This window comes from Lynx canadensis, chromosome C1 (assembly GCF_007474595.2).
Source record: "Lynx canadensis isolate LIC74 chromosome C1, mLynCan4.pri.v2, whole genome shotgun sequence".
NCBI classification, from domain to species: Eukaryota; Metazoa; Chordata; class Mammalia; order Carnivora; family Felidae; genus Lynx; species Lynx canadensis.
This window is the reverse complement of record NC_044310.1, coordinates 161757618-161901796: the sequence shown is the minus strand read 5'-3', so window position 1 is coordinate 161901796 and position 144179 is coordinate 161757618. Positions and strand designations below refer to the sequence as shown.

The 144179-nt window shown below is 40.6% G+C and overlaps 1 protein-coding gene across 1 annotated transcript; it reads left to right on the top strand.

Moving 5' to 3' along the window:
• Positions 1-29807: 29807 nt before the first annotated feature.
• Positions 29808-90230, top strand: SP3 (Sp3 transcription factor). Its single transcript, XM_030323734.1, has 7 exons — positions 29808-29908; positions 30526-30680; positions 31230-31352; positions 39538-40897; positions 79975-80167; positions 85797-85993; positions 88466-90230. The coding sequence occupies exons 1-7, from the start codon at positions 29902-29904 to the stop codon at positions 88780-88782; spliced, it is 2352 nt and encodes a 783-aa protein (XP_030179594.1). The 5' UTR covers positions 29808-29901; the 3' UTR covers positions 88783-90230.
• Positions 90231-144179: the final 53949 nt, after the last annotated feature.

Here is a 144179-nt window from a genome sequence, read left to right as displayed (position 1 = left end):
CACTTCATCTTGTCACAGTTAATTCATCTACACAATAGCAGGATGGTTGAGGTGATAGTGAGATACAGGGGTGCTTGGTGCTTGTGGAAAGTCATGAGTGCAGCCTCAGGAATGGATATAGGTCAAAGAGATAGTGGTTATTTACATGTTGAGCCTTCCTGTGGAAGAAAGCATCTATTTTGTTCCTGTGCTTTAATAGGATATATTTTGTGGTTCTAGACCAACCCATGAAATCGAGCATCTGGCAAAAGATGGGAAAGCTAAACCGGTGTATTCAACATCAACCTGATAATTTGCCCAAGAGGCTCATGTATTTTTGTTCAAAGCAGGACGTGTCCCTTGTCAAGTCAAATCACAATTAAACCATGCTTCTTTTTTCTTGGTAAAAGCAATTTTTCTTGTCCTTGAAGTCCTTTGTCCTTTCTCCTCTGAAGGGGCTCACACCGCGTAGCCCTATGTGACATTGCCATGTGAGCGTGGAGTAGGTTATGTAAATGTCTGGCATGGTTTAGTTTATTATCACCGCTTTCAGTACTTGGTAAACAAAAGAAGAGTCATTTGTTGGTTATGTTTTTTCTGTGCAAATAGAATTGCTTAATAGAAGAGAAGGAAATAGAGCAACTGTTACTAAATGACACAAAAGCAGAAGTTGATTGAGTTCCTTTCGCATGAGTATTCAAGTGTTTCAGCCATGATACTCTGGCAGCTTAGAATTGAGGAAGGCCTGAACTGGGTTGAGCAGAGTCAGAAGTTGAAGATATATGAGCTACCAGAGAAATGCAGGCAGGACGTAGAAATGTGGAGGTGATATTGGGGGTGAAATCTCGGAGCAGAACCACTTAGTATGAAAACCACTCAGAAACCGAGTTATAATCATGTAAAAGAAACACACGCTGCATGCTTTCTAATTTCTCAGAACACGTTGTGTTTCAGGGACTCTGTTGAAACTAGCTCTGTGCAAGACCAAACCCCTGCCTGGCTGAGCAGTAACATAACTTTCTAGATCTGGGAGCCATTTGGAACCCAAAAGGCTTGAAAATACACGTATTACCATAGCTTAGAATCTGGAACGGAGATTATGGTTTTAACAATACGCACTTAAACGTGAGTTGTTATCATTGGTTAGACAGATATCAAATTTATCCAACACAGAATTCCTGGCCTCTTTTCTTCCCCCACAAAAGCCATAAATATGGCTTTTTTCCAAGCGAGAAATAAAGGCTGCAAGGTGAGTGGTGAAGCAGCTGATTGTTTCTCTGGTAAAGGGAATTTTCAGAACTCGTTCACCTGCCACTGCATTAATGCAAAGATTTGCTGTTGGCTATTAATTATCCCCTTTAAACATTTGGTATCTGTTTCTAATCTTGATATAAAAGAGCAGTTCTTACTGTGGTTTTCAGAGAAAGTATGGTACCTGACAGAAAGGCACTGCCAGGGCCAGAGTTTTAACGGGGGAACTTTGTTACCCAGAAAGGGTTTTGGAGTGCTATTTTAGCACATTCTACTTCAGAAAATTAAGTTTTATCTGGTCGCATTTGTTAAAATGCAAGTATAGCGAATATGTGCCTGGTTAGTTTCGCAACAAGAAGGCTAGTCCCCGATTCCGCTTATACCAGATGTTGATGCCTCATTTTTACCTTAAGTTTGATGCTTTAAGAAAGGTTTTAAGTATAATAAGTAAGGAACAACACAGACGATTATCTTCTTCAGGTCTCTGATCAATGTCGCCATCTCAATGAAGCCTACCTTGACCACCTTATTTAAAATTGTGACACTGGCCCCAATCCTCACACTCTTCCTTTGCTCCGTAGCACTCCACACTTTCCAACTTACTAGTTACGTTTATTGTTTGTTACCTGTCTTCTTTGACTAGATGGTAACCTTCATGAGGGCAGGACTGCCTGTGTTGTTCGCTGATATATTTCTAGTGCCATAAACAGAGCCTCGTACATAGTGGGTACATAGTAAGTATGTTGAATGATTAAATGAACATCTATGTGCCTGCAGTTTCAAATCCTCTTCTGTTCACAGGATACTACCAACATCGAAGAACCCTAAGGCTCATTTCTTAAGGCAAAACCCCCTGTGAATGTATGTGATTAAAGCACAGTCAGAGAACTGATGTTGGGCACAAATGTTTGGAGCCCCAGTAGCTCTTTGAGCATTGCTAGAAGCATCTGAGTGCCGGCTCTGTATGGGACATAAGGAGAAAGCTCTCTCAGTTGCTAGGAAGTCAAGGCCACATGTATTTGGGAGGCACTCATTTCTGTGTACTCCGTGCTGAACCCACTGTGAGGTTCCCCCCAAAGGAGAAGGTCCTGCCTTTGTTCTCAACATGTTTGCCAAATAATAATGGTTACCTGTGGTTCACGACTCTTATTAGCAAGAGGATCCACCTAAATTTGACAAAAGAACTGCTCTAATTATTTGAGGGCTTAAAAAAAAGATCTCAGGCCAATGAAGATCATTAAACACACTTGGAACCACTTGCTCAGACAGGTAGTAGCTAATTCCTTTGACCTGATGACCGCAGATTTTTAAAAGTAATTATTTGTGTAGTGAGGCTGAGCTGCTTATTTTCATCGTATCTCCATATCCTAGCTTGTTTGTCATGAAAACAACATGCACGCCTCCTTGCTGTCCTCTGCTTGCCCTAAATAATGCAGTCACGATGGCATGCCCAACTCTCTTGTCTGTTTAAGACACAAACCTGAAAAAAAAAAAGACAAGCCTGCGCTCCACCCGTACCTAGGTCACCAATCAGAGCCCCCAGTCCTCCCTAGTGTGTTTCTCACTGGGGCTCCACCTCCAGCCACTCCCACACACCAGACCCAGACTCACCTTCTCAATCAAGGCTTCCACCTTATCAAGCCCCTTCTTAGGAATTACCTTAACTACGCACAGAACTAAATGCAAACTCATGACTCTAGAATTTTAAGCCTTCCTCAAATAGCTCCACCTGGCTTGGCTGACCTCCGCTCCTACTCCTTGCTACAGTGAGAACTGCTCAAGTCTGGTCTCCTTGAGCTTCTTTCCCCTTCCACTTTCTCATTTTCCCTTTCCCCACATCTGCTCTCCATTCTTAGACTGATCTCCCTACCTTTGCTTGTACTGTTTCTCATTTTCTCATCTATTCATTCATTAAATACACATTGAGTTTCTACCATGGAGTAGGCAGTGTGGTGAGCCCTGGGGATACAAACTCAGCAATTTGGATTACACCCTCTCCTCTTCTCCCTCAACCCAAGCCACACACTGCACTCAAAAGCCGATTCAAGCCTCAGCATCCCAAAGGTTTCCTGACTGACTCCTCTGGACAATGAAGCCAGCCGAGTGTAATGGTTAAGAGCAGAGGCTCGGCAATCAGATAAATCTGGGTTGGAATTTTTGCTCTGCAGCAAACACCTATGACATATTAGGCAAGTTACATAACCTTTCTAAGCCTTGTTAGTACCTCGTCTGTCAAATGGGGATCATAGTGGGTTCGTTGTGAGAGTGAAGAGGGGGAACAGTCAGTGGCAGTGTTGCTGTTATTATCTTTTTCTTCTCTCAAGCTTGAGCAGGTAAGTGGTGCCTGGTTACTTAAGAATGAGTGAATATTGCTTGCAGAGCTTTTGTGTGTCTTATGGAACTCCTTCCTTGCTCAGCAGCCTGTAACAAGTGTGTGTGAATGTATGGACAGTAAGAGGACAATGCTTGGTTGCCTCGTTGTCTCTTCCGCTGGCTCCCCAGTTCCTCGGGGACATTGGCTTCTGGCTGTCCTTTCTATAGAACCTCCCCCATCATGACGGACTCTTTTTTTGTGCACTGAAAGCCATCAAGACAGAGATGGAGGTATCTCATTTGATCTGAGGCTAATGGGAGAAGGAAACTTTTACAAACTGGAGGGTGCCTGAGTTTTCCAGCTAGCGTTAAGCGGCCATAACAAAGTATAACCCATGGCTTCAATTTGGTCTGTCAAAGATGGAATTAAAAGTAAATTTGGAGTTTCACAACATAGTTCTCTCTATTACGGGTGCCGCTGTGCATTGAAATCGTCTGTGTGAGGCTCATTGGGATGGGCAGAGATTCAATCACTGCTAATGGCTTAAGGAAATGGGGTGGTGAGAATTAGGGTCATCCATCCCAATTGGGGCAAGAAAGAGAAGCAGGAAATGTGTTTTTCAATCTTGACATCTTGCCAGCTGGAGCTAGAAGGAAATGTTTTTCTGAACTCATTGAACAGCCTACTCACAAATCATAGAGATAGCTGCATTCAATGAGAATAGATATAATTTTTATGTGGTCTAGCTAAAGACTTGCACCACCCACTCGGAGTTGTACAGAGCACTCCTTAGGGACCCTTGAAACTATACCACATCAAGAGGTAGAAGCCCACTTTAGCAAGTGCCGGAACTGGTTTTATGCAATGAGGCTATTTACAGATCTCCCAGTAACAGTAACTTATTAGAAGAAAAATACCATATGCATATTTAACTATCAATAGATAGCTAAGACTTCATCTACTTAGTATAATACTTAGGTGTGGTATCTGGTTTTGCATATCTACTGATGTTAAATAGCCTTAAAGAGAATGAATATTCAGGAGCACTGGGGGGCTCAATGGGTTGAACAGCTGACTGTTGGCTTTGGCTCAGGTCATGACCCCGGGGTTGTGGGATTGAGCCCCACACAGAGCCCCACATAGAGCCCCCAGCCCATGCTGAGTGTTGAGCCTGCTTGGGATTCTCCCTCTCTCTCCCTCCTCCCCTCTTCCCCCCACTTCCTCTCTCTAAAATAAAAAAAAAATTAAAAATTAAAAAAAGAAAGGAATGAATATTCTGAACAGCTTACAAACCAACTTTATAGTTTTTGAAAAAAAATTTTTTACATGATCTCATCTGGTTCTTATGACAACCCTTGGGGCAAGGGCAGGGTAGATAATTGTCATCATTTTACAGGCGAAGAAAGAGGTTAAATGCTCAAGGTCACAAAGCCTCTAAGTAGAAGAGCTGGGATAAGAATCCTAGTGGCCATTATTATTTTTATTATCATCATGATGATTATTATATTGACTCCCTGACACACCTAACTGATTTTTCTGCTCTTCTGTCCTGCATTCAGAGACTTCTGGGATGCATGTGCCCCTGAGCTGCTTCTGTCTACCCTGGGCTGGGGAGTATGGGGTCCCTGACTGGGTCCTTGATTTTCACGGGGCAGGTAGGAGCTGGAAGCCTGGCTTGGCCCTCCTGGTCTGCTTTCTAGTTTTGCCTGGGGCCTGGCCTGAGTGGGATGGTTAGAACTGGAGCCCTTTCGTGTTTTTCTGGTTTCTAAAAATGAAACAAGGCAAGAAACCCCTGCAGCAGGGCGCATCAGTTCCAAGGCAGGGCGTTCCCTGCCAGTCCCCTCCTGTGGGAGGGTCTGCCTTTAGGCATTCCTTGTCCCCAGCCTTGGAATGTGATCACTCTGACAAGTTTTAAAGGTATATCATATTCAGTATCCAGATCTAACTATTGGATTCGAATGCAAATAAATACAGTAGGTTACATGGTTTCGTTTCATTAACAAAACAAAGCAAAAAAACTTTCTTAAAGTGGGGAGCTGCACATGTTTGCGAATTTATGCTGAAGCTTTAGGAAGGGATGGGCCCTAGCCCCAGACGAGTCAGGCGGGATGACGTGGCTCTGGGAAGGAGCAACGGTGACCGGCACAGGCTGACGTTTGCTGGTTTGGTGGTGGGGTATGGTTTGGCAGGAGCCAGGACTCTGGCAGTTCATTATCTGAAAGAGAGATCATTCATTCACTCTCTTTCAGTCTTTTTGCTGGAATTTGCTTTGAGGGTGGGGGTGGGGTGGGGAAAGAAACACACCCCAAATTCCAAGTAATGGAGCTTCATTATATTGGAAGCGCCAAGGTGGTGTGAATGGGGGAAGGTTTTAATTTGGCCAAGAAAATGTAAAACGCTTGCTCCCTGGTAGCTGGACCTCATCCATGTTGCACATCTGCATTAATCCTGCTGCCCGTGCTTTTCACGGTTGTTTCTGAGGGCAAGACCCCGAGTCCTGGATGCTCGCAATCAGAACCACGCTAGGGGGAAACCCAGAAACGTTTAGGAACTCTACCCAGCGCGTGCAAAATAGTCACACCCTCCCGTTCAATCCACTTGACACGCTGCCTGGATCCAGTGGATTCCAAAGGTTGCAGGAGAAGGCATGCCTTTGAAGGTCTCTTTAGCAGGCTGTAAGAATATGCTTTCCCACATAAACTCTGAGACATCTGGGGAGAGAGAGAGAGATTGGAAGAAAGACCTTCTCTGTATAGACTAAGCCAAGAGTGCAACAGCAGCTGTAAATGTGCCAGAGGAAGGCGGGCGGAGAGCCAAGAAGCTCTGAGCAAAAGCTAAGTACAGGGTAGGCCCCTTGCCCAGCAGAGTCATTGGCCTAGAAGAGCTGGATGGTGCCCACCAGTTGCCTTAGCAACTGGGACGTGGGAGGGTTCGAACCCCCTGGAGTTCGTTAGAACTCTGGGCTTCGAGGGAGGGACTCCTTATCCTTCCGTAAATGCTTGGTGAGCAGCTGGAGGGTCTGAAGAGACCGTGGTGGTCTGGGGCTTTAGGAACCACTTTCTCCCTGGTCAGTGGAGTCCCCGGCCTTTGTATGACCGGGAATAGACTGTGTCGAGGCAGCAGCTATGTGTCCATCTCTCTGGCTATAATCCGCATGTAAAATCACACTTGTTATTGTATCCTAACACTTACAGGATAGATGTGACTTAATTTTTAAGTTGTCCTTTTGCTGGCTGGGATGTGTTCTTATCCTGAGTCTGTGCATCACAGTTTGTGAGTCTCCGGTGTCCCCCACAACTTAGTTTTTCCCCTCTCCCAGGCAGGCAAGAAAGCATCATGATGCTTCAAGTGCCTCATCTGCCAAGTTCTAAGAGGATCGGGCCCCAGGGAGAGGAGGGGCCTCATGTACACCAGCTGTGTGCCCCTACATGTAGGGGGCCAGGAGGACCACCAGGACCAGTCTCCTCCATGCCTTGGTGCCACCTTTCTCTTCAACCCTCTTCTTTTCTAAAACTAAACTGCATTCCCTAGACCACCATACTCCATTTCCTGGCTCCCAGAAATCTTTGGTGTGAGAGCAGGCAGAGGAATCTCCTGGGGTGTATTTGGAAGGAAGGGAGTAAGCTCGGGGTTGGATAACTTCCACAAGCGGAATCTAAATCGGTGGTTCTTAATCCTGCTGCACAATAGAATCATCTGGGAGCTGTTAAAAAATTGCAACGCCCAGGCCCAGGCCAGAGATTCGGTTCAACAGGCCTGGACAAAGGTTTTTGTTTTGTTTTGTTATGTTTGGTTTGGGGGTTTTTTTGTTGTTGTTTTTGTTTTTGACAAAGGTATTTTTGGGAACAATTCCCAGGCGCTTCTGAGACGCGAGTAGGGCTGAGAACCACTGATGTAAAGGTCCTTGTGTGCTACATAACAAGTCCAAACCTTATTTGTCTGCAGGAAACCCCCCGGCTTGGGCCAGTCAGGCAGCTTGCTTGGTGGTAGAGACCTCTTTCTTCTTCTCTTAATCTACTAGATACGCCCGCTGCATAGTTCTAAACTTGAGGGAGGTGGCCCTGGGTAAGAAGAACCCAGTTCTGTGGCACCATTAGAATAAGGAAGCTTTTGGAAAGTCAGCAGAGGAGAAATACAACCTCAGAGCACTGGGGATGGGGGGGTGGGGTGGGGAGAGGGAGTGGTGGGTTGTTTTTTCTCTTTGCATCTAAAATAGAACCCACAGGAGGGTGGGCGGCAGACAAGAGGAGGGAAGAAACAGAAGTGAAACAGCAGACTGAGTTGTGAACGAAAATAAGAGAATCCAGGAGACAGCACCCCCCCCAGCCCCGCCCCTCACACCTGTTCTTTGAGAATCTCAGAAGGTGGGGCTTTTGACTCAAACAATAAAAATTGCAAGTGGCCTTCCTTGGAAATCTGTCCCAAATCTCTGAATAGCTATGGCTCTGGCAGCTGCTTTGGGACAGTTATTTCAGTGTCCCAGAGGAAAGATATTTTGGGGTTTAGTCCTTGCCAGAAATAAGAAGCCAAGGGAAAAGGAGAAACATTACAGAATTTCCAAAAATATTTTGATAGCAATGCAAAACTTTGTGGAGGCTAAAGGAAAAATTAGAGTACACTCTTATTTTAAAAATGCCTAGTGGACTGGCTTTGTATTTGGCTAGAAGATTATTTCTGTTAGCCCATATTGTCATCTGCAGAAGGGCCTCTGGAAGTTCAATTACAGATGTGGGAGTGTACGTGTATACGTGTGTGTGTGCATGTGTGCACTTATTTATATATTTATAGTTGGTGTTATTATTTGTACCTATAGGATAGATAAGGTCTGTTTAAGTTTTTAAATAATTTGGAACTTTTCCTATTTAGGAAAATGAAGAAAATGACATCAGGTCTGAGTCTGGTGGGAAAGTGAAGCACAGAAGTCTTCAGTTAGTTGTTGAAAGTTGGACCATACATCTCAAGAAACCAAATATGACCTTACCTAACTATGGGCATCAGGAAAGTGCTGGTCCCTTACCATAACTCAGGGGCCTTTTGTGGTCCTGCTGGGAACTAATGCACTCTGAGTGAAGCTTGTGGTTTTCCTCTTCCAATCCTTCTTCCCTCTCCTGCTCCCCTTGCATGAAAGAAGGAAAAGTCTTAAAGCGTCTAACAGTCTTAGTGGTTAAAGGACTTTGTTCCTCCCCTGTGGCCCAGCAACAAGACTATTTTATGGGTTCTTATTTTTAATTTGCTTAAGCTATTAGTTGTTGTTCTGTAATATTTTATTTGTTATAATGTGCTCATTTTCTCTAGAAGCCCCCGAGGGCTGTGTTGCACAGGGTGCAATTTACAAAATAAAGTAAAATAATGTTAATTACGCCCTGGAGGTTGGCACATGTGGACTTAAGAATTATTGCATTAGAAGGGTATCCCTCAGGTCTGTGCATACTCATAAATATCTGGCCATCAGTCAACTTGCCTGAGCATCCAAATCTGTACCGTCAGTTTGTGATCAAAGGGACTGAAAGCGCCAAAGCTTTGGGTCTCCATGCAATTTGGGACCAAGTAAACATTTCCATGGTGGAAAGTGGAAGTAGGGGATCTGAAAGAGCAAGATTTTCTTAGCAGCCAAACTTGCGAGCCCTTTGGAAGGATGGGCAGGTACTACTGATTCTCATTTTGCTCTAGCACTCAGCAATTGAGGAAACAGTATCTGCTCCCTAAACTGTATATTAAAACACTTGCCCCAATGGGCTTTTTCCCTCCAACGAAATTGTATTTTTTATTTAAAAAAGAAAGAAAACTGGGGCGCCTGGTGGCTCAGTCAGCCAAGCGTCCCACTTCGGCTCAGGTCATGATCTCATGGTTCGTGAGTTTGAGCCCCGCCATCAGGCTCTGTGCTGACAGCTCAGAGCCTGGAACCTGCTTCAGATTCTGTGTCTCCCTCTCTCTCCACCGCCGCCCCGTTAGCGCTCTCTCTCTCTCTCTCTCATAAAATAAACATTAAAAAAATTTTTTAAAGAAAGAAAACGAGGGACGCCTGGGTGGCGCAGTCGGTTGAGCGTCCGACTTCAGCCAGGTCAGGATCTCGCGGTCCGTGAGTTCGAGCCCCGCGTCGGGCTCTGGGCTGATGGCTCGGAGCCTGGAGCCTGTTTCCGATTCTGTGTCTCCCTCTCTCTCTGCCCCTCCCCCGTTCATGCTCTGTCTCTCTCTGTCCCAAAAATAAAATAAAAAAAAAAAAAAAAAGAAAGAAAGAAAACGAATAAATAAAAAAGAAAATGTATTTTTATTCATATGATTATACCTATAGGAATTGGTTTTATTTCTTTGAATTTTAAAATAAGCATGTAAGCCCTCCTCCCAAAGCAGAGTTTTAAGTTCATATTGCTGCTAAATTTAAGATGGAGTTCAATTAGGAAAGTTTTCAGGTTGAATGTTAATTGATAATGATCCTTAGACTTTTACACTTCTTTACAGTTTCTAAAAAGCCTTCACAGGCTTGCTCACTTAAGTTTCACAATGTAGAGAGGAAGATGAGGCAGGTTTTATTGTCTCTGCTTTATGGATGGGGAAGCCAAGGCACAGAAAAGTGAAGGATCTTGCCTCAAGTCATAAAACTGTACATGAAGAATGTAAGTCTTCTGATACCAGATCCATGCTTTGCTTAACTGCTGATTAATTAGTTGGTAAGGACTTAGAAGCTAAAGAATTATGTACATGTGTCTTGGATCCTATGGCTTCTTACTAACTTTTACATTTTGTTAGGGTTCTTGAAGAGAACATGTGAAATGGTAAGCAAACTCAAGCTTCCCAGGCTTTGGGCTCTCTCTGCCCCATATTCACCAGCCGTATTGGCCGAGGCAGCTGTTGTTCCTAATTCTGATATCGAATGAGATCTAGAGGAATTCTCTTTTCTGTTAGCATAGTCCAGCCCAGCTGTGACAACACTGGACACTTTCAAAATTGGCTCATCCTAGTAAACTGAGAAAACAATGATAAAAACCTATACATGGATTCGCTTATGGAACACAGATTTTTTTAAAAATTCTAATTGAACTACATACAGTCTGACTTAGACATGCAAGGACTCTGCTCCCCCAAAGACTTAGCTGAAAACAAACTTATTTGGGGTCCAGAGATGCAAATAATAGAGACAGGCAAGATAATGACCTCCAAGAGTGAAGATTGAGAGAAGATGCAAAATTACCACCAGGACTGACAGATAATCCAAGGATTTTCGTTCTGTTTAACGATGGTTCCCACACATAGGCACCCAATGCATGCTGCTGAAAGATGAATACTCTAAACTTGTGACAAACTATATACACAATGGAAGATTATCTCATTTATTTAGTTGTATTCAACCTGAAATTACCCCTGTGTCCTGGGGCTGGTATCTGAGTAGTCATGGTTAATTTGGAACCACTAGCTAAGCTCCTATCCACCTAGCCACTAATTGGCCTGGCCTTCCTCCTCCCACTTGCACTTTCCCTAGTTTGACTCTTGCCTGTGGAATATTTATGTATCATATTTATGACGCTGCCCACCCTCAGTTAGTAAACATCCCCAGAATAATCATACTGTAACAATTCAGTCATTAAGCTAAAATGGCCAGCAGATCACGCAATCTTCTAGAGCCTTCGGTTGTAGGGAATGAAGGGTGTGTTAATGTGTGGGTGGATATGGAAGTTAAGTAAATATTAAACTGAGAAGTAAAGGAGAGAAAGAGAGCACCACCGTGTTTCTGTCCGTGCCTCTCTCTGATGATCCGTTTAAAAATACCCTGCAGCTGGTGCCCCTGGGTGGCTCGGTGGGTCGGTCGGTCGGTCGGTCGGCGTCTGACTTCAGCTCGGGTCACGATCTCCCGCAGCTTGTGAGTTCGAGCCCCACATCGGGCTCTGTGCTGACAGCTCAGAGCCTGGAGCCTCCTTCGGATTCTGTGTCTCCCTTTCTCTCTGCTCCTCCCCCACTCACACTCTGTCCCTCTCTCAAAAATAAATAAACATCAAAAGAAAAAAATTTTAAAAATACCCTGCCAGCGTTCTACTCTGAAAACAGACTAAAATGATTCATTAACATCATTTTACATGTAATAATGGCGGTCAGGGTTTTTTGAACACAAGAAAAGCCTGGCACAAACAGGGAACAAACCAAACAGGGTAACGGGCTAGAAAAAAGCTGGCAGCCCTTCCAGAACCTGTGCGGAGCCAACACCAAAGCTCTGAACTGTAGTCCAGCCACACCCCCTCGGAGGCTGGACCTCTTCGTTGAGCTGTCGTTCACGCAGCTTCAGGCTGCTCTCTCTTTGGTTTACCTCCTCTTTAGAAGTCAGTTCTGTAACCTGACGATTTCGTTCTTTAGCTTTGTTCCTACTAGCAGTTGTGGTTTGTTTTTTGTTTTTTGTTTTCTTTTCTACCCACCTCTGTTCTACCTTGGCCGATGTTTTCTCACGGAAGATTTCCTCGCGAGCCTGCCGTCTAGGACGCTGAGCACATTGGTTAGCCCCGTGTGTTCCTCCCAAGAGGCTCGTACGTTTACGTAGTGTGCCTTACATGTGATCCTTACCCTTCAGGCAGTTTACAACCAAATAAAACAGGTAAGGCAGGTAATTAATGCACGATGCATAAAGAAGTAAATCAATTGACTGACAATATAAATGATAAGGAATGCATTTGAAATGCATAATTTACAAGGAAATAGGGCTAGTCTCTCAGTAAAAGGGAATAAAAAGGTCTGGTAGATGGGATGGATTTGTAATTTGTTCATTCCCCCGTCTGTTGAGAACTAAGTCAATATGCTTATTGACACCATAAGAGGGAGAATAGGGGGAAGGCATGATTCCTACTCTCAAAGGTTATAGTTTGTAGAAGAGACGTGATGTGTGCACACAGGTGGAAAATCTAAGGTAAAAGTGTTGTTATACGAGGTACACAAACAAGGCCTGGGCCAAGGGAGCAGTGATTTTTGGCTTCGGGAGTGGGAGGGAGGTGGAGACACTTGAGGTGGGCTTGAAGCAGAGGTGGGATTTCATGTTTTTATGTAGCCAGAGTTTCACCAGGTCATGGATGCCTCAAGGTAAAAATAAGTCACATTAACTGAAAGCACAACAAAACAAAACACAGTCTTTCTGGCTTTGCCTATATCGGTCATTATGACATTCTTTTTTTTTTTTTTTTTTAATTTTTTTTTAACATTTATTTATTTTTGAGACAGAGAGAGACAGAGCATGAACGGGGGAGGGGCAGAGAGAGAGGGAGACACAGAATCGGAAGCAGGCTCCAGGCTCTGGGCCATCAGCCCAGAGCCTGACGCGGGGCTCGAACTCACGGACCGCAAGATCGTGACCTGAGCTGAAGTCGGATGCTCAACCGACTGAGCCACCCAGGCGCCCCGACATTCTTACAATCTTATAACATCTGCTTGCCCAATGTTTTCTTGGCAGTTTCTAGTTCTTGACCTTTTGAGGGTCATCTCCTTTTCTCAAAATCTGAGACACTTAGAGAAACTTTTCCAGAAAAACGTACTCCCAGTAAGTACTTTTCAGAAGTGTATGGGACCCTGGTAGCCTATTCTTGGATTCCCAGGAAGCCAGGATCTCCAGTTTAAGAATTCTTGGTGCATCGAGTCCCTGAAGTGTGGGAGCCCTTGGTGTTCAGAGCTACAGAGCAGGGCCACAGTGCCAGAGCCCAGGGAACTCTCATGTGCAGAGAAGCCACCCTGTGTTCTCTGGAGTACTCAGTGCCCCTGGTGCTGGCTAATACAGAAAATATTTCTACATAAATCTCAGGGCCAATTTTGGTGCCAAAGCAGTGCTTCCTGCTAGTGTGCATCCATTTGTGTACACAGATACACACACATGCACACACACACACACACACACACGACCAGGATGAGGGACACATTTGTGCAGGGTGTACATATTTTTAAAAGTTTCCCTGGTGATTCTGATACCTGTGATGTATCCCCCACACCCACTGCCTTAGGATGTTGTTTTCCATGAGTTTCCTCCAACCCTCATGCTGAGAGACTCCTGGCAGGCCCATCAGACATGCCCGGACGAATCTGAATCCTGGCTCTGAGCCCAGCTTGGGCTCAGGCTGGGACATCCCTCCACTTCCCTTCCGTGCTGAATTAATATTGAAGCTGAATGGCAAAATAAGGTCACCAACAAGGAAACTCTAGAAAGCAAGCAGTTTACAAGTGCTAAAGAAAATATTTCTATAACACAGCTTCATTGAGCAGGAGCTGGGCTGGAGCCTTTTAGAATCAGCGATGCGACCTAGGGTTGCTGGCTGAATGTTGAGTTGTTCTGATGCACAGCTTCGGGATGAAAGCAGCTTCTGGGACCAGTGAGTAGGTTAGCGTCAAAACCATATTCCATTTCCTATTTTTTTTATACCATTTAATATCAGTGTGGTATCGCCATCAGGACGGATTATCCGATGGGAAGAGTAAGCACGCGCTTAAGTTCCTGCTCCCACCTTGATCAAGGCCATGAGGGCTCTCGTCTCTGTCGAGGCCCCTTTCTCAACTGGAAAGGGCAGGTCAGGCAGAGCCATAAGCAGCGCTTTATGTTTGTAGGGCAGTCTGCGTCTCTCAAGACTTGAGGACAAACACCTGGTTCATAGACCCCAGAACTTCCGAGAAGGATCACATTTCTCACAGTTACTCACAAATACCCACTCTATCTGGGTATCGGGTCAAGCACTTGAGAAAGGAACCATTTATGGTGAGTTTGTGGCAGGGAGACATTCTGGGGAATGTGTGAGGAGGAGGTCTTCCCCAGGCCCCTTGATTCACGGTGCAAAAGTGACTACGTTTACTGTATGTGAGCCAGGCCTTCTTCTTACCTTAAGTTTTTCTCTTTTATTTATTTTTCCTTGGCTTAAGTTTAATGTAAAATGTGAGCCATCCTACATGTTTTCATTTAAAAAAAGAAAAAGAAAAGAGGAAGAAGGCGTTTAAGTCTTTCTGGTTCTTTTTAATAACTTTCAGTCCTGGCATTTGTCCTGAAATTGTCATGACTTGAGATGTCCTAAAATGGAGGCAAGGAGAAGGGGAAATAGAAAGAGAACTCCTGGCCCCCCAGAGCCTGACTTCAGAGGCCGGACTCTCATCCCCGTTTGGAGGGAGCAAGGAGCCTGGGAAGGACTTGGAGGCAGGGGTACTACTCACAAGCGGTGGGCTGGGGGTCCCCAGTCGGTACAGCCCTACAGCTATTAAAACAGACAGTTTTGAGGCTTGGGAGCTGAATTGTCTTAAAAGAGTTTTTTTGTTTTTGTTTTTGTTTTTTTAACTGAGTTATTACTGTCTTTGGAATTTTTTTTCCTCGGAGGCCCGAATTTGGCAGCATTCAGGGCAGTGGGCTTTTGAATTTATTTCTTTTTTCTTTCCTAAAGCTTGGGACTGGGAGGACTCAGGACATTGCCTCACTAGGAAAGAACATACGAACCTGTGCTGAAGTGGTCGCACTGTAGGATTCCTAGACTCACACGGGCTGCCCCGAGCTAGAACAACCAAGATTCAGGACTGAGCTCACCATAAAAACAAACGAAAACAAACAAAAAACCGAAAACATCCACCAGAGGCAGAAAACAAATGAGAACACTACATACCTCTGAAAATCAAAACATCATTAAAAGGCAAATGAAAAACAGGTAAAGAAATGTATGTATTTGAAACCTCTACGAGAGAAGTTTAATGTCATTAATGTGCACTTTTAAATCAAGAAGAAAGTGATGGATGCCCTGAGGGGAAGTTGGATTTTTATTTTTTAATTTTTAAATTTATTTTAAGTTCATTTTTAAAAGTAATCTCTACACCCAACGTGGGGCTTGAACTCACAATCCCGAGAGGGAGAGTCCCACAGTCCACCGGCTCAACCAGCAGGCACCCTGGACATTGGATTTTAAAGTGTGTAAACAAGTGTAGTATAAGAAATACAGGGGCGCCTGGGTGGCGCAGTCGGTTAAGCGTCCGACTTCAGCCAGGTCACGATCTCGCGGTCCGTGAGTTCGAGCCCCGCGTCGGGCTCTGGGCTGATGGCTCGGAGCCTGGAGCCTGTTTCCGATTCTGTGTCTCCCTCTCTCTCTGCCCCTCCCCCGTTCATGCTCTGTCTCTCTCTGTCCCAAAAATAAAAATAAACGTTGAAAAAAAAATTTTTTAAAAAAAAAGAAATACAAACGGCATTAACCATATAAAAATGCTCACCCTGTGGGTGGGAGGATGGGCTAAATGGGTAAGGGGCATTAAGGAGGGTACTTGTTGGGATGAGCCCCGGGTATTATATGTAGGTGGTGAATCACCAAATTCTGTTCCTGAAATCATTATTACGCTGTATGTTAACAACTGTGGATTTAAGTTAAAAAAACAAAAAACAAAAAGCAAACCTCACCGTAGCAGAGACAGACCTATAAATACATAGAACAAACTGATGTTTGCCGGAGGGAAGGAGGGGGTGGACAAAATGGTTGAAGGGGAGTGGAGATACAGGCTTCCAGTTATGGGATGATTAAGTCACGGGAACGAAAGGCAGCATAGGGAATATAGTGAATGCCATTGTAATGGTGTTGTATGTTGACAGATGGCAGTTACTCTTGCGGTGAGCATATCATAACTTACAACAGAGATGTTAGATCACTGTGGAATACACCTGAAACTAATGTAACACTGGGTGTCGACGATACTTCAGTAATAATATAAAAAAATGCTCACCTCCACTGTAGTCAAAGAAATGCAACTTTTTAAAGTGCCATATTTTGGGGGCGCCTGGGTGGCTCGGTCGGTTAAGCGTCCGACTTCAGCTCAGGTCATGATCTCACACTCCGTGAGTTCGAGCCCCGCGTCGGGCTCTAGCCTGGAGGCTGCTTCGGATTCTGTGTCTCCCTCTCTCTCCCTGCCCCTCCCCCACTCTCACTCTGTCTCTGTCTCTCTGTCTCTCTCAAAAATAAATATTAAAAAAAGAAAAGAAAAATAAACCTTCATACCTTTGTTTAGCCAAACAGTGATGTAGTTTTACCCTCTGAGGACAGTATCAGTGGAGAAGGCTGTGGGTAATGAGTCCAAGTTATGTGTCATTTTCAAAGTTGAAAGAAGAAGTTTTTGAATTTGAAGCAATGTGATTTTGCCCTTTGTAGAATAGTAATGTGAGAACTCTATCTATAATAAAAAAATTTACTCTAACTCTTGGACAAGTGATTTTATCTTTTAAAAATTAAAACAATATTCGGAAGAATTTAAAGTCCACCATGGCTAGTGTAGCCAAGAAAATCAGCATGACCTTTGCAGAATTAAAAAATAAATTAGGGTCCCAAAGCTCCTAAGACCAGTCTAAATATGAGAAAAATATCAGACAAATCCGAACTGAGATTCTACGAAATACTTTACAATTATTCCTCAAAAAAGTCAAGGCCGTAAGAAGTGAGGAAAGAGTGAGAAACTGTCACAGGACAGAGGACATGAAGACGTGACAACTAGACACAGGTATCCTGAATCAGATCCTGGAACAGAAAAGAAGGACGTTATTGGAAAAACTGGTGAAATCCAAATTAGGTCTGGGGTTTGGTTGGTAGTAACTCCCCAGTGTTGGTTTCTTAGTTTTGACGCGAAGACCACAGTAATTTAAGATGTTGACGTAGCAGGTGACCAACCATCCCTGTTTGCCTGGGAGAGCGATTTCTTGGAATATGGGACTTTTGGTGCTAACACCAGGGCAGTCACAAGAAAACTGAGATGATTGGTCAGTCCCCATTAGGGGCAACTGGCTTAGAGGTAGATGGGAACTCTGCATTATCTTTATAACTTTTTATAAGTCTAAAAGTATTCACAAATAAAACATTACTCAAAAAACCAACAAAATAAATTAAAAACAAAATATAAACAAACTAGGGACAACTGACTAATAATGGGATAATAGGCTAAAGAAGTTAAATATCCATCTATCGAATAAATGTAGTGAAGTCCTACTCTGTGCTAAGTTTTCTGCTCATCCCTGCTTTTGAGTGGACAAAGCAGATATATCCAGATATACACTGCTCTCTTATTATCTTGCTGTGTTCAGAGATATGTGTTTGTGGGGAACCCTGTGGGTTTATTCACTTGCCTTTTTACGCCTTCACTTTGAACATATAAGCTTTAAATAGTTTATACTTCCTTCCATTCCATTGCTTTATTGATGGATTTTACCTGCTTTCAAAATATTCATTGCTTGGCCTTTATTCATATGCTCTCATCTACTCCTCGAAAAAGTTTCCATGATGAGTTAAACCTCCCCTATGTACAGGTTCCAGTCCCTATGCGCTTCTTCTGGTCTTTCACTTTCAGTATTCCTATCAGATTTTTTAAAGTGAAGATTTTCTCTATTTGATTTTTTTCTCCCATTAAACAAACCGAGATATAATTTACATTCACTGAAACTCACTCTTTTTAGGCATAATTCTATGGAGTTTTGACTACTAGATTTTGACTATTGTATTTCAAGTTATTTTTTCCTGATTCTTAATAGATGCTTGAATTCACCAATAAAGGTGACTTAAAATACTTATAGACTGTCTATATCAGTTATAATAAACAAAACCCTCATTAAATTATTGATCATCCCCTTAATATCCCTTTTCTCCTGCATATAAAATTCAGAATTATTTTTTTTTAATTTTTAAAAAGTGTTTATTTATTTTTTAAGTGATCTTTACATCCAATGTGGGGCTTAAACTCACAACCCTGAGATCAAGAGTTGTATGCTCTACCAAGTGAGCCATCCACGTGCCCCTAAAACTTAGAAGTATCAAGTATAATTTCCATGGAGGATAAGACCTTGGTAAACTTTGTAGAAAATCAATGATTGGAAGTATCAGAAAGTTATTATTTAATTCAAAGAGTCAGCATGGATTCACATCTCATCTGCCTCAGTGATGTGAAATATAATGACACATATCAGCTGAGGGAAGCCATGAGCCAATTACTTGGGATAAAGCACCATGAAAAGAATACTATACCAACAACTAATCTAGAAGTTAGAGAAGTATGGTATAGGGATGAACTACTTAAGTAGATTAAACACTGACTTTGATATCAACGTGTGGAAGAGTTTGGAACAGATGGATTACAAAGCTCCAGGGATCAATATTAGGACCAATTTTTTTTTTTCATTTTATATCTCATTGACTTAGAAGAAGGAACATGCAGTAAGCTGGTCATACAAAACCAGAGGGAGGGACAGTCAATACAAAGAAGGAATGAAATGACTTGACTAGACTAGTAACGTAAGCAGATAAGTGGCTTATTCAGTTCAGTGTGGAGGAAATATGAAGTAGAAAGATTATCTCACGGTAGTATGAAATCAGAATGTTCAAAATAGAGTAAAAAAAAGGAAAAACTCATTAGATGTGTACATGATTGTGCTAGAAATAAATAAAAAGCATTCAAATGCTATGAGTGAGGCAGGAATATTGACTGCAGAATTTAAATATTCATGTAAATGTTAATATTTCAATAAAAATATTAATTATATTTTTAATGTACTAGACTGAGCGAATAACTCACTGGAATATATATAATTAGAGCAAATATAATGACACTTGCTCTCAAGTATGGTAGAACCCTTAAATTATGAGTGGCCTGTCAATACCAGAAATAAATTAGTTGACCGGGTCACGTAACTTATTATTTATTATGCTTTACAACTTACATATATGCTACACATATTGTATATATTTCAAATGGCATATAACAAAAACATTTAAAGATTTCCTTATGAGTTTCTGATGATTTGTTCAGCTGGTGAATACTAGTTTTGTGGCCGCTTTACAACTCGCAGGTCATTTTATTAGCAGTTTCTCCATTAAAATAAGAAGTCTGAAACTTTAATCCCAACAATCCAAATGTGTGGTTTATTGAAAGCAGTGAATAATTCAACAGATATTTATTGGTTATCTTCGATTTGCTCACCGCCGTAGATCTGTTTCTTGAACTCTTTTATTAAACAAGATAGGTGTTTTGATAAAGCATACAAATCTACCATTTTTCTTTAATATTGGAAATTCAAATAAGTTCATGCCACAGCTTTAAGAAAAATGTCCCAGGGGCACAAATGAAGAGCTATATTGTTTTCAAACCATACCCCTCTCCTTCCTTGGTTCAGGGAAGTCAGGGAAGCTGATACATCACGCTTGTACACAATATGTATATAATTTAAACAGTGGTGACAGCCCTGTCTTGAATTAAGGGTACATATTCAAATGTAACGGAAAGTTAAAGGGGAGGGAATAACCAATTGTTGGAAGCAATGGCTTTACGGCAGAGGTTAAGACTTGAAAGGAAGCTTGAAGGCATGTGAGAATTTGTATGAGAGCAGGAGAGTGGGAAGCACAGTCCTGGTGGGAAGGCTGATTAAACACAGGGCAGTGAGGAGTTGCAAGAGAGACCCTGTGTTTGCTACATCTTGGGAATGACTTAACATTTTTTAAAAACTTTCCTTATGTTGATTTATGAGAGAGAAAGAACCCCAAGCAGGCTCTACACCATCAGCACAGAGTCCCATGCGGGGCTTGAACTCACAAACCTGAGAGCACGACTGAGCCAAAGTCAAGAGTCAGGTGCTTAACCTACCGAGCCACCCAGGCACCCCAGGAACCACTAACATTTTAAAGCAAGGTAAAGGAAGATTACTTTGGCGGCAGATGCAGAACAGAAAGGATCAGGGAAAGTCTGGAGTACTCTCTAGAGCTACGGAAGGCCAGCCCAGGGCAGAGCATGCTTTGATCTCTTTCAGAAGGAGCTGACTGCCCCTCAGTGATTTCTGAATTCAGAGGGCACTGCTTTGGCAACGCAACTAGTGAACTTTAGACTTTGTTATTTCCTCTCTATATTATCTGAATTTCATATATTATTAATATTTTGTCTTTTAATTAGATTATCTGCTTCTGGAGGGTGGAGGTCATGCAGTATCTGGCAGGGTGGGGTTCAGTAAATTTTGTGGGCTCAATGAGCAGATAGCTGAGATGTTCTGCAGGAAGACTTGTTAGCACCCGGTAACAGGCTGCCAATGGGAGAAGAAAGAGATGTGACAGGGGTAATTTCACGTGTGGGCACGTGAGAAAATGCTGAGGACACTGTTGTCAGAGACAGGAATGTCATAAGGGAAAGGGGGGCTGGTTCCGTAGAGTTATGGGTTCAGCTTTGAATATTCTGAGTTTGAGGTAAATGTTGAGACATTAAGAGAATTGTTATTTTATTTTTTATTGTTTACTTATTTATTAAGAAAAAATTTTTAATGTTTATTGTTGACAGAGAGACAGAGACAGAGACAGAGCCTGGGGGGGGGGGCAGGTGGCAGAGAGACACAGAATCTGAGGCAGGCTCCAGGCTCTGAGCTGTCATCACTGAGCCCCACGTAGGGCTTGAACTCACGAACTGTGAGATCATGACCTGAGCCGAAGTCAGATGCTTAACCGACTGAGCCATCCAGGCGCCCCTTTATTTTTTTTTTAATGTTTATGTATATTTGAGAGAGAGAGAGAGAGAGAGAGAGAGAGACCGTGCACAAGCCAGGGAGGGGCAGAGAAAGACGGAGACAGAATCTAAAGTAGGTTCTCTAAGCTGTCGGCACAGAGCTCGACGCGGGACTGGAACTCATGAACTATGAGATCGTGAATGAGACTGTGTCCTAAGCTGAAGTCTGACACTTAACCAACTGAGTCACTCAGGCACCCGAAGAGATTAAGAGAATTTTTAGTGCTTGAGGAAGTCAAGGTGACAGGAGGCAATTAAAGATAAGATTTGGGGATTAAATTTAGAGACATGGCTGAAGTTCCGAGAATGGTTCAGCTTCCAGAGGATGAGTTTTATTTTATTTATTTATTTTTTTTAATTTTTTTTTTCAACGTTTATTTATTTTTGGGACAGAGAGAGACAGAGCATGAACGGGGGAGGGGCAGAGAGAGAGGGAGACACAGAATTGGAAACAGGCTCCAGGCTCTGAGCCATCAGCCCAGAGCCTGACGCGGGGCTCGAACTCCCGGACCGCGAGATCGTGACCTGAGCTGAAGTCGGACGCTTAACCGACTGCGCCACCCAGGCGCCCCCAGAGGATGAGTTTTAAAGAGAAGTTCAGGAAATCAAAAACTGAGTCTGAAGTAATGTTTTTGTATTTAGGACCTAGGAGGAGAAAAAGAAACTTGAAAGCTGCACTGTCCAATATGGTAGTCACTAGCCACACACAGCCATTTAAATTTAAATTAATGAGTATTAAATACAATGAAAAATTCAGTTCTTTGGTCATACTCGCTGTATTTCAAGTGCTCAATAGCCCCACGTGGTAGGTGCGAACAGAGTGCTTCCATCATCACAGATAACATTACTGGACAGCATTGAGAAGTAATGGAGAAATACTCATTTGGGAGAAAACCAGACAGCAGATGACCTTTGAAGGGAGGAGAGAGTTTTAAGGATTAAGTGTCAAATGCTAAGAAACCTGAAAAAGAATGAAAATCAGCGCGGATGGGGAACCCATGGTTTTGCAATGAGGAAGTCCTTGGCAACCTTTCAGACAGCAATTTTGAGTAGCATCGTAGGCACAGAAACTGAGTATAGCATTAAATTAGGGAGGCAGTAGGTAGAAAGTTATTGAGACCTCGGAGAAGGAAGGGAAAGAAAGAAAGAAGAAAATAATTCAAGAAAACTTCAGAGTCACAAGGAGGCCTTTTAAGGATGGGGAGACTGTTCATGTTTGAAGTTAAGTGCACCTATGAAGATGGTAAGGGCTCCATCTAGGAAAAGCTCCCTGGTTTTTCTCTTTATTGTCACATTCACGATGCTCAGAACATTCTCCCTTCTGGTACCAAATGTGCATGTTTATGCCCACACCAACCAACACCAGTTGAGTGCCTTACAGTTCAGTTCAGTTCTGACACCATCTACCTGGAGTTAGTGTCAGACCTCATAGTTTAAGGGCTCAATCTCGCAAGACTGTCCTGATGTTAGAGACCAGTTCACCAGTTTTCTCTTTCTTTCTTTCTTTCTTTTTTTGTTTGTTTTGTTTTGTTTTTGGGAGAAAGCGCCAGGGAGCATGTTCCTATGGGGGAGTGGCAGAGGGAGAGAGAAAGAGTCGGAAGTAGGCTCCATGCCCAGCAGGGAGCCTGACATGGAGCTTGATCTCACTACCATGAGATCATGACCTAAGCCCAAATCAAGAGTTAGACGCTTGACAGACTAAGCCACCTAGGTGCCCTGAATTGCAAGTGCTTTGGACCAATAGGCTATAAATCAGGGTTCCCACAACTTTCTCCTAGGATTAGATAATTTGCTAGAATGTCTCACGGAACTCAGGGAAACACTTACTTACCTTTACCAGTTTACCACAAAGGATGCAGATAAACAGATGAAGAGACACATAGGGCAAGACAGGGCGAATGGGGGGCTTAGCTTCCATACTCTCTCTGGGCATGCCACCTTTCTAGCAACTTCATGAGTTCAGCAACCTGGAAGGCTCTTCAAACTCTGTACTTAGAGGATGTTTATGGAGCCTTCATCACATAGGCATGTCCAATTATTAACTCATTTTCCAGTACCTTTCCAGGGGGTGGCGGTGGGACTGAAAGTTCTAAGCCTCTAATCATGGCTTGGTCTTTCTAGTGACCAGCCCCTGTCCAGGAACCCACCCCAAGTCACCTCATTAGAACAAAAGATGCTCCTATCATCTAGGACATTCCAAGGGATTTAGGTGCTCTGTGTCGAGATCCAGGGTCAAAGATCAAATATTTGAACACAAGATGTACCTAGAGTTAGATGTACCTTCTTATTGCTTAGGAAATCACAAGAGTTTTAGGGGCTCTGTGCCAGGAGCCAGGTGCAGAGGCCAATATATGTTTTTTCTATTATTTCACAGGCTTCCAAATCCATGCCCTACACTTGTTTCTCTTTTTAGCTCTGGGTTCAAATTTACAATAGTCTCTTAGATATCTCATGGATATTCTCCTAGCCCCTCCAACTCAACACATCTAAAATGAAACTCATGATTGTCCAACCCATACCCATTCCCATTTTTTATATTCCTTATTCTAACGCATCTTTCCAGTTACTAAAGCTGGAAAACTTAGTCATATGTGAATCATTCTCTCCCTCCCCTCCACTCCTTCAGTCAATCAGTTGCCTGGGCATGTTTATTTTACTACCTCTGCCATAGACTCATTTATTAATTTATTCTCTTTAAGTTATGATTATGAAGTATTTCAGGCAAACAGTAGTAATAGAGGACAATACCAGAATAACATACTCAGCATAACTTAAGTAAAACTTGCAAATACAAAGCCTCTTGAGAAAGCCATTCAGATCTCATTCTCCTCTCCACACCCAGGGTTGTCACCACTTAAAATTTAGCATTTGTGGGGCGCCTGGGTGGCTCAGTCAGTTAAACGTCCGACTTTAGCTCAGGTCATGATCTCCCAGTTCATGGGTTTGAGTCCCACGTTGGGCTCTGTGCTGACAGCTCAGAGCCTGGAGCCTGCTTCGGATTCTGTGTCTCCCTCTCTCTGCACCCCCTCTCCCCCCAACTTGTGCTCTCTTTATTTCAAAGATAAACATTAAAAAAATAAAATTTAGCGTCTATCATTCCCATGCAAGATGTTATAGTTTTATTCCACATGTAGTGCAGAATATAAGTTGGTATGTTTTTCAACTCCATATATATAAAGTTTATACTGTTTATCCTGCTGTAACAAGCTTCTTTCACTTAACGTTACTGAGATTTATCCATAATGAATCATCTTTTTTCATTTATTTTAAATGTTACTTAATGAATACACCATAACTTATTAATCATTGTGGATTATACTGTATATTATAAATACAATATATATAGATGTATGTGTATGTATAATTGCATTTATTTTGTACTCCACCTCTTGGGTTGAAACGGAATGATGACATGGTGTGACATTTCAACCATTTTAGTGGTAATTGGAAAACTTCTATTCCTTCAGGTAAAAACTGTTTTCAATATTTTATACAGTTCTATCCAGCTTTTTCCCTGCCACCTGATTCTTTTTTTCCCTTTTCTCTTACTTTCCGTAACTAGGCCTTGGGTATGGTTGGCTCTTTTGGGAATACAGTTTGCCCCTGAACAACATGGGGTTAGGGGCGCTGACCCCTTGCACAGTTGAAAATCTGCATATACCCCTACAACCTATTTTAAATCCCCTACAACTTAACTATTAATAGCCTGCTGTTGACTGGAAGCCTTGCCGATAACATAAACAGTCGATTAACTCATATTTGGTATGTTATATATATTATACACTGTATTCTTACAATAAAGTAAGGCAGAGAAATGATATTAAAAAATCGTGAGAAAAAACACTTACAGTACTGTACTGTATTTACTGAAAAAAAATCTGCATAAAGTGGAATGATGTAGTTCAAACCCGTGTTGTTCAAGGATCCACTGTAGTTGATGGATATGTCTGGATTACAGGATTAAAGGATAGAAAAAATTCTATTAAAAGATAGTGAATCATGAAATAAAGTATGAATATAGTTCAGGTTGAAGGTTGTTTCTCATCGTTTCAGGACATCATACCTTAGTGGAATCAGGCTAGTAGTGTCATTTGTTAAGTATGTCTACCTCATCAATTTGCTAATTTACAACCAAGAGACTTTCTAGCATTTTATATTATTCTAAGAAAGGCAATTAAGAAGATGCTATAATTCAAAGACACATTTTTTTTAAGTTTATTTTGAGGGGGGCGAGGGGCAGAGAGGGAGAGAATCCCAAGCAGGTGCTGCACTGTCAGTGTGGAGCCTGGTTTGGGGTAACACGGGGCTCAAACTCAGGAACCGTGAGATCATGACCTGAGCCAAAACCAAGAGTTGGATGCTTAGCCGATTGAGCTGCCCAGATGCCCCATTTGAAGACAGATTAACAAGGTAGAAATACATAAACTATCTTTTTTCAGAAAATTGCAATGATTCAGAAATCTGTCAGCGCACTTAGCTTCCTAGACTGACATTAAGATGGTTTCTTAAGTGTTATGGGCAATTAGAAAGTTTAGAATATCTAGGTATGTCAATAAGTTAGATCAAGAGAATGAGATCCCTTGAATTATGAAAAGATGAGTCCTTTTGTACTAGGATGATATTCATTAATGAATGAATGAATGAATGAATGAAAATGAGGGTCTAACTTACTTGGGAAAAGTGATTTTGAAAGAGGAGGATTATTATAAGGTTGAACAAATTTTATCATATAGTATTTATTGGTTTAATTCATTTGTTTTCCCACAAGATAATTATCTTAACAATATTTCTGCCTCATTTTAAACATCCACAATGTGTTAGGTATTGGTTAGAGAATTCAAAATATGATGATGGCACATGGAGTTCACACCCTAAGACTTGCTTTAAAGATGATCTTCCTCAGGTACCTGGGTAGTTCATTTGGTTAAGCATCTGACTCTTGATTTTGGCTCAGGTTGTGATTCCGGGGCTCTGCGCTCAGCATGGAGCCTCTTTCTCTCCCAGACCCATCTCCCTCCTTGTGTGTTCTTTCTCTAAAATAAAAAAAAATTTAAATGATCTTTCTTATACATATGTACCTATTTTATCTACTTTATTGCATATGTGTATGAGGGGTTTGTTTGTTTGTTTTTGAGTATAAATCTCTACATCGACTGTGGGGCTCAAACTCAGGACCCTGAGGTCAAGAGTCCCATGCTGTACCATCTGAACCAGCCAGGTACCCCTATTGTGTTTTATCTTTTCTTTTTTCCATAATAGGTAGATGAAACTCTTAAACTGGTAATTTAAGAAAACTTGATATGTTGATTGGTGAAACTGACACATGTGGGTTTAAATCCTGATTCTGCCACCTATTTGAAAAATAACACGGAACAAGTCCCATAATCTTGCTTAACCTCAGTTTCCTCATCTATAAAGTGATAAGCCTATGATACATATCTCCTAAAGCTGTGAGGATTAAAAATGTGAAGGAGTTGGCACATAGGAAAAGCCCCAAAATACTCTCTCTTTTGGTAGATTAAGAAAAAATAAGAAATATGTCTTTGAGGTATATATTTTTTGTTTTTCTTTTTTGAGGTATATTTTTAATAAGGTAGGGAAGATAGAAAGTATGAAGGGGGTTAAGTATACTAGTCAATGTCAACCAAAATGTTTCTGAAATATGATAGTGATTATGTAAATAGAACTTGAAGATTCTTGAAATCCACTGTGAACAGGTTAAAGAGATCCAGGGGTAGGTAAGAGGAGGGTCACAATCATAGCAACAAAGGTTATGTCAAAGAGACATTGATTTAGGTATAACTATTAAAAATTGCCATTTAGATGAAAATGGTTGAGTATTGGCAGTTTCATATGGTCCACTTACAGATGCTCAGGAAGGAAGAGAAGCAGTAGAGACTATGAGGGAAAGGGAAGAGCCCTTCAGCTGTGGTGCAGTTCATCAGGGCTGTTGCTGTTTTTAATACAGAATGGCTAGGCTCTTACAGATGTGAATCAAGCATTATTTAGTAGCCTCTTCTCTCTGTAGAGAAAAAGAGGGTTGAAGATGGGTTAAAGTTCATGGATTGGGTGTAGAAATCTTTTAGGCCCTTTGACATTTATGGTTCCAAAGGATTTCAGAAAACTTTACACAAAGACATAGAAGATACAAAAATAAGTGAGGAAATTGAGGATAAAGGAAAATATAGTAACACCCAGATCTCCTACTGTGATGTAAAACAGTGGCCAGCACAGAACTTCCTGAAATCATCTTTGCAAAGGAGAAAGTATAAATGATGTCCAGCATGGTGCTTCCCTTCGTAATAAGCAACTGCAGTTCTGGATTCTTATGTAATGTGGCAGTAGATTCTACTGAGAAAACCCTGCTATCTTTTAATTAACATAAGCTGTACTTCAAGATTTGACTACAGTGCTGGAATAGCCAAGAAAAAGGTATTCTGTCCAGAGACTGTCTTCATTTCCAGCCTTAAGATATTGCATGACGATCACTCTTTTAAGTGTGGGCTGAGGGGGTCCTCTGAATCTGATTATGTAGTAGTAATACTTTTGGTATATATAGCTCTTAAAAGTGCTGCATTAAAAGCAGAATAGTTAGCTCTGGTAGGTTATTTTCCCTTTTCAGAAAGATTAAATGAGTGAGGTATTTTTGCATCTTGTCAGAATGGTCTATGAACCAAAGAGGTTTGAAAATGATTTCTGCATTCCATTTGTCAGTTGGCACCAGTGAGGAAATGAATTCCTGTGGCCAAATACTTTGCTCTCTATAGGTGGCTGGACTAAGACTTTGTAAAAGGGGCACGTAGGTGGTATCTTAGGCTCATAAAACACATTGCCAGTCTTAGAGAAACAGCTGAAAATCCCTCTTCTAGGGACAGAATGATCCTCTATCCAACATATCCATGCCAGAAAAGTGACAATACCGTGACGTTCCTCCTCTCCTACTCCACTTTTCTCAGGTCTGTCCTCCTCTTTAAGCCTCCCATTCCTCCCCCCATCCCAAGCCAGCTTATTCTGATGCTTTAATTTTCCTTTAAAAAACTTAAGGGTAAAATAGTACAGCATTTATGCTACTCGCCTTTTAAAGTTATTCTTCTATTTCAATATGAGACCAAAGGTCTTACTATTAGATGAGATCAACTTGAAATTCTGAATTTCAAGTCTTGTTTTTGCATGTTTGTGGTTTTTAGGTTATTTCCCTAGAAGTTATGTCTTTTGTACATTAAGTGCCAAATATAGTGTTTTTGATCCTATGAGTATAGATTACAAGTGCCTTAGCATCAAGGTGCAAATTTAGTGTCTCACAAACGGGCTAAGAATTGTATTTAGTTAGCACACACAAAATCTAGTTCAATTGCTTGGACTGCACAACTCTATCACACAAAATACAATAATTGAAACATTAATTCTTGTTTGAGTTAGATTTCTAATAAAAAGGGTTATTGTGGACAGCGTTTCCACCTCTTGAATTTAACCTTTCTTGGCAATTAGATCTAAAGGTCATACGCAGAAATGTTAGTTGGCAAAACACACACACACACACAGACACACAGACACACAGACACACACACACACACACACAAACACAAAGCCTAAGCATTACCCTCCCTCCGGGACAAAAGCAAGATATGAAGGGTGATTAGGGCAAAGTAGTGTTAAACTAATCCAATACGTGAAATGAGATTTTAAAGTAAATAACTAAAATGTTCAAAGAAAAAATACTAAGAATCACTGTTTTTAAGATGTTGGTAATAGTTGGTGGGTTTTTTCGGATGTTGACTTGTTACCAAGACGATCCAAAAGCAGGGAATAATATATGTTTGACCAGCAAAATGATTGAGTGGATTAAAAAAATTATTCTGCCCCGTTGAATATATATACTCGCTACGTACCAAATGAGATACATTTTAAGTGCCTGTTTTGGTGCCACTGGCCAGAATGAAAAAAGTTCTCCCGTTAGTGAGGTGAACTGAGATTTTTGTTTTCAATGCCTGCCTCCAGGGTACGTACAAGTGGGAGACGCGTGGAAAACCTGGGGCTAAGGGGGATGGGAACGAGATGGCTCTGGCTGTGAATCTAAGAGCTGAATGTGTGAGAGAGAAAATCCTCCTCCAGCCTCGGAGGGGGTGTCTCCCCCAATACCAACTCCCTCCCCCCGGGCTCGTGGGGCGGGTCTGGTTTGCTCAGTAGCTGCAGCGGCCGTAGCGGCAGCCCCGGGGCTGAGCGGCGGCGGCCTTCTGGCAGCGCAAAGCGGCAGCTCCGAGAGCGTGAGGCCCTGGGGAGAACCGGCGGAGGCTGCTGTCGGGATGGAGGAAGCGTCGAGTGGAACTGGGGCCGCCGGGGACGGATTTCCTCCCCGGCCCAGCTCTCTAAAGCTTGGCTGGGCCTGCTCCAAGCACCTGCGAGGTGAAAGAGGCCTGCGTCTGGGGCCTGGCAGCGGCAGCCGGCGAGCAAGGCGGGCACAGCGGGGTAACAGTCGAGCCGTAGCCGCTCTCGGGAACCTACGCCGCCACGGCCGCTTATTGTCTCTCTCTTTCCACCCGGGGGCAAACAGGAAGCGCGCCGGCTGACCGAGCGACTGACGGGCATCCGGGCCAATGAGCACTGCCGACCAAGAGCGTGGCGGCGAATGAGCGCGGAGAAGAGAGGCGGGACTTCCGGGCGGGCTGTCACCCTCTTCCCCCCTTTTGGGCTGGAGGCTCCACCTTTTGTGTTTCCCGCACAGTCAATCAAAATAGGAAAAAAAAATCCCCGGACCGCTCCGGCCGTGTCCGCCGCCGCTTCCCGCATCCTCTCCCGCCGCCGCCGCCTTCGCTCCTCACCATGTGTAAGGCGGCGGGGAGCCCCGCCTGAGGTGCCCTAAACACACTATGACCGGTACGTAAAGCCGAGAGAGAGCAACCCTTGCTGCCGCCGCCGCTGCCGCCGACCACAGCCAGCCCGGGGCCGCCGCCGCCGGCTCCCGGCCCCGTGTGTGCGACCGAGTGTCTGTGGGAGGCAGAAAGCCGCACTCCCTTCCGCCTCCCTCCCCTCCCGGCCAGCCACCGTCCACCCCTTAAGCCCCAGCAACGCCGTGTCCCTGCCGGGCCCTGGGGCGGGCGGCCCGGTCCGCCGGGAGCGCATCCCCCCGTGTGCGGGCGCGGGCGGCGGGCGGGCGTGTGTGAGTGACTGACGGTGCGAGAGGAGCGAGCGCGAGTGAGAGCGAGCGGCGCGAAGGGAAAGGGGAGGAGAGGAGAGGAGAGGGGGCAGGGGCAGCGCGGGGAGGAGGAGGAGGAGGGAAAGAGGAGGAGGAGGAGGGTTACAGGCAGCGGCGGGCGGGGGCAGCAGCAGGAGAGGAGGAGGGATCCGCCGCCGCCGCCGCCGGGGGGCGGGTGGGGGAGGGGAAGGGGACTCGGTCCGGGCTTTCGGAGTAATTTCGCCTCGGCCCGCGGGCCCCCTCCCTCTCCTCCACCCGCCTTCCTCCCCACCCCCACCCCCCCGCGCTGTGCCTGCAGCTCCCGAAAAGCCCGTGAAACAAGAGGAAATGGCTGCCTTGGACGTGGACAGCGGCGGCGGCGGCGGCAGCGGCGGCGGCCACGGCGAGTATCTGCAGCAGCAGCAGCAGCAGCACGGAAACGGCGCGGTGGCGGCGGCGGCGGCGGCGGCCCAGGTGAGGAGCGGCTGAGCCCCGGCCCGGCTCCCCCCTAGCGCCGCTTTCTCCTCCCCTCGCCTCTCCCCTCCCTCCGCGCCTCTCTCCTCCCCTCCCCCCGCCCCGGGAGCTGCCCGCCCGAGGCGCCAACGCTCCGACCCCGCCCGCGCTCCCCCTCCCGCCGCCTTTTTGTGAGTGTGTGTGAGTGTGTGTGTGAGTGTGTGTGTGTGCGCGCGCGCCCGCGTGTGTGTGTGTGTGTGTGTGTGTGTGTATGTGTGTGTGCGCGCGCGAGCGTGAGAGCGTGTGCGCCCTCCCGGGGGTGGGTTCCGGGCGGAAGGTGGAGGCCCGGCGCGCAGCCTGCCGCCCGCCTTCCCGCGGACGGTGGAGCTGGTGTGCGTGCGAGCGGGAGGACTCGAGCCGGAGTCGAGGAGGAGGAGGAGAGCGCGGGCTGGCGCTCGCCCGGGCGCAGCCTGCGAGGACCGAGGCGCACTTCCTGTGCGAGCGGCGGCCCGGCCCTAACCGCCACCCCCTCCCCCTGTCTCCCTCTCTGAACCCGCCCATCGGGGGTAGGACACTCAGCCGTCACCGCTCGCCCTGCTGGCCGCTACCTGCAGCAAGATAGGGCCGCCATCGCCGGGCGACGACGAGGAGGAGGCGGCTGCCGCAGCCGGGGCCCCCGCCGCCGCCGGAGCGGTAAGTCTCGCGCGCGCGGCCCGCCCCCGCCAAGGCCCTGGGCCCGCCATCCCGGGCCTGCGGCGCGCCCGCCTGCCCAAAAGGCCTCCCGGGCGCCCGCGTCTTCCGCGATACGGACGGATCGCGCAGCCGGGGCGCCCTTTCGGGTTCCTTCGCGTGCCTCTGTGGATCAGAGGCCAGCCCCGGCTTTCTCTAAATTGTCACTGTGGCGCCTCGATCCAAATTCACTACAAAATGAAGTCAGAGAGGGCGGGGGTGGAGGACTCCAAAATGGATGTTTGAGCATTTCATATCAGTGCTGAAAACTCCTTCGCTGAACACTACAAAATTTTCAAGCACAGCCTATCGGCCATAGATAGTATCAACTACAGAGGCAGTGTCTTTAGTTTCTAGTGTTTTTGAACCTGGAGCTTTTTCTGCTGCAACTTACTAGTTCTTACTGATTTAAATCTTCAATTGCTAAAAAGAAACCAAAAAAGGAATGAAGGTTTAGTCTTTGAATTACCTTTCTGTATGCAGCAGTGAATACTTTGTGAGTGCTTTTTTTTTTTAGTGGCCATTCTAAATTGATGAATTTTAGTTTTTGCAGATGACTTAAATTTGTGATTTTTCGTAAGTGGAGTAAGTGAAACATTTAATTCGCGACGGTTGAAATCCGCGAAGTTACTTAGACGATACTTTGGCTTTTGAAATTGAATATGGAATACCAGTGTTAGAAACAAAAGTACATGTAAGGAATTGTATTTACATGCATACTAACGTATACTGTACTTACAGTTGAATGTGATTGGCAGAGCTGTATTTCCATTTTGTTATGATTACCGGTCTGATACAATGTGATGGGATCCTGTTTGTAGTGTTTTTAGTTTGGGGGCAGAGGGTGGAGCTGGTCAGTGTGTTTCTTGAGTGCTTAATACAAATTAGCTAGACAAAATTTTTAAGACAATCAGTTGTGAATTTTATCTGTTTGAATCGTCGCTGTTGTGTTAAACATGTGGATGTGTTCACTTGTTAAATAATTAAAACCTCTCCCAGTTTTTTTTTTTTGAGGTGGATTATGGGAATTGATTTGTGTAGAGATATTTTGAATAGTCACTATAGACAGAAAAGTTTGATATTTGGCATAGTCTGCAGGAAATTCTTAGTATGTCTAGGAACTAAAAGTGAAGCTAATGTTAAGCTATATTGTTAAATATTGTATTTGTATTTTTAGTGCTTCAAATTATATTGTAGAGGTATATGAGTAGTTTTAATGTCTTAGAAAGTATTTTAGGTTTTGTGCTTTTGTAAGCTGATTAAAATGTAAAAGCATAAAATTATATTTGTGAGAGGCATTGTTACTTTTAAACTTATGGATTGGTAAGCGTTTTTTAATGAATTATTCCTCTAGGCCCATAGAGCCAAAACAAATTGTTTATCTTAAAAAAAACCACTGTACAAGTAAAATTGTGAAGCAGATTGCTTCTACTTATCTTTTAAAATATTTTCAATTAGAACAAAAACTTGTAACCACAACTTAGCAAGTGTATATAGCTCACTGTTAGGGGAGGGGGAGGGGAGGAGTGAAGGAGGAAGTTATGGGTGAAAAATATGTGTATGTATATGTATATGTACTTGTAGATGGGAATCTCAGTCCTGGGAGTAGAACACTGTCTCTAGTCTCATCCTCCTGTGGCCATATACTTGTAGGGAGCTTGTTTCCTTGCCTCTTTGACTCCTCCTCTCAGTTACCATATCTCTACTGACATCACATTTCCCGCCAGATGAACGTGAACTAGAATCAGTAGGAGCACTTTTTTCTTTGTATGTTTGGTATGCATGCATAAATTTTTTTCACAGAGTAGAATTAGCAAGACTGGCTTGAGTATGTTTGCCTTAGCAAGTGGGAAAATTAGTTTTCCATTTTAAAAATGAATTTCAGACATGCACATCTCAGAAAATGAAAAAATTTAAGCAATTTTTATGGGCATTTTTTTTCTACTTAAGAATGTGCTTAGGTAATCTAACTGTAATCACTCAAATTACTGGGAATCATGAGAGGCCTGTTAAGAGCTTTTGTAGCTGTGCTTTTTTAAAATTTTATTTTGCAATAATTTTATATTTATAGAAAAGTTGCAAAGATAGAACTGGGAGTTACATTATACCCTTCACCCAGCCTCCCCTAATGTTAATATAACCATGTTTGTCAAAACTAGGAAAGTAACAATAATACAGTATTATTAACTAAATTACAGACTTCATTCTCATTTTACTTTTTTCCCCACTAATGCCCATTGTCTGTTCCAGGATCTAATCCAGGGTAACACATTGCATATAGTATTGTGTATGAAATCAAGTGGAAATGTACACATAAAATTCAACTTTATGCTAGTTGAGTTTGGTATTTTAAGATTAAAAGGGCATTGAAAAGCCAGTGAGCTACACTGGAGATTTGTTTTAAGTATTTTGAATTTAGAATTTGTTATAATATGTTAGGGGTTCTTTCTGGATCCTGGCCAAGAATGTTTGGTTACCTTCAGACCAGTGTTGAATAGGTCTAATCATAAAGCATTCTCAACTGTAATGTTCCACAGCATGGACTCCCAAAGTTGGTTTGATGTCAAAGCCCTTTTTGTACTTTATTATTAAAAGTTGTTTAAAAATAAATCAAGAAATATAAGAAGTAGACCTTTATGTCACATTAATTTGTCCAATCTGTATTCATGTGAGTTTCTGGATTATTTATTTGCTTATTTCATTTGTACTTCAAGTTGTGATCAGTTAATTGGGTAATTGTTTTTATTTGAAGTTGGTTTGAGTTCTTTAGTGTTCCTTGAAGATTTTAAGAAACTTGAGTCGTTCTTAGTTTCTTTCCACCTTAGCTTCACACTTGTTTTTGTTTCCAGTAACACTTTGTCCTTGCCGGGTTCTGGCTTTCACAAAGCCATTTGTGGGAACTGAGAAGTTAATAATCCTTTCCAAATGCTATGCAATAAGTGCTATGCATTTTTCCCCCCCTTCCACAGGTATTATCTGAGAAGATAGCCTCTTTTTTTTTTTTTCCCCATTCAACTGCTCCTCCCCCCTCCATTTTTATGCCTGGTTGCACTGGAGAAAGCCCTTGTAATGAATTGCTATAGCAACGTCCTAGGGCTACTCTTGGTTTTGGTCCTTTTTACGGTGTGATTATGTGTTTATGTACAGAGGGAGACCTAAGAGTACCTTCAAGTTACAACTTTTTGCGATAATGCCAACTTCCATGTCAGCTTGGTGTTTGTTAGTTGTCTGATAAGCATATGAAGAGTTACTGAGACAAACACTGGTGGATTTTTCTTGAGAGTTATCTTGAACCTAAACCAAATGCTAGTTCTTGCCTGGGTTATGTGTTTTTAGGTCTCTCTTCTTTTGTTTCTGTAGTGTTTCCAATAAGCCTAACATTAGTGTTTCCAATAGCTTAACATCACATGTTTTTACTTTGGTCTCTTGATTTTATGAATCGTCATCTCTTTGGGGTGCTGCTAATGAAATTTCTCTTACAAATGAATGGGCTTAGTAAAGGCTGTATAGTTTTGAAAGTTTGGGGGGACTTACTGTTGAATTATGGAAAGAAATTGGTTTAAAATTGGGAGTTTTTCATAGAAGACTTTAATATCTCAAGGTCAGTTTTATTGATCCATTCTTTCTGTCATTTTCTTTGCAGTGATTTTAAAGTAAATACTTTTAACTATTCATTCAATAAATATTTACTGATCTTTATGCCAGGGATTGTACTAGGCATTCAAATCATGCTGTGTCCTCATAATCTGAGTAATCATAATGATAGGATTTTAGGATAGTGCTTTATAGCATAGTGGTTTATAGCATAGTGGTTTATAGTTTATAAAGCATAACGCTTTATTTTGATTCTTAAGATCCTGTGAGGTAATAATTTTCCCTTTTTTTTTTTTTTAAGTTTTTAAAACTTATTTTGAGAGAGCGGGCGTGTGGGCTCTCTCGCTCAAACAGGGGAGGGGGAGGGGGAGGGGCAAAGAGAGAGGGAGAATCCCAAGCAGGCTCTGTGCCCTGTCAGCGCAGAGCCTGAAGCAGGGTTTGAACTCCAGATCGGTGAGATCCTGACTGGAGTCAAAATCAAGAGTGAGTTGCTTAACCAACTGAGCCATTCAGGTGTCCCAGTTTTCCCATAAAAAAAAATTTTTTTTAATGTTTATTTATTTTTGAGAGAGAGAGAGACAGACAGACAGCACCAGTGGGGGAGGGGCAGAGAGAGAGGGAGACAAAATCTGAAGCAGGCTCCAGGTTGTCAGCACAGAGCCCAACGCAGGGCTCGAACTCAACAACTGCAAGATCATGGCCTGAGCTGAAGTCGAATGCTTAACTGAATGCTTAACCGACTGAGCCACCCAGGTGCCCCCCACCCCCATTTTTTTTTTTTTAATTTTTTTCAACGTTTTTTTATTTATTTTTGGGACAGAGAGAGACAGAGTATGAACGGGGGAGGGGCAGAGAGAGAGGGAGACACAGAGGGAGACACAGAATCGGAAACGGGCTCCAGGCTCCGAGCCATCAGCCCAGAGCCTGACACGGGGCTCGAACTCACGGACCGCGAGATCATGACCTGGCTGAAGTCGGATGCTTAACCGACTGCGCCACCCAGGCGCCCCCACCCCCATTTTTAACATAAGAAAATTGAGTCCTGCTTTAAATCACACACAATCTCACAGTTTTAGCTAGAATTCAGTTCTTTTCTTTATAATGTAATATACTTACCTCCTCCAAACATAATTGTGGCTTAAACCATGAAAGTCTAAGTTTTCTGATTCAGTGTTTTTCCTCCAATTCTATTAAAAAAATTAATATTGGTAAATTTTTTAAAACTAAATTTATTTCGTTTAAAAGATCCCTTTTGCCTGTCTCTTGCTTAAATTATTTGTTGCTGTTTTTCTTCCCTCTGGGTTTGTGCTTCATAAATATTTCTTATGTATGCATTTCTCCTTAGGTTTATTCAAAAAGTTCAGATGCATCATGCTGTGTTACTTAACGTTTGGGGATTTCCCTTCAATTAATGACCTGCATTTTTGGGAAAAGTGGTACCACAATTTATTTTATTTAACTTCTGGATCCTTGGATAGTACTTAGTCAGATTTGTCATTTGAGTAGTTATATTTATTTTCAAGGAATTTCTTGACTAAAAAGCTGTTCACTGATGGTTGATTATTTGCCTTTACTACTATTTTGTAAAAAAAAAAAAAAAATACTTTAGATGCCATAAATTTGACTTTTTTTAAAGAATGAAAAAAGATAAAATGCCAGTATGATAAAACAATCTGTACCCGAGATACTGTATTCTTTGATATAAGTTGAATAATTGTAAATTTAATGCTGGTCAAAATTCAGAGGTGAACAACAACCTTAGGAAGATAAAGATTGGATATTAGACATATTTTAGTGTAGATTTCAGTATAAAGTCTAGATGTAAATGTCTTTAGATTATTTAAGATGCCAAGAGACTGAAATGAAACATGAATTATTACTCACATATTGAGAACGATGACTTAAGCTTATAATTCCTATACCAGATAGAAGTTGAAGAATGACATGCAACTTTAATGACTGGTCTTCATTTTAGTAATTTAAGTTTGATAAGTTTAAATGTTTGTATTTAAAAGATGATTATTTTAGTTGAAGCTTACACATTTGTACTGGGTCCCACAGTTTATCTGTCTTTAGTCTCTTCCGCCTTTCTTTCAGTCTCCTTCACTGGGCCTTAGTTTATCTTTATAAAACACAGATCCTGATTGCATCACTTGCTTAAAAACCTTTTATAGCTTTCATTTATTATCTGCAGGATAAAGTCCAAACTCCTTAGCAGGATCTACAAAGCCATTAACTACAGGCCTTGATAAAAATGTCTTGTTCCCCATTACTTTTCTCTATGAATATGAGCCTTTTCTGGATTCTCTTGAACTCCACAAACTGTCCATTCTTTAGAATTTCCTTTTGTTTGTGAATATTTTTTTATGCCTTTATTAATGCCCCTATCTCTCTTTCCTAGATGCCTACAGTGAAATCATAAATTTATTCTAAGAGTACTTTAAATATCTCATGTGATACCTTCCCACCCCTCCCCCCCAATCTTCTATGTTCCCCTTCTATGGCTAGTGCACACCTATATTCACATAGTAGTAGCATGTATTTCTGTGTCTGCTTGGATAAACTGTGAACCATTTAAAATAGAGAGTGTGTGTTTCATGTGCTTACTCATGCTTATTTCAACTTGGCACATATGCTCAAATGTCTTGAATTGAGTTATTAAACTGTGGTTCATCCATTGAAATACATGCTTTTCAACTATGCGTCTGCATGAGAATTAGGTAGTGAGTTTCTTTAAGAAACTTTTAAAATCTGGTTCTACAATATTTGTATTAAGTTTTGTGGACTGGTTTATACTGAGAGAACAGTATATGTCTTAACTGTTTTTTATGGTCAAAGACCTCCTTTGAGAATACAGTGTAACCCTAGATTATCCTTCTGCTCCCCAGTTGTACTTTCTCAAAAAGTTGCTGTGTTATTTTAGAGGATTCAGAGATCCCTTGAAGCCCAAGCATGGGTCCTAGGTTGAGAATGCTGGACTAGATTTGCTTATGTTTTCATTGTCTAGTGATAAGCATAGTCATAGGAATTCACATATAGATGGAGAAGGAAGTGGCATAGGAATGACTTTATTTTGAGGGTAATTCATATGAGGTCTTTTTCTCTGTGTCTTTACCCTTGATCTTAGTGGGAGACAAGTTTGGTATGAATTAAAGGCCTAGGTTCTGTAGTTAGACTTGGCCTAGTTTTAAATCCTATCTTGGCCATTTGATAGCTGTGATTTTTCTTTTTTTTATAAATTTTTTTTTCAATGTTTATTCATTTTTGGGACAGAGAGAGACAGAGCATGAACGGGGGAGGGGCAGAGTGAGAGGGAGACACAGAATCGGAAACAGGCTCCAGGCTCCGAGCCATCAGCCCGGAGCCTGACGCGGGGCTCGAACTCACGGACCGCGAGATCGTGACCTGGCTGAAGTCGGACGCTTAACCGACTGCGCCACCCAGGCGCCCCATAGCTGTGATTTTTCTGTTTTTCATTTGTGAAATGAGAATAGTGATAACACCTACCTAACAAAATTGTTGTAAGGAGTAGATGATAATAATCTCATAAATCACTATCATAGTACTTGGCATTAAAAGAACGGCTCCAATGTGAGACATTACCTTTATTTTCTTAAAAAATTTTGCCTTTTGATGTTGATGTGTAAGATTTTATTGCTTTCTGCTTTCCTGTGTTGCTCAATCTGTAAAATATGAGGATGATAACTAAATTCTGTTACGTAACAGAATACACAATGTATATGTCTGTCATTTTCCTGCAAACATAAATAGAGTGGTAGATAAAATCATGTCTGTATCCTCCAGCTTTTAGATTCTGGAAAAACCTTTCAGGTGGAGTGACTTTGTCATGTGGTCACAGGGCAATAATCTTTCCTCATTAAAAAATTTTAAGGTCTCATATTTTTTTTGTAGTTCATGGGAAAAATAAAGAATATGATGGCTTGCTAATGGAATAGTCCTAGCCAAGAGTTTACTCTGGAGGACATTAACATGTGCCATAAAAGGGGAGCTTTAATAGTTTGACTTAAGGTTTATAGCAGTAATACACAAATCTTAATTTTTCTTATTTAGGTGATTTGATAACACTGTACTGGTTATGTTTCCTTTTCGTACACAAATATAATGTACCTGATTTAGTGATACGTATTTTAGTATATATATTTTTTGAACTCCTCAGTGTTTGTGATAATGTTTGATTTGAGCGGTTCATAATCTTTTCTAGCCACCTGTATTTTTATTTATTTAACTGTATGGATTAGAGATCATAGGTGAGGGAATAGAAGACCAGTTTGTGGTCATAAAACAAAGAATACTCTGAATTTTTTTCCTGCTCAAATAGCATGGGTTATCTTTGTAATAATTAACAAAATTGGAAATAATAGTAAATATTATGGTTTATATAGTACTGTCTCAGTATTTGAAGTCTACTGTGTTACTAAGAGAACTTTTAATTTCAGGTAGTAGGATTTATGTCAGTTTTTAAGATTTTTTTGAGGATTGATTCAAATATTTCACAGACATATATCGCATAACATTTTTTGTTTTCTTTATCCAGACAGGCGATTTGTCTTCTGCACAGTTAGGAGGAGCACCAAACCGATGGGAGGTTTTGTCAGCCACACCTACAACTATAAAAGATGAAGCTGGTAATCTAGTACAGATTCCAAGTGCTGCTACTTCGAGTGGGCAGTATGTCCTTCCCCTTCAGAATTTGCAGAATCAGCAAATATTTTCAGTTGCACCAGGATCAGATTCATCAAATGGTACAGTGTCCAATGTTCAATATCAAGTAATACCACAGATTCAGTCAACAGATGGTCAGCAAGTTCAGATTGGTTTCACAGGCTCTTCAGATAATGGGGGTATAAATCAAGAAAGTGGTCAAATTCAGATCATTCCTGGCTCTAATCAAACCTTGCTTGCCTCTGGAACACCTCCTGCTAATATCCAGAATCTCATACCACAGACTGGTCAAGTCCAGGTTCAGGGAGTTGCAATTGGTGGTTCATCTTTTCCTGGCCAAACCCAAGTAGTTGCGAATGTGCCTCTTGGTCTGCCAGGAAATATTACCTTTGTACCAATCAATAGTGTCGATCTAGATTCTTTGGGACTCTCGGGCAGTTCTCAGACAATGACTGCAGGCATTAATGCCGATGGACATTTGATAAACACAGGACAAGCTATGGATAGTTCAGACAATTCAGAAAGGACTGGTGAGCGGGTTTCTCCTGATATTAATGAAACGAATACTGATACAGATTTATTTGTGCCAACATCTTCTTCATCACAGTTGCCTGTTACTATAGATAGTACAGGTATATTACAACAAAACACAAATAGCTTGACTACTTCTAGTGGGCAAGTCCATTCTTCAGATCTTCAGGGAAATTATATCCAGTCGCCTGTTTCTGAAGAGACACAGGCTCAGAATATTCAGGTTTCTACAGCTCAGCCTGTTGTACAACATCTACAACTTCAAGAGTCTCAGCAGCCAACCAGTCAAGCCCAAATTGTGCAAGGTATTACACCACAGACAATCCATGGTGTGCAAGCCAGTGGTCAAAATATATCACAACAGGCTTTGCAAAATCTTCAGTTGCAGCTGAATCCTGGAACCTTTTTAATTCAGGCACAGACAGTGACCCCTTCTGGACAGATAACTTGGCAAACATTTCAAGTACAAGGGGTCCAGAACTTGCAGAATTTACAAATACAGAATACTGCTGCCCAGCAAATAACTTTGACGCCTGTTCAGACACTCACGCTTGGTCAAGTTGCAGCAGGTGGAGCCTTGACTTCAACTCCAGTTAGTCTAAGCACTGGTCAGTTGCCAAATCTACAGACAGTTACAGTGAACTCTATAGATTCTACTGGTATACAGCTACACCCGGGAGAGAATGCTGACAGTCCTGCAGGTGAGTCTTAAGTCATGTCATGCCATAGATCAGTGATTTGTTAACATGTAGGGATATTTTTTGGTTTAAGGTGTTTTCAGTATCTGGGTATCTTTAAAGGTGATGATACATTTCCCTATGTTTGTATGAAAGGTAGACATCAGAGTGTCTTCCAGATTGTTCTTCACTGAAAAGTTTTGGAGTCAAGGATTCATTTCTCCATTATGCCAAGTATGTTTGTAGTTTTTCCCCAATTTTATATCTGTTTTCACCTTTGATTGGTGTTGATTGGTGGCATTACAAAATTTTTATTTGGCAGGTAAGGTGTCTTGGTTGTGCTTGGTGTGATGTAAGTTAAATGTTTTATGCATTATTTTTGGTTGGGGAATTAGGTTGGCATGGTGAAAACATAGCACGGGGAGCCAAGACTGTCTCTCCTACTACCTAGCTGTGATTTTGGCCAAGTTACTTTTTCTCTTGCAAACTTGGTTTTCTCATTATATAAAATGGGGTTGTTGGACTAGGTGACTATATCTAGGGTGCCTTCCAGACCTAAAATTCTTTGATTTTGTGATAGTTTATTCTTATAGGTGTGTAGCTGAGCATTAAATTTAACCGTGCTAGATACATGGTTATTGATAGTATGGGTAGAAATCTCAGAAGTCTATTTTTCGAATGTTGTGTAGAAATTAAACAGTTGAGGGGCGCCTGGGTGGCACAGTCGGTTAAGCGTCCGACTTCAGCCAGGTCACGATCTCGCCGTCCGTGAGTTTGAGCCCCGCGTCAGGCTCTGGGCTGATGGCTCAGAGCCTGGAGCCTGTTTCTGATTCTGTGTCTCCCTCTCTCTCTGCCCCTCCCCCGTTCATGCTCTGTCTCTCTCTGTCCCAAAAATAAATAAAAACGTTGAAAAAAAATTAAAAAAAAAAAAAAAGAAATTAAACAGTTGTAAAAGAGATGGTATCATTATTACTTTAATGTTCTTTAGATAACGTTTTATTGAGTGTTTTGATGTTCACTAAATCCTTAGTTTTACTCTTCTATTTTGTATTTGGGTTATTGTGTTGATTGTACTACTATTATAACCTGAGTGAGTCAAAGATTCCAAATTCTTACATTAGGACACTTGAATTTAATTTTTTGAAGTAATTCCCATCACCATAGATATTACTTTTTTTCTTTGAAGAAATTTGTCATATATGCTTAGAAAATCAGAATTGTTCTGAAGCCTCAGATCTGTACTTGGCAAGACTTTAATTGCATTTGAGCCTCCTGAAGCAGTGGTTTAGAGCAGCCATTATAAAAGCATGGTCTGTGGATCCCTGGGGATCCCAGAAACCCTCTCAGAGGTCCTTGATGTCAAGGACACCACTTTTCATAATACTGATGTTATTTGCCTTTTTCATCATGTTGACATTTCCCTGATGGTGGCTAAAATGGCTTCTGTCCTGGCAAAAATGACAGTAGTACCACTTCCAGGCTTGTTGTATTCTTCATGACCATGTGCTTGCAGTTAAAGAAAAATGCTATTTTCACTGAAGAATGACCTTGATGAACCAGTCAAAATAGTTGTTTTTACTAAATCTTGACTCGAGGGCTGCATGTCTTTTTTAAAAAAATAGCTTTACTGAAGTACAAGTCACATACCGTAAAGTTCACAATTCACTCTTTAAAGTATATAATTCAGTGTTGTTTTTTTTTAATGTAATCACACTTGTACAGCCATCATCACCATCTAATTTTAGAGCATTTTCATCACCCTGCAAAAAACAAAACAAAAACAAAAAAAACCAAAAAAAACCCATGCCCATCAGCAGTCACTCCTCATTCCCTCCCTCCTCTTAACCCCTGGCAACTGTTAATCTACTTTCTGTCTCTTTGGATTTGCCTGTTCTGGATTTGCCGATTATTTCAGATAAGTGGAATCGTGCATTTTGTGGCTTCTTTGTGTCTGACTTCTTTCATTTAATATAATAATTTCAAGTTTCATCTGTATTGTAGCCTGGGCCAGTATTTCATTCCTTTTTGTGGCTGAATTATACTCCATGGTATAGATATACCTCATTTTACTCATTTACCTGTTGACAGACTGTGTTTCTACCTTTTGGCTATTGTGAATAATGCTGCTGTGAACATTTGAGGACAGTTTTTATGTGGACATGTTTTTATTTATTTGGGGTATGTACTAAGGAGTGGAATTGCTGGATTGTTCGGTAACTATGTTTCACATTTTGAAGAGCTGCTTACCAAACTTTTTCCAAAGCGGCTGCACCATTTCACCATTTTACGTTCTTACCAACACCCGTTACTATCTTTTTTAATTTTTTTATTATTTTTTTTAATGTTTATTTATTTTTGAGAGAGAGACAGTGACAGAGTGTGAGTAGAGGAGGGACAAAGAGAGAGGGAGACACAGAATCCAAAGTGGGTTCCAGGCTCCGAGCTGTCAGCACAGAGCTGGATGTGGGGCGTGGACTCACCAATGGTGAGATCATGACCTGAGCCAAAGTCGGATGCTTAACTGACTGAGCCACCCAGGCACCCCTCTTTTTGATTATAGCCATCCTAGTGGATGTGAAGTGCTGCCTCGTATTTAATTTGCAGTTCCTGCTATGTCTTTGTAATATTCTTTGTGACAAAATGGGAAGTATGCTTTAATGAAGCAATTTCTGCGTCATACTATAAACAAGGTGATTATCTTTAAAAAAATTTCTTTTCCAATTGTGCAGTTGTGTGAGTTGCAAGGTGAACTAAATGCTATTTTTGTGAAAGAGTGTTTTTACTTGAAAGAACAACTGACAAACTAGGGTTATTGAGAGACTCATGTATTTAAGTGCAAATATTTTCTCAAAAAAAAAAAAAAAAAGATTTAAGTGAGCCTATCACTTAAGGAAAAAAGCCTAACAGTATTTGCTACCAATGATAAAATTTGGGTTTTCCAGTGAAAATTAGAATTTTGGAAAACTCAAGTTTATTTCTGTGAACTTGATTGCTTGTTAATAATTACTTTTTTGATGAGATGGATATGATATTAATAAATAGGATTTGATACTGTATTATAACAAAATGTGCCAACATTTGGAAGATCTGTGTGATAACTCAGTGAACCAGTAGTTGTCAGATAACCAGTTCATGTTACAAAATCATGCAGCAGTAAAAAGATCCATTCGAAGTTTGAGATACACCTGTAACAAGTGTATGGAAAGTTTATCAATATGGTTTCAGATTTTACACTGCCACTGACTTATAAGAAACTGCCACTTGTCAAGTTTGATACAGTATCAAAGAATACCCACAATTGACTGAAAGACAAATTATTTCTTCCTTTTCTAGCCACGTATCTTTGTAAGACTAGATATTCTATGCTTCAGCCCAAACCACATGTTGCAAACAGATAGAATGTAGAAGCAAGTATGAGACTCTAGTTGTTTTCTTTTAACCTAGATATTCACAAAAATGTAAAACATGGTGTCTCATTAAACTTTTTGTGTATATTTTTGGAAAATCATTTTTCATAAAATGTTAATTTATGTTGACATAATAATTAACTATTTTTAAACGAAACAATTACAGTTTGTCATAAATTTTAATATGGTAAATATCAAAACATATAATCTACACAGACAAAGTTTTGGAGACTTCAGTAATATTTAAGAGTTTAGAAGGAGTTCTGAGACCAAAAAGTTTGAGAATGACAGACTTCTGAAGATTTAGCTGGTAGTTTTTCGAAACCAGTTTTTAAAGCTTGAATAAAGTTAAGGTTGTAGAGATCTGTACATGTTAGAAAAACGTCCCTAGGGAATTTATTTGTGATTTTGTGGATTTATGTTGGTCATAAATCAGTGTTACAAAGCACCAAATACTTCAAATGCATTACTTCTAAAATACTATCAGAATAACAACACTGTAGGAATTAAATATGAAGTGGACTTTTTAAAGTGGTAATTTAGTTTATTGAATGGTGGCAAGGAAGGGTAAAATAAAAGAAGGGTAAAATAAAATAAAAGAAGGCCATTAAAAGTGAATTTTGTTCCAGTTTTAAAGGAATGGGGAAAATTTTTGAGAAAGTAGAATGAGAATAAATGCTGCATAGTATACAACAGCATATTTAGCAATGAAACCCAGGAAATTTTAATTTGGGGGAGATTTGGTGATAGGAAAACTATCCCTTCGTGTGTTGGAGTTTTAATTGGCAAGAAGCAAGATAAATTATTTTAGGATGTGTTTTAGTTGAAAATAAGAATAAGGTTTTTTAAATCTGTGTTAGAGCATAGTATGCCCAGATGAAATGCTTCAAATACTTTTACATCATTGGTTTGAATTTTTGTTTTTGTTAAGTATGTAACAATTTTACAATAAATGAGAAGACACAGATTTTTTACTGGGGCTCTGGAATTGCTTTGACTTTTTGTTTTTCTTAAGTTTCCCTTTAACAAAAATGACCAGCTCCTGCCTGTTTAAGGCAGTGCATCTGATTCTGGGCCCCTTCTCATGATGGGTATGTTTAGTGCCTCTTATCCCTTAGAAACCAGACTGAACATAGAGCAGCTCATCATGCCCCAAGTTGCAACCCCACTCACTAATTACATTTCTGTTTTTTTCCCGTTGAGAAATGCGTGCTGTTTTAGAGAAGTTCTGTTTTTTGAAGTTTTATTTTGTCTACCATTGCTGTGTATTTGAAAATCAGTGGGGAGAGACAAAGTATGGATTTATGTCTCTTTCCAACATTTTTTCTGGTCAGAAAATGTCCCCAGAGTTCACACCAAGACTGCCTTTACTCAGGCTCTCAAATTTTAGTTCTCTAGCAGATTTTGTTATATAAATACAAATTTATCCTTCAAGACTGGGCACATTTAAAATTCAGTCAGGTGTTTGAGGTAGGAAGAAAGGTTTATGGAAATCATTGCTTCTTTCTTTTTCTTTCTTTTTTTTTTTTAAATTTACATCCAAGTTAGCATACAGTGCATCAGTGATTTCAGGAGTAAACTCCCCAGTGCCCCCCACCCATTCAGTGCATCACCCCTCCCACAACCCTCCAGTAACCCTCTGCCTGTTCTTCACATTTAAGAGTCTCCCATGTTTTTGTCCCCCTACCTGTTCACGTATCATTCCTGCCTCCCTTCTCTTATATTCATCTTCTCTGCCTCTTAAAATCCTCATATGAGTGAAGTCACATGACATCTGTCCTCCTCTGACCAACCAGTTTCACCTAGCATAATACCCTCTAGTTCCATTCACGTAGTTGTAGATGGCAAGACCACTTTTTTTTGACCACCGAGTAAAACTCCATTGTGTATATGTATACCATATCTTCTTTATCTTTTCATCCATCAATGGACACCTTGGCTCTTTCCATACTTTGGCCGTTGTTGATAGCGCTGCTGTAAACATTGGGGCGCATGTGCCCCTTTGAAACAGCACACCTGCATCCCTTGGGTAAATACCTAGTAGTGCAATTGCTGGGTCATAGGGTAGTTCTGTTTTTAATCCTTTGAGGAACCTCCATATTGTTTTCCAGAGTGCCTGCACCAGTTTGCATTCCCACCAGCAGTGCAAAAGAGATCCTTTTTCTCTGCATCCTTGCCAGCATCTGCTGTTGCCTGAGTTGTCAGTGTTAGCCATTCTGACAGGTGTGAGGTGGTATCCTGTTGTGGTTTTGATCTGCATTTCCCGGATGACGAGTGATGTTGAGCGTTTTTTCATGTGTCGGTTGGCCATCTGGATGTCTTCTTTGGAGAAGTGTCCATTCACGTCCCTTGCCCATTTCTTCACTGGATCATTTGTCCCCTGGGTGTTGAGTTTGACAAGCTCTCCATGGATCCTGGACACCAAGTCTCCATGTGACACATCGTCTGCAAACATCTTCTCCCATTCTGTCGGTTGCTTTCCAGTTCTGCTGATTGTTTCTTTTGCTATGCAGAAGCTTTTTATTTTGATGAGCCCCAGTACATTTTTGCTTTTGTTTCCCTTGCCTCCGGAGATGTGTTGAGTAAGAAGTTGCTGTGGCCAAGGTCAGAGAGGTTTTTTGCCTGCTTTCTCCTCGAGGATTTTGATGGCTTCCTGTCTTACATTTAGGTCTTTCATCCATTTTGAGTTTATTTTTGTGTATGGTGTAAGAAAGTGGTCCAGGTTCATTCTTCTGCATGTCGCTGTCCAGTTTTCCCAGCACCACTTGCTAAAGAGACTGTCTATTCCGTTGGATATTCTTTTCTGCTTTGTCAAAGATTAGTTGGCCATATGTTTGTGAGTCCATTTCTGGGTTCTCTGTTCTGTTCCATTGATCTGAGTGTCTGTTTTTGTGCCAGTACCATACTGTCTTGATGATTACAGCTTTGTAATACAGCTTGAAGTCTGTCTTCTTTCTTTCTTTTTTTTTTTTTTAAGGTTTTTTAAATTTATTTTTAGAGAGTGTGTGCATGTGAGTTGCGGGGGGGGGGGGCAGAGAAAGAGAGGAAGAGAGAGAATCCCAAGCAGGCTCCGTCAGCAACACAGAGCCTAGTGTGGGGCTCAATCCCACAAATCCTGAGGTCATGATTTGAGCCCAAATCAAGAGTCAGATGCTGAACCAAGTGAGCCACCCAGGCACCTCTCATTACTTCTTTAGAGCAAAAAGCCTCATGTTTGGAATTTCCTATTACCCTTGGATAACTGCATAGTTGTGGACTAATTGGTAGCTGTGCTTTTTAAAATTATAGGGAGAAAATGGAAGCATTACAAAAAGTTGGTTTTTAAAACTTTTCATAGTTAAGTGTTGAAGGGCAAGGGTAAAAGAGAAAAATGTGTCAACTACTATTTAGGTGTTTTTAGATATATAATGTAATTCTTTCTTGCAATAATCTTGTTACTTTTCTAACATTTGGGTAGAGAAGGAAACTGGCCCAAGGCTTTTACAACTAGCCTTTGTGGGTTTTCTGTTGTTTTGTTTTTTGCTATACTACACTGATTTGATGTTCTGCTATTTAATTTACATCAGTATGTTTTTTTTTTCTTTCATTTTTTGGAGGAAGGTTCTAGCCTTATTGTATTTTTTTCATGGTAAGTGTAGGGGGAAATATCTTCTGAAACATTTTTATTGGTGATTATAACAAAGTGAAAGTAATAATTTTTGGTTTTATCTAATTAATCACATGTCAGAATTGGCTGATTATAGGAATGGGCAAATGCTGCTAAAAGGCCAAAACTATTGCTTGAAAAACAGAATGTATGGTGGGAAATGCAGTCTTTGTAGAGCTAAAGAATGGAAAAAAAAACGTGAATGACTGTGATCCATGATGATTTAAGGTAATTGGTAAATCTTTTAGCCCTCTTATACAAATAGAGGATCAACCTAGCTACTGTTTTATGTAGACCTTAAAGTGTTTTATTTAACACAATCTGAGGATCTTTTAGTTAGATATTATTCAGTATACCCTGCTTTGTTTCTAATTATGAACTCTTCGTTTGTGATCTGTATACTGTATATGCATGTCATGGTCTTTCACTAAATTTTGGAAATTTCTAAAATTTTTATTTTAAAGCTTGGGAAAATCATTCATACTCTGATTTCCCCAGTACTTTTTATTCATTCAGTTGTGTGTATTTTCTGTACTTATTGAAGTTGCTTTATCTGCTTATAAAAGTGTGGTACAGGGGCGCCTGGGTGGCGCAGTCGGTTAAGCGTCCGACTTCAGCCAGGTCACGATCTCGCGGTCCGTGAGTTCGAGCCCTGCGTCGGGCTCTGGGCTGATGGCTCGGAGCCTGGAGCCTGTTTCTGATTCTGTGTCTCCCTCTCTCTCTGCCCCTCCCCTGTTCATGCTCTGTCTCTCTCTGTCCCAAAAAAATAAATAAACGTTGAAAAAAAAAAAAAGTATGGTACATGATTGGTATGGAAAATAAAAACATTATGGAAATAGTTTTTTCTTTTTGGAAATTTTTTTAAATGTTACTTTATTTTGAGAGAGTGCTCACACGTGCAAGAAGTGGAGGGGCAGAGAGAGAATTCCAAGCAAGCTCTGAGCTGTCAGTGCAGAGTCTGATGGTGGGCTTGATCTCATGTAATGTGAGATCATGACCTAAGCTGAAATCCAGAGTTGGATGCTTAACTGATTGAGCCACCCATGCGCCCCTCTTTTTGAAAATTTTAATGTAGAATGTGGAAGTCTCTAATCTCTTCTCAAGATAAAACATGGTGTCATGTATGTTTTTTAATATTATAATTATATTGCCTGTAGAGTTTTTTGTTTTTTTGTTTTTTTTTTTTTTTTCAACGTTTATTTATTTTTGGGACAGAGAGAGAGACAGAGCATGAACGGGGGAGGGGCAGAGAGAGAGGGAGACACAGAATCAGAAACAGGCTCCAGGCTCTGAGCCATCAGCCCAGAGCCCGACGCGGGGCTCGAACTCACGGACCGTGAGATCGTGACCTGGCTGAAGTCGGACGCTTAACCGACTGCGCCACCCAGGCGCCCCGCCTGTAGAGTTTTTTAATCCTGCTTAATTTTTAGTTCCTTTTTTTTTTTTTTTAACAGGATGAACATACCTGCTAAGTATTTAAGTCAGGAATTATATCCTATTTAATTATCTATTAATATCGATAAAAGTAACCCCACATGAGGAAGGAAGAGCCAAGAATCAGATTCACTGCTTAAAACCAGCAGCTGGCGGGTGTCTGGGTGGCTCAGTTGGTTAAGCATCCAACTCTTGATTTCGGCGCAGGTCATGATTCCAGGGTCGTGGGATCAAGCCCTGCATCGAGGTTGCTTAAGATTTTCTCCCTCTTCCTCTCTGCCCTTCTTCCCTTCTTGCATGTGTGTGCTCTCCCTCAAACAAACAAATAAACAAACAAAACCAAAACCAAGAGCTGGAGTACAGCTCCTTTTTGTTAGAGGGGAGTTTAAAACAGTGTAGGTCTCTGTTACTCCAAGGTATGGCTTAAATGAGGCTGTACACTTAGAGAAATGTGAAGAAGTTACAGGGAATAGGAGGACAGGAACACAATCTGACCAGCATTTGAACCAGTCTGAAACACTGAACTGTTAGCTCAGAGTCTGGATTTGTGATATCCCTAATATTTCCTTTAAATCCAATATAAGATCTGGATCTGTGCTGGGGCCAGAGAGATTTGTGGAGGCACTTGCAACAATTCCAGACTTGGGATACAGAGAGAAAAATTTTACTGAAGATAAACTTGAAAACCAAAATTCTAAAATGCTTGGTGAATGCAAAAATCTATGAAAGATAGCCAATAAAATCAATAATTAGGAAATTAATTCATGTCAGATTAAAGAAAGAACAGCCTGTTGAAGAGTTTAATTTAAAATCCGTATGTTTAGGGGCACCTGGGTGGCTCAATTGGTTAAATGTTTGACTCTTGATTCAGTTCAAGTCATGTATGATCTCAGGATTGTGCGATCAAGCCCTCTGTCGGGCTATGCTTTGGGCTTGGAGCCTACTTAAGATTCTTTCTGCCTCTACTGCTCGTGCTCTCTCTCTAAAAAAAAAAAAAATAATAAAATAAGATCAGTATGTTTATAATCATTAATGACAAAAAGGAAGTTGTAAAACAAGGGTAGATATGTAAACCAATAATCAGAAATCCTAGAAACGCCAAACATACTTCATTGCTTCTAAAACACACATTGTTTAACATTTAATATTTCTGAAACATGGAGTATATATCACAATCCATGGCATGTCAATATTTAATTGATAGTGCTTTTTCTTTTTTACTGGTGGTGGTGTGTCTTGTCAGCATTGTTTTAGATTAGGTGAAATAAATTTGTGGAGGAACGGAAGGAGGAAATAGGGCAATCTTTAGGCTGGACCTAGGAAAAGAATGAGCGAATGGTGATGTACTGAGGAATTTGCCCACAATACAGCATAGAAATAATGAACAAGCAGTCAGGAGACCTGAAAGATCGAGAGCCACCAGCATAGGAATTTTATAAAAAGAGAATAGATTGAATGGTAGGAGAAGTAGTATTTGTTGAGATAATGGATGAGAATTTTCTTGTGTTGAAGAAATACAGTCCACAGATGAAAATTTTACTTCAGGTATTAAGGAAAACAAAAATAAGTTCACCCCTGACTTACACTAAAATTACGGAGAAAGATAATCTTAAATTTTAACAGAAAAGACAGATTACTTACATAGAAATCGCAGACCTACCAACTTATCATCAGCCACACAGATGCCAGAAGATGGTGTAGTAATATCTTCGTAGTACTCAGAGAAAATAACCAGCAGTCAAGAATTCTATATGCAATTAAACTTCTACTCAAGAATTAGGATGTAATGAAGACATTTTAAATATTCAAGGCCTGAGAGTTTACTATTCAAAGACCTCACTAAACTAACTACTGAAGGATTAAGTAGAAAAATGGTTCCAGAGGAAATGAGTGGGAAATGCGGAAATAATAGTGATCACAGAAGTGGATAAAAAATTAACAGTTTAGGGGCACCTGGGTGGCTCAGTCGGTTAAGCGTCCGACTTCGGCTTGGGGCATGATCTTGTGGTTCATGAGTTCAAGTCCCGCATCAGGCTCTGTGCTGACGGCTCAGAGCCTGGAGCCTGCTTCAGATTCTGTGTCTCCCTCTCTCTGCCTCTCCCCCACTCACGCTCTGTCTCTCTCTCTCTCTCTCTCAAAAATAAATAAAGCTTAAAAATTAACAGTTTAGGGGCACCTGGGTGGCTTAGTTGGTTGAATGTCTGACTTTTGATTTTAGCTCAGGTCCTGATCCCCCAGGGTCATGGGATCGAGCCCTGTGTCAGGCTGTGCACTGAGCGTGAAGCCTACTTAAGCTTCTCCCCCCCCCCCCCCCTTCCCCTCCCTCTCACCCTCCCTCCCTCTCTCTCTCTCTCTCTCTCCCCCCCCCTTTACTCCTCTCCCCTGCTCTCTCTCTCTAAAATAAAAAAAATTAAGTTTAACTGACAGTAAAATACTTGTAACTTATTTGAGAGTTGTGGGAAATTTCATAAAGCAGAGAAATGTATAGTGAACTTTAATGTAACCACTTCCTAGTTTCAACGTTTATCAGTGTTCTGTCATTCTTGTTTCCTCTATTTCTGCTGTTTAAAATTTTATTCTGGAGTATTTTAAAGTAAAATTTCAGAATTGTGTAATTTTAACCCAAAATGGAATGATTCTCAGCATGTGGTCTGGGAGTCCCTGGTACCCTTTTCATGGGGGTCTGTGAGATCAAAGGTATTTTCATAATAATACTAATATGTTATTTGCCCTTTTTACTCTCACTTCACATATAGTGTGCAGTGGAGTTTCCTAAAGCTATACACAATGGGTGATAACAGATTGAACATAGGAGCTTATATAAAGATCTAGTTGTTTCCTAATAAGCTAGATATTAAAGAGATTTGGAAAGACTTAATACTGTTCTCACATTTTGAAAATATATTTTCCATAAAAATGTTATTTATGTTAACGTCTAATGAGTTCATTTTAAAATTAATACAGCTTTAAGTTTTCCCCATTTTGATTCCTAATATGGTAAATATTGATAGATTATACTTATGTAAACAAAGGCCCTTTGAGTACATAAAAATTTTAAATGTTTTCCTATTTCTTATTTTTTAATTTTTTAAATTTTAATTAACTAATCTTTTAATTTGCATCCAAACTAGTATATAGTGCAACAATGATTTCAGTAGATTCCTTAATTCCCCTTACCTATTTAGCCCACCCCCCCAATCCCTTCAGCAGCTCTGTTTTCTATATTTAAGAGTCTCTTAAGTTTTTATATTATTTGTTAAAAACTTTTTTTAAATGTTTTTATTTATTTTTGAAGGGGAGAGAGAGAGAGAGAGAGAGAGAGAGACACAGAGACAGAGACAGAGCATGAGCAGGGGAGGAGCAGAGAGAGAGGGAGATACAGAATTCGAAGCAGGCTCCAGGCTCTAAGCTGTCAGCACAGAGCCCGATGCGGGGCTCGAACTCACAAACTGAGATCGTGACTTGATCCGAAATCAGACACTTAACTGACTGAACCACCTAGGTGCTCCTGTTTTTGTATTATTTTTGCTTCCCTTCCCTTATGTTCATCTGTTTTATACCTTGAAGTCCTCATATGAGTGAAGTCATATGATACTTGTCTTTCTCTTGACTGATTAATTTCGCTTAGCATAATACCCTCTAGTTCCATCCATGTAGTTGCAAATGGGAAGATTTCATTCTTTTTCATTGCCGAGTAATACTCCATTGTATATATAGACCACATCTTCTTTATCCATTCATCCATCGATGGATGTTGGGCTCTTTCCATACTTTGGCTATTGTTGATAGTGCTGCTATAAACATGGGGGTGTCCCTTCGAAACAGCACACCTGTATCCCTTGGATAAATGCCTAGTAGTGCAATTGCTGGGTCGTAGGGTAGTTCTATTTTTAGTTTTTTAAGGAACCTCCCTACTGTTTTCCAGAGTAGCTGCACCAGTTTGCATTCCCATTCTCATTTTTTATACAGACATAACTTAAATGAGAAATTCATCCTTTTTAGTGCATAATTCTGCACATTTTGACGTCCACATGCACTTATGTGTAATCACCACCATACTCAAGATACAGTATCATTTCATCACTCCTACCAGTTCCCCGTACCACTTCATAGTCAGCTATTCTCCCTCACCCCATCCTCTGGCAAATCGGTATAACTCACACAAACAAAAGCTCCTTGACATACATTGTCATACAAACAAAAGCTCCTTGACAGTTTAAAAGTGATCATGAGTTTAAAAGATTTAAGATGTTTGAAAACTGCTCTGATGAATAAGGATGTTTAAAAACATAAGCACAATATTATTTACCATACTCTAAATTTCTAGTAATCTTTTTTTAATTTTTTTTTTTATTTTTTTAACATTTACTTTTGAGAGACAGAGACAGAGCACGAACAGGGGAGGGGCAGAGAGAGAGGGAGACACAGAATCCGAAGCAGGCTCCAGGCTCCGAGCTGTCAGCACAGAGCCCTACACGGGGCTCGAACCCATGAACTATGAGATCATGACCTGAGCTGAAGTTGGACACTTAACTGACTGAGCCACCCAGGTGCTCCTAGTAATCTTTTAATATTACCTAATATCCTTATAATGTTTAACTTTCCCCAGTTGGTTAAAAAAATGTGTTTTTAATAGTTGAAGGGGATTGAGAGATACAAACTTCCAGTTATAAACTAAATAAGCCATGGAAATGAAAGTACAGCATAGGGAGTGTAAAATAGTCAATAACATTGTAATAACGTATAGTGACAGATGGTGACTAACGCTTATTGTGGTGAGCATTGAGTAAGGTATAGAATTGTCAAATCAATATTTTGTATACCTGAAACTAATATGACACTGTATGCCAATTTATACTTCAGTAATAAATTTTTAAAAATGTAGAGGCTTTTTTTAGGATTAATTTGTTCAAATTAGGATTCAGAGACTATTTTATTGGTTGATGTGTCTCCAGCTCTCCGCTTCTCAACTAATGGTTTTAACAGCTTTTCATCGTCTTTTGGATTATTTCGTTAAGGTTTGTACAATGGTGATTTTTCTAATCTTCTGAATCTTTTTGTGTTACAACTTTTGATTCTCCCATAAAAAAACTTTCCCTTATTAGCTATTTGGTTATCCAAAAAAAGGTTTGTACAAAAAAGGCAAGATAAGGGCATTAGCTTTCGAATATCCCCTCTCTGTAAAGAGAGTTTTCCTACTGTTCTTATTCTCCAATCTTATAATTCCCAATAAACTTTTGCCTGCTGCTCAAAAAAAAAAAGACAAGATAAGCTATTAAATTCATTTTTAAAAAATGTATCTGTTTTTGAATGAATTGGATGAATTGGTGTCCTAGTCCTATCAAAGATTCTCTTTAGTTTTGGGGGATATCATTATGAACTCATTTTATCAATTATGTTTTAATATATAGCATTCATTTTTGGTAGTTAATGTTTATATTGTTGAAAAAGAAATGGAACGCTAAGTATGAAAATAAATCTAGGTGTGGGTAAAGGTTCTTGTCATTTTTAGGAGGATGATCTTTATGGAGAATAGATTTAGTCTTTTTGTAGAAATTTATAATTTTTATATAAGTAACAAGAATAAAAATTAATTTTTAATTTGTAAATTAGACCAGAAGATAGAAAATTATCAATCCATTAGAAAATTATCTGTTCAGCAGAAAATCAGAAAGAAGAAACATAACAAGAGTCCTAGATTCAGAAATTCAGGACAGCTCTGAAAAGGAAACAGAAAAAAAATAGTAATCCCACAGCCAGTAAAGTTGGTAAATTATTTCCTAGTAATCTGCTGTATAATATTCCAGTCTGTTTTTCTGTGCATATTATATACTATTAAGTGTCTTGATAAAATTGAGGTCATGTACACAACAGCTTTGTAACTTTTTCAAACAATGTATTACGTGCATTTTCCCACAGTGTTCTACATGATTATTTGTAGATAAGTATGTTTGTATGGATGTTTCATGATTTAACTAATCTTCTATTGTCAGATGTTTAGGTTATTCCTCATTTTTTCCTATTATATAGAAATCTTTGCTCACATTTCTGATTACTCGTGCAGAAGTACTAAAAGTGGAATTGTTGGGTTAAAGAATGTTAATTATTTAAATAGGCTTTTCTATATATTGCAAAAATGCTCTTGCACCGGCATTATACTTTTGCATACTTCATTCATACTGGGATAATCATTTTATCAAATGGGCAAAGCTTTGGAGGGCATAAGTAGAATCTAACACATTCATTTATTATTAGGGAACTGGAATGTATTTGCCTTTTTATGGGCAAATTGTGTTTAGTAAATTGCCTTCCATTTTTTTTTTTTTTTTTTTTTGGCATGTTTCTACCCCACTGATTTGTAAGATATCTTGTTTTTTTTTCCCTTTAAGACATCTTTATATGTTAAGGCCTTACTCTTTTGTTACATACCATAATTTTTTTCTCCATTTGCTTTTAAGTTTGGTCATGGTGAATTTTGGGTTATATGAAAGTTTTTACTGGACACTTTTTTGAGCAAAATCATTTAGAAACTTTGGAGCATAGTTTTTGATTTTAATTTCTATTGATTTACAAATCATCCAGTATAATTCGAGTTTCTGCAAGACATTGGAAATTTCAATTCATAATTCTTATCTGGAGTACATTATATACCTTCCAAAGTAAAATCATTTTTAATGTATGTTTTTGGTAACACTTGTTTTTTTAGAGTCTATGGAAATAGAGTGCTCATGCATCCATGAATAATTCTTTGAGGATGATACAGAAGTCTCAAATATCTATCTAACATTGGTAAATATAATAGCAGTATTGTTCTGATATAGCTATGCAGTTTAAATCTTGGAATCTTAGAGAGGTCAACTAATTCAACTCATTAGATGCATCTTTAACAAATGATCTCTGGATCTGTTTTTAAGTTATTTTTCTCATTTTTTTAAGTAGTATATTCAATTTGTTATTAGCCAAATTTTTTCCATAATGTAGCCACTAGTAATAATGCAAGTTAGAATTCTTAGACCCAGCAAAATGGAAATCACCTAATGTGTGATTTTCAATAGTATGCTTTTATTGATACACTGATCTATAGTGCCCTATTTTAATCTAAGAGAATTACTTTATTAAAGCCAGTCTCTAAAATACTTGGTCATTTTAGTGGTTCTTGGGATAGTTTTTTTTTAATTTTTTTTTTAACGTTTTATTTATTTTTGAGACAGGGAGAGACAGAGCATGAACAGGGGAGGGTCAGAGAGAGGGAAACACAGAATCTGAAACAGGCTCCAGGCTCTGAGCTGTCAGCACACGGGGCTCGAACTCACGGACCGCGAGATCATGACCTGAGCCAAAGTCGGCCACTTAACCAACTGAGCCACCCAGGCGCCCCTCTTGGGATAGTTTTTGTACCCAATTTTATTTTATGAGCGTACTTGACATGTGGTGCTTTTCATAAATCTCATAAATTCTCCTCTGATGAATAGTAACATCATCCTCCCAGCAACCTAGATGAGAGTAATCTATCATCATTCATTCAGTCATCAAATGTTTGAGGGTATGCTAAAGTATTCCAGGTAATGTTTTTTTAAGTTTCTTGCTATAGTAAAGAGACAAAGTCCTCACTCTCATGAATTTTGTGTTTTAGTGGATGAAAAAAAAAAAGTAAACAGTAATTTTAGAAAATTAGTGTTATGAAGAAAATAACATAGGGTTATGGAATAGTAGGGAACATGAAAAAACCCTATGGAGATTGGTGGTTATTTTAGGTAGGATATTTAGGAAATAACCTCCTTATAAGGAAATAGAATTGAAGTACAGGTCTGAACATTAAGAAAGGAGCCTATCATACTGAGATCTAGAGGAGTGAATGTTCCTGGATGGGAGAATGAACTGAGGGGGTTGGAGCTTAGTGAGTGAGAGGTGTTGGAAGATGAGATTAGAAGAAGGCAGGGGCCAGAGGATATAGGCCATGGTAAGGTATTTGGATTTTTATTTATTTATTTTTTAATAGGAAAACATTGGAGGGTTTTGAGTATGGAAATGACCTCATTTTATTTATGTTTTAAAAAGATCACTCTGGCAGGTCTCTGTGGCAGATGGGGATCGGGGGTGGGGTGGGAATTGCAATGGCTAGTTTAAGCACAAAGCTAGTGCCGTAATATAGGCAAAAGAGGATACTGAATTTGGCTAGGCTAGTAATAAGGAAAGTGGGGAAAGGTGGAGTAAATGGAGAATTAGGACTTCTGTTTTGGCGTTGTTAAATATGAAATGCTTATTTAGATATCCCAAGTGGATGGTTCAATAAACAGTGGATGGGCTAGAGATAAGACTTTGGGAGTCATTAATGTAGATAGATGTGACCAGATGAAATCTTTTGGATCATTGCTTTTCAATATTTGGCTGCATGGTAGGCTCTCACAGGGAACTTTTAAAAAATGCCAACAACTTGTGTTTACTTCCTCCCAATTCTAATTTAATTGCCATGCATGAGGCTTAGGAAAGATCTGTTTTATTTTGTTTTGTTTTAAAATTTATGTATCTTGAGAGAGAGAGAAAGCATGTGAGCAGGGGAGGGACAGAGAGAGAGGGAGACAGAGAATCCCAGGCAGGTTCTGCGCAGAGCCCAACACTGGGCTCAGACTCACAAACTGTGAAACCATGACCTGAGCTAAAATCAAGAGTTGGACGCTCAACTGACTGAGCCACCCAGGCGCCCCAGGAAAGATCTATTTTAAATAAGTTCCCAAGTGATTTTCAAGTGCACGTGTTTTGAAAATTAATAACTTAGTAGAGAATATAGGTAAAGAAGAGTTTGGAAAGTAGTATAATTCGGAGCCTCAAATCATTTTTCTAGATTTTTTAAATGTTATGTCTAGCACAGAATCAAAGGTAACCAGGCATATGAGAAGATGAGACAGCATAAGTGAGACCTGTCAGACAACAGAAATACGACTTATTTGAACTCTAGATACTACAATTATCAAACATAGACTAACACAAGCTGTTTACTATGGTCTAGGAGATAAAAGCCAAACTTGAGCACTTTTTTTTAAAGTTAAGGGTTTTTTTTTTTTTTTTTTTTTAATTTTTTAATGCGTGTTTATTTTTGAGAGATTGCAAGCAGGGGAGAGGAAGAGAAAGAGGGAGACACAGAACCGGAAGCAGGCTCCAGGTTCTGTGCTGTCAGCACAGAGCCTGACAAGGGGCTTGAACTCACAAACTACAAGATCGCTGACTAAGCCACCCAGGCACCCCCAAGCTTAAGCACTTTTTAACATAGTTAGAGACTATAACAAAATGACATAGTAAATTTGTAAAAGAACCGAATAGAAATTCAGTAACTGAAACTTAAAACAGCCAAAATTGAGGGAAATCCTTGGAACTGAATCCTATGCATTTCAGCATTCAGGGGGTGAGAATTAGAGGAGATGCCAGCAAAGGAAATAGTAACTTCCAAGAAGAGAGTAATATCCAAGAAGTCAAGTGAATAAACTGCTTAAGAATGGGGGAGAGTGTTCTTTTCAGATATTGTGGAAGGTTTGTAAGATGATAGAGAAATGGGATTCTGGTTGTTGGTGACAAGTGGTGAGGAGGGCTGAATAGAATGACATAAAAGGAGATTTAAGGGAAGAGGAAGTAGCAGTAGTAATTACAGACTAATATTTTAAGGTTTTTGTTGTTGTTGTTAAGAGGAATTTTGAAATTGGTGGTAGCTGGAGATGGACTTGAGGTCAAGGTAGGGTTTTTCATGTGCCTGTGTCAATGAAGAGTGAGAAATTGATGCAGAAAGAAGGTATAATAGAGGAAAATTTTTAAGAGGGCAAGCAAGATGAAATACAGGACACAGGTGTAGGGGTTGGCCGCTGATAAAAGTAGGGATAATCACATGTTTTGACAGGAAGGACATAAGATAGAGCCTTACAGATGCAGATATGTGGTGGGAAGATAAGGTCATTCTTGTCATTCTGCTTCTAATTTCCCTTTGTAATAAGACACAAACTGAGATGGGCGAGGATGTCAGGTGATAGAAATTTAAGAAGGAAGAAGATATAAAATGGTCATCTGAGAGAATTGGAAAGCAAAATTACTGATGAAATGTAGAATTGCAGGGGTGACTGGGTGCCTACTTAAGTAATTAGCACAATTGTTTTTTTTTTCTCCAGCAGTTTGGATGCTGGTGCATGATTAATTCTTCTCTGTTTCCTTGTAGAAAGTTCTAAGTCCTTTTGGTTTCATCTCTGCCATATCTTTGTGATCTGTTCTCCATTCTCATATCGGTAGTCTGGCTTTTACTGTTATAGCTAGGCTCTTGTTTATAACATTCAATCTTTTTCCATGCCTCAGTCTTCCCCCAGTGCATTTAAAATTCTTTTAAAAAATGTATTTAGTTCTTGAATAAACGATACCTGCACAAGGCACAAATTCAGAAAGTATAAAAGGATAATTATTAAAAGTTAGTTTTCTTCCCTCCTTATCTTAACCACCCAGTTCCCTATCCTAGAGATAGCCATCACCACCAGGTTTTTTTTTTAAGTTTATTAATGAAGTATAGATGACACTAGTATAGTATTTTTAACATATACATTATGTGTGATACAGTATATACTGTATATATTATATAATGTATGATACATGAAGTATGGATATTTTTAATGCATGAAATGTTTCTAGTGGAAGGATACATGTACAGACATTAACATACCTTACCTATATGTTCTATGCCTTTCTTAGAATTGTATCATGCTACACACCCTCATTCTTCTGCATTAAACATTTTTTTGTTGGATCTTAAGTGTAAAGCTCTCTCATTCTTAGCAATGGCAACAACAGTGTTGTATTGAATGAGTATCTTGTCATTTATTTAATAAGATTCTTATTGATGGGTATTTATTTTCAGTCATATTTCAGCTAATACTGTGGTGAATATCCTTATATACATGTACTCTTTTTTCCCTTAGAGAAAGTAAACATATCTGAAAGATAAATATCTAGGAGCAAAATTCCTGGATTAGAGGTTACAGTGCATGTATTTAATTTTTTTTTTTTTTTTTTGAGAGAGCATGCATGAGCGGGGCAGGGGCACAGAGGGAGAGAGAGAGCCTTAACCAGACTCCATGTCCAGTGCGGAGCCTGTGGTGGGGCTCCGTCTTAAGACCTTGAAATCAAGACCTGAGCCAAAATCAAGAATCAGTACTTAACCACCTGAGCTACCCAGGCACCCCCTACAATGTATGCATTTACAATTTTGGAGGATACTGGAAGTTGTACCAATATATTCTTTGCATAAGTTCTCTTCCCTAAAGACAGGCCATGCTGTTGGTTTCCTTGAAATCTTCACTGGCTTTTCTTTTGCCTTTATTTTCTTTCAACTGTATTAAGGTATAATTGATACATAAAATTGTATTCCATTACCTTTAAATTGAGGTCTGTTGAGTCTGCTGATAATTACAGAATTCCTGCTTTGCCAGATGCTGGAGATACAAAGATGCACTAAAGTTTTCACAGTCTAACAAGTTAAACCAGGGTCTCCCAATAGCCACATCATTGATATTTTGGGTCTGCTGATTGTTTGTTGTGGGGGATGTCCTGTGTATTTTAGGATGTTTAGCAGCATCCTTCACTTCTACCCACTAGATGCCAGTAGCACTCCCTACCTTACAGTCATGACAATAAAAAATGGCTTCAGACATTGTCAAATGTCCTCGGGAGGGCAGGACTCCTCTTCTTCCCTTTGGGAACCATTGGGTTAGCAGACGTGTAGAAGATTGTAATATAAAGTGACAAATGATGTACTAACATTGAACTGATAGTACTTTGGGAGCAGAGAGGAGTAACCTTCCGATTGACATCTTTAAAGTCTTAGCTTAGATGCTACCTTGTCCCATAGCCGTTAGAGCCTCCTGCCTCCTTTAAATTACTGCTTGTTTAATAGCATCTATTTCCCTTGTTCTGTATTATAGTTACATGTTTGTCTCCTTTTGGAATTCAGTAGTCATTTCTCACTTGTTTTTACGTCTGCTTTTTTCTTTTTCTTTCTTTTTTTAAAAAATTTTTAAAAAATTTATTATTTTTGAGACAGAGCATGAGCAGGGGAGGGGCAGAGAGGGGCAGAATTTGAAGTAGGCTCCAGGCTCTGAGCTGTCAGCACAGCGCCCGACGCAGAGCTGGAACTCATGGACTGTGAGATCATGACCTGAGCTGAAGTCAGAGGCTTAGCCGACTGAGCCACCCAGGCGCCCCTCTTTTTTTTTTTTTTTTTTTTGAGAATGAATAAATGGAACAAATATCAGTAATGGATACAGAACAAACATAGATTTGTCTGGTAATATATAAGGCAAATTTTACCTGCTTGCTTCTGAAACAGTTAACTTTGTTCCGATGTATGGGATGCGTGGTACCTGTTTATTTCATACCACTTTGAGTTGTGTAATTGTGTGAAATTTGTAGCTTTTAACAGACTCTTTACGTTTAGAATTCTGTTTCAGAAACCAACCTATAAACCTGTGGAGAAAAAAGCCAATAGAAGCAAAAGGAATTTTAGATTTAGTCTTGCCTGAATGTGAGGGAATTTAGAAGAATTAAATGACTTCACCTGAAGTCTTTTTTTTTTTTTTTAACTCTGTTTTGTATATTCTAAGAATAATGTGATGAGAGATTTTAAAAATGTAACTTCTGTATCTTTGAGCAATGCATACTGAACAGTTTGTGGGTGAAATGTTATATCTGGGATTTGTTTCAAAATAACGTGGAGACCATGTGGGTATGGATAAACAGAATTGTCCCAGAGTTGATTGTTGAAGCTGCATGATGGGTACATTGGGGGTTTATTATAGTGTTCTAATTTTGTATATATTTGAAGTTTCTATACCAAAAAGCTTCTGGAAATGTAGGTCTTGTTCTCTCCTGTTTTTTATTAGGGAACATTATGGATTGCTGAGGTTTTAAAAAAGAAATTTATAAGATTGGACTTTAATTTTGGTGTCTAAAATCCCCTGTGTTGTTTTGGTTAGTGAGCCTTGTTCATAATAACAGCTTGGACATGGTTGTGTCACAAGTGTCAAGAGGTTGTATGGTTCTATGAAAACCTGGAAGATGGATTTTGACTGTTGAGACTGTTTCCCTGCTTTATCACCTTTAATATGAAGATAAGTGATAAATTTTAGACACTATCCAGTTATACTAAACTACAGTGAAATATTCTTGATTTTTCTTACACATGAAAGGGAAAAACTAGATAGATTTTTTATAAATGCTTTTGCTGTTTAAATTCTGGCAAAGGGATAGTAACTAAGGCCCAAGAGTCTGAGAGAAGAGAGGAGTTGAACAGGTTTCTTAGAGTGCAACTGTCTTTTGTCAAGTAAGTCAGATAGCCCTTAATTTTGATATTATGTGGTTAAGAGAAGGATGCATATTTTCATATTTCCAAGAAGCTTACAGATTTGTTGGGGGTATTTAAATCAGACACATGGAACAGTAATCAACTATATAAACCTATGTACAATTGACAGTATAAATCAGTGTGATGTTATAATTGTATGTTACAGATAATTGTGTAGAAGTTCAAAGAGGTCTCCAGTTGTCTGGGAAGACTTACAAGAGAACAGAGAACCTCCAGAACTTCTGTAGAGGAATCTAAATTTGTATAGGTAGAGAAATGAAAGGAAGATATATACCAACAAGGCAAAAAGCATTAAGGGCATAGAGGCAGCCTATCCAGGAAACAGCCTAGCATTTCCCAAAAAAATGGTTTGTGAGATGTTATTAGATATTATTGAACAAGTTATAATAATTCTCTTTAACATGTAAAGTTTCTGAGAAATCCTGTGGAAAATAAACCTCTTGACTGTTTAAGGAAATGAAGTAGCATCCTTTTTCTTTTTTAGATTATGTACCTTTAAAGATACGTATTTTGTTGGGTTAATTATAAGGAACACTTCGGGAAATACTGTAATAGCTGAAGAGAAGGCTGGGATGTTGTTTGGGGACTGGTGGCTGATAGGACACGTTTGGGTAAGACTGGGGAGCACTGACTATACTACTGGTGAGGATTTTAATATTTTTAACTGAAGGTTAAAAGGTTGAAGGTTTTTGAATAGATGAATAACATGAATTGATCAGTTCTTGGAAGGCGTACTTCAAGAATAGATTGGAATGGGAAGAAATTAGCACTAAAGAAGGTAGGAAGCTATTTCAGTTATGCAGGAATAAAGTAAGGAAGTAAGAACGTTAGACATTTCAAAAGACAAATCCACACGATTTGGGTGATTAGCTGTTGGGAATAAAAGATTAGTCTTTTGTTTTAAAAAAGGTCATAATCATTGACAGTTGGGAAGGGAAACTGATCTAGGGGAAGCAAAGGGGAAGCAAAGGGAAAGCAGTTTTAATGGATTGAATTTGTAGTTCTAGGTTGAAATGACTGTTGGTAGTAGACATAGAGGACTGAAATTCTGTAGAGGTGATGGACATGAAGTCATGAGAGTAGGTAAACTGGACAAGAGACTTAGAAAGATTTTCAGGAGATTTTTAGGGATGGAGACTACAGTTAGCTGCCTTGGTAGCATCAATAAAACATATAGAAAAAGCTATATTTTCTACCATTTCTAGGATAATCTTGTAGGATTATAAAGTTTTAGTGGGTAATAATTTCTTTGGGTAGCAGAAGGACAGGCATTTGTTCTAATGTCTGGCATCAGAAAATTTAGTTTGGACTCCATAGATTTGGTTTTGGATGTTTTGTTGGTTGAGATTTGACTTGTCGGATTGTTTTTTCTCAGAAATGCATCTCCATGGATTGCTTATTGGTTCTGTTATCACCTCTGCTTTATTTGAAAGAGCTTATTTTATCCTAGTCTTTTAATAAGTTAGAACACCAGACTTGAAAAGATTCTGTAAGGAGGAATTAAATGCTATATGAAACCAGTCCACATATATACCAGTGCATTTATTTCCTAAGGAAAATTTGCTTTCTTATTTACCTAAGCCCTTTCTTGTGATAACTTTTTTATTGCCTACTACATGTAACTCACTAGGATACTCTTTAATTCCCAGCATTTTATCAAATCCAGCTATTATCTTGGGTCCTCTAATATGCTAAAATTCTTTCTTTGAATGCTTAAATGAAGGTGAAATAGAATATAAGCATTTATTTATAAGAGGAAGGGGGTTTCACCTTAAACCTGTGAAAATAAAACATCAGGCTTTGAAGTATTACCTTATAATTTGGATAAATAAGTAGGCAATTGGTTTTTATGTTATAGTGTTAAATGGCAGAAAGTTAACTGATAAGGACCATAAGGAAATCTTTTTGAAAAATATCCTTAATTTTGAGTAACATTATTTCTCCCTTTATTTTTCTTTCACCCTACTTTTGAGGAATGTGGCTTTTCCCCTACCATTTTTCTTCAGACTGGACTTGTTTCAGCAGCAGTAATCACTTAGGGTTGGCATGAGAAGTTAAAGAAGATTTAAAGTACTTGTTTGCCACAATTGAAGTAAAAGGAGTATTTTGAGTTCTAGTCGCATCTTTTCAATTGCTTTTACCAAATCTTCAGAATCCTTTTTGAAGAAAAAATTACGTTTCATAGTGAAGAAACTATACGTGTTCTAGAGTTCCTGTTTTAACTGGCTAGTAGTAGAAGTAGTTTACCATTTTATCGTTTTGCATTTTGAAGTGGGTGTATATTGGGAAAAAAGAAAAATGTGGAATTCCAATTCCTTGAAGATGTAATTTGAAAGTTTTAAAATGCGATTTAAAAAATGGAGATAGTAGTCATTAGTGCTATCTACCTATTGTTTCTGGTTTTCTTTCTGGGCACACCCAACTTGGGTGTAGCCCTATAGCTTACTTTGGCCAATGAAACAGACCATAGTGACTACTCTGCTAGCCTTGACCCCTAAGTGTGGAAAGCATGCAGTACACCCTCAGCTGACCTATGATGGACATGAATAAAAAGATAAACCAGTGAGGTTTCAGGGCTTGCTTGCTATTGCTCCTGCAACCTAATTTTGCCCTGCATGGTTCAGTATGGTAGGCACTAGCTGTCTGATGCAGTGAAGCACTTAAATTGTGGCTGGATTGAACTCAGATATGATTAAGTGTAAGATACAAACTGGATTTTGAACATTTTAGTATGCAAGAAAATAAGAATGTAAAATAGGTCAATTTCTGTACTGTTTATGGGTTGAAGTGTAATTATTTTGAATATATTGGGTTAAATGACATATTATTAAAATTCACTGTTTTTAAGTTTTTTTATGTGGCATCTAGAAAATTTAGAATTACGTAAGTGACTTGCATTATGTTTCTGTTGGGCAGCACCTGTGTTGTGTAGCCTACTCTGACTAAAATCAAAATTAATACTGTAGGGTGCTCTAACAAAAAATCTTCAGATGTGGTTCAAGGATCAGGCAGCAAGGAAACTGATATTAGAGGCTGGGAAGATGCTGTGCAGAGTCGTTTGCAATAACTTGAGGACAAGTAATATACCTAATGCATTTGTAGCTTTAGGGGATGAAGCTGGAAAACAAATTGTATTTTAACTGCTGTTGGCTCCATTTGACAAGATATAAGAAGGAAATGAGCTAGAAAATGATTGGCTGGTTTGCATGTAGGAATGAGAGGCTATTTGGGGATTTGTAGGATTGGAAGAAGCAACTGGTTCTCACATTCAGTCAGTAAGAGATGAAACTGAGAAGCCTTTTGAGAAAATAATTAAAAGTCTTATGGCAAGGATCCAAACAAGGTGATGACCATCATCCATTGTTAAAATATCTGAATGCATTAAGGTGACTCAGAGTAACGGCCTACTAATTCATTTTGGTTAGGGAAAAGAGATGAAAGTATGGCTTCCCTACTAAAGCCAGGTAAAGGTAAGCCCTAAGTACTCACAATTAAGTAGAGAGACACAGTTTCATGTGACAAGAAAGCCAGCAAATCCAGTCAGTCTAAGCTGTATCTAGAAAAAAAATCTGTGGTCTAGATACTGGCACTTGGAAATGGCTAGAATCAAACATATAAGAAAGCCTTCTAAGTTTTTCAGGGAGTTGTATAGCTGAAGAAACCACAAGCATGAAAAAAGTGTGAAAAAATTGTAACTGATTGAGATTTAATGTTCTTAGTCCCTGCCCCTTAACCTTGTACCAGCAGGCTGAGAATTCTGCTTAGCTGGGGAGGCACATTCTGTGTCCACTTCATTTGTGGTAAGCAGGATAATAGACAAGGAAAAACGTCCTGGAGGGTAGAGCTAAGAGGCATAGAGAACACTGCTGAGAAACTCCTCCTAGTGATCAGAGTATACTCTGCCCCCACCCCGTCTGTTCAGCGAGGTTTATGAATTACTGTGAACCACTGACTGTTGTGTCTCCTGTTCCCTTTCTTTTTTTTTTTTTTTTTTAATTTTTTTTTTTTCAACATTTATTTTTGGGACAGAGAGAGACAGAGCATGAACGGGGGAGGGGCAGAGAGAGAGGGAGACACAGAATCGGAAACAGGCTCCAGGCTCTGAGCCATCAGCCCAGAGCCCGACGCGGGGCTCGAACTCACGGACCGCGAGATCATGACCTGGCTGAAGTCGGACGCTTAACCGACTGCGCCACCCAGGCGCCCCCTGTTCCCTTTCTTTTGAGTGAGAGTGGTTTTCTATGGTTATACTTAACCTCATTCTTACCTCATTTTTATGGTTATACTTATATTTACATATATCATTGTGTATTTTTTATGTGTAGGGAGAGGTAGATAACTTGTTTTAGTAAATAGGTTTCTGTGAAGAGGGGCCACATCTGGATCTGATAGATTATTTCCATACCATCAACAGATCCTGGTCTTTGAGCTTAATGCTATTACTAGATGGAATTTTCAGGTTGTGTTCTACAGGTAGGGGACAGGTGTATTCCTCTTGTCGGAAGGAGAATAAATTAAATGTTTGACCACGAAGGGGACTTGGGAGTCAGGATTCTTCATAAATAGTCCAATTCTGTTCTCTTGATGTTTCCTGTCATTTTTGAAGTCAGGTGTGGCCATGTGAATTATGGCCAATAAACTGAATTGAAATTTAAAAGCAGGATGTGGTTTACCACATTCCTTTTTACCTTGTTCATCAAGGCAGTCTTGGAAGTGTGTGTCAGGTAGCATTTAGGTTCATGAGGGACTGATGAGCCAGCCGATCCCCCCTGCAAATCTGAATTGGATATGTAAAATTAGTGAGAAATAAATAATTTTGTTGTGTCAAGCCATTGAGATTTGGGATTGTTTATTACTGTAGTACAACCTTACTAGTCCTGATTGATGGGTTAGATTATAATTTTAGTGACAGTAGGTGCTCATTAAATATTTGGATTGAAGACATTGGAATCTAAGGGCAAAGGAAAATGGATAAATTCTAAAACTGCTGAGGTGCGGCTTTTTGGTTTATTTTCCTTGTGATAGCCAAGCCCAAGAATGACAAGGTGCCCCTCTTATGTAGGTGGTATGGCAAAGAGATGATGTTAGGTAGAAGACAAAGGAAAAGATAGAAAAACAATGAAACTTTTAACATACAACTAAACATAATTGTTCAGAGTTGTACATAGGTGGTGTGGTTTCCTATTCCTGATGATAGCAACTCAAGTTAAGATTGTTGAAAATCCACAGAAAGTGTTGTTGAATAATCCTTAGGGGGAAAAATAGGCATTTCTGAGATGTTGAGGAAAAGGAATCTTTTGTTTAAATGGAGAAATTTTTTTTAAATGAGGCAGGGGAAAAAACCCCAAACTATTATTTTTCCTAGTCATATAGTGGTAGCAATATGGCTATCAGAACCTCAGTATGTAAAACTGACCTCATGGAGTTGCTCTGATTTACATGAGGACCTGGGACCCTACGTATTCATTTTCTCTACTGACAGATTTACAGTTTATAGTGTCCTTTACAGACAGTTTGGAAGCCCTTAAGCTGCAACAGGTATAGCCACTGTGGCATAGTTTTTGGAGTTTCTTAGGAGAAGCCTCAGGAGAAGCCTCAGATTCTTTAGGCCTAATTTTTCCAGTATTCAGATACAATTTTTAACAAACTTGGCTGATTTCCAGTTTCAAGTTGGGTTAGAAGATACACATTAGAAAGGATAATGGGTGTGTAGCTTGGGAGACAGGGTTGATATCACTAGAGTTGGGAAGAAGGCAAAAAAAAAAAAAAAGTAGATATATGAAATAAAAAAATGGAATTCTGGACTTAGTGCAGTGTTCTAGGGCTTGTCCAGTACCAAATTATTTTAATAATGAATTGCAGTCATTAAAGATTAAATAATATTTTCAGGTTCTGCTAAAGAAAGTAGGTAAGTGTATAATTATTTCTGGAGAGATTTCCATTCAAAATATGGCACCCTGTGGTTATCTTGTAAACTACCATCCTAAACAACTCATGCCTTGAAGGTTTTGAATTTTAGAAGTTTTCAGTGTATTTTTAAAGTGATTCGAAGGGCACCCAGGAGCCTCAGTTGGTTGAGTGTCCAACCTCGGCTCAGATTGTGATCTCATGATTCGTGAGTTCAAGCCCTGCAAACGGGCTTTCTGCTGTCAGTGCAGAGCCCGCTTTGGATCCTGTGTCCCCCACCCCCACCCCTCATGTCCCTCCCTCTCTTGTGTGCGTGTGCTCTCTCTCTCAAAAATAAATAAACATTAACAAAAATAAAGTGGTATACAAATAAACATTGAAGTAGTAGATAATACTCTTCTCCAGTGTTTAATTTTAAGTTTTTATAATTAAAACTTAATGAAAAGAGCCTACCTTATTTAAATTTGAGAAAATGAGTTTATATTATGCTGTATTCCATTGCCATTGTATTTCAAGAAGTTATGATAATATGTAGTATCTAAAAAGCATAACTGAAATCTGTAATGACTATTTTTTAAAGAAATATATTTTTAAAAATTTTAGTTAACATGCAACTCAGTATTGGTAAAGAGATATTTTAAGAGAGGATAGCAAACCATGTATTTTAGAAGAGAGTTCTTGCAACATGAAATGAGAATGACTTAGTAATGAAATCAATGTAGAGGTGTTTTTTTTTTTTTTTTTTGCTTGCATTCTTGATGAGTAATGAAACATGTATATATCTGAACATGGAAGAAGTTTATTGGGTAGCTGGCATGAACACTGAGAATAGGATTGTGTGAGGTGAGGTTAAAGAATCATACATAACTTTTTGATTGCTGTTTTTGTAGATTTCCACCCTTGCTTTTTTACTAAGGAAAAAGAGTTTTTTTAAGTGTAATTTTGTCATCATATACTTAGACTAGGAAGTTGTTTCCAGGGATAGAATATTTAGAAATTAGGTGGTAAGAATGTTAATTAACTTCTATAAGATCCAGCTTATGTTATGGTCACAGTTTTGAATAAAGAGCAATGTTATATCTCCCAGTTTAAGTATTTAATATATTCATAATATGTCACTTCAGTTCATCTTCAGTTGTCTCCGAAAACTGAATCTACTCTTAGAATGAATGTTTGGTACTATTAGGGCATGAGTAGAGAGAGTTGTGATAACCACTTGTAACAGATCACTTTCTTGCTGTTCCTTAGCAGTCAAGGATTATTGGAAACTGTCATCCTTTTTGGTATTTTAACCTGGGGATGTGGTAGAGAACAACTTTTATCTTTTTTTTTTTTTTTTTTAAACTTTAGAGTAACTTTAAAGTAGTCTCTTCTTATCTGAGGGAGAGAGGAAAACTAGTCTGTAAAACTTATGGGGGAAGGGAGGAGCCTTATACTGTCTGCAGTACTGTTTTATATTGATGTGTATCCTTTACAGTTATTCTGAACTTGTTATCTGTGACATTGAAGATTTTATCTGTGAGGATCCTCAAATGAAGTCCTCTATGGTGGGAAGCAACAGGGAAGATTTTTCCAGATTTTTTTTTATTGTAAAAAGCACATCACATTAAATGTACCATCTTAACCATGTTTAAGTGTCTAGTTCTGTAGTTAACACTCAACTTTCATGGGACAGATCTCTAGAGCTCTTCCTCTTGTAAAACTGAAACTGTATCCATTTCCCATCTTCCCTCTCCCTAGTGCTTAGCAACCACCTTTCTACTTTGTTTCTGTGATTTTGACTACTTTAGATACTTCATATTAGTAGAATCATACAGCATTTGTTCTTCTGTGAATGGCTTACTTCACTTAGCATATAATGTTTTCAAGTTTATCCATATTGTAGCATGTGACAGGATTTCCTTTTCTTTTTTTTTTGTAAGGCTGTACAATATTCCATTGTAGGTATATACAGCATTTTCTTTATCCTCCCCAGATTTTAAAAGTCACATTAATTTCATTTGATCAAACTACAGTTAAAGACATATATTCATATGTAGGGAAGCTAACTTAAGCTACTTTTCCTGGGAACTAACCCCGGTAGAGAACCGATTTTTAGCAATAGTTGGAGTATGTTTTGCATAATTTTTTTTCCTTGCGTTCTGACTCTATCCATTTTTGATTATGTGACTTCTAACTACTTGAAACTACTAATGTTTGTTTTCTTATCTATTAAGTAGAGGAATATATATTAAGTGCTTACAGTAGTGTCTGAACAAGGAGTAAATCTTAAGTGTTTGATAGAACGCTGCTCCCTTTAACAGAGACTTAATATTTTACTGTTTACAGTATATTAATTGCAAGTCACATAGCCTTTTTCTCATATATTTGTGGTATGGTTATAAAGTGAAGTCTTCTATAAGGCATATTAGAAAATCAGTTATTTCTAATTATGTTTACATTTGTGTGTGTGTGTATCTGATAAAAGCTTCTATTGTCTATATTTACTAGGATGAATAATCCTATTGTATAATCTCTACTTGGGTAGAAAAGCTTTGAAGATGATTCTGAAAACTGCTATAAAAAAGGGAAGGAGGATTTGAAAAAGATTAGTAGAGATGAAAGATTAATTTTAAGTAGGGGGAAGGGAACAGTCATAGAAGAATAATCTAGGTTTAGAGAGATAGGATTTGTGGGAAAGAGATTGCTTCATGTTAAAGCACAGATAATATATGTACATATATTTTGTTTAAAATAGGTAAAGGAATAAAGTTTGGTTTTAAAACTTTCCCCTAAAGTGTTAATTTCTTTTGATTAGACTAGCACAGTTATATTTCTAGGAATCAATGTCTGGAGTTTAGAACTAGCTCCTTGAAAGAAAAATTGGAAAAAGAGACTTGGTAGCTCTCACATATCCTTAGGAATCTGAATAATTATGAATGTGAAAATCTAATTAAAATAATATATGAGATCTTGTAGGATTATCCTATAATTCTGTTCAGGTGATTTTTTTTTTTTTTTTTATGGCAGGTGAAACTGATTAAAGGGAAAATGTAAATAAAACTGTAGAATCAAATGAAATAATTTCATCAGAGCTTAAAAAATTGAAGGCAGAATATGAAAGCCTTTGATAAGAACAACAAAAATCCTAATGATATACTATTGATAAAGGAAAATATCTCATTTTATCAACAGTATGGTAATTCATATTTATCTAGTATTATTTATTTAAATTAAATATGCATATTCCAGACTTGATAAACCAGTTAAGAATGTATCTTAAATATTCTATTAGCTCTGTTGATAAATAGTCTTAGGGTGAAGCGTTTAGCATTTTCTGGTAATATTTTTAATAGAAATCTATGCATGTCCTGGGTTATTAATGCCTAACTAATATTGATTATACATACAGATTACCACTGGTGCCTTCATTGATTCCATGTCAGCTCTGTTTGTGTTTCATATGATATGCCTGCTCACTCTCTCTCTCTTTTTACATGCTTTTAGCACGATGCTGCATATTGCTATTTATATATCCTTGAATTGAATGAATTTATATTTTCTGATTTTAACTAAATAACCTTTAAAGTGGACAAGTGTCTTTAATATCCACATAAAGAAGCCATGCATTGACTAGCAAAGAAAATGAAGTTATCACTGAACACCCAAGAAAATGGCAGAGTAGTCACTTTTTCTCTGCTATTGATAACATTGAATCTTACCCTAAATATTTTGTTGTGGCATTATCTAATATTGAGCTACTGTAATTAACAATAAAATTAAAATTGTTAATCTCTTACATGTATTTGTTTTCTAATATTTTATAGTCAATTAGAGTGTATATGCTTAATATTTATGGGGTGCATATTCACAGCTTTACTAATAGTGCCACTCAAAGATTTGGAGACCACTGGCTGGCATTATCTTCCTAATCCACAAAAGCAGCCAAACTTTCTTTCCTCCTTCCTTCCTTTCTCTTTCTTTTTTTCTCCCTCCCTCCCTTCCTTCCTATTTTGTTTTATTATGGTAGGCCATGAAAACAACCATAAACATGAGACAATACTGCCATATACCAAACCAGATGAAAAGGAAATTTAAACATTTTGAGGTAGAGAGTAAATATAATTTTAAAAATAGTGCCATTGGGGCACCTGGGCTTAGTTGGTTAAGCCTTCAACTCCTGATTTTGGCTGTGGTCATGATCTCGGGGTTTGTGAGTTCTAGCCCTTGGGATTCTCTCTCTCTCTCTCTCTCTCTCTCTCTCTCTCTCCCTCCCTCCCTCCCTCCCTCCCTCTCTCTCCCTCTCTCTCCCTCTCTCTCCCCCCCTCCCCCTCCCCCGGCCCCCGCTCTCTCTCTCAAAATAAATAAATAAACTTTAAAAAAAAGTGCTGTTTATTTTAACATTCTTTTTTTTTTTAATGTTTGAGAGAAAGAGAAAGCATTGCACATGTGCACCAGCAGGGAGAGGCAGAGAGAGGGGAATAGAGAGAGAATCCCAAGCAGGCTCCATGCTGTCAGTGCAGAGCCTGGCGTGGGGCTTGATCCCACCAACCATGAGATCATGACCTGAACTAAAATCAACAGTCAGATGCTTAACCAACTGAGCCACCCAGGCATCCCTCTTTGAGAATTTCTATTTATATTGCTTCAATTTTTTTTTTTTGCATTTAAACTTGTTTTTTCTTATGTACCCAAAGTCCTTTCAAATAAGCACATTTGTTTTTTTAAGCATACTCATTTTTTATATTGTTAGTGTATATTAATACATGTATTTGCTACTAGACATGTTAAATCTGCCTTTGTTGGCTAGCTTAGGAACTTCAGTGACATTCTTAGAATGCTTGCTTTCCCAGCATAACTCTTGGGAAGTGTCGTATGTACTTGTTTGCAATTGATCTTTCATTCTTTCAATCTACTCTAGGCAGGATTGTGTCCTAACTTCTCTACTGCAACAGTTTTTGTCAAGATCACCAGTGATTACCACATTTTTACATCCAAAAGTCGTTTCTCAGTCTTCATTTTACCTGACTCATCAAGCACTGACGCCTATGATTATGTTCTTGAAATGACTGCTTCACTTGCTTTCTGGACACTAGTTTCCTTGTGTCTCTGGCTGGTTCCTTTTAGTCTCCTCTACTTGTGAACGTTGAAGTGCCCAGGGTTTCCTTTTGTCTGTATTCCATTCCAAGTCACTCTCAATAATCAGCTGTGTATGCTGATGGATGTCCAAATTTATATCTGCAGGGCATGCTTTTGCCTGAACTCCAGAGCCATCAACTGCCTGATGAGCATCATCATTTGGTTATTTCATAGGCACCTCCAAACTTTCATATCCAAAAATGGGGGCCTGATTGGCACCCTTCTCTCACAATCTCTTCACCTTCCAGTCTACCCTATCTCAGTTAGTGGCAGCTCCATCTCTTTTATTACACAGCACAAAAACCTTAGAATTGTCTTTAACTCCTTTCTTGTTCTCACACCTCACAAAAAAACCTGTTAGTAATTAACAGGTTGTTAGCAAATGTCATGGACTCTACCTGACTGGCCAGTCCTTACTACTTCCTCAATAACACCTTAATTTTAGGCCACTATCATCTTTTGCTTTGGTAATTATAGATTAGCTCCCTAATTTAATTAGTTTCCCTACTTATGTCCTTGTTCCCAACAGTCTCTTTAATGCAGCATCCAGAGTGATACTGAATTTATTTTAGTAAGATGTAATTTAAATTATATCACCCTTCTACTCCTAATGCCTTGGTGGCTTCCCTCACTCTGAATGAAATGTAAAGTCCTTGTAATGGTCTATGAGGTAATATGCAATGTGTAACATCATATATGATCATCTTTCCTCCTCTTCCACATTTTTACTTTGTGATCTTATCTCTTACTACACTTTCTCCATATTCATTTCATTCTACCCACACAGGCCTCTTTGCTTTTCCTTGAATACACCAAACATGCATCCAGCTTGCTTTTCCTTGCTCATCCTTTGCCTCCAGGCAGTTTTCTCTGACCCCTCTATTTAAAACAGCTAGTATTTCACTCCTTTCACTTCCTGCTCTCTTTACCATTCTCATTACACTTTATCACCTAAAATGCTGTGTATTTACTTAATTGTTCTGTCTTCTCGCAACTAAATAGGAAACTTGATGAAGGTAACTGTTGTATTAACTGTTTATCCTTAGAACCTACAACAGTGCCTGGCACATTATTGTCACTCACATACTTGTTAAGTGAATAATATTGTATTCTAAACTTCAGTTTATGGGCTTAATTTTTAGAGCACACTCATCTCTTAAAGGTTTTGTTTTGTTTTGTTTTGTTTTGTTTTAAATTCCTATGTTGGGGAAAGGTGTTAGTTGATTATAAGGAACTAGAGATGAAGCCGCAACAAAAGAAGCTGATTGACACAGAATTCCTAAGTAATCTATAGATTACTCAAAAAAATTTTTATTTAGAATAATATTTATATTGAAGTATAATACACATTCAGAAAAATGTAAAATCATATGTGTGTACCTTGATGAATTTTTATAGAATGAACACCTAGGAAAAATTACCCAGATCAAAATATAGGACATTGTGAACAAACCAGCAATCTCCTTAGACCCAGTTATTACCCCTTTTTAAAGATAGGCAGTCACCGTAGAGTAGTTTTACCTGTTTTAAGCTTTATATAAAAATAGAATTTCTAGAGAGACAGAGAGAGAAAAAATGTGAGCCTTTTGTTTTAAATTATGTTTGTGACATTCATTCCTGTTGCATATAGGTTGTTAATTTTCATTGTTTTAACACATTTAACTGTATGAATGAATATATTATGACTTATTTTCCATTCTAATACTGGTGGACATTGGAATTGTTTCATTTAGGGTGAACTTCTAGTGTATGCATTTCTGTTGGAGTGAAATTGCTTGGGTTATAGGGTATGCATAGGTTTAGTTTTAGAAGATGTGGTCAAAAGGTTTTCTAAAATTACATCGATTTATACACCCACTAGCAGTGTGGGAGAGTTTTAGTTATTCCACTACTTTGCCAACAGTTGGCCTGGTCTGTTTTGAATGTTAGCCATTGTGGTGGTATGATACCTCATTGTGATTTTGCTTTTTATTTTCCTGATACCTAATAAGATTGGGTACTTCTTCATACTTGTATGGTCTATTTTGATGGATTATTACTTCCCTTTCCTCTGAGCCTTACAAATAGATTTCTAAGAATGATTAGGTACCACATGTAAGACATTAATAGAGCACAGTAAAAAATATTTTCCTGTCATCTACACTCAGCTATTGAGGAAGATGTAACCTTGACTGCCTAGTACTGGAGACTTATTTTTAAGGTGTCTGTAATTAAAATGATATGCAGTTAGCAAAGGGGAATTATTTCCAATTTATTGGATTAATTAATTTTATCATTAAGATTCTAAAATACCCCAGATTGCGTATGAACAAGTGGAGTGATTTAAAAATTGGTGTAACACATTTTGGGCAATTAATCTATTATTTTTAGTGAACACTTAGTGGTCCTGTCCCTATGAAATGACTTTTAATCTTATTAAAAAAACACTTCTCTTTATGTATTATTTGCAGATAGAAGGAGCATAGAGAAGCAGAGGGCAGAGTCTCTCCAGGTAGATTATTGCCTATATTGGAAGTTCCTCCTTAGGGAAGTTTTTGTTCATTTAGTCAGATTGTATTTTCTGAGCACTTTGGAGTGAAGCACTCAATATCTAAAGGGATGTATGAGCCCATAAATATAATTCTACCATAAGTATATATAAAAGAGATGACATTTGAAGTAGCCTTTAAGGATAAATAGAGGTTAGTTCGATGAAAAAGGAAAAGAGATAGAAAACAGTCCAGGCAAGATGCACACACAAGGGAGTGACATTGAGAGAGGGCATGTATTCTGAAAATGGTGAGAATTTCAGTGTTTTTTTTTTTTATTGTTTATTTATTTTGAGGGAGAGAGTGCAAGTGGAAGAGGGGTAGAAAGAGAATCCCAAGCAGGCTCCCACTGATGTGTGTGGGGCTTGATCCCACGAGCTGTGAGATGATGACCTGAACCAAAATCAAGAGTCAGATGCTTAACCCACTGAGCCACCCAGGAGCCCTGAGAATTTCAGTGTTTTTAATAGTGAGGTTTGGAAGACCAGGTTGGGGCCAGGTTGAGAACATTCTTGAATACCAAGTTAATGAGTGTGGTCTTTATACTGTAGAAAATAGAGAATTAGTGTAAGTATGGTTATCAGGAAGGTGATGTCATTAGATTTTTATTTAAGAAGAACATTTTAGAGGCTGTGGAGAAGATGGATTAGCAAAAGAGGAAGATGAGAGGCTGGCAATGGACTGACAGGACTCAGCTAGAGTTGATAGTCCGAAAAATTAGGTGACTTGTAATGCTGTCAACTAAAGGAGATGCCAGGAGAAGGTTGGTTGGTGGACAAGATGGGTTCAATTTACATGTGAAGTTGTTTTGCTTGTGCTGTATTCAGATTCAGTAAGAAAGGACACTAAATTGTGAGTATTTATGTCCACGACACAATGTTTAAACATATTTTGTAGGTTCCAGTAAGAGAACTAGCAATGGGGGGCAGGAACGTGCTATATAATATCTTCATTCCCTCAGTCAAGTTGCATTTCATTCTTGCCCTCTCTCATCAATTGCTTTTTTTTCTTCTCTTTGGTGTCTTCAAGTCTTCTGTCTCTCTAGACTGCTTTATCCATCCTTGATATTAGTATTTTGTCCTCCTTTTTACCTGCTGCCTCATCACAAATAATGTAAGATGAGCAGCTTTAAAAACATCTGATAAACTGCCTCATGTGTGGACTTCAAACTTACTCTACTCTGGATATGTGGTATCCATGTACTGTGTCTTTTCTTTAACTTACAAAGCTAGTATTATGCAATATTTGTGCAAGTACTTACGTATCTGGTCATAGTGATACAGATGGACATCAGATTATAAAGGAACAGAAGTCAGTACACATTTATGTTTTGTATTTGGAGGAATTTTATATATAGTGTAATTCTTCATCTTTTCACTGAGCAAATAGAAACCAATTTTCCTTCAATTTCTAGCCATCGAATTCTCTCTGCATCTGGAGTCTAGCATTGTTCACAGCACATAGCAGCTAATTACTTATGGGATGAACGAATGTGCTTGTAGAGGGAGTTGTGGCTGTGCTCCATCAGCTGAACTTGTAGGTTCTATGGGTCATCATCCCCTCCTCACTTTTTAGGGGTTTCAAAATCCTGTATTTTCAACCAGTCTCTCTGTAATAGATCTTTCTCATAAGCATTTAAACATGTTCAAGTTTTTTGTGTCTTTAAAAATAAAACAAAACACTCCCTCCCCTTAATTCTCCTCTTTGGTCCTCTCAAGCTTCTATTGCCATATTTTTGTCTCTCTTAAACCAGACTTCTTGAAAAACTTATCTGTACTTGTTATTAAACACATTCGCACTTCTTGCCCACTTTCTTAGTTTCTTTCTTAACTTATTTGCAGTATTTGATGTTGACCACTTCCTTTCTTTCTTGAAACACATTCTTTCATTGATGTAGCACATTTTCCTGGATACTAATTTCCTTTGCAGGTTCCTCCTCTTTTGCCTGTTCCCTAAATGTTTGTAGTCCTCACTGGCTACTTTCTTTTCTCATCCTCTTTATAGTCGTGGAGTGATCTAACCTACTTCTTTGGAAAGACTCCCATCACTGTATATATACCGATAATTTCTGTATCTCCAGCACTTGCCTCTATTTTGAGCTCCAAAGGTATAGGTCCTGCTTCTGTACTCGTTCAGACTCCATGGTCTTGAACCTTGAACTCATTAACTGTCCTTCTTTAATTCTACTTGGTCTTTCTCCAGTATTTCCTATTTTGGTGAATGGCACCGCTCTCTACCCTGTTGCCCATGCCATGCTTCCCTTTCTTCCTACTTCCCCCCCCCCCCCAATACTTTGTTGTGGTTATCCTGATAAAATAAACCAGTTTTACACTGTTTGAGGTGTTTTTCTTGGTTGTTGGTTATACATTCTAGTTTTCATTAGTTTAAATTCAGCAGTTACAAGACACATTTGATTTTTTTTAAAGCTATTTTTGCCCCAATTATTAGTGACTAATTTGGATTTAAAATAATAATTTTCCATTAAGATTTTTGGTTTACTACATAAATCAGAATAAAAATCTGTGAGAATTCGCTTTACCGAAGATGGTTATATTCAGTGTTTGTTTTAAATCCTGTATTGTTTCTTTAAAAAAGTTTTCTGAGATGAAAAACCTCTTCGTTTTCATGTAGAAAATGATATTGTATCATTATCGATATAAAGATGTTTGGCTTTGCTGAGAAAATGACACAACTTCCTGCCATGTCCATTCTTCCTTACCATTGCCTCCTCATTTTGTTTCCCAATCTGGTTTGTAATAAAACTCCTTGAAAATAGAAACTGTCTCTCATATTTCTGTCTCCTTCCATAGTGACATCATGCCATTATATTTTAGTCATGATGACTTAATTTAAAGGTTAGATTTGTGAGTAACAGTTTCAAGTGAATGATCCCTTCTTTTGCATTCACATAGTACCTATTGATAGGAACGATTGATATAGGCTGTGAAGGGTTTTAGAATTTGCTCCAATCTGAATTGACTGTTGGATTTATTGATTAGCTGAACGAGTATATAATTGAAGTTTCAGATTGCTTGTGATTTAGCCTTAGCTTGCTTAAAAAAAAATGTCTTTATCTTTCTTTCTTTCTTTCTTTCTTTCTTTCTTTCTTTCTTTCTTTCTTTCTTTCTTTCTTTCTTTCTTTCTTTCTTTCTTAAGTTAGTTAGCATATGTAGTGCAGTAATCATTTCAGGAGTAGATTCCAGTGATTCATCCCCTGTGTATAACACCTAGTACTACAAGTGTCCTCCTTTTAATGCCCCTTACCCATTTAACCCATCCCCCCACCCACAGCCCCTCCAGCAACCCTGTTTGTTCCCTGTATTTAAGAGTCTCTTATGTTTTGTCCCCCACCTTGTTTTTACATTATCTTTGCTTCCCTTCCCTTATGTTCATCTGTTTTGTATCTTAAATTCCACATATGAAAATTACTTTTCTTAATAAATCTTTTAAAAAGCAAGCTCTCATGCTGGCTTTATTCTCTTTTTGGCTGAATTCTTTGATATTTAGAGTAAGATAGAAATGAGAACCAATGATTATGTTTAGGACCAATGGTTATGTTCCATAGACATGATTTTTGACTTTTACATAGTATTCACTTTACCTTAGAGAGGCTCACATCTCATGCTTTTTGGGCCAGTGGGCTGCTTCTCATCTGTATTTGCTTTTTTCTTTAGATATTAGGATCAAGGAAGAAGAACCTGATCCTGAAGAGTGGCAGCTCAGTGGTGATTCTACATTGAATACCAATGATCTAACACACTTAAGAGTGCAGGTGGTAGATGAAGAAGGGGACCAACAACATCAAGAAGGAAAAAGACTTCGAAGGGTAGCTTGCACCTGTCCCAACTGTAAAGAAGGTGGTGGGAGGTATGCACACATGAAACATACTCTTTTTTTTTTAACACTGCTAATATCATCACCCTAATTTTTGAAATACTGCATGCGGTATCACTTAATTATGGGAAATTTCTCATTACATGATCATTTTGTGTGTATGTCTGTATGAGTGTGGCAGAAAAAGTTAGGGGACAGAATATGTAAGATAGAATTTTCAGATCGAAGTGCCTTTTTTAAAACTAAAGTTACTTAATTTGCCTTAAAAAGAAATGTAACAGATGCCATTTAACAGGCCCATATGAGAAATTAGCCTATTTGCAAACCAGCAATGAGATTTGCCTAAATACAGATAAAGAGTTGATTTTTAGCTTGAGAATAGCAGTTATATAAAAATAAGTTCAGAAATAGTTGATAAGCATAAACATTTTCTATTTTCAACAGAAATGAATAATAAGCCTTAATGATGGAATTTTTTAAGAAAGTGGAACTGTAGTATTTTAATTCTGTACTTTAAAAAAATAAATGTTAAGACAGAATAACATGACAGGAAAAACTCAAAACAGATCACTGATTATATTAAATGTGGATGGATTAAGCTTAATAATTAAGACCTTGAAACTCAGATTGTATTTTAAAAACAAAATCCAGCCTTATGTTAATTATAGGGAGCATCTCAGATAAATTGGCACAGGAATGTTGAAGGGGTGGAAAAAGATTTATTAGGCAAATGTTAAGAAGAAAACTTGGATAGCAGTGTTACTTTCAGACAACGAAGGATCAGGGTGAAAATCATCACATGGTTAAATAGGGGTAGGTTTCTTAATAATACGAAGTTTTCACCAAAGGAGATTTAATAGTTACAATACTTTCCCCCCATAACATTGAAATATATAGAGAGCAGAAACTGATATGACTCTTAATGACATACTAATCAAATCCCTAGTCATAGTGAAAAGCCTTAACACATCTCTCTCAGAAATATGCCATAAATAGACAAAATATACTATTAACACAGTTAATGAGCTTAAGCTAATAGAAATAAAGCCTATCTGCCTTCGAGTTGGTGTCATTAGTTGATTTGTACATTGGCCAGCCCATTCACAATGATGGTAACAATGACTAATAACTGCTAACATTGAGGGCTTACTGAGTTTTAGATGTGAGAAAGTCTTATAAATGAGGCACAGAGAGGTTGAATGATTCTTAAGAGCAACATGCAGCTGGGATTTGGACCCAGTTTCTTACTCCAGAGCATTAACCACTAAACTGTACTTACTACCTCTTGAGTGGATTTGCTTCTATATCGGATCCTTAGGTATTTTTATTTACTGGGTAATTATTTGTTTGAAATATTATTTATTCTTTGACATGTTTTGGCCAGTTTAAATAAGTTTGCTTAGACAATAACTTTTCTGAAATTTACTCTCCTTTTTAGAGGAACTTTAAAGATAAATTTGTTCGTGAAAGTCCAATCTAATTGAGGGTCAAGATCTGGCCTATATTTTACTTAACGCATTTTCTTGAAAATGAACTTCCTTTAGATTTGTATTTATTAAACTAATATGTGCTCATAAAAATTCAGAAATCTAGAAGAATATTAAAACAATACCAAACTTCTACCCCATGTCAGGATAACCATTATAACATTTTTGTATAGATCCTTTCAGACTTTACATATCTTTTAAAGTGGAATCATTCTCACTGTTTACATGTCTGCTCTTATTTTGAAAATTTTTGTGACCATATTTCCAAGTCTGTATAGAGTCTACATCAAGTTTTTAATGGCTGTTAATACTGTTGTATGGATGCGTAAGAATTTAACATCTTTTTTGAGAGTTTATTGCTGTCATTCTAATATCACACATACATTTTTGCACCTTTGTCTGATTACTTCATCACTGTAAGTTGGCAGAAGTGAAATTGTTGGATCGAAGGGAATTGTCTGCTTTTCTATCTGTTTCAAGTTAGACTCCTACCAGTGGTGTATGAAAGTATCTGCTTTCCCACACCCTTGCCAACAATGGATTTCATCATTTTTTTAATACCTTTTAAAGTCTGGTATGAAAAATAGTTCCTCATTATTATTTCATTTAGTATATTTTTTGTTACATTGTGAGATTGAACATTTTTTGGTGTGTTATTTTACCATTTTAAGATTTCTTTTGTGAATTGTCTTTTGTGAATCTGTTAATTCGTGTGTTTAACCGTCATATGTGCAGATATTTTTTCCTAGTTTTACATTGCCTTTCAACTTTGTCAGTGGTTTGTATAATGCATTGTTATACAAGTAAAAGAAGAGTTCCACCACTTAAAACTTTGCAAACTTTGTTTTATGCACAAAAGTTTTAGTGAATCAGTCTTTATGAAATACCTTAAAAAAAAAAGACTTATTTTTTCTAGAACTTTTGTGAGTTCGTTTTTTAAAATTATTCTAAGCAATCAAAATGGAAGTTCTTAAGAAAAAAAACTATGGTTTCTTAGAGCTCATTTGAACAAACTTCAACTGATACATACATGACAGGCAAAATTGTATCATTGATAGTTGTTGCATCTAATTAGTAGAAGCATAGCATATAGTAAATCCAGAGCATTCTAAAGGGTTCTGCAAAGGTGAGGTGGCCAGTACTTTAAAAATTTTAGAATATTGGCCTTTTTTCCCTCAGCTATATTCTTAAAAATACACATATATCAAGTGGAATATTCAGAGAACAAAATTTTGTTTACCTTCTTGAGCAAGGTGTAAAATATAGTTAAATATTTAAAAATTGTATTCATCTGGGCATTTAACCAATATTTATTAAGCAGAACCAGCCCTCAGAAACTTTTTACTCTAGTGGAAGAGGCAGGTAATTTTAATAAAGTAGAATAAATTCTAAAAGCATTATTGTTATGTGGGGTTTGTGTGGATTAAACATCAGTCCATATTTTAAAAATTAAGTTATTTTGCAAAATCTGTCAGCAATTTCAGTTGGTGTCTCATTTCTTCCATTCCAAGCAAAAGAAAGTACTTGATTTACTTCACTTTTCTTAATTCCCATACTGAGAATTTAGCATTATTTATTGTGTCACTCTGTCTTGGCATTGTTAAACTATTGAGAATAAGTTTAGGCAATTAGGAATAGAAACTCAAAGTTGTTTGTTTTTTCTAGGTGGTATAGGTGTTAGTGGTTTGATTACATAAATCAAGAAGAAAACTTACGACTAAATCTTTTATTATTACCTTTATATTTATTTGTTGAGAAAGTTCTTTTCCTTCACATCATGTGTCATAAATCCATATCTAACATATCTAGATCTTATCTTGAATAAAATTTCCTTTTTATTTTTTTTTTTTTAATTTTTTTTTCAACGTTTTTATTTATTTTTGGGACAGAGAGAGACAGAGCATGAACGGGGGAGGGGCAGAGAGAGAGGGAGACACAGAATCGGAAACAGGCTCCAGGCTCCGAGCCATCAGCCCAGAGCCTGACGCGGGGCTCGAACTCACGGACCGCGAGATCGTGACCTGGCTGAAGTCGGACGCTTAACCGACTGCGCCACCCAGGCGCCCCTAAAATTTCCTTTTTAAATAGAAATTTGGACCCGGGTGTTAGGCTTTTCCCTTAAATTAGATATATTTGTGTGCATCCTGTCCCCATCTCCCCCCCCCCCCCCCCAGATGCCTGTCCCATTTTCAAATAGTATTTCTCATTTTCTTATAATTCAATTGAAAATACCTCTCCCGGGCTCTTTGGTTCTTTGAGAACCCAGATTTGTTGCTGTAATTTGTTACAATCTTGTGCTTTGTTAGTGCTCTCAAGCTAAATTTTGCTTAGTTAGTAAAGTATTTAGCACTTTTGAGTTTATAAAAGCACATGGATTCACCTGAGTGGTACACTTAGCATAGAGGCAAGAAGTCATGAGTACAAGAGTGAACTGAATTGGGTTCTCTGTGAAATTGCTATGGTGAACACAATATGTGAAATTGGTTTGTACACCAATAACCACAAACATTACTCTTTTTTCTTAGGGCTGTGTAAGAATAAAATAAATTTTAAAAACTAAATTAAATGAAATATTGGCTTTGGTTAATACTTTGGCATTGCAGGTGAGCCAGAAAAACCTGTTTCACTCAACTCAGCTCTTGGAAGAGAGTTATAGAAATTGGGGGTGGACTGGAGCAGAAACTAGAATTGTGTTAGATTATGACGTCCTTGCCCTTAAGACAACAGCATGACTCCTCCTTGTCTTTACTTATGCTATTCCTCTGCCTGGAATGCCTTCCCTCCTTTCTATCTAAATCCTACCCACCTCTTCCACGAAGCCTTCTCTAACTACTGGAGCCCACATTGATGTCTCCCTGTTCAGAACACCTATGGCATCTAACAGCCAGCACTGCACCGTTTAGCACTGTTTGTCCTATGGCAATTTCACATGCTACTGAGTGTGAGTACATTAAAATATAAATGTGGGGAAATATGCATTTTTCCAGTAAAAATTGAAAAACGCTAGGTATAATATATAAAGGAGGATTTTCAGGCTTATGGACAGTTTACAGGCTATATACCTAGACTGTGAGATTGGGGGAGGAGGGGAAGTCGGGGCGGGGGGTCTTAAATGTACCTTTTTTTAATCTCAGAAACATTGCAGAGTTTATATGATTTTGACAGTGAGTCTAAAGTGTCATGTTTTTTATAAACTCATTTTTATTTAGTAACCAGCCCAATTTTTTTTTTTTTTTAAAGCTTGGGAAATAACACTTTCTATAGTGTTCAATACTATTTGAATATCAGTTCTGGAATCAAAAAAGTTTTCTTCTTGCTTAGGCTAAAATACCTGTGTTCATTCATCTAAGCACATATCTCCCAAACCCTGTTCTTGGTATCAAATACTGAAATGTAACAAATGTCAAATTTTATGCTGTGGAGAAACTGTATTTTATTATATCTCTGATGTGTAATTTGGGGTATCTTTGCATGGTTAATATGAAAGGAATTTTAACTATAAAGATAATTTTGATTTATATTTATTTTCTGTAGTGCTAAGGGAGCTATGACAGTAGCTTTGTCTAGATTTTTTTTTTTTTACGATTTTCTCCCAAGTCTCCGTGTATATTCAGGGTGTGGCTATACAAATAAAGGAATAAATATGCTTAAGTCATGTTAATTTAAAGTCTGCTTAAGGTGCCTATCGTTTTTATTGTACCTGTGATTGGTTATATAGTCATTTCTTGGTTTATTTAATTTTTAAATTAGCTGACATTGTGACTTTGAAGAGACTATTTAGTTTCTTATACCACTAGGACATGGATTGGGCCTATGCATTGAATTTGTGAATGGTTCTGACAGAATACTTAAGTAGCTTTATTTGTACAATCTGTCTTTATGAAATGTCCTTTTAAATTATATAATTCTTGAGCATGTTTACATTTGGACAGCAATCACATTAAATCTGAAGTAAAATTAATAATGTGATATTACATGTTTGAGATACACACACACACATGCACACACACACACACATTTTTTTAAATTTAAATTGATCTTAAATGGTCTTGGTTTCTGATTGACCTCATTGCGTTAATGTCTTCGATTTGAAATTCAGCTTGGGAATATAGAAGTAGTAATGTTTACTTGAATATTTCCATAGAAGTATATATTATTCTCTGTGTGTTTTTTAGAGGTACCAATCTTGGAAAAAAGAAGCAACACATTTGTCATATACCAGGATGTGGTAAAGTCTATGGGAAGACCTCACATCTGAGAGCTCATCTGCGTTGGCATTCTGGGGAGCGTCCTTTTGTTTGTAACTGGATGTTCTGTGGTAAAAGATTTACTCGAAGTGATGAATTACAGAGGCACAGAAGAACACATACAGGTTACTAATATTTACTTTTAACTGAAAAAAAAAATGACTTACAGGGCTACATAGTATCTTGAAGTTCCCCCCCCCCCCCCCCCCACATCTTACTGATCTGAATCTTTTAAAATATGACTAGTTACATTCAATTTTTATCTTCAGTAATACCAATTTAAGAACAGTAATTCCAAATAAGCCAATATGGTTTATCTTGTAAAATAACATTTTATTTTATGCAGACTTTGGTTAGCTTTTTTTTATATATAGTTAGCTTTTTTTGTTTTGCTGTAATGTTGTTTAATGTCTTAAGCCACATTTATGCAATTCTTGTTTATTATGTTAACCTTTTAAATTAGTTGTCTGCTTTTACTCTTGATCTGTCTTTATTTTTCTTCAACATGCTAAAGAATAATTCTTTTTTTTTCTGATAAATTGAAGTATTTTACCTTTTCTCGTTTTAGTATCTGTGAGGTAAGCAAAAAACATTTCAATGAGGAATAACCAGGGCATTATTGATGGAAGAACTCTTCTGTTTGATTGTTTTTCATGGTATTGTGGGGTTGTTACATGAAATGAGCCTAGGAGTGACTCCAACTAAATCCTAATTTAATGTATCTTAGAGTTTTCTCCTGCTACCATATAATAGTCAAGGTGTTCATCAGTCTATGCTCAACACTGAAGAATTGAAAAATATATATTTATAGTCACAATAAAGCTTAGAAGGAAGAAGCGTGGTGAAATGAAAGTGTTTGTCCTAGATCTGGATTCAAATCCAGGTTCTCTGTTAGAGTAAGCAAATAAGCTCTCACTCTACTTTCACACCTTCTACATTGTCTTTAAATATATAAAATAACCTGTGAAGTATGTAGTAGTATATATATTACATGTGCTACTTATTTTCTGTCTTATTTGTCAGGTTAGACAGATGAGCTTAACCTGTTTCAAGTTGCAGCAAACAAAATAAGAAAATAGGTCAAGTATACTTAGAGACAGAGATCAGTGTTGCATGGGATAGTAAGACATTGTTGGGCAGTGGGCTGGGACCTTAAAGTGGCCTGGTAACAGAATTTTCCTCTGTGGAATTTGATCAGGATATAAAAAGGAGTAACATAAAAGGGGACAAAAAAGTCTGTGATCAAATAAATGTGAGAAACACTGAGTTAAACAGGGTTTAGTCCAGCTACCTTCAAGGCAACACCTCTTAGGACCATTAATTGAACATTAAGAAGACTGTGCATCTCTTAAGTTGGGAGATGTAGTATGTGTAGCATTTCCCAGCCTCCTTTGATTGTTGTGCCATTTTCCATGGAGCATCTCTCAGGATTAATTCCAAAAGAAATTTTGGGAAATACCTTCCCAGAAGAATAGAATGATATGTGAATAGAAGAGGTGAGAGACCATTTGCCATGAGTGAAGGTGAGATTCTATATAGCACATATCTGTTAAGTAGGATTGAACTATGTTATGGAGGTCCTTTTAAGTTAGGCAGTAGAGGATCTATTTCATAATCTGCAAGTTATTCTTATATTTCTGTACCACTTAGTGTCATGGTGAAGTTTCACACTGATACGATTTGGTATTTAAGGAAGATTTGTCTGCCATTGACTGACTGGATAGGAGAGGGGGAATGACTTAGGGTGTCGCTGCAGCATAGTTCAGGCGTGAGGTCTGATGAGGACCTACTTAAGGTGGAGGTGTCGAAATAAGAGATAGGTAAGAATTTTGAAGAGAATCACAAAATACAAGATTTGTTTACTACTTGATTTCTCTCTGGATTCCTTTTAGATTTGCCTTTTGCCTTTTCCTCCAGTAATTCTCTTTTGTAGTTGTCTTCAACATAATAGAAGTTCAGTCAGTCTTTTGTATTTAAAAAAAGGATTTTATCCATACTGGGGAAATAAAGTTAGGCATCAGGGTCTTGAATTAACTATAACATCATGGTATATCAGGCTTGCTCTTGACTATTCCAGCTAAAATCACATCAGCTAGCCATCTCCATTATTCCTGGGATTATCAGTCTTATTGGAGCACAGGCTATGTTTTTGCTTTAATCTTAAGTACCCTATGTAGTTCCTTGAATTCACATTTAAAAGGTTTAGCATCATGGATATGACATGCTAATAATACTTTAAATATAGCTTAAAACAGTATGCTCTTTGCAGATGGTCATTTTTTAGCTGTACGGTGTCTTCTAACATGTTTCAAAACAAACTATTGGCATAGCTGAGGTATTCAAGTCGTATCCAGATATCAGTCTGTAACTTCGAAGATCACTTTTCATTCAGAAGTAAAGAGGACAGATTTATTTTGAGGGAAGAGTACTCTATGTGAGAAATCTTGCAAGGACCGCTCACGAAACGAATACACTTTTAATGGAACTGAACTCTGCTTCCTGTCTCTGTCAGTGTTGGCTTATTTTCTTTCTCAGCAGATGATCAGTCTATTCATGTTGAATTTAAAAAACTAAGTAACCTAATTTCTTTTTAACAGGTGAGAAGAAATTTGTTTGTCCAGAATGTTCAAAACGCTTTATGAGAAGTGACCACCTTGCCAAACATATTAAAACACATCAGAATAAAAAAGGTATTCACTCTAGCAGTACAGTGCTGGCATCTGTGGAAGCTGCACGAGACGATGCTTTGATTACTGCAGGAGGAACAACGCTTATCCTTGCAAATATTCAACAAGGTTCTGTTTCAGGGATAGGAACTGTTAATACTTCCACCACCAGCAATCAGGATATCCTTACCAACACTGAAATACCTTTACAGCTTGTCACAGTTTCTGGAAACGAGACAATGGAGTAAATATTACACAAATACTTATTCATTGTGGTTATTTTTATACAGTAGTGAGAAGAATATTGTTCCTAAGTTCTTAGATATCTTTTTATTGATGTGCAAAAATTTTTGGATTGACAGTAACTTGGTTATACATGACACTGAAATGCCTTACTTTGTATGATATTCCATAGTATATTAAAAATGGTAAAATTGCATGGGTTTTGTAGGTACTTTTGGAATCTAGAAGAAATGAAATTTTACCAAGTTATATAAAGAGAAAATTGAATTTAACAATGCGAATGGTAGTCTAACCAAATGCATCAATCCTGTGTGGTTTAGTGTAAAAATGAGAACATGTTGGTATTTATCTATTGTAAGATAAAAAAAAAAGTTGGTGGGTGAAAGAAATCATGTTATGATAAAAAAATTTTTGTAATTTTCTTGATGACTGGAATTTTTATTATGCATAACTGACAAATCAAGTTTCCAAGCAAATGTTACATAGTGTAGGCTTTACTTAGCTTATCAATTTGTCATTTTGAAGCTAATTATTTTAATTAGGTTAACTATGTACAATATTTTAAGCATTACTCTTGTAAGATTTTGAAAACTACATTTTAACATGGAACTCTAGGGATAGTCACCTTTTAAAATCCTGTTGAAAAGCCATGTTTAAGATTTAATTTGCCAAAATAATGTCTTGTTAATATTCTTTCAATAACGAAGTTGGGCAATATAACCAATGTTTAAAAAAAAAGTTTAAAATGTATAGGTTGAGGCATTTGGGTGGTAAGAAAATGTTAAAGTGAATTATCCCTTTTCTTGAATATTGGAGGACCAAAAAAAAATAAGGTGTATTGCGTCTTAGCAGTGATTTTTTTTTTTTTTTTTTTTTTAAATCCAATCTTGTTTCCAAAAACCATATGTCTGCCAGGGCCTTAAAAGCCATCATGTAAATTACCAGTAAAGTATAACATATGCAAACATAAAATCACTTCCATAGTGACGATACTCCAACCATATGGATATTAGTCATAGAAAACTAGAGGTTTATGATATTTTTTTAAGTCTTTTTTTTTTTTTTTTTTTTTTGTCTAGGTAGTCAGTCTGCACTTAAATATCAACCATTTTCCTTTTTTGCTTCTTCCCTTAAAATTTATATGTATCCAGTACATTTAATTGAGAAATGTATGTTTTTTATTATGCTGTATTTTCTTTATTTTTTAATTATTGTTTATATTTTCAATTATTAAAAAATGTACAAAATAAAGTTTCATTGCTGGTCTTGTAAGAGCTATACAATTTTCCTAAATGTATACCTATAACTGCAGCAGTTCACCTATTTCAAAATTTGGAATTCTGTTCATTTGTTATTCTTAAGACCACCTCAAACTTAAAGGCTACCTTATTGTACGTTTAAAGTGTATTATAACAGTGTGGTAGTTAATAAAACACTATTTTTTTTCTTTTGAGTTTGTTGTATTCCTATGCATTTAAAATATTTGCAGTGGTATGGGGTAAGAAAAATCTGTGTGGTTCATTTTTCTTCACCTTTTGTTCACAGATTCTTGATCTCAGACACTGAAATTATTGGGAGAAGGAATATTTACTTGAAAAGGGAGGAGTAGAGGCCCTAGCAGATGACTGATTTTCTCCTGAAAATGAGCTCATTAAATAAAACTTTTGAAAAAAAATCTTTTAATTCTAAGTCCACATTGATTCACATTAATTGTAATAATCCCATTTTGCAAACCTTGTTTTTATTTCCGCAGTTAAAGCAGTGCAGAATATTTTGATTTATTAAAAATGTGAGTTTACATGAAGATTCTTGAAAATGATAATGTAAGACATACTTTGGTAACCGTGGCACGAGTTAGTTGAAAAAGTTATGTTTTGAGTTTGTGTAGGTCTAAATCATGATAAGGGCAGAGTGAAAAGGAAGGGAAAAGTTAACATTATGACTGAATTTTGGATATTTTTAAATGAAAAATCCAGTTACTTTCCATGTGTTTCCAGTGGGGGTGAAGATTAAGATTTCCATTGTTTTCCAGGCCCAGTCTGACACTGTCAATAATATCTTTGAATGCATAGGACAACTCTAGATACACATAGAAACACAGGCAGAGTTTTCTTTCCTAAATGTGAGACTTAAGCTTGTGATGTGAAATAGGCATTATTACTTGAATTATAGAAATTAATGGAATGTACAATTATTTTGAAGTTACAAGGATCAGAATTTGAATCTTTAAACTCCAGTTAATTTTTAGAAGTTTTTTTATTACTGAAGATGTGTGAAGAGGATTATGTGAGAAGGTTGCTCACTTGAGCAAAATACCTATTAAGTCAGGGGATTCTAGAGTGTGATAGTAGAGATGTTTTTAAATAATACTGAAATTTTACAGTAAGGTTATAGAGTGCTTTTGATCCATGAGTTTCCAAGCATATTTTATCAGTTCTTGGAGCATGAATACAATGAAGAACGTTAAGTAGTCCTAAAAATTATTTACACTTTTAGATTTTAAAGAGTGCCCACTAGGAATATGTCCGTGAGCTGTGGCTCTTTACCTAGCAAAAAGAGTCAGTGTTCAGCCTCAGCCTAGGTCATTTCAAATATTTCTATTTTTGTATTTAAAAGTGCTGAATATATTGATCTATTTTTTTCTAGTTCTAGAATCTTAGTATTGTGTAAGAGTATATTTCTTAGTGCAAGTATACTCTTTAGTAGGTATTTCATCAATTGCTTTATTTTCGTCAAGGCCTAGAGGGTGCATATTCAGTATATTTACATGCAAATAATTCCTCTTTATCAGAACTATCAGAACGTAGTCACGTAGTCGGGTAGATGTCTGTACTCTGTATACCTCAACTTAAAATACCACAAGAAAATTTTATTTTCTGTATTTTGAGACTTAATGACTTTGAGAAGTAATGCAATTAACCCAAAAGCACATAAAGCTTTAAAGGAATATGTTGCAAAAGTCAGGTGCCCTGTAAGTAACATTGGGCAAAATAGTGAAAATGCTTAAGATACTTCAAAATAGTGGAAGTACTTAAATAGTAAAAATATGTGTACTCATAAGTTGAAGGCATGTCAAACATACTTCATAGAAAATCGTTTTTAGCCAGTATTGCATCAGAAAATGCTGGGAGCATTTTAAAACGTCCACAGGTCTTGCTGCATTTTTTACCTAAATCTACATTTCTGGGGATGGAGACTATATATGTATTTTGTAATAGCTCCGTAAGTGGTTCTGATAAACACTCCTGGGTTAGAATCACTTAAATAGAGCAAGCATCTTTGATCTCAAAATTTTTGTTTTATTAAAAATCTTGTATTCAATATTGCTTGAAATTTGTGGTTATTATTACTAATAGCATTTGGCTTTAACCCTATTAGTAACCGTTTGGTTTTTAGTTTTAATTAAGTTGGTAAGAATGTTTTTAATGTAAAAGAACTATTTGGTTCACCAAATACTATGTTTAAAACTTTTTGCCATAAATGAGTAGCAAGTCTTTGTCTGATACTGAGCACAAAATGAATTGGTTGATATTTTAGTGAAATCACCTTCTCTAAAGTGTTGAAGACCCAAAGATACTGATTTTGGTCTTTTGGACAGATTTGTATATATTGTGATAAATATATACCAGCAGCGGATGCAACGTGCTCCAGAAATGTAGAGGAGGGAGAATTCTGCATGGAGAGATCTGGGGAAAGGCAGAGGAAATGGCGTCAGGAAAGGCACAGTGTGATTTGTTACACATGACGAGGATTTGTGACGAATGGAGTGGAAGAGTTGGAGGAGGTGGTCAGATTGCAGAGGCGTTCAGAATTTAATTTTTACCAGTGGTTCCTAATCTTTTTGGAATCCTGGGTCTTAGAGAAAAATGCAAGAGCTCTCATTTAAATCCAAGATGTTTGAACACTGCATGGGGATCTGTTTGAGCTAAAGCCTGAACCCTTGGAAAACGGTCAGACTTAAGGAACTGGGAGAAAGAGGAGTCATCAGGGAGGTTGTCAGAAACCATAGACGGTGTCATGATGGTGATGAACATAAAATGTAGTAGAGAGGTTAAGTTGGATGAAAAGCAGGAAAAGACCGTTGGTTTTGGCAATAAGGAGTTGCCTGCTGATCTTTTTAAGCAGTTGGTGAGAGTATTGGGTAAAAGACTGGTTGAAAGCACAGGAGAAGAGGCTATGGAGACAGCAAGCATAGCTATTCTGTTAAATTTGATGGTAAAGAGAATAAAGGAGGCAGATGCTGAGTAAGGAATGAGAAAATTGTTGAAGTTTCTCATAAAATGGGTACATTTTTATATTAATAAATATTAACTATAAAAATTTAAGTGACCTCTAAGCTGGAGTTGAAATTTTTTTTTTTAAGTTTATTTTGAGAGAGAGCACAAGCAGAGGAGGGGCAGAGAGAGAAAATCCCAAGCAGGTTCTGCACATCGAGCCCGATGCAGGGCTCAAACCCACAAACCATGAGATCGTGACCTGAGCTGAAACTAAGAGTCAAGACGCTTAACCAACTGAGCCACCCAGGTGCCCCTGGATTTGAAATTTTTAAAGAACTGCATATGCTATTAAGTAACATGATTCTTAATCATTTCATCATTATATATTTAAATGCAGTTTTTTGGTATTAAAAGGGTGCCGAATGAGAGGTCTCGGTTTCCTTCAGTCTTTCCCCACTCCCCAGGTTTTAATTCCTTTGTTTCTTTTATAAATCCGTATTAAGCTACCTACTTGATACGTGAGAACAGATAGGTTTCTTACCTTCTTAAAACCTAATTTTCATCATCCACAAGAAGGGGATAACAATGGTATCCCTCATACGATTGTTGTGAGGATTAAAATGTAAGCATTTATCATAGTGCCTCTGGCTTAGAGCAGCAACTCATAATTTTTTCTCCTTCCACATCTGAAGACATTTTTCTGTGGTGAAGGGGACAGTACTTGGGGGTTTCCATTGTTTGTAGTTCATGCATTGATTTTTCTTCTTCAGAAAGAGGGAGTTTTTTTTTTTTTTAATGGAAAAAAAATATGAAAAGAGAACTGTAGAATCTAAATTGCTGGTGGACAATGTCAGTGAAGTGACTGCCCCGTCAGAAAGTATGGAAATAAAGAATGAAGCACAGACAGTGTCATCTTAAGGAAATTACAACCTGATGTAGGATTCTATCCTATTTTAGCATTTCTAGGAACCAACCAGAGAATCTTTAGATTCATTTTGATTGAATTTAGCATTCAGTGGCTCCAACCTTAAGTTGGAAAAGGCCATCAAAGAAATTCAGCCTATTTTCTCCAAGAAAAGTCTAAGCATCCAATTAATAGACAACAGAAATGAAATGTTGTAGCAGATAATTTCTAGGATTGCTGCCCAACTTTTGACCTATTTTCTGAGGATTACTTCTGCCACCTTCAGGGAGGAGTTGTTTAGATGATTGGACAAGGAATGGACATGTCAAATTGGAGCCAAGTAGGTGATTTGCAAATTTAGAACAGGGAAACCGATGTCTTGGGAGGTTGCATTTGGGACATGGATGTGAAGCAGAAAGAATAAAAGACAAGACTGTACAATCCCAGAATAAAAAGATGACGAGAACAGCTGCCTTGATTGCTGGTAACCGCAGTTTTTGTTCCAATGTTTTGTGCCTGTCTACGTTTCGGGCTCTTGGGTTCAGTAAGTTACCCTTAAAACCTTACAGAGGTTCCTCGCCTTCCACCTTTAGTTCTTACGTCTGGGAGGCTGTTACTTGTTATCAAATAATGCCAACTAAAACATAAGATACAATTCCTTCTTGCATAACGTAAGTGGTCTGAATTAGTTGATGACTTGGTCCTGTAGAAAATACCACAAAAAAAAACCATCATCAGTGCCAGATGAGTCGGGTTTAGATGAGGGAGAACTTAGTTTAGAGCCTGAGTGAGTCAGAAAGGGTGAGCCTTGAAGGGCCAGTGAAATGTACCCAAGGGAACTGATTAAAAGGCCAGAAAAGTCCATCTACTGTTTGAGGACTCTTATCAAAGGGCTGTGTATTTGGAGTTAAGGAATATTGGCTTTCTTGCCAATGTTAGCTTTGTAGTTAATCTCTCATGCTATATGTTCTTCCCTTCATATTTTCATTATGCACACAGGTTTGGTTTGGGCCTCACTTTTAATTGTGTGTAGCCAATTACTTAGTCGTCCTTACACCCTGATTCTTTAAAAATCTTCAGTAAATTGCATCTTTCCCATTTGTGCTCTTGGTAAATTTCTGTGGCTTTTCATCTTGACTCATTTAATAAAGGTGAAACTTTTCACAGTAGACACAGTGCCTAGATTTCAGACCTAGACACATATGGATTTATGTCCTGGCTCTGCTGCTTACTAGCTATGTGACCTTGGACTCTACATTCCATTCCCAGCCTCAGTTTTCCAATCTGTGAAATGATAATAGGAGCATTATCTCCATAAGGGGGATGGAGGAGATTAAATAAGTTAATGCATGTAAACCATTTCTCACAGTGCCTGATACATAGCTAAGAATTAAGTAAATATAAGCCTTGGAGGAATCAATATTCTTTCTACATTTGGAAACAGTTATCCCCATCATGTATTAATGTGTCTATTCGCTTTCATCTAGCTAGCTGTCTATCAGCAAACATTAACAAAATTGCTATTATTTGTATTGTGCCTTTTTATTATGAAGCATTTAAACATACAGAAAAAAATATAGAAAACAATATAGTGAATACCCGTGTATCCACCATCCAGCTTTTACAATCTTATATTTTACACACATTTGCTTCTTTTTAAAAAGTTCTGGCTACAGTGAAATCTATGCAGCCCTGTCTCATTCCATTCCTTTCCCTTTACCCACAGAGGTACCTGCTGCTCTCAATTTTGTTTATCGGAATGATACCATGAACTGTGTTCCATGCTTATTATATATATGCCTATGTAGGATTGTCTTCATGTTTTTGAAACTTTATATAAATGGTATCATAGTGTAGATTAACCTTATGGAACTTGTTTTTCTCATTCATGTTGTTGAGATGTATCCATGTGAATACATGTTTCTCTAAAGCATTCATTTAAAAACGCTGTAGTTCATTGAGTATATCACAATTTCTCCATTTTCTTGTCGACGCATGTTTCAGTTATTTAAAATTTTTCGCTTATAAACAATGCTGCAATGAAATACTTGACATGTTTCCTTGTGCACTTGTGTGAGTGTTTGAGGTATGTATCATGAACTTTGGTCACTGGCCAACAGGATATTCTTCAAGTTTATTAAATATTGCCAAGTTGATCTGCACTGGGTTCATACCAAATCACAGTCCTACCAGCAGTGTATAGGCGTTCACATGTTCCCATACTCTCTAACTGCTGGCCTTGGCAGAGATTTTTTCCAATGAAAAGCAATGCAATTTTATTTTGGAATTTGACAAAATGGTTTACAGTTCATCTGGGAGAAAAACAAGTAAGGGTAAAAAGTTAAAAAGGCATCGGAAAACCTAAGCCACGTGTATATAAAGACATTGATATCAGCAGGCATAAGCGAGCATTCGACAAGAGTAACAGAAACAATGCGTGCTTTTCTTACTGGTTCCACCCTTTAACTGGCAATTTAGCCCCTGCCCTGGTGTGCTACTCCCCCTAGCCTCTCACTGTCGAGGCCTCTACACAGGAGACCACCCTCTTGGATGGAATATTGTAAAGAAGGCTCAAGCCCAGCTGACTGCCTTCCGTGGTGCCCTTCATCCAGGGGCTGGGATATAGGCTGCTACGGCACCGTGGCCTCTTGTCTGCTCTGTTCTCCAGTTCTTCCCGGCATCCACACACCCACTCCAACTCACGTAGTCCTTTTGACCAGCCCGCCAGCTGCATAAGCCAGCTTCACATTGGGGAAACCCTCTCTTGCAGACCCCCAGAATTACCATATATTCCCACATGATGGATGTGAAATAACTCATGATTTTGATTCTCATTTCCCTTTATTCTGGTGCGGTTGAGCCTATTTCATTAAGTTTATAATCCATGTTTCCTCTGAAGGGAATTAGCTATTTGAATCCTTTGCCCTTTTGCCTTTTTAATTATTTGCATTTTTGCATTGATTTTTACATTCTTGGGCACCTGGGTGGCTCAGTTGGTTAAGCGTCCGACTTCGGCTCAGGTCATGACCTCATGGTTCGTGGGTTCAAGCCCCACGTCGGGCTCTGTGCTGACAGCTCAGAGCCTGGAGCCTCTTGGGATTCTGCCTCTCCCTTGCTCTCTGCACCTCCCCCTCTCATGCTCTGTTTCTCTCTGTCTCAAAAATAAGTAAACACACACAAAAAATTAAACATAATAAATTCCAGATACATATTATTTTAGAGATCAATGGGCTAATAATATCTTTTTCTGACATGGGGCTTTTCTTCCTAGCATTATGGTGTTTTGTGTATATAGGTTGCTGTTTTGTAAGAGTTTTATTGAATCTATGAGGTGCAGCTTTTCTGTCTTTCTGAGGAAATTCTCTGGTGTTATAAAAATATTTTCCTCTAAAAATTTTACCATTTTGTTTTTCAGTTTAGCTTATTAATCCAATTTGAAGTTATTCATTTAGGTGTGAAGTCTCTACTATTTTCATATGGATGTCTTCTTGGCACATTATTGAATGGCCCAACTTACCCCCACTGATTGTAATGCTACTTCTGTCATTTATCAAGTTTCCATTTTTATGTAGCTCTATTCCTCCAGTCCTTTCTGTCTTCCCTGTGTGAGCACCATACAACCATACCATGGCTTTAATATCTTTTTTTGTTGTTTTTTAGAGAGAGAGAGCACAAGCGGGAGAGAGGGACAGAGGGAGAGAGAATTTTAACCAGACTTCATGCTCAGTGCAGAGCCTGATGCAGGGCTTGATCCCACGACCCTGGGATCATCACCTGAGCCAAGGTCAAGAGTCGGACGCTCCACCTACTGAGCCACGTAGGTGCCCTAGCTTCCACATCTTGCTATCTGGTAGGGCAAGCCTCTGCTCACCTCTAACCTGTCCTTCAAAATAGTTTTGACTGTTTTGATCCCTAGCTTTTTCTGTGAGCTTAAGATTAAACTGTCAAGTACCACTGAAAAATCATGTTAGGATTCTATTGGAAGTATATTGAGTGTATATGTTAGTTTGGAGGAAGAATGTTATCTTCTTATCCATGGACATTCTGTATCTTCCCTTATTCAAGTCTATTTTAATGTTCTTTTTATAGATGATCTTCTCTTTGAAAGGTCTTACACATCTTTTCACATTTTTTTCTATGTTGTTTCTTTGGTTGTTTTTTGGTTTTTTGTTCTTTTGCTATAGGAATACCTTTTCTTTTTTTAAATTTTTTTTGTTAACGTTTATTTATGTTTGAGACAGAGACAGAGCATGAACGGGGGAGGGTCAGAGAGAGGGAGACAAAGAATCTGAAACAGGCTCCAGGCTGTCAGCACAGAGCCCGACGCGGGGCTCCAACTCACAGACCGCGAGATCATGACCTGAGCCGAAGTCAGCCGCTTAACTGACTGAGCCACCCAGGCGGCCCCCCCCCCTTTTTTTTTTTAAGTTCAATGAGTAAATTAGTCACTACTGATCTATATACTTGCTATTGATTTCTATAAACTGTTTCTAACAATCCTACATAATTCTCTTGCTAGGTCTAATAGTTTGCCTATAGATTTTATAACATTTTTATGGAGATAGTCATGTAGTCCTCAAATAAAAGTTTTGTCTCTTCATTTCCAATTCTGATACCTCTACTTTTAAAAATATCTTACTGCAGGGCGCCTTGGTGGCCAGTCCGTTAAGCGGCCGACTCGTGGCTTCTGCTCAGGTCATGATCTCATGGTTCGTGAGTTCGAGTCCCACGTCGGGCTCTGTGCTGGCTGTGAGGAGCCTGCTTGGGATTCTCTCTCTCTGCCCCTCCCCCCACTTGCGCTCATACACTCTCTCTCTCTAAAAAAAAAAAAAAAAACACAACAAACATTTTTAAGAAAAAAAAATCTATCTTATTGCATTGGCAGCTTAGTATTAACCTGAAATGCTGATAACAGACATCTCTGCCCTGTTTCTGACTATCATTTACTTTTCTTTCTCACATTGGATCCTTGTGCTATGAGCTTGGCCCTTGGGATAAAAAGATGATCAATTCGTAGTTTCTGTCCTGAAGGTGAATAGGCTGATGACATTCTGACTACAATTGCCTTTCTGACTTAAAAAAAAAAAAAAAAAAATTCTATCTTGTTAATCTAGTTTCCTGTACTCTTTAACATTATAGCAACATATTCCCTTTATTTCAAAGTTAGGGGAGGGCTAGCTTTTTTTTCCCCCTTAAACATTACCCTCCAGGAGCTCCAGCATAACCCTGCTAAGTGTCCACAGATGTGACATCTGGAACATCGTACCTCAAGTATGTAAGAGCCAGAGTGTAGGCCCTCTGTCTGCTTGGCACAGGGTTATGTGCATGAGGACACCTAATAAACGTTTTATGATGTTCAAAGAAAGAACGTAGAGACTTACTTGCTCAGGCTCTAGTGTGAACCTCAAAGCTTACTTGATAGGCCACATTCAGGGTGGGGAAAAAACCCAGAAAAGTTGCTTGTGGGGGTCTGTCTTTCTGGTTCAAGTCTTCTCGAATCTACCCGAACACTGGAGACAGTAGTCAACCCTGAAACAGAAACTAGAGACTCTAAGGCAGCAACATACGCACACAGCCAACTCTCTAATCTCAGTTCTTGAGGAAGGAAAAAGTAACATTCTGCCCTGTGAAAGCATCATTTGCCTGATGCTATACATTGGCAGGGACAGTAGGTGTAAACCACCCAGAACCAGGAGGCTTGTATCATCTGGGCTTCTCTCTGCTGGGCTGGTTCCTTCTGCGGTGGGCAAAGGATGAAGGGACAGTGTTGATGTTTCTTGTGTCCCAGAATTTAAACTGACGACACAGGGGGGAGAGGCGCGGTGGAAGGAAGTGAACAGTGAGGAGGACCGTGCAAGGGGATCTCGGGGCGGGGCTCCGTCTTCAGCACTGGCGCTGGGTGTCCTCCTAACAATGTGTTCGGGGGACACCTGCTTGGCTCAGTCGGCTGAGCATCCAACTCCTGATTTTACCTCAGGTCACGATCCCAGGACTGTGAGATCAAGCCCCGTGTCGGGCTGTGTGCTGGGTCTGGAGCCTGATTAAGATTCTCTCTCCCTCTGCCCCTCCCCGACTTGCCCTCTGGCTTGCTGTTTGTACAGAGTCTTAATATTATTTGAAGATGGCATTCTGGACTCGGGCCCACTGTGATCATGCCTTCGTGTTCTTGAGGATTTCCCCCCACAACTTGAGAGCTGCTGGCGAGAAAGCTGCCAAACTTCAGTTTCTCTGTGGTTTTGCTCTGAAAGGGCGGAGAACGCTGTCCTTTGCAAAGTCACAAAATTAGCAGGGTCGTGGTGCGGCTCCTGTCAAGTTGTTGGGCAGTCAAGCCTCCAGCTGCAGAAGGGCCTCTGATGCTTGTCCCTGGTCTCTAAGAATTAGCAGTCTCTGCTGTGCCTTCATTCCCCTCTTGCCAAATGGGCAGTGAGGGTGAGCGAAGTCGTGCTGTGGCTTGTCTCACGATCACCTGCTCCTCCAGCTTCACAGTCAACTTCTTGAAAGAGCTGTTCCACATTCTGTCCACCCCCTCTTCTCCTACCCTCTTATGTAAAAAAATTTTCTTAAGTTTATTTATTTTGAGAGACAGAGAGACAGAGAGAATCCCAAGCAGGCTCTGCACTGTCAGCGCAGAGCCCAATGCAGGGCTTGAACTCATGAACCATGAGATCGTGACCTGAGCTGAAGTCGGATGCTCAACCAACTGAGCCACCCAGATGCCCCTCTCCCACCCTCTTCTCAATTTACTCTCGTCTGGTTTCTGTCCCATCCACTAACAACAAGCTTTCGAAAAGGTCGAGAATGACCTCCACAGCAAAACCATGTAACATTTAAACATTCACATTCTGCTTGACCTCAAAAGTGTTGGGGTCAGTTGTGTGTCCCCCTCTTCTTGAAACAGTATCTTTCCTTGACATCCATGGCCCTCCTGAGTTTCCTTCTACTTCTTTCCACTCATCTCCTTTCCTAGCTTTTCTTCTGACACTTAAATGTTGGGTTTTCTCAAGTCCTGATCTGAGTTGAATTCTCTCCTCATTTTGCACTCTTACTCTCCTCATTTTGATCTCATTCATTCTGGGGATTTCCTTTTACTCTGCACATGGACAGTCACCAAGTTTTCTGTCCCTACTCTGCTCCCCACTTGAATTGCACCCAAGATACTGAACTACCCTTTTGTCCTCCCTGTTGAAAGTTTCACAGGTACTTCAAAATTTATATGTTCAAAACGCAATTTCTGAATGTCTGCCCCTCATCCTGGACCATCAGTATCTTTTTTTTTTTTAATTTTTTAATGTCTTAATTTATTTTTGAGAGAGAGAGATAGAGCGTGAGCAGGGGTGGGGCAGAGAGAGAGGGAGACACAGAATCTGAAGCAGGCTCCAGGCTCTGAGCTGTCAGCACAGAGCCCAACATGGGGATCGAACCCGTGAACTGCAAGATCATGACCCGAGCCGAAGTCGGACGCTTAACTGACTGAGCCACCCAGGTGCCCCAGTATCTTTCTTAATGAATAGCATCATCATATGCATCTAGATGCTCATGCCAGAAAAGCGAAAATGAGCCTTGACCACCTTCTCCTTCTCATCCCCCATATCGGTCCTGTTGATATTTCAAATGTTCCAGAGCCATGCGTCTCTCTACACCTCTCCTGCCAGCAGCCATTACTTTTTTGTCTTAATCCAGATTATGGCAATATCCTCTTATTTGGACTCCACCAAAGTAACCACCCTTCTTGACTCCCTAACTAGTCTGCTCTCCAAAATAGCAGCCCAGAGGGATTAAAAAAAAAAAAAAATACCAGTCTCCTTAAAACTCTTTATTGGCACTTCCAATAGCATCCTGAGTCTTTCCCATGGTTGATCCCCTGCTGACTTGACCATCTTCCTCAAGGAGTCTGTCCCTCATTTGCTGTGCTCCAGCCACTGTGGCTTCTCTCACTTCCTCAGATAGTTCACGTTCCTTCTGGCTTGCGCCTGGGCTTTGTGCGTTCTGTCAAGGCTGCATTATGGCTTCGGTATGCTGCAGGCACTTTTGCGTTGGGGGCCCCTGCACGAATTTTCTACAAGTTTGTATTTTATGATAACCTTGGTACAAAGGTAAATATGATCCAGGTTGGATTCATTTCTTTCTTTTTTCTATCAAGATAACATTCACATAACATACAATGAACTATGTTAAGATGTACGATGCAACGGCATTTAATTTCGTGACAATGTTGTATAACTACCACCTCTGTCTGGTTCCAAAGCGCTACCTGAAAAAGAAACCCTGTACCTATTAAGTAGTTACTCTCCATAACCTCCTTCACTCAGTCCCTTGAGAACCTCTAATCTGCTTTCTGTCTCCATGGATTTACCTCTTCTGGATATTTCACGTAAGTGGAATTCTACGGCATGTCGCCTTTTGTATCTGGCTCCTTTCACTTAACACCACATCTTGGAGGTTCATCCACAATGGAACATTATCAGTTACGTGACTGAATATTTTCACGACCGAATAGAATTGCGTCGTTGTATGGATAGATCACATTTTGGTCATCCATTCATCCACTGGTGGGAATTCGGTTGTTTAACCTTTCTACTGGCGTCAGTGAATATTCACGTGTAAATATTCGAATGCCTGTTTCAACTTTAGGGCGTATATACCTAGGAGCATGATTGCTGGATTCATTATTCTCCTGATTTTAAAACAAATTAAAAACATCTGCATGGACCCCTAAATGTATTATGAGCCTAGGTACTGTGCCTACTGTGCCTGATGATTAAGTGGACCCTGCATTCTGGTCCTTCCATCTGAGATGTTCCTATTGTATCTTTGCCGCACCACGGGAGGGTGCAAAGTGTCCGTTGGGAGAGGAGATGGGACCCACTGAGTAAGATGGAGAGTGGATTAGTCTCAATTTCCATCCCAGGGAGAAATAAATTGATGGCAAGAGGCATTCTGCGCTCAAAGCAAAGAACTGCTCTGCACATCTGTATGTATAATCAACTCACTGTCTGGCTCCCTCAGCTGGAGCCTAGCCCATCTCCCCAGCTCCTGGCACCAGGGTCCTCTCTTGATTCTCGTGCTCTTCCCCCAGCTCACTACCTCCCCTCGGGGAACCTGACTTTAACGAAAGAAAAATGACCGATGCCTCTGGTCTCAAGCCCGGCACTGGTGGTGTCAGATCGTAACATCCAACCCAGTTATGCTGACCTAGTTCTTTTCTTCAAGACATTGTGCTATGGGAAAGCCTCAAGTAAAATCTGAACTTCCTGAAGAAAGAAATTCCAAGTAGAATAAAGTATAAATAAATACTGTATGAGAGAGAACATGGTGCCTTCCCTGGTACTCTATTGTAGAGCTTCTCTAATACTTTTACAGGAACCTGGCGGTAGCAGAAAAGACAGAAGAAGCGAGCCATGTTTTTGTTTGAACGGGTCTTTCTCTTTTCATGTTAACCCCGAGTTTCTCTATCTCCTTTCTCTTTGTTTCTTTTTCTTGCAATTGAATTCAGCTGAAGACTAAAGGGGACTGGTACAGAGTTTTTATCAAAGGGGATGAAGTATCTAAATTTACCAGCCTTACCATCCAGACTTCCCTCTGTCTTCCTCACTGTTTGTCTGCATACCAAGCAGTTAAGAGGAATAGCCTGGACAGATCTGCCATTGTTTCACGTTCTTCACATCACTACTTCCTTCTGCTGACGTTTGTAACAAGAGAAGATTATAGTCAGAAAAAGTCCCTACCCAATTTTTGGGGGGCAAACCCACAATATTTTCCATTCCCCCTTTTAATTACATTCGCTCTGTGGTTTGGGTAAGCAGACCACATTGCTTGCCGCCTAAATTATTTTCCGAGTACCCAATTGCACCATCCCTGCACACATCCCCAAATCATCTCCTACGTGTGTTCAGGCAAGCTGTCTTTTAGGATGTTGAGTTATGTCCTCTATTATGATCTATAATTACAGCATCAATGTCTATACACCTTTTGTTACAAATACATGCTAATTATTTTTTCCTGTTTCAAGATTATTAAAGCAGTTCCTAGGCATTAAAGGATACTGTCAAGAGAGTCAATATTGAACAGAAGATTGGCTGGGGGGAGAACAAAAGTTTCCGTAGATTAACTTAATAACTTTACACTGGCCATGATGCCTCTTAATATGTTTTTGACAGTTAGTAATTGGTGGATTTCCCCTACTTCCCTTTGAATTATTTTGTGAAATCAAATGGGTCATTATGAAGCCTAAAGACGCAGTAATCTTATTTTATTTTATCATGTCAAAATTAGCTCCATTTGGAGATGTGCAAATTGTGTTTGTCAGTACTTAGCAAATGTTTCACCGTGATGGAAAATTGCCTCTACTTTTGTCAAGAGCTCAAGATTATAATAAACGCCATGGTGATGCAGAATGGCTCATGGGTCTGGAAAACCTGAGGAAGTGGGCCAAGACTATCATGGATTTTTTTTTTTTTTAAATGCAAAGAAGAAAAAGAGTAAAAATGGTTTTCTGAATCCAAGATGCTCTGATTTCCCCAAGACTCCATATTTTATGAGAGAAACTAGACATGAAAGGGTTTTCTCAGCCTGTTTGAGAATTTTTTCTCTTTTCTACTTTAGTTTCCCTTTGGTTTTCCATCTTTCACTATGAATTATAGGCCTGGTTTCAATTTTAAATTTTGAACATGGGCCATGCCTGGGAGACCTTAATGATCTTAATTCTCAATTATAGGATCTATTTACCAAAATCACTCTATCTGATGACCCAGGAACGTGCAGGAAAACACGAGAAGGTACCATGTTAAACTCAAACGTAAAATCTAGGTTAGACGTCTCATGGTAGGAAGGGCTCTGGCTCTTTTGCCTATTGGTTCTTGGAAATTTGGGTGAAGAAGTCACCTGTCTGTGGGGGCAGTATTCATGGCGCACCTAATGAAGATGAAGCAGAGCCTCTCAGGGCTTTGCCAGAGTCAATTAGCACTCCCCATTATCCGATGTTTCATTACCTTCTGAAGTTTCTTATGGAAAGTCTCGCAAGAGGTGTTTTATGAACAAGTTGTAACTATTTTTATGGATTTTAGTGAGTTAGACCAGATTCATGACCCACAACCACATTTGCCATTATGAGCAATATAGACTTTATTTTTTCCAGATTTTGCGCAATGAATATCAATTTTCCCCTCCTTTCAGTAGCACTTAAGGGTGACGTTTTAAGAGTTATTTTATGTGGTCCTTTACAACTGAAATGAAAATGAAAGGAGATTTTGAGATGTAAACTAACCTTTGCCCCTGTTTGAAATCCTGGGGACTGGGGGTTCCCTTTTAGCATTAAGTGCCACGGGGGTGTGCACAGAACATGAGGGGAGAATAGAAGAGGGTCAGTTAAATCAGGGTTAGGGCTCAGGGAGGGCTTCCCGGCGGAGTGACAAAAACTGAAGGCGTAAAGGGTTGGCTAGGTAAGAATGGCAAATTGGACATGACACTCCCCATGTCTATTTCGGTCACCGCTGTTTCCTCAGGGCTTAGCAGAAGACCTGATTAAATATAGTAGGCGATCAATAAATAATGGACGTGTGATTGCGGAAAGGGCCATTAACGTGCTGTCCTTCTACAGCAACATGCTTGCATTCAGCAGGAACGTAGCCGTATGCAAATATTTTGGGCAGCAGCAGACTCTCAGGGAGGAAGAGCTTCAGGGCAGATGATGTCTCAGATAAAAGCTCTTACGTGGCTGCCTCCTGTATCTTCATTACGTCACTGATTGGGAATATGGATAGGAAAAACCAGGAAATAAATGCTAATGATGATCGCCTAAACTTCCTTCACTAGTGAAATTTGGGCTCTCATCTGGGCTCACCATGGGTGCGTGGTGCTCTACAGAAGTGGCCACAATCCTGAGGGGACAGCAGATGATTTCTGGTCCAAAGGGAGTCTGGCTTCAACTACTGGCCTGAGAAAAAGCTGCAGAAAAGAGTTTGGGCAAAACAAAAGTGAGCATTTGCTGGTTCTGCTCATCAGGTAAGATACTCTAAGGCCAGATGGGATTTTCTCCGAGCGTCTCTGCACTGCTCTAAAGAGATAATGAGCTAACTTGCCACTTTCTCCTTGTCAAAATATATCAGAAGCAGCCGTGCACTTTAACACTGTCCTGAGAACAGTAGGGAGAAATAACTCACAGGGCATGGTGATTGCCCTAATTTTGACTCAAGTATTTTTTGCAGCCCATAAGGTAGCAGAAAAAAGAGTGGATGAAGATGTTTAATTTGCGATTTTTGTTGAGGATGCAAGTAGCGTGGAAGCTTCTGTCACTGTCCTTCTCTGAACAGCTCGAACGATAGACCAGTACACAACACGTTTCCGGCACAGACGTTGGTCCAGTAGTTCTGCCTTTGAAAATAACTTGATACCGGCTACAAAGTTCTTTCCAGCCAGAGCCCCCTGTCCTCTGCCTGCAACCACCTCCAAAACACATCTGAGTGTTAGAAGGGCGACTGGGTGGGAGTGGCCTGGGAGCACAGTGGATGTGAAAGGCAACAAGGTCTCTTGGCACATTCCCCGGAAGTGGAAGGAGATTGTGCCACCAGGAAAGTATCAACATGTTCTCGTCCCCCCGGGGAAAAGGGCTTGACAATTATTTTGATGCAAGGCCGCCACTGCAACGACAGGAAAGGCCTCCCTCTCAGCAGATGCAGCTCCTCCGCCCCCGCTCCAGGACTCACGGCTTGGCAAGAGCATCTTGGGCTGGATTTCAATCCCGACTCGTCCCCTTGCCTGGGAACAGCCAGCACAACTGTATATGGCAGCCATAATCTAATGTACCCTTTGAACAATGATTCTATTAGTACTGCAAGAGGTGGCTGCAGACAGGCATCTTTGGCAGGTTTGTTCTGGGCACCGTGCCATTCTTCTTTCCCTATTCCTTTTGTCTGTGCTCCTCTCTCCTCTCTCCGCCTGCTACCTTCAAGCTGGACCTCCAGTGTCAGCACATTATCCAGATCTTCCCTCTTAGACTTCAAATTCTTCCTCCCTCTTGGTTCTTTCATTAAAAAGTACTCATCCTCGGGGCACCTGGGTGGCTCAGTCGGTTAAGCATCCGACTTCGGCTCAGGCCATGATCTCATGGTTCGTGAGTTCGAGCCCCGCGTCGGGCTCTGTGCTGACAACTCAGAGCCTGGAGCCCGCTTCAGATTCTGTGTTTCCCTCACTCTCTGCCCCTCCCCCGCTCACACTCTGTCTCTCTCACTCTCTCAAAAATAAACATTAAAAAATTTCCTCATCTTCTGCTCCATTCCTCCCAGACCCTCTGAGGGGGCAGTGCTTAATCTGGTTAATAAATTGGTGCTAAGTTGCTAATTGTTGATAAACTATTACTCTTCCAGATAGAACCTGGATGGCCTTTATATGTTGGGCCACAGGATTTCCATTTTAGTAGAGATCTTTACGGCATTAACTCCAAAGGAAATGGACACTGTGAATTTCATGTCCTGTGGCATGGCCAATAGAAAGATGTTTCAGGCTGAGTTTTCTTGCATTTCTCAGGCACACTAGGTAGGCAGTATCGCTAGGCAAAATGTGAATTCAGTTGATAACCTGAAGTGATATTCAGAAGTGTTGGGCAAGCTGGAGAAGTGTATTTATAAACATTTCAATTTTTAAAAAATATTAGTGACACTATTTTAACATTTTGTAGAATGCAACTCTTACCTGCTCTCCTTGTTGTACACTTCTCTTTTGCTTTCTTCCCAACATTGCTGTACTTATTTAAATTTATTGTTCTGTAGAATAAATTTATTTGCATCCTTGTCCAGAAACAACCAAAAAGTCTTGGCTTGGTTAGCTTCAGTCATAGCTTGATCCAGGAGCTCCTATTTTCAGGCCCTGGCTGCTCTTCTCCTCCTGCGCCATTATTCAGTAATCTTAAATGACCCTTGACTTTTAACCTCTATATCAAAAAAAATTTTTTTTTAACTTTAAAAAAGCTATCTTAATTTTTGAAAAATTTGATTCAGGTATGATTGACATATAACATTCATTTGAGGTGTACAACATAATGATTTGCTTTGTATATATTGTAAAATGATCACCACTGTAAGTCTAGTTAACATCTGTCACCATTTATAGTTACAAAATTGTTTTCTTGGGGTGCCTGGGTGGCGCAGTCGGTTAAGCGTCCGACTTCAGCCAGGTCACGATCTCGCGGTCCGTGAGTTCGAGCCCCGCGTCAGGCTCTGGGCTGATGGCTCGGAGCCTGGAGCCTGTTTCCGATTCTGTGTCTCCCTCTCTCTCTGCCCCTCCCCTGTTCATGCTCTGTCTCTCTCTGTCCCAAAAATAAATAAACGTTGAAAAAAAAATAAAAAAAAAAAAAAAGAATACCTCAGAAATAATATAGACTCTTCTCAGGCCATCATATTGGGGGTACATGATATCAGGATGTCGTATTACTGGTAATGTTAATTTAACATGGTGTCAGCCAGGTTTCTCCAATGAAAAGTTAATATCTCCCCTTGTAATTAATACATATCTTGGGGGAGATACTTGGAGACTACACAAATACCTTATTTTCCCTCAAACTTTTGCCCATTAATTTTGGAAATCATAGATTGATTTTGCCTGCAACAATTTTTACTGTATTATTCTAATAGTAATTTTCTAGTTCCCTCATTCCATCTATATTTATTGGCTGGAAGTTTTCTGTAAAAAAAGCTGTTTCTTCTCCATTGATATATTTATTCAATTACTTATTGGTATCATTACCAATAAATGTCCATGACATGGACATTTATTTTATTCTATAAATTACAACCTGACTAGTCACGTTGTACATTTATTTTATTCTTGGACATTTATGGACATTTATTTTATTCTATACTGTCATTATACAATCCAATAATGTCATTATTTATTTTGTTTTTCAAATGGTTCATCTTTGGCTATTGGAAGCTCTTTCATGCCTTTTGATATGCCTCCATCATCATTTTTTTTTTACGTTTATTTAATTTGAAAGAGAGAGAGAGAGAGAGAAAATGTGTGAGGGGGAGAGGGGCAGAAAGAGAGAGAGACACAAAATCCAAAGCAGGATCCAGGCTCTGAGCTGTCAGCACATAGCTCCATGCGGGGCTTGAACTCAAGAACCATGAGATCATGACCTTAGCCAAAGTCAGACGCTTAACTGACTGAGCCACCCAGGCACCCTGCCTCCATCATTGTTGTTGAACCCTTCCCTACTTTCTAGCACCTTGAGATGCAACAGACTCATATGTTTTCTCTATTGTAGTCCCAGAATCAATCATGTCTCCAAGAAGCCCTGGTTCCTTTTGTTGGAGAATGGTATTTGGAACCCAAGATCTGGGTGCTTAGGTATGCTTATCACTCCTGGGGTGTCATTGTGTCTAGGCCTTCTCAAAAAGAAGGCTATGAAATACACTAACTCATGCATACACACACATATTTATTTCTGAGTATATCAGAAACCTATCCATCTATTTGGGCATGTATTTTATTTATTTGTCTGTCTATCTATCTATTTTGAGAGAGAGTGTGTGAGCGGGGGAGGAGGGGAGAGAGAGGGAGAGAGAGAGAGAGAGAGAGAGGGAATCCCAAGTAGGCTCTGTGCTATCAGCACAGAGCCTAATGCAGGGCTCGATCTTACCAATCGTGAGTTCATGGCCTGAGCCGAATCAGGAGTCTGATGCTTAGCTGACTGAGCCAATCAGGTGCCCCCATTTGGGTACATATTTAAAAACCACAAATTCATACTAGTACCTCTAATATCAATCCAAAAATCTTGGGGTTCATTTAACCTCCCTTCTTTCCTTATTTTCTTAAATTAGTTTATTTCTTTTTAATTTCTTTTTAATTTTTTGAAAGAGAGCAAGAGAGTATGCCTTCATGTGAAAGTAGGGGAGGGGCAGAGAGAGAGGGAGGGAGAGAATCCCAAGCAGGTTCCACACAGTGCAAAGCCCAACATGGGGCTCAATCCCACAACCCTGGGATCATGACTTGAACCCAAATGAAGAGTCACACGCTAAATCGACTGAGCCACCCAGGCGCACCCTTTCTTTCCTTATTTTTAACTTTTTTCTCTGACAGTGAGAAGCTGGACTCTCATTATCTACACTATATTTACCTATTTTCTCAAGCCTGGTATAAACATATAAAGTTGTGACCAAATTGCTTCTTTCTCTTTCCTAGGAGTTCCAGAAAAAGTTCCAAGATTGGTTCTTACCGGGCTGGGTTCTATGCTCATCCCTGATCCATTTACTGTGGCCAGAGGAGTGGATCAAGCTGATGAGTCAGGCCTGAGATACATGTCCACTCCTGAGACGGGGTGTGTGTGTGTGTGTGTGTGTGTGTGAGACTGTCCCATCTAAACCATAAGGATTAGTGTAGATGAGGGGTGGTTCCCGGAAATTAGAGTCCAATTATCAGAAGAAAGGGAAATAATTCCGGGCAGGTTAAAACCACAGATGTTCACTGCTCCATCGAGTGGGACAGTAGTACAGCAATGTCAATACTGAGAGAGGTGAGGGGTGGAGGAGTGAAGCGTAGGAATACTTGCATGGATGCAAATGACTGCCAAAAGGTGAGTTGGCTTTTCCTTTTTTTTTTTTTTTTTTTTTAAATTTTTTTTTTCAACGTTTATTTATTTTTGGGACAGAGAGAGACAGAGCATGAACGGGGGAGGGGCAGAGAGAGAGGGAGACACAGAATCGGAAACAGGCTCCAGGCTCTGAGCCATCAGCCCAGAGCCCGACGCGGGGCTCGAACTCACGGACCGCGAGATCGTGACCTGGCTGAAGTCGGACGCTTAACCGACTGCGCCACCCAGGCGCCCCAAGGCTTTTCCTTTTTTTAAAGTATGTACAATTGATGAGAACGGGAATATTACCCCAATTTAGCAAGAGTCATTGCCAGGCTTGTTGGCTGGACCTACTTTAAGAAGAAATAGAGAAGCTTGCTTAACATGATGCTTTTTGTCCAATTTCATGCCGAATTTCCATGAAATGGCTGCTAGGTTCTGCTTAATTCCAACAGGCTTCTCTACCCAAGATTTGGGCAGCTGCCACAGGGAGGGATCAGTCAAGCCCTCTTGAATGGCTGGCTGCAGACTTTGAGATCACTTTTTTTAATGTTACTAATCAGCGGCTATAACTTAAAGCTCCTATAGAGTAGAAAAACTTCAAACTTCAAAATTGTTTGCAACGTTGGAAAGCCACAGAAACATTTAAGCAAGATGTAGAGTTGTTTGTTTTGTTTTGTTTTGTTTTTTAAAGGTACAGAGTCGGTGACTGCTATTTAGTCTTGGGGTGTGAATTTGTTCTAAACCTCTTCGGGTGTTGCTCCCCTTTTTACTGCCTTTTGTCTTATTAATACTTCATTTGTATAGAAACTTCCTTAATTAAACAGTGCATTTCATTAATCTAGCATTCGGCTAAAAATCACATCTTAACGAGATTTTATATCTCCCAGCCTTTTTAAAAAATCAACTGCCTCTTTTAAGGGGCTTGGCCCTTTTTCTCTTCTGGGTTATTAGAATGTGTCTACTATGGAATACAACAGCCTTTATGCAGCAACTCAGTGGTTTAATCACAATGCAAAAATAACATTGCTAATCTGAACAATCTACATGGATGACAACTCATTGGAATAACTATCAATTAACAACATAATTGTCATTTATCCGTTGCCAACATTAAAATAGGCAATTGTTACTTCTATGAGCCTTTTGTGCTTTTTTTCCCCCTTCTCTTCACAGGGTGTGGATATAGGGCAGGGACCTGGGTTGAAAACTTGAAACTGACGACCAAGTTACTTGCTGTTTTAATCATTGAATCATCTTTCTTATAGTTGTTCTGAAGTAAAACAGTGGTCATAAAATTTCATGCCAGGCTTGGCAGGTCGACCTTGCTTTGGTTCTGAAATCTCTATAGCATCAAACGTGTTGCCAGGTCTATATTCTCTCTAATCAGGGGCTATTATAGACAGAGCATGACATGTGAGTTCTCTCCCATTTTGTTCCAACAAGATCATGTCAAAGAAAACCCAGCCTCTGTACGAAGACAGAGTCTGCTTTTGCCAGTGCAGCTGAAAAGAACTTAGCCCAGCAGCCTCGGATAATGACCTCCGTGTTTTCCTCTCTACGCGATTGCAACATAGAGACCTGAGCCTCTATAAGTGAGTGGGCAAAAATAGAAGGAAAAGAATCAGGGTTTGGTGGAGAAGGGCGCTGTGAAGATCAGACGTACCATGACCACCTTAGGAGTTGCCTCTCTGTCTCTTAGCAGAAGACAGGTGGCAGGGTGGAATTAGGTTCCTGGTCATGCAGGATCCCCTTCAGGAAGAGCTGCCTAAAAGTAAGACTCCAACTTGTGTTTGGGCACAAATCACTTCACGGTGAAGTGATTTCTAGTGAAGGCCCAGAAGTAGCTAGAATAAAAATTAGCACATACATCCAACCGGCTCTTTTGCATTGGGCCAATTCATCCACACATCATCGCCCGGTACTTCTCCATTTGGAGACAGAAGTTTGACTTGGAACTTGCAACAAACATTCACTTCCTCCTTAGGGGGCACCATAGGGGAATGGAGAAACAGGGTTTTGAGCCAGACCCCAGGTATTGGAATAGCAGCACTTCGAGCTACGGCCAGGGGGTGTCCAGGCTCCTTTCTTGGGTCTTTAGTTTCTTACCTCTAAAATGATGAGAATCATTCCACTTTGCAGGGTTGTGTAGAGAATTAAGTGCACTGATGGTGCTTACGATGGCCGGTTGCTATTAAAGAGATAGCTACAGGGGCGCCTGGGTGGCTCGGTCGGTTAAGCGTCCGACTTCGGCTCAGGTCATGATCTCACAGTCCGTGGGTTCGAGCCCCGCGTCGGGCTCTGTGCTGACCGCTCAGAGCCTGGAGCCTGTTTCAGATTCTGTGTCTCCCTCTCTCTCTGCCCCTCCCCTGTTCATGCTGTGTCTCTCTCTGTCTCAAAAATAAATAAACATTAAAAAAAAATTTTTTTTAAATAAAAAAATAAAGAGATAGCTACAAAGACACTTTTACTGACCTAAAGATGTTTAAGTTAATGAAATTGCCTTGCTTCTTTGATCTTAATGAAAGGGAGTTTAAATTCTTAAAAATTAAAAAAAAAATCCTCAAGGAGTGATTACATTTTAGAGCTCACTTTTGGAATTCAGTGGGCTGTTATTGTTATTACTATGCATAGTAACTCCAATAGTCAGCTCCTGAATCAAGCTTTTCTGTGCAGCTGGATGGGTGCTGTCGGTAAGCGAGCCAGTTTTGCAAACAGAGTGTGACATGTGCAGGTGGAATTTAATAACAATATAGCAAATATCCTTTGTCTTCCCCTCGTGGGTACATCATTTGATTGTTTATAGTATAGCCAGCTTTCCGAAGACAGCAAGAACGCTTTCTTGTACTAATTTAACCGTTGTGTTTTGGAGAAGATATAGCTCTGCTTTTTATGCCCCTTTGGCTCAGGGTTGGGGGAGGAGGGTGGCGCTTTTTACGTGCCAAAGAACAAGTTTTCCGTTTATGTAATGTTTTGCCTATTTTTCTTCTCTAGATGCTTCCCTGAAGCCAGCCCATTGTTGTGCTAGTCACTGATGACCCTGGTGATTCTGGCCGCCTGCGTGCTTCTCCCGCTGTGTGGGAAACACACTTTACCTTGTGGCTCCGCCCTTCAAAGGTTCTGTTTGCCGCACGGAAGAACTGTTGACTCTGCCAATCGGGAACGTCTCATTGCATCCTTTTTCCGCACCATCTGTCTGACCTGGACCCATTCCAAACACTACGGCTCTGCTGGCAGAATGGTCTTCCTGCTACAGAAGTTGTGTAATCTACTAATTGACAGGGTAAGGAAAATTTGTATTTGGGTTACAGCTGAAAAGTTGGACGTTTCTTTGATGGGGCTTTAAATACTGACATATGCTGCATTGGTTTTTGATTTTAGGCATCCCGTTTGTGCATAATCACGCACTCTCCCCTGTGTTCTCTGCCTCATTGAGAATATGGCATCCTTCGGAGAAGAACACCGATGTGGTCTACCAGAGAATTATCCTCTACCTGGTGTACTCATGAAGCAACGATTTTATTATTATTATCTCTTTGTAGTATGAGACAGATGGCAAAGCAGGAGTTTGCTTTACTGAATGCGATGCAGTGTTGGTCACGGCAAATCGCCCGGGATGGTTAATATCTTCAGTCGTTGTTGTGTCTAATGAGCGTCTTCGCTTTGGTACAAGGCCTGGTCCTACACTCAGCCCCTCATTTAAGTGCCAAGTTGTTGTCGATCCTCTTTTTGTGCCCATAGGCTAAGGGTAGAAGAATCCTAGAGAAGGAAATATCTTTAAAACATTTTTTTTTTTAACGTTTATTTATTTTTGAGACAGAGAGAGACAGAGCATGAACGGGGGAGGGTCAGAGAGAGAGGGAGACACAGAATCTGAAACAGGCTCCAGGCTCTGAGCCGTCAGCACAGAGCCCGACGCGGGGCTCGAACTCACGGACCGTGAGATCATGACCTGAGCCGAAGTCCGCCACTTAACCGACTGAGCCACCCAGGCGCCCTGAGAAGGAAATATCTTTAAAATCGCGCTGTTCGAGTGCACCCTTGGGGTCATCCTTCTCTTAAAATTGTGCTTTTAAATCTTAGCGTGAGCAAACCCCACGTCAGCAGGCGTGGTCGCACGCAACAACCAGACCCGTGTCCCTAAAGCACGATCCGCTCTACACAGGAGCTACCGGCACATGTTGGGGATAGTGCACGAGTCGGGGGTGACACCAAGGCTCTGGCCTCCACAGGTCCCTCTCTCAGCTGTACCCCTCGACCCGCGCTGAGCAACGCTCAGCAAGAGGAAAGATGAGAACGGAAGAGGGCTTCTTCCCTACCTTTGAAAACTTCAAAGACGTCGTTCCCAATCTGGTTCTGATGATCCATGTCTCAGTGCAAAGCATCCATAAAGATCTAAAACCTGTGCACTGATCAGAAATCGTTTTTGGAAATTCGGATTTAATCCCATGAGCCAAATGATCACTACCAACAGCGATCAGGGAAAACCAAAGTCCACAGCAAATTTTCATTTGGCAAATGCATAAAATGTTCAAAAGAGCAGAGGTCTCATTTACATTCCTTCCTCTCATATGGGATTTTCTTCTATATTAGTAATTAAAGGGTGCAGGCTATAGAGTGCAACTATATCACATAATAGCCATCGGGGACGCACTAACAACTTCCTTGAAGTAACGCACACTAGGGTGTTTATGGTTCAGTGTCACATAGACTCTCTTTGATCTAAATTAGGATTCATTGGCAAACTCACAATAGGCTCCACATGTACCCCTCTCAACCTCTTTCTTTTAATCATGGAAATTAGAGATGGAAAATACCCATTAAGTCACTTAGTTCACTTCCCTGCCAGGGTGAAATTGTGGCCTGTGATACACGGGCAGTGCTTGGTCCAGCTTAAATCTAAATGTCTCAGGGGACACGCAGCCTCTTGGTTTTATAGTTTTCCTTTTTCACTTACAGTTCGGAGAGGGGGCAAATACACAACAGAGGAAGAGACTCCCTCCCCTCCTCATGCACTGGAGTTAATGCTGGCGGGTGAGTGAATGTGCTCACGGCCTGTCAACCTTCTGGAAACCACACCTTTTGCTGTGGCAATTTCATTACTCATAAGGTACACAGTTAAATTCAACCCCCATCCCCAACATGTTTTACTCTTCAGCTCAGTGAAACTCTCCAGGTTCCTGGACTTTTCCTGTAAACTCGAGCCAGCAAGCACCCCAGGTTTGGTGGGAGGGGCGAGGCCCAGGAAGGGAGAGCCAATTTTAGGGTCTCTGGTTGATTCGTTGTAAACTGCACAGGCCTTCCTGTGATGTCACTGGCACAGTGTGAACTCATGAATGGAACACTGCCTATGTTATTCTGGTGAGTGACCCATTGGGGTATTTTTATACTTTTGGCATCTGAAAGATGAGAGATGTGCGTCGTTGCACAATGAATTCTGTCCCTGACTCGTGTTCAACAACAGCAGACTGTCACTCAGCATCTGCTCATATGTCTGGCTCTTGAAGTCAGTTCGAGGGGAAAGCAGCAAAATCCCAGGGACCATCTCGCCACTGTGGTCTCTGGGAGACACGCGGCGGCTGAGACTTCAAACAGGAGCCGACGCCCATCATGACACTTGCATTTCGGGTTTGTGTCAGAGGCCGAGTTTTAGTCTGCCGCAATCGCCGGAGAGCTGGCACTTAGAACAGTCTAAGCGAACGTTTCAAATCCAGACACAGACGTGTTAGAATATGATCATTCAGGTTATAAGATGGAGGTCTCCCCCACCCCAATTCACTGCAAGTTTCACTAAATAGTTAACTGAAGGAGGATCCGGTTTGCAAAACCTGATGTGCAACTGTGTCTGAGAAGATACCCATTGTGGTTTCTATTAGACAAAAAAATGTTTGCCTTTCTGTACATCTGTGTTAACTATGCATTCACATACTTTCTAGGGCTTCTACAGTGGACAATGTATTCCTGGGATGATTCTTACTTTAAATACCTTTGAGTGGCGGGGCGCCTGGGTGGCTCAGCCGGTTGAGCGTCCGACTTCGGCTCAGGTCATGATCTCGCAGTCTGTGAGTGTGAGTTTGAGCCCCGCGTCGGGCTCTGTGCTGACAGCTCGGAGCCTGGAGCCTGCTTCGATTCTGTGTCTCCCTCTCTCTCTGACCCTCCCCCATTCATGCTCTGTCTCTCTCTGTCTCAAAAATAAATAAACATTAAAAAAAATTAAATACCTTTGAGTGGTAATTGATACTGGGTCTTTGAATAGGGGGCAAAAAAAGATCCAAATTAGGTTCAGGGTGATGGTCTAGAATGAGGATTCTCCTGAATGCCATTCTAATACTGAGTCCTACCTAGCTAATGAAAACCTTAATTTTTTAAACTTTATTTAAAAATTTTTTAAAAATTTATATTGAGAGATATAGAGAGCAAGCGGGGGAGGGGCAGAGAGAGACAGAATCCCAAGCAGCTCCGTGCTGTCAATACAGGGCTCGAACTCACGAACTGTGAGACCATGACCTGAGTCCAAGTCAAGAGTGAGACACTCAACCAACTGAGCCACCCAGGAGTCCCTGAAAGATCTCGAATCTTAAAGCAGATGTGGCAAAAACTGCTTGTCATTCTCCCAATCTCCATTCTCCCTGACACATATTTATTTACTTATTATCTTTAAAGTTTATTTATTTATTTTGAGAGAGAGAGACAGAGCAAGCATGAGCAGGGGAGGGGCAGAGAGAGAGAAGGAAAGAAAGAGAATCTCAAATGGGGAGATTCTGGACACGGGGCTCAAACTCCGAAACCATGAGATCCTGACCAGAGCGCAAACCAGAAGCAGGATGCTTAACAGACTGGACTGAGCCACCGAGGCGCCCCTCCCTGACTTTTACTGTTTCTCACCCACCCTCACGGCCCTCTCACTCTACCTCCTGCCTGGGTGAGGCTGTGCGAGGGCAAGCGGCATGGAGCCCTTCTGCTGGGGGTGCCCCACCCCTCCGTCCTGTTGCTGTCAGCCTGGAGAACGGACGTGGTGGTTGGAGCTCTAGCTGCTGTGGAGATGACAGACAGGAAGACCACTCTTAGGAGTGACTGCAGGCCGCTGAGTCCCAGATAATTTCATGGAGCTGCCTGACTCACCCCCGAGACTCCTTTTACATGAAAGAATCCCAAATACACCATTAGCTGAAGTGAACAATATGGACACTGAGAAGTAGCCTTCTCTTTGTTTCTTCTATCCATCCTGCTTGTGACGTGGAGGAAGGTATGTTCCCACTCCATAAATAGAGTGACCCAGAGGAGAGCACATGACTAGGAGGTCAGGACCAGGATAAGGTAAACCGAGATAGAGGACAGAGATAGATGGATTCCGAGGGGACGTGATCTGTACATCAGATCAACTGTAGTGTGGCAAGAACCCGTATCAGAGTGTTTAGAGACTTTTCGTCTTAAAATGAGAGCCATTGAGATCTTGTCCTGTTTAATGCGCGCCTGTCACATGCTTCCCTCGGCCAGCCCGTGACACTCCCGGACGGTGTCTGCGGAGCTCTGGGCAGACTCTCCACACCCAGAGATGCTGCAAAGCCTCCTTGCTGGCTGGCTGGGTTGCCATTGGCAACCTGTGGCATCTTGCCGTGCACCTGTGTCCAGTTACGCGGATTCTGGTTTATATTACCCATGCTTAAGTGTCTCCTCGCAAAAGGAGGATAGTACCTTCAAAATATCCCTGCAAAGAAACTGCTGGTTTGCCTCTCATGCTAGTATCATCTGCTGATACTTCCCAGGCTGCCTGGGCAAGCTCTGTCTCAGCTTCACTAAGAGCAAGTGTGATGACAGTCCAATCTAGCGAGGTCTGAGAGAAAAGGCCAAAACAATTTTGAAATTATTAGAAGACATTTTAAAATATGAATTTATATCCTTAGTCATGAACAGTGAACTTTGCCCTCTGTGTATATTGTGCTTTAAAATATTAGGGGCGCCTGGGTGGCTCAGTCAGTTAAGTGGCCGACTTCAGCTCATGTCATGATCTCGCGGTCCGTGAGTTCGAGTCCCGCGTCGGGCTCTGTGCTGACCGCTCAGAGCCTGGAGCCTGTTTCGGATTCTGTGTCTCCCTCTCTCTCTGACCCTCCCCCATTCATGCTCTGTTTCTCTCTGTCTCAAAAATAAATAAACGTTAAAAAAAATCAGCTAATAATATATAATCAGGTACATGCATAGAACTTATAAATAAGGAAATAAATATACACCTACCTTAATTTTTTTCCTATGAGATGGTAAGATTACAAGTTTTATGGCCTCTTGTAGAGACTAAGAAGGCCCATACCTTCAATTTCAAGTTTGACTCTGAGCTTCCTAGAAGCTTTAAGAAGTGAGAGGGAGATAGAAAAAGGGATGGGCCTTTAAGACACGATGTTCATGCTCAGAAGTGACAAAACATACTATTTCCTCAAGATGAGTAAACCTTTTTTGAGCTTGAAAAAGAGCAAGTTTGTTATGGGGTCTTTCCTATGGGGACTGGGTGATACAGTGGACAATATCCTCAATTTTTTTCCTATGGCAGATGCTATAGGAGTTTCATCTAACGGCTTCACAAAAAGATTTTTGGTAAATGTTGACAGCAAAATATCCAAATGCAACTCAAGGGAAGAAATTCTGCAAGGGGGGGGGAGGATAACACAGCCCAGATATTTGGCTTTCTGGTGGCCCATCTAAATGCAAGAACCGAACCTAGAGTAAGTTTTCTTTCTACAAATGTGACTTCATCCAGTGGGGGTTTGGGCTGGAGTAGGTCGGGCAGTCTGTGAATAGGTTCACTGAGGGGGCTGGAGTCCACTTACGTGTGGGACTAGTTGCGGCAGATTCATGTACCTGGGAAGTTAAACAGAAGGGCTATCTTTTTGAGAAAACGAAGAGTTCAAGGGTGCCCTGACCTGGGTGGAGAACCATCCCACGGGTGCCAAGAGGGAGGTACCGAGGGCAAAGCCACGTTTGTTAAACTGGGGTCCAAGCCCGCACGGCAAAAATATCAAGAGGTGTGTTTTTCATCTTGTTCCCATGATTCTGTGTCCCTAATGTGGGCAGCCAGGTGGAAAATTTCCCCACGCATGACCTTGATCGGATTTCAGGCAGTGGGATTCTCTCATGCTTTTAAGATCTCAGTGAACGCTTTCCCTCAACCTGGATGTGTGTGTTTCTTAGGCAATTATCCACTGGCCAGGGCCATGAGTCCCAGAACCAGGCTACTTAGTTCTGAGCCCTGGTTGTACAACATACTCTGAGATCTGGGGTCATGTATAGCTCTTCTCTGTGCCTCAGTTTTTTCATTTAAAAACAAAGGATGAGAATACCATCTCATAACCACTTAGGACAGTGCCTGGAACATACTAAGTACCCCGTAAATGTTGGTGTTTAATATTATAAGCATAGGGGACATGGACATAAAGAAATGTTTATAGTATTATAAACAAAGGGGACTCCTGGAGTCAGGCTGCCTGGAGTCAAACCTTGACTCTTACACATACTTGCACGACCTTTTTAGTTCCTCCCTTGGAGACCAGGGTGTGGGGTTGGCACTTTGCATATGGGGTTGCTGAGTGGGTTACACCAAATAGCATCCGGACAGGTGCCTGCACATAGTGAGAACTCTCTCGGTGTTGTTACCACTGTGAAAGCTGGGCCAATGACTGGGATCTTTGCAGTGTTAACATTTCACTTTTATGTGGATTCTACATCCAGACAGCTCTGTTTTCACTGTTACCCTGTCACTGTTGACTAATGGTTTGATGTTTGGCTTAAAATTTATTTTATTTTATTAAAAAATGTTTTCAATGTTTATTTTTGAGAGAGAGAGAGACAGAGAGTGAGCAGGGGAGGGGCAGAGATGGGGAGAGAGAGATACAGAATCCAAAGCAGGCTTTAGACTCTGAACTGTCAGCACAGAGCACAGCACAGGGCTCGAACCCACAAACCACCGGATCATGACCTGAGCCGAAGTCAGACGCGTAACCGACTGAACCACCCAGGTGCCCTATGTTTCGCTTAAAATTTAAACCAGAGGTCCCTTCCCCTTCCGCCTGGCATAGGTGTGGGCGATGGATGTCCCTCTTTTTGTGCTCTGATTTCCTTACATCTCTGCAGAATGATTGCCAGAGTATTGCATAAACAATATGTATATATCAGCCCATATTTTTCATTGCAAATTTTTATTCCATGATTTGGTTAACATCTCTGAAACGGCAAACTTGCGATTTGTTTTCACTGTGTTCTCCTGAGACTCTGGCTCTGTAGCAATCCTCAGACCTTCCTGTGGGCCTCCTCCTTCCCTCCCCTTCCCTCTCCCTCCCTCTCCTTCCCTTCCTCCCTCCCTCACTGGGGGATGACATTTTCTCAGAAGTTGCCTAACGGATTGAAAACTTGGAACATTGAAGTAATGAGCTATCCCCGTTGGCTATATATTGGGTGTGTTTTTCCCAGCACAAATGTGAAAGTTGAGATAAATTTGGGAAATGCTTTAGGAATCTCCCCTCTTCTCTCCCTATCACTCTACCCACCAGGTTCATGCACGACAATTAATTGCCTTAGCTTCCAAACAGAGCTCCCAGGAAGGCCTTCTGGTAGAGAGAGGGGGAACCATGTCCTCACAGATGCAGTTAGATGTGCTGGGTTTGTGGCCCCGTTGAGACATATGGGACCTCATTAGAGATGGGTTAAAGAGGTTGCCAAAGGGCTTTAAAATTTTTTTTAATCTCCTACTCTACACATAAGGAAACCTTATGCTCCGTGTCTGCACGGGGTTAAACTAGGACTCATGTTTTATTGGTACACTCTAATGTGTGTACTGATTGTGGAAATCCTTCTATGCCCATGGGTAGGTCGCCCCTGCCTCCAAGCTCCTGTGCCATGCTCTCTCCCTCACTCCAGCTGCTCGGGCTCCACCAGAGCATGACTCCTCACCCTCCCCCCCCCCCCCATTGCTTTCCCATGATGGACAATGTCACACCTGGATTAAACCAGATGGTGAGTTGATGTTTAAAGTGTCTCACAAGCCACAGATCTGGCCCCAGCAAGCCTCAAGCATCCTCCATCTGCCCTCTCAGGGTCTCTTTTCTGTCCCTTGACACACTTGGTCCCTTGCAGCCTGTGCATTTTGACTGGTGAGTGCCTCTGCTACTCAGAGATGTGACCATGGGCAAGTTCCTAAGGCCTTGGCCTTAGGTTGCCCACTGCAACAGAGAGCTTCTTTGTGAGGTGAGGTAAGAAAGTGACCGAGGCCCAGAGCTTGGCATACGGGAACGTCTCAAGGAGGTTGGCTCTCCTTCTCTCCTCTCCCTCTTCCTTCCCTCCCCTCCTCCTCTTCCTCAGCCCTTTGTCACCATCATTCAGTGCCCAGGGACCCAGTCCCACTATTTACCAAGTTGTTAAGCAGTCAGATGTTTATGAAAATGCTAGTAGTGCTCAACTGTGTTCAGGAAGGGTCAAGGGGAGGGGATGGGAAGAGGCTTCATCCTTTCTGTTTGGACCTATCTACCTCTCACTGAGTCTTGAAGAACATTCAAGAGGACGAGAGTGTATTTCCAATTCTCCAGTGACTTACGGAGGCTGCTTCTAGTCATTTTAGCCCATAAAGGATGGTCTCCTAAACACCCGTGCTCCTGAACATTTCTTCTGAAATAGTAGGCAAATGATGAAAGCTCATTTTTGGGCTTGCTTTCCTTCAAATAGATGTTTCTTGAGCCCTGTAGTCATTTGTTCTGCTGACGCAGGGGGACTTTGTATACGCATTGGTAGATGTATGTGAACTTTCTTGAGCTCAGAAAGAATCAATGACTTGCCCTGGTTCACAGAACCTGCTTTTCAGTGGTTGACCTGGATGGAATGCAGGTTACTTGGTTCCTGAACCAGGGTTTGGGATGATTGCCCATCCCTAGTCCCCAGTCCCACCTGTGTGCTTGGCCACAGCTCCATGCTATCCCTAATAGCTCCCTGTTTAATTCTATCTCCATCTGCTGATCCTAGTGTCTCCCAGATCCATAACGTAATTTGTGATAAGAGTAACTGACAAGATTGAGCTAAAATCTGCTGTCTTTAGACTTAAGTCTGACGTAGACCTCAATTCCCAAAGATTAAAAATGCCAAGCTGTGTAGAAATGCATTCCATCAACTCATTCATTCATTTATTCATTCATGTATGCATTTATGTATCAACATTGGGTACCAGGGAACAAGTATACAACAAGGTCCCAGACATAGGCACGTAAAAATTAAATTGCAATACTAAGCAGCCTTTGCTTAAAGTACTGATAAGTATTGAGGGTGTAAGAGCTTAGAGGAGAATGTGCCGTGTGCTGAGAGAGTTAAGAGAAGCCTTCACTGAGGGAGTGGGTCTTAGAGCCAGGATCTGGGCTGAGTCAAACTCAAGGGAGTGGAATGAACCTGGAAAGTGTTAAGATTCAGCTGTATAAGACGCCACGAACCACAGGTGATGAGGAGTTGTGGCCACCACCTTTGGTCGCCCACGTGTGTCTAGGAGAATGGAAACCAGGGGCAGGTGAATGCTGGAGAGCAAGACATCATGGTCATTTACAAACTGGGAGAGCAGATGACATGGGGACTATGGAAGAACGGGATGAGGAGTGAGGAGAGGAGGTAGAGTTTGATTCTGTGCCACCATGAAGACATTAAGTTTCATATTATTTTATCAAGAACAGATGTTTGTGGGAGTCAAATTGATTCAAATGCAAAAAAAAAAAAAAAAAAAAAAAAAAAAGCCAGATCTGAGATGTATTAAACTCTTTGGGAAAGCTTTGGGAAAACTGGAAATTTTACAATCTATTGATTTCAGTGCCTCATTGATGTAGTAATCTTATGGAAGAAATGTGTAATATGAAGTCTATTTTATCTTCTCATAAAACTTAAGGATGAAATGTATGAGGGAAGACAACATAGGGAATCTTTTTGTAGAACTTGTAGTAAATTCAAGTTATCCTACTGCACAGCTGGCTATATTCATTGGCTGGACTCCAGAAAGTTATAAAGGGAATATGAGCAAATGCAGCTTTTGCTCCTCAGAGTTCATCAAACTCCAAATCTTTTACAATTCTTTTTATGTTGGCCCTATAATGTTACTTGACTCAAATAATCTTCCCCTCGATGGCAAAGAATGTCTCACAAGCTACAGATTCATTGGTCAACTTGACATTCCAGGTTCCCAATAGCTAATGTTACCCCCCCTTCCCCTTTTTCTAGAACACGGATCTTGTGGGTGATTTATGGGTGGGAATGATTTAAGGCTCAATTACCCTCCTTTTAACAACTCCTATAGTGCCTCTTACTCTGAATTGTATAGCATTTCTCATTTGGTTCCCTGTGCTCCAAAAATTTTTCCTCTCCATTTTAATGTGCTCACTCCTTCCTTGACTTTAAGACTCACCTTGAAGGAAAAATGAACATTTATTGATGCTTCATATGGACCAGACACCGCACCAGCCATTAATACTGCTTATTCATGTGAAATCAACAGCTCTTTGAAGAAGGTATTACTTTTGTGCCCCCTCCCAACTTGTCCTTTTATAATGAGAAACCGAGGCTCAGAGATGTTAAGAAACTTGCCCGTTGCTGCATATCGTGGTAAATGTGAATTAGCGTGACCGAAGAGCCCTCTACGATTTCCCCTCTTCTGAGAAAAGCCCCCAATATTCAGGGATGGGAGTAAGGACCTCATCCTTGTCAGACCAACTGAATCATTCCCTGGGAGTTTTGCAACAGGAACTGGGGAGAGGGAGCTAATCTTTCCCTGATGGTTAAGGTAAGGATGAGGAAGAGCTCAGGGTTTCCCTACAAGGACAACATCAGGGTGGAACATCAGAAATAATGCTGCCTCAGAGACCGATGCAGAGAAAAGAGAGCATGCTGGGGGTTTGTGAGTCCCTGGTTCCAGCTGTCTCTGATGTCCAGTGGCATTCTTGCTTTTCCCGGATGGGGAGGGGACACTTCAAATAAGTTCGTCTTTTTGCTCAAGCTAGCTTGGGTTTCTATCTTTTACAGTCAAGAGTTCTCATTTTCCTAGGGAGGTAGACAGAAATTCTAGAACACATGCTTTTCCTCCCTGCCGTATGATATGATCAGAAGTTGTCTTTATCAGACCTTCTGTGGCCTAGTCTCATGGATAACCTGTAAGTGATTTCATCTGGTCACTCCCACCCCATGGCCCTCTTCTTTGGGAAACGAGGAAGAAAGGCAAGAGTTTGACAATGCAAAACGAAGTTCTATGCCATGACCAGAACACGTGCTATGTTCTGTTCTATGTAAGTTACCCGAGCACAGAGACCAGGCCTACTGAATTATTGTATATGGTAATAGAACATTTTAACTGTGCACACATTTAATAATGTGACTTTGAAACTGAATCCAAATGAAGTCTTCTAAGAAAAACTGGAATCAAGCGAACAAATGTCCAGGCTCACAGAATATGCACAAGGCTGCGTTCGGTTGAGAGAGAGAGAGAGAGAAAAAAAAAAAAAAAAGCACAGTCGTTGGAAAGGAAGTAAGCAACAACAAGCGTTTACGGAAGAATGTGTGAAAACCCAGTGCTTCTCCATGAACGTTGATCTGCCTGGTACAGTTACCTGGGAACTAAGGAAGAGAATATGGAAAGCAGGGGTCCCACCTGAAGGAGCTCTCGGTCTATTTTGGTTATTAGGGCGGCGGAGAACCATGGACTCAACAGACGGGCTCAGTGTTTGGAGGGTGGGAATGGAGGGACCTGAGCACGCCACACCTTCCCAGTCGTATCCCTTAACCTCCCTTGGCCCGGGGCTCCTCTTGGGGAATATGGAGGTAGTCATAGAAGTCCCCCTCCAGCTCCAAATTGCAATCATTCTGTGAGCAGGAATGGAAAGGAAGAATGGCATATGCAGCTTTCTAATGGAATCCCAGTAGACATCTGTTTAGATAATGTGTATCTTCCAGAAGAGGCAGGGGAGACTCGATTAACATTGTTGCAGCTCTGTTCAGTCGAGGCTGATGGCGGAAATGCACGATTGGGAGCCCGAGAGACAGCGTGACTCCTATTATTTTCCGTGACTGAGTTGTCTTTGTCATCTGCTTTTAATTAAAAAGAAAAAAAAAAGTTTCTCCCTTCCCCATCCCTGGCCCTCTTGAAGGAGTAAAATCAAATCTAAAAATAACAGGAGGGGGCAGGCTTAACAGACAAGGAAACCCTGGAAATCAGAAGTGGAGCACGGAGGAGCTCTAGCTGGAAGCATCTGCATGGGAATTGCCTGAGCTGGAATGGACAATACGATATATGAGATCATCCCTGTGGCCTCAGGCCTACATTTCAGATTCGGGCTTCTGGCTCTCAGTAGAAACTGGCTGATTCCTTCCATGGTAGAAAAGAGAGAAAATGCAGAAATATGAGGGTTCATTTGTGAACAGAGGGAGAAAGTAGCATCTCTGGCAAGTCCTGAAGCAATTCTTGGTCTGCTGTTTAGAGAAACCAATGGGGCGCCTGGGTGGCTCAGTCGGTTGAGCGTCCGACTTCAGCTCAGGTCGTGATCTCAAGGTTTGTGAGTTTGAGCCCCGCGTCGGGCACGGTGCTGACAGCTCGGAGCCTGGAGCCTGCTTCAGATTCTGTGTCTCCCTCTCTCTCTGCCCCTCCCCCGCTCACACTCTCTCTGTCTCTCTCTCTCTCTCTCTCTCTCACAAATAAACATTAAAAAAATTTTTAAAGAAAAACCGAGGCGTGAACTGAATTCTTTGAGTGGATTGGAGAGGAGCCGGGAGGCCAGGATCGTACCTGGAGGGAGCTAGCTGGTGGCTGGACGGGAGCTTCCTGGGAGCAGGGTCTGGGAGGTACGACCTGGCTGCACAGGGATTACTGGCAGTTGTCTTCCTGGAATGCCCATGAATGTGACTGGGAAGACCAAGGGAGGTGTGCTAAGGTAGGCCAGAAGAAGGGGTGCTTCATGAGGGAGAAGTCACCTCCTGGAGGAATTCTGGATCTGTGCAATTAAATTTATGTGTCCTTCCCCAGGGTGGGGAAGTAGGATCTGCTGGAGAATGGGCAGAACATTGATAAGGGAAATAGCTGGTTCAGATGGCTCAGAAGCAACGCCAGCTAAAGTTATTAGGTTCATGAGGAGACCGCAGAAACAAGTGATGTCAAAGCTCAGTGTTAAACAACACAGCAATGTTCGTTTCTAGCTCCTGTTACATGTTCCCCACAAGTCGGCAGGGGGCTCAAAACCATGATAAACAGGGGCCCCCCACCATGTAGCCGTGCCATCTGGAAATGTTGCTTTCTCATAGCCCTGCAAGAGCTCAGAAATGACACTCCCTTCTTCTCATAGCCCATCGATCAGGACAGTCACATGGCCATGCCCAACTGCAAGGGGACTGAGACTTGAGAGGTCTTCTGTGCACTGCAAAGAATCGTGAGGCTTCACAAGGCATGCATGCAGCTTCGGTTGCTGGGGGTGCTGGAGGTATGACATATTAATGGACAGCTTAGCATCGTGTCTGATAATATAGAAGAGAAGGGGGGATGGGCAAGCAGGAGGAATGTGCACTTACAAATACAGTAGAGTATTCCCAGACGTTCCCTGGCAGGCATCAAACAGGCTGCTTGGCAGGTGACATAAACTGGTTGTGTGTGTGTGTGTTAAAACAGCAGGGATCCAGGCTAGAATAATTCAGATGGTATTGTTTTGGTGAATACTCCTGGAAACTCACATAGTTATTTTGTAAGGCATTACAGCATTTGTCTTTTGTGTTTTTGTGTGTGAATGCTTCTTCAGAGTATGAAGAGTAACAGACACCTGTTTGTATGAAGAACACATCGTTTACATTATCTTGGGTTAATATTGATTGCATATCCACATGACATGACACTCTGTGGACCTCTCATTTTCCCCCCCCCCCCCCAAAGTAAAGACATAGAGGAGAAACTTAAGTACAAGAGCAGAGATGAAATCCTGAACTAGATAACTCTCCGAAGAAATCGGGTACTCTGTGAGCAACTGAAATCCCACAAGAACACACAGAAGTACAAAGTGTGTGAGTTCATCTAATTTATGGTTGTGTATTTCTAGCCGGAAAGCTTTGGCAAATCTTAAATGTTACGGTAATTTCAATGTAGTTTACATTATCCTTGGATAAAAAAATAAAGCAGTGATGGAGACATTCTATCATTTGGTTGTTTTGGTTGTTCGGTGGATTATTATTAAAAATTTCTTTTTATGTTTATTTTTGAGAGAGAGAGAGAGAGAGAGCGTGTGCAAGTGGGGGAGGGTCAGAGAGAGGGAGACACAGAATCCAAGGCAGGCTCCACACTGGCAGCACAGAGCCTGACGTGGGGCTTGAACCCATGAACTGTGAGCTATCAGATGCTCAACCGACTCAGCTACCAGGTGCCCCTGTTTGGTGATTATTCAGCAAAGAGTCTATATATTTCCTCCTACTATTTTAGTGGTAATGCATTGCTGGTACCTGGTGAATTTGGTGTCAGTGAATCCAGGTTTTGAAAAACATAATTAGCCATTTAGCAAATCTTTGTAGTTTTCTTTTGCTGAATAAACCCATTTGCTGTTCATTTCTACTAAGGAAAGTCCTCTGTAACATTCAGTTAAACTGACAATGAACATGATCGCTTCTTATTTTTAAAAATATTTTTTAATGTTTATTTATTTTTGAGAAGGGGTGAGGGGGAGGAGAGAGAGTGGGAGACACAGAATCTGAAGCAGGCTCCAGGCTCTGAGCTGTTAGCACAGAGCCAGACGTGGGGCTCGAGCTCACCGACCACAAGATCATGACCTGAGCCGAAGTCAGACACTCAACCGACTGGGCCACCCAGGTGCCCCTTTATTTATTTATTTTTAATGTTTATTTTTTTTTTGAGAGAGAGGGACAGAGAGAAAGTGGGGGAAGGGGAGAGAGAGAGAGGGAGACACAGAATCTGAAGCAGGCTCCAGGCTCTGAGCTGTCAGCACAGAGCCCAATGTGGGGCTTGAACCCACGAACTGTGAGATCATGACCTGAGCTGAAGTCAGATGCTTAACCGACTGAACCACCCAGGCACCCCTGATTTTCATAAATGTTTAATAAAGAGATTTCCAACTGCCAAGAATACTCAATAGGGAAGGTATAATCTCTTCAATTTTCCCAGTGTTGGGAAAACTGGGTATCTACATGTAAAAGAATGAAACTGGACCCCTATTGGCTCCACTGACAAAAATTAACTCAAAATGGATTAAGGACTTACCCATAAGAATGGAGACTGTAAAACTCCTAGAAGGAAACATAGGGGAAAAGATCCTTGACATCAGTCTTGGCAATGATTTGTTGGACAGGACAGCAAAAGCACAGGTACAAAAGCAAAAATCAACAAGTGTGACACATCAATCTAAGAAGCTTCTGCACAGCAACAGAAGCAATCAAAAAGATGAAAAGGCAACCTACCGAATGGGAGAAAATATTTGCATACCTTATATCTGATAAGGGGTTAATATCCAAAATATATAAGGAACAGCGCACCAGCAAAACAACAACGACAACGACAACAAAACAAACAAAAACTCAATTAAAAATGAGCAGAGGGAGCATCTGGGTGACTCAGTCAGTTAAGTGTCAACCTTCAGCTTAGGTCATGATCTCGCACTTCGTGGGTTCGAGCCCCGCATCGGGCTCTGTGCTGGCAGCTCAGAGCCTGGAGCCTGCTTCGGATTCTGTGTCTCCCTCTCTCTCTCTCTCTCTCTCTGCCCCTCCCCCGCTCACACTCTGTCTCTCTTAAAAATAAATAAGCATTAGAAAAGTTTTTTAAACGAGCAGAGGACTTGAATAGACGTTTTCCTAAAGAGTACATATGTATGACCAACAAATACATGAAAAAGCGCTCCATGTCATTGATCACCAGGGTAATGCAAATTGAAACCATAGTGAAATATCACCTCACATACCTGTTAGAATGGCTACTATCAAAAAAATAAGAGCTAACAAATGCTGGCGAGGATGTGGAGAGGGAGGACCCAGGTGCGCTCTGTTGGTGGAAATGGAAACCGGTGCAGCTGCTACGGTAAATAGTGTGACATGTCCTCAAAAAATTAAAAATGGAACTACCCAGTGATCCAGCAATTCCACTTTTGGGTGTACATCTAAAGGAGATGAACTCACTGTCGTGAAGATATGTGTGCACTCCCATGTCCCCTGAGCGTTATTCACAATAGCAAAGGCATCTAAACAACCTGAGGGTTCAATGATGGATCAGTTGATAAAGAAAGTGTGGCATTGGGGCGCCTGGGTGGCGCAGTCGGTTAAGCGTCCGACTTCAGCCAGGTCACGATCTCGCGGTCCGTGAGTTCGAGCCCCGCGTCGGGCTCTGGGCTGATGGCTCGGAGCCTGGAGCCTGTTTCCGATTCTGTGTCTCCCTCTCTCTCTGCCCCTCCCCCGTTCATGCTCTGTCTCTCTCTGTCCCAAAAATAAATAAATGTTGAAAAAAAAAAAAATTAAAAAAAAAAAAAAAAAGAAAGTGTGGCATATTGGGGCGCCTGGGTGGCTCAGTCGGTTAAGCGTCTGACTTCAGCTCAGGTCACGATCTCACAGCCCGTGAGTTCGAGCCCCGCGTCAGGCTCTGGGCTGATGGCTCGGAGCCTGGAGCCTGCTTCTGATTCTGTGTCTCCCTCTCTCTCTGCCCCTCCCCGGTTCATGCTCTGTCTCTCTCTGTCCCAAAAATAAATAAAAACGTTAAAAAAAAAAAAAAGTGTGGCATATATATATACAACGGAATATTATTTAGCCATAGGAAAGAAGGAAATCTTGCTATTTACCACATGGCTGGAACTTGAGGCTGAGTGATATAAATCAGACAGGGAAAGAAAGACAAATATATGATCTCCTTCGTATGCGGGATCTAAAACCTTCAACCTACGGAAACAGAGTGGAATGGTGGTTGCCAGGGGCCAGGAGGTGGAGGACATGGGGAGATGCTGGTCAATGGGCACAAACTTTAAGTTATGAGATGACTAAGTTCCAGGGATGTACAATGTATAGCATGAGATGTATCTACGAGAGTAGAACTTTACTGTTCTTACCACAATGACAGCAACAACAAAATGGTAACTGTTCTAGGTGAAGGATGTGTTAATTGACCTTATTGTGGTAAATTGATATGCCCCGATTCAAGAGACCCCCCGAAAACAAACCACCAGAGTCCAGAGTCAAAGCCAAGTGGCAAGGGTCGTTTATTGCAGGTTCGAACCCGGTCCTCCGTGCACTCATTGCCGGTGACGCTAAGAGGCCCCGAGTAAGGATCTTACAGCTTCTTTTATAGACAGGCACAAACAAGTTAGGGATTTTTTTTAGAGGTTACAGAGCTGTTGTTGGTTAACATTTAAATTTGAACGCTCAGCAGAACTCGATTGGTTCCCACCTTTATTTCAAACCATTCAGCAGAACTTGATTGGTTCCCGCCTTTATGTCAGACTACAACCGGCGCGCCCTGGCTGGTTTCGGGAACGGCGGGGGGAGGGGAAAGATCTTTTCTTTGCAGTTGTGAGTACACCTGGTAATTTTTCTCTTAGCCTCTCAAAATATTTCACAATGGAGATATGTGTGAAATCATCGCATTGTAGGCCTTAAACTTATACAATGTTATAGGTCCATTAGATCTCAACGAAGCTGGAAGGAAAAGAGAGGTCTCCAAATGTGAATCAGGCGTGGCCACATGGTGACCTGGACAGGTCTTCTCCTGGCCCTGCTGGTGGCCCTGTAGGCAGAGAAAGGCCCTGCTCAGTGGTGACTGAAGAAGCCGAGAACCAAGTAGCATTCATTAAAGGGTTCATTCTGAGAGAATCTAGATGGGAGCCAGGGGCGGGCCAGGAAGCATGGCCTCTAGTGGTAACCAGATTTCGTGGTTACGTCCAGCCCTCGGTTTCCATCGCAATGAGCTGGATCTTCACTGTTTGTGCTCAGGGCGATGTACTGGCCCAGATGCGTTTGGTGCCAGCTCACTGTTGACATTTGGCAAAGTCTTGGTAATTTGATATTTTCGTTTATCCTTTTAAGTGGGGGAGGAGGGACCACCTAACCACTTTTTCCAACTAAAGCTAAAACACCACTTGCTCTTAGAACATAGGAGATGAGGACATGACACATGTTTTCCCCGAGCGCTGCGCACCGTGCTCTATTGCTCCAGATTTTTTTGTTTGGCCTGCTCTGCCTGCAGCCTTCCCCGTTTCAGATGAGGGCAATTGCGTCTTTCCAGTTACTGGGGCCAAACACTCTGGAGTCCTCCCACAGGAAATCCTCTTGGCTCTACCTTCTCTCAATATCCAGAACCCAGCCTCTCCTCATCGCTGCCACGGCTGCCACCTGACTCCGGGTCCCCGTCCTCTCTCGGCTTGACTCTATCAGCAGCCTCCTCACTGCTCTCCCTGCTTCTGCCTCTCCTCAATACAGCCACCAGAGCGATCCTACAGCATAAGTCGGGCCACATCACGCCTCACTGTGAGGTGCCATGTCATCAGTGGCAAAAGCAAAACTTTTGGGTTCTGTAGGGTTTACAGGATCTGCGTCTGTGCTGGTTCTCTGAGCAGTTCTCCTACTGGTCTTGTTTATTCCTCTCCGACCACAGATGGCTCGTTGTTTCTTAAGCAAGCCAAGCACACTCCTGCCCCAGGACCCTTGCACTGGCTGTTTATTCTGTCTGCAATGCTCCTCCCCCAGATAACTGTCTAGCTTGCACACTCATCTTCTTTGGGTTTTGATGTCACATTCTCAGGGGGATCTACCTGTGCCCCACTATCTAAAAGTGCAAACTACCACTGATATCATCCGTATCCTATTCTGCTTTATATTCCTCTGTCGTACTTACACCATCCAGCATGCAGTGTATTTTCACTTAATTTATTTTCTTTTCCTAGTAGAATGAAAGCTTCTTGGAAGCAGTGATCTTTGCCTATTTTATTTGCTGTGGTTTTTCCCTGCAGTTGGGATGGTGCTTGGCTCATAGGGGCCGTTCAATAATGACTGGATGGATGGTGAGGGTGAGATGGGACACACTGCCCCCTAGGCCACACAATATGTGACAGGAACACTCTCCTGCACAAGGCTATGCATTCAGTTCTGCTTTCTGCTCCTTTCAGGGAACATTGTGGAATCATCCCATTCCACCTGTCTTCTGGACTTTGATACCTAGACCATGCCCAGAATTGCTGACCCAGGCTCAAACATTTCTGTCTCTTCCAGAGATTTATGTTTTGAAGAGAATCAAAACCGTATTGCAGCCGTAGACCCTTGACTTTGGGGCTCAAATTGAAGCTTTGGGCTTGGGTATTTTGCCTTCCAGAACAGTGCTTCTTGCCCTTTAAGGTGCACATGCATCACCATGGGGGGTCCGGTTAACATGCAGATTCTCAGTAAATCTGAGTGGGGGGGGAGTGGGGGGGCAGAGTCCCCTCCCAGGTGCTCCTGCTGCTGAATCGGGGTCACATGATAAATAGCAAGGTTCTAGTATATGCCTTCTCCACAGGCCACACCACAATGGGCTCCTTCCAGAAGGCCTCATGCTTCCTCACCATCACTCTACTCCCAACTTTTCTACACAAACCAAGCCTGGCTATTCAGAGAAAATACAGGCTGTTAACTTCCTTAGCCCATTATTTAACCTTCCCCGCATTCCCTCCAGTCTCAGAGGAAGAGACTTGGGCTTTTATCTCCTCTCCGTCACTGCCCCTTGCTTCTCCACAACCTGGCATTTTGCCCCAGTGGGGGCAGGTGGTTCAGGGGGTGCTCCTACACTGCACAGCCAGGATCTCACTGGCTGGATGACCTCACCCCGGTCACTCACCAAGTCTAAGCCTCACCTTACTCCTCTGTAAAATGGACATGACGACTGTGTTTACCTCAGTGTCAGGGGAAAGGATTAAAACAGGAAAAACATTAAGAACAAGGCTTTGCAAATCAATGAAAAGTTCCTATTTTGTTCAATGATCTCTTCCCTCATAGTGTCAGTGTTGGGTAGGAAGGGCAAGGAGGACTGAATGTTTTTCCTTTTACCTGGAAGGTTTCGGGGGAAGGTTTAATTGTTCTTTTTCTGGAGAGTGGAGAGATTCTTCACAACAAGGTTGTTCTTTTGTTGGGAGGTATCCTCAAGGTCATTAGTGGGTGTTGGTCAGGGATATCTGCTCCCATCCAGCCTGTCTTTTAAGCCATTCTGACCCATCTGGGCCACCCACACCCTGGGCTCTGGGCTCTTCAGTCTTGTTCTGGACCTTCTTTCCTTTCTCGAAACCTTGCTTTCGGCTTCCTACTTAGTCCCCACATCTTCCTGCCTTTCTTGCCTTTGGTTCTCCATTCTGCCTCCACGCTAGGGCCAGGTTTTAACCTAGATGACGGATTCTGGCTTTTGTAGCTTTGACCCTTGGTACCCCAAACATACTTATTCCCTCACTTTCTGGCTTTTTCTACTTTTGATGACTCTGGGTTCCCCTGTTCACTGAGCCCCAGCCTGCACTGATCTCACGGCAAGGTTGGGTGGGCCCGGCCATCCTGGCCCCGTGCCATCCCGGAGAACCGGATAGTGGTGTGTGATAACAAAAATGATGATGATTTATGCTTGTTGAACACTTAGTGTTATCTTGAGTGGTTCAAGTGGATTGTGTCATTTTATTTTAGCTGCAAATCTGCAAAGTTTTATCCTCATTTTGGAGGTGAGGCAAGTGAGGCTCGGTGAGGTTAAACTCTGAGACACACATGCAGTTGAAAGGGAGCAGAAAATGCCACCCCAAAATGTGCCGATTCGGTGTAAGGATTATTCTGAGCTGGAGGCAGTTGAGAATCAACAGATGGCGGGAAGAATTCTCTGCCTTCCTTTAAAATCTGCCTAAAAGCAGGGCATAAATTTCCCTTTTTGAAGGTACCCTCTCCTCCCACCAGGAAAGGAAGAGCAAGACGGGGAGCTGACACTGAATTAAGTTTGCATAAACAGAACTTAGGAAAATAACTTATCTCCCATTAGTTCACCTATATGTTTTCTGGTTACTCCCCCATGATGTATCTGCCTCTGAAGCACAACCCCGCTTGCCTTTGTTAAAGTGGCACACGATCGCTGGGTCTGACTGCTTTTTTGAGTTTCAGTTCTTCTCTCCTGTGCACGTGAATCCTAACAAAAGTCCTGTGACTTTTCTCCTGTTAATTTGTCCTTTGTTAGTTCAATTCAGGGGCCCCTGTGTAGTAAAATTAAGAAGGTCCAAGAAAAATTTTTCTTCCCCAACATGGTAAAAATTAGGTAGTTCATGGGCCCCGGGGAAGCTTGTCCTTCCTAGGCAGCACCTGTCCTGTCTCTCCCTGCCCCACCGCACCCCCCAAAGCCATCCCCGCCACTGCCTTAACCCAGATCCTCTCAGCTGACTCAGCTGTTGATGCAGGAGATCCCCAATGGCCTGGTGTCCCTGTCCTCAGGCTCCTTTTCCTTAACTCACCCTCCACATTGCTACTAGGGAGCTTTCTGAGGGAGGCAGATCTGAACGTGCCTAACTCCTGCGGGAAGCCCTTCAGGGGGTCTTCCCATGGACAAGGGAGGTCCCCCTACCTGTCTACTCTCCAGATTTCCTTTCTCAGAACATTCTGGGCTCCTTGGGCACTTGCTTTCTCCCCTGCCCAGATTTTCTTCCCTCAAACGTGGCCATCTGCACAGACGATCTATTGAACTCACCTTTCCAGGCTCATGTTGAACAGCATCTCCTCTGTTAGGCATCTCCCAGGGTGGGTTAGTCACTTCCTCCCCCGCCCCTTGCCTGCTACTCCCCCAGAGCCCTCGGGACATTGCGTTCTAGTGATCTGTGTACACACCGGGCTCCCCTCTGCACCCCAAGACTGCGGACTCCCTGAGGACAAGGACTGCAATGTGCTTGCCTTGTGCCCAGACTGTGGCAAGGGGCGTAAACATTTCGGAAAGGAGAGGCTGACAGCTGGCTTTCCTCTAAGCCATTAAACAAATGGCTCCTTTACATCCCACTTATGCTAACTGATTCGGTTGGAATTATAATAGTTCAGAACCGGAAAGCATCTTAAAGTTTGTCTGCCCCAATCCTATCATTTGTGTAGCCGGGGAGAGGATGGTCCGGAGGGCTGAGGTCACTGGCTGGTGCTAATGGCCACTAGCTTCCTGGTCCTCCGGTTCAGAGTCCTGTGCGTCTGTTGGTTGTGGTGTCGACACCGAGTGGAAAAATCGCCTTCCCGCTGGCTCTTACTGTTGCCCTGTTATGTCTGTGCGCTGAAGGAAATAGCCATTTCCACTAATAACACTTGTTTATGGTACTTTCATTTCGTGTCCTGGGCACTGCTGACGTTGCTGAATTAGGACAATTTTAGAACATTTATTTTTATGTGGAAAGATTATTAATGGCACTCTAAAATTATTAATGTAGCCTGTTGTAACTGATGACAAAAAGAACCCTTCAATGTTTTGTTTTACCTTTCGAAAGACCTACTTGAATATCAGAGAATGCTAGAAATTAAAAAAAAAATCTTCACCTAATGTTACTATAGAATTTATTCCTCTGTGTGTGTGTGTGTGTGTGTGTGTAAAAACCTAAAAAGGAATTAAATTAATTGATTTTTTTCTAGATTTCTTGAGGTATAATTGATAAATAAAACTGAATACAGTTAAGGTGTACAACATGATGTTTGGATATATGCATATATTATAAAATGATCACCATAATCAAGCTAATTAACACATCCATCACCTCACATAGTTACCTTTGTGTGTGTGCATGGTGAGAACATTTAAGATCTACTCTCTTAGCAAATTTCAGGTACACGGTACCGTATTGTTAACTAGTCACAATGCTGTACATTAGCTCTCTGGAACTTATTCATAATTGAAACTGCATAACTGAAACTCTGTCCCCTCTGACCAACATCTCCCCATTTCCCTATGCCCTAGAATTATTCTTTTCCATGTTGCATCATTATTAATGATTCACACAGGAGCGCCTGGGTGGCGCAGTCGGTTAAGCGTCCGACTTCAGCCAGGTCACGATCTCGCGGTCCGTGAGTTCGAGCCCCGCGTTGGGCTCTGGGCTGATGGCTCGGAGCCTGGAGCCTGTTTCCGATTCTGTGTCTCCCTCTCTCTGCCGCATAAACGGCATTATTTTGTTTACTTAACATTTTCCTTTCCTTCTGAGACTGTATTTCGGGAAGTTCCTAGTCTAATATATGATTTGAAAGGGAGTTGCACTTTTTAAATTTGACCTCACCTCCCTGGCATTGTGCTTGTCACCGGACAGGAAGCTGGCGGGAGCTGGGCCAATCACAAGACCATATTCCCTGGCGACATGATTGGTCTGACAAGGGGCTTGTGTCCAGAACTAGACTGACCGGTGTCTTTCTGCAGCATTTAGGAAAACAGAAGCCGGTCAGAGGGAAGAAGAGGTTCTTCACTGTCTTGCTTTGATGCTGGGAGTTTGCATATATATATATACATATATATATATATACATATATATATATTCTTTTCCATATATATATGGTTCATATATATATACGATGCTGGGAGTTTGCATATATATATACATATATATATATATATATTCTTTTCCATATATATATATATATATTCTTTTCCATATATATATATATATATTCTTTTCCATATATATATATATATATATATATATATATATATGCAAACTCCCAGCATCGTATATATATATGAACCAAAGTAGCTCTGGTTCTAGCCTGGAAGGTAAAGGTGATTTGTGAGAATGATGTGAGCCAGCAGAGAGAAGCAGATAGAAAGGAGGAGAGAAGGAAGAGAAAGAGATCTTTGACAGTGTTGGGGGTCCCGATTCAATTATTGGTGAGGCCCTCTTCTTGGGGTCTGGTATCAGACGAGAGATACTTTTTCTTTTTCGCTGGTTTGTGTTTCCAAGCTTTGCAGTGAACCATTCAAAAAGTTCTAACACATGCAGATTTCGTTTTGCTTTCTTAGATAAACAAGCTGAACAAATAGGCCTCCTCTACCCTAGAACGTAGGTCACAGTCTCTGTGTGAGGAAGATACTTACAAGCTCACTACATTATTTTCTTCGAACTTCTCTCTTCCTTCAACATTTACTCTATATCATTTGTGTAATAGAAAATTGGAAAAATAAAGTTTGAGAAATGTGGCCAGTCACCTGCCTAACCTCAGCCAACTGTCAGGAAGTCCAGTCTTCCAAGCAGACTTTAATCTGGAATTTTCTTTAAAAACTCACCAGTTGGATGCAAAAGTTTTTGTCGAAATGCTCTATAGTACAGAGAAGAACTGGGTTTCTCAAGAAGCAGCCTAGAGTAGCAGTTAATGCCCTTGAAAATAATAGCTTTTTGTCTTGAGCCCATGATCAAAGGTAATGATTGAACGCTAAATAGGTGCACTAATCAAATCAAATCAAATCTTTACATTTTATATGAAGGTCTGGAAATTTGAGAGCAGGACAACGGAAATGGATCTCATTCAGCATAGTGTGAATCATAGTCACAGTGTGCTTGCTGGGGAAGGGGACGTAAAATCCCCACGGTTTTGATTTCTTTGAGATTCTTCTGTGGGAAAGAGTTGCGGCCTGGTATGTGGGTAAAAGAAAACGAAAAGAAAAAGAATCGGTACAAGTGTCATAACCCTGGCACGGTGTGCACAGACACCTGAGAATGACAAGGGCAAGGAAAACCACTTTTTCTCAAGTCCCGTCTACAGGCTTTTGAAGGGATTGTTGCCTGACATGTTCTTTCCACGGGTGAAAGGGAAAAGAGTAGACAATGAGAACACCCCTCTCAAGTTCTGCAGAGCCAAGGGCAAATCAGACTGGCATGGTCTGGCTTTCGTATTTAAAACTTTCTCTGAATGCATTAGTGTTTAGAAGGTGTACTCGATTTTGAAGGTAAACAGGAATGGAGACGGACACCGAATTGAAACTCCTCTGTTTGCAACCCTCCTCTTGTCCAGGATTCAACAGACGCCTGATGGGATAGCTGGCAGGAGGCTTGGATGAAGTCATCAGAGAACTCTCTCGCTAGTGAGTCATAATTTAAGTTTGTTTAATTGTTTTGGCAAAGCCAATATGTTGCTCATGTGTAGAAATAGAAATAATGAGGATATTTGGGTTGATGCTGTTTCTGATTTTTTTGAAGGAGCTGCGATGGAAGTTTGGGTCTTAAACAAACAGAATGGAGATTGGGATCCAAGGAAGGAAGATGTTGGGAGACAGCATCCATCGCTTGACTATAGGTTTTAATGAAAACTGTCTTCCAGGAAAAAGAGAGTCAATCCTCTGGAAAACAGTGTTAGAGAGGAATTGGCAGATTTTTTGGTAACTGTTTCATTTGTGAGTATTAAAAATACTTTGTAACTGGAAAGTGTTTTGCTTGAATAGAAACTTGTTATTTTCTTCTCCTTTTTTTTTAATTTAAATCCAAGTTAGTTAACATATACTGTAATAATGATTTCAGGAATAGAATTTAGTGGTTCATCACTTACTTGTAACACCCAGTGCTCATCCCAACAAGTGTCCCCCTTAATGCCCATCACCCATTTAGCCCATCTCCCCACCCAACACCCCGCCAGCAACCCTCAGTTTGTTCTCTACATTTAAGAGTCTCTTGTGGTTTGTGAAACTTATAATTTTCTTGATAACTATTCCTATTTATATTTTTATATTTGTATATATGGTGACACCTACCCAATTTACCAATATTTCTCAGTTAGCTGTGAGTCTGCTGAGACTTACAAAGTGAGAAAGGTGGCCAAACTAGATGTCCCTCAAGCCCATTAACAAAATCCCTTGCACTTTATCCACAGATGTCCTTGCGAGCTCCTGGTATCTTCTGTCTTGAGTGAAACACTAGACCTTCACCGCCCACCCCCTCGCGGGAACCAGAGCGCTAGGAATGGTAAGGTGCCTTTCTCCATCCTCGCTCAACCCATCCGGGCCATGCCACACTGACCTCCTAAATAGCTCTCAGACGGTCTACCCCCTTCACTCACGGGAGCTCTTCACTTTGTGCACCGGAAACCTTTGGCAGTCTGGTAAAGCCTCTGGGCTCCTTTTCAGAATGAGACTTAAGTTCATTAAATAAAATACAGAGGATTACAAAGGAAACCCATCTTAAAAATATTGTTATCAAAATATGTTTAAAAGTTGAGTCACAATCATGTATGGGCTTCTTTATAAATGCTTTGGGTCCTCCGATCTCGTGGCAAGCCCAACAGCTACAGTAATTTTCCAGTCGTGATGAGCGTAAGGGATAGCTCGATTTGTCTGCAGCAACTGTGATGTGATCTGAAAGTGCCCGAGGTTCCTCTTGGCTGGAGTCACAGGTGCTGCTGACACTGCTGTGGTTTGGCGTTGACGTTCATCGTGGAAGGAAGTACTGCATTTCACTTTGAAGTTGCTTGTTTTCCCACCCAAGTCCACGGATGTCTCCAGCGCCCTCACTGAGAGCCCCCGCTTCTGTCCAAGCCACCATCCCTGGACGGTGTCACGCTCTCCTGTTGGATATACTACACACGATTGCCTACATCCAAACTGTCCTCCCCTCTGCAGCCAAAGTAGTGTTTTCAAATTGCAAAATTGGTTGTCACCTGCCCCCCACCCCCACCCACTTATACATCCTTTGCTCGTAGAATGGATACCAAAAGGCCTGGGTGTAGCCACGGGGGTCCTGTGTCACGGGCTGTCTTCATTCTCTTCCACCACAGAGCTTTGCATGTGTTCCCTCTGCTAGGAATGCTCCCGAGGCCCTTCCTTGTGACATTAACTCTTCAGATCAGCTCAACCATCACTTGCTCAAGGAAGCCTTCTCTGGCCTCCCTGGTACTCTCAGGGTCTCTTGCACCATAGCTCCCTCATTCCTAAGAGGTGATGTTGCATTTATTTCTGTGATCCTTTGACTAATGTCTCTGTGCACTCACAGGCTGTGGGTTCTACAAGAACCAGGTTCTATGCTATCCCTAGGACGGTGCCTGGCACATTGTAGAACTTCAGTAAATACTTGTAGAATGAAGAAATGAGTGAATGAACCATTCTCACAGGCATTTTAGAAGCAGAAAGTGGTGGGGGTGGGAATGAGGAGGAAAGAAAAGTGTTGGAGGCAGACACCTGACAGCAAGGAGAAGTGATCATCTCTGGTTCTCTGGTCTGAGGAGACAGAGATCCTTGAGCAGGTGAAGAAGTAACCCCAACTAGACACTCCTCTCCCCAAATTGAAGCCTTTCAGTATAGCAAAAAAGGAAGTCCTAGGTACATTAATAGGCCCTGAGAGCACCACTGTGTTACAAGAGAGAACATTAACTTGAATTTCTAAAGTCAATCCTAAATATTAAGAAAAGGTTAAATTACATTATCGTAGTCATGCATTAAAAAGAAATGTCATAAAAATGATGAAAATTAAGATTTGCTCTTGAAAAGATGATTTGGAAAATAATATGAGGTTGGATTGCTATGCTGTGTGTGTGTTATATATATATGAATGCTGTGTAGGCATATACATATATTTATTCCTTTACTTTCTGGGTACATATTTTTTGATGTGGATACCTAGATATTTAATTTCCTTATTAGACCTAAAACATATTCCTTCAACAATATAACTGAGAAATAAACTATTCTGTGGGTTGTTGATAGGAGTGGAGAATGATACTAATGAGGTCAAATGATGGGTAATTTGCTCACTGACTGATGATACTGGGTTCTATGACACAGATTTCACGCCCACCTCCAGCTGGACATGGGGCAAATGTGGGTCTGGGGGTTGGATGAAAGTTTGTGGATGAAGGCTAAATACTCATCCTTGATAATTGAGAAATAACCCAAGGTTGACTTGAGTAATATAGATTTGAGTACCTACCATGTTCAAGGCTTAGTAGTAGGTACTGGGATGTGTGGTGATCCTATGACGACGGCATTGGATCTATTTTCCTGTATAAATGGATGCATTATTACTGAGGTTGGATTGTCGTATGGGGATTCTTTTAATGGGGAAAGATGTATGACTATTAATCCTTGGCTGGCAAAAGGCAGCCTGTTTTTATCCTGAACACTCATAGCAAAATATGATCATTAGGCTTTCACCCTGCACACCGTCAACCTGTGAGGCAAAGACTGGAGCAGGGACTCCCGAGAGACTGCACCCTCCAAGCTGTTCCAGGGAACACTTCTTATCCTTTTGGGGAGCACCCCACAAGCACTGCCCAGAGTTTGGATTCAAATAGAAAGTTAACTGATTGGGTTATTTCTACAACAACTGGTCATCGTTTACTTAAAGCAAAGCTACATAAAATCCTCCTTCCCATGGATCAAGTTGGTGAGCCCAATCTAGAAAACTGATGGACTGTGCTGGCTGGGGCGAAGAGCTGGGGTCCAGCCATCAGTGACTCGTTGGGCCTAGTTTTATTCCCTCTTTTCCACTGAGTTTGGACTCAGCGGCCTGAAACAATGCCTATGAAGCTGTCACACTCTGTTGTGTCAAAGTGACTCAAGCACCTTTGGGCTGGGACCATTGAAATGATGGACTGTTATGGTCTTCCCTCTTAATGCTCGCTTAATGCCTGTTCAGGGAGCACTTCATTTACACATCATTTACATGCTAGGCTTATGCAATTTTGGGTGAAAATTCAGCATTGCTCTTGCACAGAGGCCATGTTTTTATTTAAATAGGATGAGCCCCAGGTACCCTAAGTGCAGGCCTGCACGTGTATTTCTAAACTATTTGCAGTAAGCCTTATCACAGAATTACATGACAATTTTTAATGAAAATAATGCTCAGTCTGCAAAGGAGGAAAAATAGGCTGAAACAAGGAAACATTCGTATTTTGCTTACGGTAATTCTTAAGAAGAATTGAGAAGAATTACAGTCCTGTGTAATAAGCTTTAGCTGGAGGTTTATTACCTTATCTACATCCTTGGTTTGATAGATAGTAGGAGTACAACTGCCTGTATAATACAGACTTTGGAGCAGTCGGTCAAACCATTATGCAGTATATTCACTGGGCACTTTGAGATTATAAAGATTGTTTCTGATTTCCATGCCATAGAATTAAAAAGCAAGGAGATGGCATTACATATACACAGAAACAATCCAGATGAAAGATAAAAAAATATAGGAAAGACTATAATGGTCCATGGAAATCTCACCATACCCAGATACTGAAACCAGGAAATTCTTTTTCAAGTCTGAGCTTTATCATGTTGAAGACATGACTGGGTAACAAACGAGGTCTCTTTCCTTAAAGATTAAATAAAGACGCGCATTTCACTTACTTATGGTGATTATAAATAAACAGGGTGAGAATTGTAAAGTCATCGCCAGAAGTAATAGTATCAATCACTTGTAGTCTATTTCTGTTCTTTTTTTTTTTTAACTTTATTTATTTTTGAGGGACGGAGAGAGAGTGTGAGGCGGGGAGGAGCAGAGAGAGAGAGAGGGAGACATAGAATCCAAAGCAGGCTCCAGGCTGTCAGCACAGAGCCGGAGGTGGTGCTGGAACTCACGAACCACGAGATCATGACCTGAGCTGAAGTCGGAGGCTTAACTGACTGAGCCACCCAGGCGCCCCTATTTCTGCTTTTTAATGGGTGTGTAGAGCAACAAAACATGCAATTTCTCAGACTGTTCCTTTAACTAAAATTGGAAATGAAAGCGTTATTTGGGGGATGTTTCTCTGAATGAAGAATACTGATATTTCTAATTGAACTCCGAATTGAATTTCCGATAAACTGGAATTCAGGGCTTTCTCTCCAACTACATGGAACATTTTAGCAGATTAATGACTGATCATTTCAAGAGTCAAAAGGACTTGAACTGGCTTTGGGTGTGAGAAAATGAATCACCGTGTTGCCATTTTAAGAGTTTATTTGGCCGTGGTTTGAGGTACATTAAGAACAAATAGATTTCCAAGGCAGAGTGTTGATATTACTCATTCACAATGGGTGACCAGTTGGCGATAATGTACCCTGTGTAACAGCAGCTGTCCTAGCCAACCTCAGTTCCACACCTACGGTTTACAAATGCCGCTTCCCTTCAGAGATCATGAAGCTGCAAACGACTCTGTGTACCTGACTCGCAATTCTTTTTCCTTCTCACGGCCTTCCATGCCTATAAAACTTTGGGTTCGGCCGATTTGGGCGAGTGTTTTCTTTCTGGCCTACACATCTTGACTTAACACGCGTGGATGGGCCTCTGTCATACACATGACCGGGGTCCGCGAGATTCTGCGGTCCCTGCAGAAAAGGTATTAGAAGACGGCGGAGGAAAGACAAACACCAAAAGACAATTCCCCAACCAGCATGAACAAAAGATTTCCTGTAGCCACGGAGAGCCCTCCAGGACCCCACATCCCCCAGAATGGGGGTGTTCACACGCCTCACGAGTAGCAAATGCAGCGCTGGCCGACGGTGAAATACTGACTCGCCTCTGATTTGCCTTTTGCCTGTTGAGCCTCCCCAGTCGGCAGCCTGTGTTTTTCCCCCAGCAGCTTCGCTCCCTGTCTGCTTCCGCTTCAGGTGCTCGGCAGCCCCTTGGCTCTTCGCCGGCTCTTTCAGCTGGCAAGCAGCTTGCCCTGCGGACCCGGAGCAGCTATGGCTCAGCCGGGACACGGCGGGTGGAAACTCCACAGGCCCGATCGGTTGTGTCCTTGGCTCGTTTAGGCTGCGACTTCAAATACACCCACCCACCCTGCCAGCGCACAGAAAGCACAGCACCTGATGGC

Bases quoted from the DNA above. Each gene is read 5' to 3' on its own strand.
- SP3 (XM_030323734.1), top strand. The intron at 31,353-39,537 runs GTAAGTCTCGCG...TTCTTTATCCAG, and splicing joins CCCCCGCCGCCGCCGGAGCG to ACAGGCGATTTGTCTTCTGC. The intron at 80,168-85,796 runs GTATGCACACAT...TGTGTTTTTTAG, and splicing joins TGTAAAGAAGGTGGTGGGAG to AGGTACCAATCTTGGAAAAA.